Raw genomic sequence first — 144,179 nt, forward strand, 5'->3', positions numbered from 1 at the left:
TGAGCAGTGGGGGAGTGAGGAGAGCCAGAGGCAGGAGGTGCAGCAGAGGGGGAAGAGACATACAACTCCACAGAGATGGTTTGGGTTAGAAGGGACCCTAGATAACAGGTTTCTTTTAAAAGGGCTATGTAGATACACATAACCCCACTGCTCATCCATGACTGTCTCATTCCCACTAGGATCAGGTGTGTGTGTGTGTGTAGAGTGGGGTGTTTGTGTGTGTGTGTGTGCCACAAAACTCTGTAATCTATTGGCCATGGGGCACCCTTTCATGACTGGTTCCAACTTCCTTGGGTCACTCATACAGTAGATTGAGCTATTTAAAAACAGTATCTTACAAGACAGAGTGGAAATCCCAGAGAAGTTTATTATGAATGGGTGTGAACTCACTTCTGATCACACTCTTTGGCAGAGAGACTGTTATTCCAGTGCAAAGTTTGGCTCAATTTTATGCTTTTGACAGCGTATGACAAACCCCCGTCGACACGTACATCATCCCCAGCCCCGTCTCTTGTATCATCATCTCACCTCAGATAAAGCCGGGCGTTTGTCATCGGGGCGAGCCAAGAGAAACAACTTGCCATATCGCAACTGTAGCATATCACTGTCCTCACCCAGCCGTGGTTCCTGTAGACTAAACTAAAACAGCCCAGGACAGGTCACATTCATCTGAAAGAGCCAAAGGGTTTGTCTCCAGTCATGTTTATGCTAAAGCTATCTAGATAGCTAAGTCGCTAACTCTGGCTAGCTAAAGTCGCTTACTCTACAGTATCTAGGAAAGGATCGGATGTCCCTTTTGAGAACAAATGGAAAGGGAAGTGGAGAGCTTGTAACTTGGACCACCCTCTCCCTTTCACTCACACTCTCACACACACACATGGGTGTGTTTGTTTGTCCGTTTTCTCGCCCAGACGGCGGCTCGCTAAGTGACCTCTCCGGAGAGCAAGGTGGAGGGTCAGAGGTCAGAGTGTGTCCTGCTCTCCCGGCGTTAGGGGAGGGGTTGGAAATGGAGTGGGGTTAGGGGTGGGCACTATGGAATGCTCCAGGTCTGTTAAGTGACTCCAGTGTTTGTTTTTACTGATTAAACCCCAGTCAATAGAACTGGAGCTACTCTGGGAGGATAGAATACACAGTCTCTGATCAGGAAATGTTAAAGTTCCTCTATAACTCTGATACTGTTTTGAGAGTATTCTTCATCCGTTTACCCAATGTTTACATTGTAACCATGGCGTCTTAGGATGGTGTCGAAGGTCCCTACACATACAGTATCAGAGAGGGAATTTGTGTGTGTGAGAGGGGATTGGGGGCCGTTGAATAGAGGTTGCGGGGTGCTTGAGTACCAGGACCCTTCTAGTGTCCTAGTAGTGGAGAGTCAGTCACATGGATCGACTGGTCAAGGGAGGAGGGAGAAGAAAAACAAAATAACAAAAGAGAGCGAGATAACTTTTATATGATCAACACATGGCCACACAGTACTAACGCTATCATGGCAGATTGAAGACATTAGAACTACAGAAGGAGGGAGGCAGAGAGGGGGAGGGAGAGAGAGAGGGGTGACTAAGTCAGAGAGACAGAGAAAGGGGAAGTCTCCAGCAAAAAAGGGAGGTAGAGAGAGAAAAAAGACAGACGTTACATGTGGCTATCTGAGGCTGCGAGTGAGTAATGGAGCGAGACAGAATAGCCGGTAAGTTCTGGGCTCTCAAACGTTTTTTTTTTTGCATAGTTTGGAGTCTTTTTCGTTGAAGAAAAGCTGCTTAATTCTCTCTTTTCTAACTCACTTGGTAACTTTAAAGTTTGCTGCCTCGCCTGTGTAGAGGAAGCCACGAGTCATTCAGGGTTCTGTTTGCTTAGTCGGGCAGTACAGTAGGCGCTGGGGCACTCTGTCTGTCTAGTCTGCTTGCCTCACTACTGTTTGAAAGAGTTTAGAACTAACAAATTCATCTTGCTAGTAAATTCCACAAGTTTATCATCTGCTCTAATTATGATTTCAGTCTTTTCACTTTGGACACTTTTTTTGTTTTTAAATTCTCTCCATTTAAGGGTTGAGTTGTAACATTTTACTGTTGCTTCAGCTGGTCATCTTTGTCTCTCTTTCTGGCACTGTCAGCTGTGAGATACTGTATGGTTGCCTTTACTGAGTGTGCTTGTCTGCATGAGTGTGAGTGGGCATCATGTGAAGAAGTGTCAGATATATAACTACTATTTAAATCCTTAAGCCCCATGACTACAAGGTATCCTGGACACTACTATGGAAAGATATGTGTAAAAGCCACAAACCAAATATGCAATTTGTGACTGAGGCATTGCAGTAGGATTGCATTGGATATGATGGGATAATGATTCACTACAGCTGACCCTGATGTGGGAGCCAGGCTATAGACATGATTAACTCTGAATAATGTCATAGCCATGCATACGAGGGAGTTTATGCTTGGATTCAGTCATCTGGATTAACTATGATGATGGGAAAGTCTATTTTTAGTTATGGGATGAGGCATGAGCTCATGTCTCATGTCGTCGCTAATATGCTTTTTTTGCGGTTGTGGCCTCCGCTAGCGTCTTTTCAGGAAAGCATAGTACGTCCCACACAATGTGTCCTGTCAGAATGAGTGTCTTGTCATTCTGTGTCCTCCCCGCTGTTGCTCTGAGCTTCAGGGTTGATATTCCTCCACTTCCCCTGTTAATGTCACTCTCTCTGTTTACACATAGTGCTATGACTGAGGCTATCTCCTATCTCTGATCCATAGACCTGCCTAATCAAATCTTTCATTGGTATTTTGATGGGTGTTGCATGTAGAGGGGCTTCTAAACTGGCCATATGGGCTCAGTCTGGATTAAGATGATAAGGCTAATCCAACAGGCTTGTGGAGATTAGCGTCGGATATCAAACTGAGCGTCACTCTGAAAATTAGCCTTCATTCAGCTGCTAATGAGATGGCTCCACTTCAGCTCAGAATGCATCTGCTGTCACTGTATAGTTCTAGATTAGACCACATGGAGGCAGTGTTGCTATGTGAGTTTTCCTGTCTCTCTCTGCAGGCAGTCAGTGGAGTGCACCACCATTTCACTGAGTTCTGTGAAAAGTTCCATGTGGATGATTCATATTTTGCAGACAGGGATTTCTTTCTTGTGTGAGTTGGAAGAATTTAGCAAAGTCGGACGTTGGTGGGGGTGAGGAGAAGTGTGAGGTTGTTCCACAGCTCGAGCGTTTGGTGGCAGCAGTTGCCTTTCACCCAGGAAGCCCTGGGCTGAGCAACTTCCTGTTTCTGCTCAACTCTTAATTTTTTTACGGGGTTGTTTTTAGATGTGTTGCTATGACAACCAACTCTCCCCCCAAAAAACACTTGACTTGTTTTGAGAGCGATATGAGCTACAGTATTAGGTCCAAAATGTCCCGCTAAGACTTGTGTTTCAAACCTCACTGCTATAACCCATAGCATCAGACCTCAGAGTTACGGCCATGGTGTAGCCTGTCTACGCTCGGCTGTGCAGGATTTAAGATAATATGTTCAATGTGACGTCTCATTGATCATCTCTACATATGGTCAGCACATTGTGCTCTAATGGCAGACTCACTCAATGTCACTGGCTGCTGCTTCAGCGGAAAAATGAAAACCGACATTTAATACTTGAACTGAGAGGAGATCAGAAATACCATGTAAATGTCTGTATTGTGACATTGAGATAGAGATATGATCCGTACAGGATATCCTTTTGGGTGACACTCATCACAGCCATGGCAGGCTATTGGTGGCTGAGGTGTGAGTTGATAGACCTGTTGAGGTCAATGCAGAGGGAGGGAGGTGGAGATAGCCCTTGAGTAAAGGGCTTTGCTCTGAACACTGGTTCTTACATGCTCTGGATCAACACAAGGCCTGTTCAGTGTGTCACACATCAGCTTACTCATCCTTCAGCTGCTGTATGTGAATATTCCTTTGAATTAGTTTGGGTTTTGCACAATTTAAACAGTGCAGTGAATGCTGACGATAGCCAATGCAGTACTCTAAAGACACAGCACAACAAACATTTACATTTACATTTAAGTCATTTAGCAGACGCTCTTATCCAGAGCGACTTACAAACACATGCAAGACTCCACTCACACACACACTACCCAATGGCTAGCCCCTGTAGAGGAAGTTGCAAGGCTCTTTGTGTTCCATAATAGCAGTGTACAGGATTTCCTCCATGAGTCAGCTGTCGACACTTCTACCTTCCCACCTCTCTGCACCCTACCTTTTATTGTCTGCTAATATTATTATTTCTCCACTAGGATAAGACCGGGCCCAAAGAACACGGCCCTGGACATTGAGAACAGGAAAGTAGGAAACTGGGTGGACAGGCTCTATGGAAGCCCCACCTTTGGTGTTGGGAGTTTGGCTGGTACTAGGCTATTATATGGAAATGACGGAACAGGGGTCAAATCTGGGGTTAGGTTAGTCATGATATATTCGTCAATGGATACTGGTAGTCTTGGAGGTGTATCACAGAAAGGGCCAGCTCTTGTTTGACCCTTGTATGATCTATGGGTCTGACTGGGCCTTGCACCAGTGGAACAAACATTCCTTGAAAGTGTGGAAAATGCTAATGTAACATGTAGGGAATGCTACAATAATTTACATTTACGTCATTTAGCAGACGCTCTTATCCAGAGCGACTTACAAATAGGTGCATTCACCTTATAGCCAGTGGGATAACCACTTTACAATGTTTTAAAAGTTTTTTTTTTTTTTTTTTTTTTTGGGGTGGGGGGGCGGGGGGTTGGAGTAAAGGGGGGTAGAAGGATTACTTTATCCTATCCCAGGTATTCCTTAAAGAGGTGGGGTTTCAAATGTCTCCGGAAGGTGGTGAGTGACTCCGCTGTCCTGGCGTCGTGAGGGAGCTTGTTCCACCCATTGGGGTGCCAGAGCAGCGAACAGTTTTGACTGGGCTGAGCGGGAACTATGCTTCCGCAGAGGTAGGGAGCCAGCAGGCCAGAGGTGGATGAACGCAGTGCCCTCGTTTGGGTGTAGGGACTGATCAGAGTCTGAAGGTACGGAGGTGCTTGCCCTCACAGCTCCGTAGGCAAGCACCATGGTCTTGTAGCAGATGCGAGCTTCAACTGGAAGCCAGTGGAGTGTGCGGAGGAGCGGGGTGACGTGAGAGAACTTGGGAAGGTTGAACACCAGGACGGGCTGCGGCATTCTGGATGAGTTGTAGGGGTTTAATGGCACAGGCAGGGAGCCCAGCCAACAGCGAGTTGCAGTAATCCAGACGGGAGATGACAAGTGCCTGGATTAGGACCTGTGCCGCTTCCTGTGTAAGGCAGGGTCGTGACTCTCCGAATGTTGTAGAGCATGAACCTACAGGATCGGGTCACCGCCTTGATGTTAGCGGAGAACGACAGGGTGTTGTCCAGGGTCACGCCAAGGCTCTTCGCACTCTGGGAGGAGGACACAACGGAGTTGTCAACCGTGATGGCGAGATCATGGAATGGGAAGTCCTTCCCCGGGAGGAAGAGCAGCTCCGTCTTGCCGAGGTTCAGCTTGAGGTGGTGATCCGTCATCCATACTGATATGTCTGCCAGACATGCAGAGATGCGATTCGCCACCTGGTTATCAGAAGGGGGAAAGGAGAAGATTAGTTGTGTGTTGTCAGCGTAGCAATGATAGGAAAGGCCATGTGAGGATATGACAGAGCCAAGTGACTTGGTGTATAGCGAGAATAGGAGAGGGCCTAGAACTGAGCCCTGGGGACACCAGTGGTGAGAGCACGTGGTGCGGAGACAGCTTCCTCGCCACGCCACTTGGTAGGAGCGACCGGTCAGGTAGGACGCAATCCAAGAGTGAGCCGCGCCGGAGATGCCCAGCTCGGAGAGGGTGGAGAGGAGGATCTGATGGTTCACAGTATCAAAGGCAGCAGACAGGTCTAGAAGGACAAGAGCAGAGGAGAGAGAGAGTTAGCTTTAGCAGTGCAGAGAGCCTCTGTGACACAGAGAAGAGCAGTCTCAGTTGAATGACCAGTCTTGAAACCTGACTGGTTTGGATCAAGAAGGTCATTCTGAGAGAGATAGCAAGAGAGTTGGCTAAAGACGGCACGCTCAATAGTTTTGGAGAGAAAAGAAAGAAGGGATACTGGTCTGTAGTTGTTGACATTGGAGGGATCGAGTATTGGTTTTTTGAGAAGGGGTGCAACTCTCGCTCTCTTGAAGACGGAAGGGACATAGCCAGCGGTCAAGGATGAGTTAATCAGCGAGGTGAGGTAAGGGAGAAGGTCACCGGAGATGGTCTGGAGAAGAGAGGAGGGGATAGGGTCAAGCGGGCAGGTTATTGGGCGGCCTGCCGTCACAAGTCGCAAGATTTTATCTGGAGAGAGAGGGGAGAAAGAAGTCAAAGCATAGGGTAGGGCAGTGTGAGCAGGACCAGCAGTGTCATTTGACTTAACAAACGAGGATCGGATGTCGTCAACCTTCTTTTTCAAAATGGTTGACGAAGTCATCCACAGAGAGGGAGGGGGGGGATTCAGCAGGGAGGAGAATGTGGCAAAGAGCTTCCCTAGGGTTAGAGGCGGATGCTTGGAATTTAGAGTGGTAGAAAGTGGCCTTAGCAGCAGAAACAGATGAAGAAAATGTAGAGAGGAGGGAGTGAAAATATGCCAGGTCTGCAGGGAGTTTAGTTTTCTTCCATTTCCGCTCAGCTGCCCGGAGCTCTGTTCTGTGAGCTCGCAATGAGTCATCAAGCCACGGAGCTGGAGGGGAGGACCGAGCCGGCCGGGAGGATAGGGGACATAGAGAGTCAAAGGATGCAGAAAGGGAGGAGAGGAGGGGTTGAGGGAGGCAGAATCAGGAGATTGGAGGGAGAAGGATTGAGCAGAGGGAAGAGATGATAGGATGGAAGAGGAGAGAGTAAGGGAGAGAGAGAGCGAAGGTTGCGACGGCGCATTACCATCTGTGTAGGGGCAGAGTGAGTAGTAGGAGGAGAGGGAGAGAGAAAAGGATACAAAGTAGTGGTCGGAGACATGGAGGGGGAGTTGCAGTGAGATTAGTAGAAGAACAGCATCTAGTAAAGATGAGGTCAAGCGTATTGCCTGCCTTGTGAGTAGGGGGGACGGTGAGAGGGTGAGGTCAAAAGAGGAGAGGAGTGGAAAGAAGGAGGCAGAGAGAAATGAGTCAAATGTAGACGTAGGGAGGTTGAAATCCCCCAGAACTGTGAGGGGTGAGCCATCCTCAGGAAAGGAACTTATCAAGGCATCAAGCTCATTGATGAACTCTCCAAGGGAACCTGGAGGGCGATAGATGACAAGGATATTAAGCTTAAATGGGCTAGTGACTGTGACAGCATGGAATTCAAATGAGGAGATAGACAGATGGGTCAGGGGAAAAATTGAGAATGTCCACTTGGGAGAGATGAGGATTCCTGTGCCACCACCCCGCTGACCAGATGCTCTCGGGGTATGCGAGAACACATGGTCAGACAGGAGAGAGCAGCAGGAGTAGCAGTGTTTTCAGTGGTAATCCATGTTTCCGTCAGCGCCAAGAAGTCGAGGGACTGGAGGGTAGCATAGGCTGGGATGAAGTCTGCCTTGTTGGCAGCAGAACGGCAGTTCCAGAGGCTGCCTGAGACCTGGAACTCCACGTGGGTTGTGCGTGCAGGGACCACCAGGTTAGAGAGGCAGCAGCCACGCGGTGTGAGGCGTTTGTGTAGCCTGTGCGGAGAGGCGAGAACAGGGATAGGCAGAGGCATAGTTGACAGGCTGCAGCAGATGGCTACAATAATGCAGAGGAGATCGGAATAAAATGAACTAAACATCTGGGAAAGGAGAGAGCGGGGCCTCCCTCACCACAACTCCCAAATATAACTCTCCCAACTTCCACCTCAGAAACTATAATTGTTGTAAACTACGCAGCGGTTCAATGTTTTCTAGGAATAGACTAACCTAGTTTATTCAGCTAGCTAACTAGGTGCAGTATTATTCCGTGAAAAACGTCCGGGCACCTCGTCATAAGACGCCACAGCCAGCTAGCATGCCGGTCTCCAGCAGCAGGGTTTAGCGCCAATACTCAGCCACAACAACCACCAGTGTATCAACACACAAGCAGATCGTTCGTGTCCGTGTCTAACGTTGTGGGTTAGTCCCGACAGCTTGAGCGAATCCGTCGTCAACTTATTCAGCCAGTTAGTTAGCTAGAATAGTTAGCAAACTAGCTAGCCATTGCTTTCAGACAAAGAAGAACCCCTCCTTTCACGGCACGAACACACAGAGAGAGCCAAACTAACGTTAACTAGTCACCCATGTCCCGAATTCCTTGAGCGACTCGGGCTATCAATATGTAAAAAACAAAACACAAGTGTAGGTTATGACTTACCCCTAGCAGCTACTGTTAGCTAGCCAAGTGCAAAGCTAGCCACTGAATTGACTCAGCCAGTTCGCGTCTGTTCGCTCGGTCGTTCCAGCTATTGTTTACAAGTAGCTATCCAGGTTGCAACAAGCTTGCTAATTTTCAAGCACAGTAGCCACTTGCTACCTAACGTTAACGGTTCAGACAATGAGGTTAGAAAGAGCTGAATGGTAGGCAGTTATTGTATGTAATCATTGCAGGCAGCCAGCTGGCGTAATTACAGGCACTCTCAGGCGTGAAACAACTATACCGTTGCTAATAGCTACTCGCCAGCTAGTCAGCTAGTCCAGGTGGTGAGTTAGCTAGCGAGCTAGCTTCGTGCTACACCCGGCACCGCCGAATACAATACTAACCTACAATAATTACATACAACAACTACCTACAACATCCCACGATACCTACCTACAATACCTAACTACAATCTAAATACATAGTTTAAGCCTTACTCGACAAAGCCCAAGCTATGTATAAAGCCAAACTTACCCGACGCCAAGCTTACCCGACGACCTCCTTACCCGACGACCAAGCTTACCCGACGACCTCCATAATGGTACGTTTAGATGGTAGATGCCAAACTGGATGTCATTGTTTTCAATGAGAGCACGACAGTTAGCCGTAACGGTAGACGGGACTTGCCACCAGAGTTCAAATATTTAAACTTTTGCCGTCTGCCATAGCGTTGTTTTTTTACCGGATGTTGATTTGCATTGTTTGTTTACTGAAATCACCATGGCAATGCATACCATTGTGCTGACTTGCTTTTGCCATCGCCATCTTTCTTGCTTTCTTGTCTCGCTATGTTCTGTTCTTTATTTTTGTCTTATTATTATCTATCCTGATGCCTAGTCACTTTACCCTGCCTTCATGTACATATCAACCTCAAATACCTGTCACGGTTTCGGCCGAGGCTGCCTCTCTCCCTTGTTCGGGCAGGTTTCGGCGTTCGTCGTCTCCGGAATTCTAGCTGCCACCGTTGTATGTTCCATGTTTCCTGTTTGATTAGTTTTGTCTGTTAGCCACACCTGTCTTGTGTTATGTCTCATTAAGCACCCTATTTAGTTTCCTTGTTGTTAGTGTAGTGTTGTGTGTAATTGTTTCGTGTCAGGTGTTTGTGCGTTACCCGTGTTTTGCACGCCAGTAACGACAGCTTCCTCCTCGGTTGAGGAGAGTTTTGCGCCCTGTGTTTGAGGCTCGTGTTTGACGCCTGTGTGCGTCTGTTTGGCCTCAGGCCGTTTTTGGATTATTTTGCTCTCTAGTAAAGTCTTGTTGGACTGTACATCTGCTTCTGCGCCTGATTCCACACCACACCATTTAAACATCGTGACAGAATTACACACCCGACATGGAATCAGCAGGAGCCGAAGCAGCCCCGACGAGACTGGAGGTCCAGGTCCGGGAACAACAGGACCAGATACAGCAGATGGGGACCGCCCTGCAGGAGGTGATCACCACGCTCTGAGGCTGGGGAGCGCCTCCACCACCTCCCTCACTGCCAGCACCATCGGCCAGTCCGCCCATTCCAGCGCCAGAACCCCGAGGAATCCGACTCTTCTCCCGAGGGCCTACGACGGAACCGCGGCTGGGTGTCAGGGATTCCTCCTCCAGGTGGAGCTATACCTGGCCACCGTACACCCGGCACCCTCGGGGCAGGAGAGCGTGTCCGCCCTGATCTCCTGCCTGTCCGGGAAGGCGTTGGAATGGGCCAACGCGGAGTGGAGGAAGATCGACGCTCGAGACGATCACCTACAACGCAGTTCTCCCGCCGCTTCAGGGCGGTGTTTGACCATCTCCCGGAGGGGAAAGCGGCGGGGGAGCGTCTGGTCTTCCTCCGGCAGGGGGAGGAGGAGTGCCCAAGAATTCGCTCTCGATTCCGTACTCTAGCGGCAGATGCAGGGTGGAAATGAGCGGGCCCTCGTCGATCTATACAGATGCAGCCTACGAGAGGACGTCCGTCGGGAGCTGGCTTGTAGGGGACACCAGTCTCTCTTTCGACCAGCTGGTCGACATGTCCATCAGGCTGGATAACCTATTGGCCACCCGCGGACGTCCTGAGAGGGGTCCGTCCATTTCACCCTCCAGCGCCTCCGAGCCGTGTCCTATGGAGCCGGGGCGCTGGCGCCAGAGAGAGGAGGAGTCGGTTGGTTAGGGGGTCCATCCACTGCACCAACTGTGGTCGGGGAGGACACACCGCGGCTAGGTGCTGGGGATGGCCTCCTAGGGAGGATGACGACAGGTCCCGCACTGGGGATTCCCTCCAGGTGAGTAGGCGCCCACTCACCCAGAGCTCACTGTTGCCCATTTTTGGATGCCTGTGCGTTTTCCACAGGTAGCAGCTCATTCCCAGCATAAGGCGCTGGTAGATTCAGGCGCGGCTGGGAATTTTATTGATAAAAAGTTTTGTTTAGCGTTAGGGATTCCCCTTATTCCTGTTGATGTTCCTTTCCCCCGTTCATGCCCTAGATAGTGCGTCCGTTGGGTACGGGCTTAATCAGGGAGGTCACGGCGCCACTTAGGATGTGTGGCGCAGGGAATCATCAGGAGATGATTCAGCTGTTCCTGATTGACTCTCCTGCGTATCCGGTGGTGCTGGGCATGCCCTGGTTGAGTACCCATAACCCAGCTATTTCGTGGCAGGAGAGGGCTCTGATGGAGTGGTCTGCTCAGTGTGTGGGTAGATGTTTGGGCGTTTCCGTAGGGGCTACCTCGGTGGAGAGTCCAAAGCAGGTGCCCGCATTGCACGTTCCCCTGAGTATGGGGATTTGGCTATTGCGTTTAGTAAGGCGAGGGTGACTTGCCACCCCATAGGCAGGGAGATTGTGCGATAGACCTCCAGGCAGGGAGCTGCGCTCCCACGGAGCCATGTGTATCCTCTGTCTCAGGAGGAGAAGAAAGCTATGGAGATTTACATAGACGAATCTCTGAGACAAAGGATACATACGGCCTTCCACTTCCCCTGCGTCCTCGAGTTTCTTTTTGTGAAGAAAAAGGATGGTGGTTTGCTTGCCCGTGCATCGATTACCGTGGTCTCAATCAGATTACGGTGAAGTACAGTTATCCACTCCGCTGATTGCGACCATGACTGAGTCGTTGCATGGGGCGCGTTTCTTCACGAAATTAGATCTCAGGAGCCAACTGGTGCGCATCAGGGAGGGTGATGAATGGAAGACAGCCTTTAGTACCACCTCGGGCCATTACGAGTATCTGGTCATGCCATACGGGTTGATGAACGCTCCGTCAGTTTTCCAATCATTCGTGGATGAGATCTTCAGGGACATGCAGGGGCAGGGGGTGGTTGTGTACATTGATGACATTCTCGTGTACTCGCCTACCCGTGCCGAGCATGTGGCCCTGGTGCGAGAGTGTTGCGGAGGCTGGTGGAGCACGACCTGTATGTGAAGGCAGAGAAGTGTCTGTTTTTCCAGGAGTCGGTCTCCTTTTTGGGTTATCAGTTGTCCTGCGTCAGGGGTGAAGATGGAGGTAGACCGGTGTCGGGCCGTGCGTAATTGGCAAACACCAACCACTGTGAAAGAGGTGCAGCAGTTTTTGGGGTTTGCAAATTACTACAGGAGGTTTATCCGGGGTTTTGGACAGGTGGCAGCTCCCATCACGTCTCTGTTGAAGGGGGTCCGGATGCGTCTGCAGTGGTCGGCCGAGGCGGACAGGGCGTTTGGGAGGCTGAAGGACCTGTTTACCTCGGCCCGGTGCTGGCGCATCCGGATCCCTCTTTGCCGCTCCAGGTAGAGGTGGACGCGTCAGAGGCCGGTTTAGGAGCCGTGCTTCACAACGGTCTGGCGCGCCACCTAAACTCCGCCCCCTGTGCTTTTTATTCTAAGAAGCTCAGTCCCGGAGCGGAACTATGACGTAGGGGACAGGAGCTGTTAGCCGTGGTACAGGCTCTAAAGGTGTGGAGGCACTGGCTTGAGGGGCTCAACACCCTTTCCTCATTTTGACGGACCACCGTAACCTGGAGTACATCCGGGCGGCGAGGGGAGGCTGAACCTCGCCAGGCAAGATGGAGTATGTTCTGACCAGGTTTACTTTTAAAATCACGTACATCCCCGGGTCACAGAATGGCAAGGCAGATGCGCTGTCTCGGCGGTATGACACGGAGGAGAGGTCCGTGGGAGCCCACTCCCATACTGCCTGAGTCGTGTCTGGTGGCACCGGTAGTGTGGGAGGTCGATACTGAACTCGGCGGCTACGCACCCGACCCTAGTCCACCACAGTGCCCGGAGGGTCGGAAGTACGTTCCGCCGAGGTTCGGGATCGATTGATCTATTGGGCTCACACGTCACCCTCCTCTGGACATCCGGGTATCGGCGGACAGTGCACTGTCTTAGTGCCAAGTACTGGTGGCCCACGTTGGCAAGGGATGTGAGGGTTTATGTTTCCTCCTGCTCGGTGTGCGCCCAGTGTAAGGCGCCTAGACATCTGCCTAGGGGTAAGTTGCTACCCCTGCCCGTTCCACAACTGACCATGGTCCCACCTCTCTGTGGACTTTATAACAGACCTTCCCCTCTCCCCAAGGGAATACTACTATCCTGGTCGTTGTGGACCGGTTCTCTAAGGCCTGTCGTTTGCTCCCCATGCCGGGTCTTCCTACTGCCCTACAAACTGCCGAGGCACTGTTCACCCATGTGTTCCGGCACTACGGGGTACCCGAGGACATTGTGGCTGATCGGGGTCCCCAATTCACCTCCAGAGTCTGGAGAGCGTTTATGGAGCGGTTGGGGGTCTCGGTGAGCCTCACCTCGGGTACCACCCGGAGAGTAATGGGCAGGTGGAACGCGTAAACCAGGATGTGGGTAGGTTTCTCAGAACATACTGCCAGGACCGGCCGGAGGAGTGGTCAAGGTACGTTCCCCTGGGCCGAGATGGCCCAGAATTCCCTACGCCATTCCTCCACTAACCTAACTCCATTTCAATGTGTGTTAGGTTACCAGCACGGTTCTGGCACCCTGGCAGCAGAGCCAGATCGAGGCTCCTGCGGTGGATGAGTGGGCGCGGGGCGCTCGGAGGAGACTTGGAACGCTGCACACGTCCACCTGCAGCGGGCCCTCCGACGCCAGAAGGCGAGCGCTGATCTCCACCGCAGTGAGGCACCGGTGTACGCACCTGGTGATCGAGTCTGGCTCTCTACCAGAAACCTGCCCCTCCGCCTGCCTGTCGGAAACTGGGTCGGCGGTTTGTAGGGGCCATTTAAAGTCCTGAGAAGGTTGAACGAGGTATGTTATAGATTACAGCTACCTGTGGAGTATAAGTGTATTAACCCCTCGTTCCATGTGTCCCTTCTCAGGCCGGTGGTAGCGGGCCCGCTCCAAGAAAATGAGATAGGGAGACTCCCCCCGCCCCATTGGACATCGAGGGGGCACCGGCGTACTCCGTGAGGTCCATCTTGGATTCGAGACGTCGGATGGGGGGTCTCAGTATCTAGTGGAGTGGGAGGGTATTCGGTCCGGAGGAGCGGTGCTGGGTGCCGAGGAGAGACATTTTGGACCCGTCGCCCTGGACGGAATTCCATCGGGGTATCCGACGCCTGCTCCACGCCCCTCCGGGTCGCCCCAAGGCCGGAGTCGGCGCACGTCTGGAGCCGCGCGTCAAGGGGGGTACTGTCACGGTTTCGCGAGGCTGCCTCTCTCCCTTGTTCGGGCAGGTTTCGAGCGTTCGTCGTCTCGAATTCTAGCTGCCACCGTTGTATGTTCCATGTTTCCTGTTTGATTAGTTTTGTCTGTTAGCCACACCGTCTTGTGTTATGTCTCATTAAGCACCCTATTTAGTTTCCTTGTTGTTAGTGTAGTGTTGTGTGTAATTGTTTCGTGTCAGGTGTTTGTAAGCGTACCCGTGTTTGTCGCCAGTAACGATTAGCTTCTCTTTTGCGCCCTGTGTTTGGGGCCGTGTTTGACGCCTGTGTGCGTCTGTTTGGCCTCAGGCCGTTTTGGATTATTTTGCTCTCTAGTAAAGTCTTGTTGGACTGTACATCTGCTTCTGCGCCTGATTCCACACCACACCATTTAAACATCGTGACAATACCTTATTATTATCTATCCTGATGCCTAGTCACTTTACCCTGCCTTCATGTACATATCTACCTCAAATACCTTATTATTATCTATCCTGATGCCTAGTCACTTTACCATGCCTTCATGTACATATCTACCTCAAATACCTTATTATTATCTATCCTGATGCCTAGTCACTTTACCCTGCCTTCATGTACATATCTACCTCAAATACCTTATTATTATCTATCCTGATGCCTAGTCACTTTACCCTGCCTTCATGTACATATCTACCTCAAATACCTTATTATTATCTATCCTGATGCCTAGTCACTTTACCCTGCCTTCATGTACATATCTACCTCAAATACCTTATTATTATCTATCCTGATGCCTAGTCACTTTACCCTGCCTTCATGTACATATCAACCTCAAATACCTCATACCTCTGCACATTGATCTGGTACTGGTACTCCCTGTATATAGCTCCATTCTTGTGTGCTTTATTTGATTCCTCTTGTGTTACTATTTTATTTCTAAACTCTACATTGTTGGGAAGGGTTTGTAAGCAAGCATTTCACGGTAAAGTCTACACCAGTTGTATTCGGCGCATGTGAGAAATAAAATGTGATTTGATGTGGTATGACGGGTTTTTGCGTCCCTCGTCTAAACGCAGCATAACATGACGTGTGAAAAGGCACACTTCATCGCACAGAGTGTATTTTATGCCTGATGGGCAAAGTGTGAAATGATCCAGTCAGGCTAGGAGGCCTGGCGTGTTTACGAGTTATAGTTGGACAGCTCTCTCGCTCTCTCTGTCGCTCTCTCTCTCTCCCTCTTTCTCTGAGTTTTATTATACCGTTTAATTACGTAGAGTTTCTCTACTCAAGCTTTTATTGAAGCCATGTGAATTTAGCTCTGTTAATTCCATCAGCAGTCAGCAGTGTAGTGTTGCCACGCTGTCTGGACTGAAAGGTCAGGACAATCACTTTTTAAAAGGTGTCATTTTAGAGAAACTGTCTAATCCCACACACATACACTCATAAATGGAATTGATATGGGGCAACTGGTTTTGTGTCACTTCCTGATGATGAACATCTATGGTTGTGTGTTCCTATTCATCTGAAATTGACCTGACAACCAAGTCTGCAGGTACAACCAGTGAAGTATTAGGAGGCCTACACAGTAAGTGACAAAGCTAACCCAAGTCAATACTGTGGAGGGATGATGTGAAGTAGTCAGTGTGAATAGTTGAATGTGTGAAGGGTCCTAGACCAGGCTATCCTATAAGTACATTGTACTGACAAACCGGCACCCTTTTACACAAGCAACATGAATCTACACCACAGCTCTCCTGTCTCCTCTCTCTCTCTCTCCCATGATCCAGGACCAGGCTGTATTGTTTTGGTGGGGATTTTTCTACAGTTTAGCCCTGAGCCTTCAAACACTGTTTACTGGGCTATTTCAGGGGTACTGAAACATACACACATACACACACACGCTCCAGATGTTGTTTTGAAAATCTGTCTCTCTATGCCTGGGAGGGAGCCATCATCTGCATGTGTGTGTGTGTTTGCGTGCGTGTTTAGATAAATATATGCTGTCTGGGAAGGTGTGTATTTCACACTGTGTGTTTTGGTTTAATTGAGGACTGAGGCTGTGTGGCATATGGTTTAGGGTCCTGCCACTGGGGCTGTGTACCAGGGGGCCACACACTGCTACATTTGAACAAAGATGTGTACATGAATGCACATGCATGGGTTAGTGAGCATGTACACGCGCGCCCACACACACCACACACACCACACACGCCTACACACCGGTTACACACAGAATGTGGCTATGTGCCTACTTATGAGGCTGACTCAACCCATGGTTGCTTTCAGCACTGAGAGGCACCCTACACAATCCATAGGAGACTGCAACCTTTCCAACACAGCACAAGTGGTAAAAAACATGGTAGCAGTCTAGCAGAGGTATTCCAGTCCTATAACTGGTATATATCAAAAACACACACACTCCATAGTCCTTAGACACACACACACACACACACACACTCTACCTGGCAGCCTCTGGCCCTGGTCCCTAGACACTCACCATACAAAGGAACCAGAACACACAATAAAACACAACAGGACCTCTCCTGACCTGGTATTATGGTGAGACGACGCCAGCCACCAGGTGGGACCAGGCTCCTATATTGACATTGACCTTCTCAAAAATACCTTTTCATTCATACAGCAGGCTAGTATACATAGTACACATTCACAAGACGTTGTGGCATCCTGCTAACAAGCTCTTTTTTTCCTTTGTATGGGTTGTTGGCATCAGAGTGGTCCTCTGTATGGTCCATATGCTCCACTAAGGGTGTTATACACTGTGTGATTAAAATGTTGACTTCCTGTAGGCCTCAACATGTCTGGCTCCAAATAGGAAGTGAATTGCTTTGGAAAAGCCATGAGTCACTCATCGCTAATTACGCTATTGCTTTGTTAGCGTAGAATGCTAACGGGAGATCATAAGCAGATAGCTCTGGTAATGCTTCCTAATGCTAATATCCTGCAGGGTGACAGTTAGTAAGAAACACAAGGACAACAATCTGTTATTTTTCATCACTTTCTATTGTTTTTACATCAACAGTTTTCCAAGCTGTCAGAACTTGTTACTCACTCCAAAAAAGTAGTCCCCAATCCACGCGTAAGGACATGTAATCACCACCCAGATCAAACGCTGTCTTGTTATCAAGCTCATTCCCGCGCTGTGTTATTAGGTTACGCACTCTCCGAGATCCCCACAGATCTTAACTTCCTGTGTTTCTCTTGGAACAGTTTTTTTACAGGGAGCGAGTTTGTGTGTGACTCGCTCCTTAGCCGCTCTAGGCCCTACAGCGTAGTCAGTCGTTCTCTGTCAGTCAGGAAACTTCCAGAGAAGTGAGTGTTCTTTAATTAGAGAGGTAGTGAGTCTAAGGATGAGTCTGAAATGGCACCCTATTCCCTATATGGTGCACTACTTTTGACCAGAGCCCTATATGGGGAAAAGGGTGCCATTGCAGATGCAGACCTACTTTATGTGTTAGGAAAGTACCAGAGAAGTGAGTGTTCTTTAATTAGTGGTAGTGAGGCACAATTCCATGTTTATCTATAACTACTGACGTACTTTCTGAGATGGTCAGTTCGTGTTCACTTGAGTGGAGTGGGACTGAGTGGCTTGAGGTTTAAGAATGCCATTTGAGGGCCTGACTTTTTGACTGGTTGACTAAGGGAAGGGTTGGTTGATTACATGAAGCCAGGAACTTGGTTTAAGTTGGTTAAGTGGCTGTGTGACATTTCCCCTGTTGGCTCAGATCTTTTTACATGTTGTACAATGTTATGGGATCAGACTTGACACAGACACAGTCATGCACTCACAAACATTTATTGAGAGGGAGACGGCAGGCAGGGAGATCCACGAAAAAAGAGGGAGGGAGCTTTTCTCTGAGGGGAGGAGAGGAGGGCTTGCCTTTCACTCTCTGAAGACTGAACGCTGCGATGTAGTGCCAGGCATAGGAAGCAGAGAAAAATAAGTGGCTCCTTTAAGAAAGCTGTGGTCTTGGATCAGATCTACTACACAGCAGTCTCGTTTTTTACACTGGCTCCTAATTTGGGATTTGTTTAGAATCAGTAGAGGGACTCTGGAACGTTACCTTGATTGGGAAGGGATTTGGGAATTCTGTTTTACTTTGATATCAAACCAGCAAGATGTCTGACTCCAAGGTTACTGCTCACTTGGACGGAATTATCTCTGACTTTGAAGGTTTGTCTTGTTTTGATTACTCTTTTTTTATTTGTCACAGACGTTCCTATCGACAGCCAGTGATGACTAACAACTGAAGATAACTGCTGTCAAAAATGGACTAATTCTAGATCGAATCTACAATTGAGTCACTAGCCTTTTCTTCACTTAACAGCACTGGTCTCTCCCTCTCTGTTTTTGTTTCTCGTGTGTGCGTGCGTGTGTGCGTGTGCATACGAATGCATGTGTGTGTGCGCAGTGGACATGTGTTCCCCTCAGTCTCTTAATCCCAGTCTGTTATTGATTATATGCTAGTTACGTCAGTAGAGTACCCCAGTATTGACAGTGCTACTTCACCACAGGAAACCTTCCAGCTGAAAGCATTAAAGGGACTCATAGTAAAGCCTCACATCTGGCCACCCCACCAAACCCCCATTCATTCACAACTCCTCAGTGTGTCCTCTGTCTCTCTCCTTTGTTTTCCTAGCTGTCCTGTGAAGCTGCCATTGATTTCCTTTGTTATTGTCCTCTTCCTCCTTTCCTCTTCCTCCTCCGGTCCGAGTGTGTCCTTCCCTCCAGCTGTGAGAGGTCTGACAGATGCCGCACACACAGAAGCCACACACACACACGTTTGTTTTGCTATCCTTGTGGGGAACAAACAATTGATTCCCATTCAAAATCCTATTTTCCCTAACCCAGCGTTTTCCAAACTCAGTCCTCGGACCCCAAAAGGTGCATCTTTTGTTTTTTTGCACTAACTAAACAGCTTATTCAAATGATCAAAGCTTGATGATTAGTTGATTATTTGAATCAGCTGTGTAGTGCTAGGGAAAAAACCAAAACATGCACCCCTTGGGGTCCCAAGGACCGAGTTTGGGAAACCCTGCCCTAACCCCTAATCCTTAATCTTACCTTAACCCTAAACCTAACCCCTAACTCTAATTCTAACCCTAATTGTAACCCTAAACCTAACCCATAAGCCTAAAAAAGGCTTTTTCCTTGTGGGCTTGACAAAATGTACCCATTTGTCTAAATGTTCCTTGTTTTACTATCCTTGTGAGGACTCTGGTCCCCTCAAGGATAGTTAAACCAAACCACACACACATTGAGTGTGTTTACTCCCTCAAATCTGAGAATCTGAATGTGTGACTGAACATAGTTAGTATTATTAATTAATTTCTTTAGGGTTAGATGGACACAGTCCAAAACTTGATTAGCGTTGGGTTCTCGCTCTCTTGGTCAGATCAGTCACTCCCTTAGATGTACTCTTCTGGATGTGTGGTCCTGCTTCAGAAAGTCGTTTAGAGTCGATGAAGTTTAAAACAATATCAGTCATTGCATGAGGGTAAGACCTTGTTCTTTTGAGAGAAAGGATTGTGGTTATGGGTGTTCTCTCCATATCGGACAGACCAGACTCTATCTCCCACATCTGTAGGTTTATTTCCAGGTAGTGTTTTAGTGAGTGATGATGTGTTCTGAGGGAGCGTGCTGCTGTAGTATGGAACTGGGCGTTTGGGCAGGGAGAGGCAATTCCACCTAGAGCCTGTGTGTGTGTTACCCTGCCAACAATAGGTAGAGTAAACCTGTGTTCTACTGCCTGGGCTCTCTTTAAAGTGGCATGTGTTTATGTATATTTGGTGTGCACTTTTATGACCATCTCTGGGGTCTTTTTTGTAAGACTCAGTTTATTACTATGCGGGTTGCGTTGCACACATTTTGTAGGTACAGTGTAATGTTAACTTTACATTATCAGTACTGTATGATCAAATGGATGAACAATACCATATCAGTGCCATGGTAACAGGATGATGTCAACAACTCTGTCACTCAGTCTTAGTCCTCTCAGACAGTTGTGGGATTCTGTGGATGATTCTCCCTGGATCGATCTGGAACTGTGTAGAAATGTCACTACTGTTCACACACTGCTGCTGAAGCCCAGCTGACGTAGGTCTACTCGCTATTTAGGCCAGTCTGGTCTCAGTCTCTGATCTGTCTGTCTCTCAGCTCAAACTAGAAGTGGGGGATTTTCCAGAGCTTAATGTTTGTGTGGACAGGTGTGTGTTTTTAGATTGGTATGGGATTTTTATTTTTCTTTTTTGAGTGCATCTGAGATCAACATCAAGTCATAAGCCTTGGTCTCTATTGCTCTCTGATAAATTGAATAGCTGAATAGTGAATAACTACAGTGAGGGAAAAAAGATTTGATCCCCTGCTGATTTTGTAACGCTTGCCCACTGACAAAGAAATGATCAGTTATAATTTTAATGGTAGGTTTATTTGAACAGTGAGAGACAGAATAACAACAAAAAAAATCCAAAAATGTTATAAATTGATTTGCATTTTAATGAGGGAAATATGTATTTGACCCTCTGCAAAACATGACTTAGTACTTGGTGGCAAAACCCTTGTGGCAATCACAGAGGTCAGACATTTTTGTAGTTGGCCACCAGGTTTGCACACATCTCAGGAGGGATTTCGTCTCACCTCTTCTTTGCAGATCTTCTCCAAGTCATTAAGGTCGAGGCTGACGTGTGGCAACCTCGAACCTTCAGCTCCCCTCCACAGATTTTTCATGAGATTAAGGTCTGGAGACTAGCTAGGCCACGCCAGGACCTTAATGTGTTCTTCTTGAGCCACTCCTTTGTTGCCTTGGCCGTGTGTTTTGGGTCATTGTATGCTGGAATACATCCACGACCCATTTTCAATGCCCTGGCTGAGGGAAGGAGGTTCTCACCCAAGATTTGACGGTACATGGCCGTCCATCGTCCAATTTTTGTTGTTGTTATTTGTCCCTCACTGTTCAAATAAACCTACCATTAAAATTATAGACTGATATTTTTTGTCAGTGGGCAAACGAAAAATCAGCAGGGATAAATACTTTTTTTCCCTCACTGTAAATAGTGAATAGGCCTACTCATCAATAGTGAATAGCCCTCCCAGATCGTTTGCTATGGTGGAGTTTGAAATAGATGCAAGTGTTGTTTGGAATCGGCACCTGATATTCTAACATGTAAACGGTCAGTGGTCAACAAGTGATTTAAATCAGGATGGTTGTAGCCTGCAGTACAGAAGGCTTTATAGTCGTTAACCTGTGGCTGTTGCCTGTTCAAAGGAATGAACTAGGCCTTATCTGCCAAGCACCCAGGGGTTAGACTGAAGGGTATGGAGCCAGGTACTATGAACTACCAACAGCTGCATTCGCGATTCCTCCATATCTTTCTTTCTCTCTCCCTTGCCTCGCCCGCCGCTTCTCTACTAGAATTATTTTGTGCTGAACCTGGTGTCAGCCTGACCACGAGTGAGTACACACGGCATGTGTAGCATAAACTCAACACTGTCAGAGAAGACAGGAGGAAGTGTATGTTTGACACCCAACATTAGGGTGGCTAAGCTTTGGATGACCAAGTGAAATATCATAGGGGAGGATTTGTGTAACTTTATCGGTCAATCACTGGGCTTGCCTTGTCAGACTTGGTTTTGAAAGATTTATGATATTATAATTCCACTGCATAATGTTGTAGCCCGCTTCTGTTGATATGGCAGAACCGCATGGCAAACGGGTATGTAGTACATGGAGTTAAACATTAATTATAGTTTGTGTTAGTGTATCAAGATAAAGTGTTTTCAAATACTTGAATAGACATTTAATTCAAGCCATAATCACTGTTTTTGCAGTGGGTTTGGCATTGTATGTACAGTAGTATATGTCTGACACGCACAGTTTTAAATGCCAGCATTATATCATCATGCCTTATGTTTTCACAGACCATTATCTGGCAGTATTACAGTAACTATAGCGCCTCATATTCTACCGCATGTGATACTGATCAGAAAGTGAGGAGGCTGGAATGTAAGAGATGGGTGAGTGGTTAGTGAGACAACCTGAGTGGCGCAGTGGAGCAGCGGGGTAAGGCACTGCATCGAGAGAACTGTGCCACTAGAGATCCGGTTCGAATCCAGGTTGTCGAGCCGGCCGCGACCGGGAGACCATGGGGGGCACACTGGCCCAGCGCGCCAGGGTAGGGGAGGGAATGGCGGAGGGATGTAGCTCAGTTGATAGAGCATGGTGTTTGCAACGCCAGGGGTTGTGGGTTCGATTACAGATAAAAAAAATAAAAAAGATTACTAAGAAGTCGCTCTGGATAAGAGCGCTGTTAAATGACTAAAATGTAAATGTAATAGCATGGTGTTATATGAGCAGAGAAACGTCAGCAATATTATTTGGCAATATCTTCTTCAGTATCCCATAGATAATATGTAATACTATATATTTTCTAAGTACAGTGGCAGTCTCCCCTAAAGAACCCTCAAAACACAGACTTGCACATCCAGCCCAATAGACATAAATTAGACTAGACACACACACACACACGATGAAACCCTAGCATTTGGGCCTCAGAGTTGGGTCCCCAGGAGAGCTCCCTTCACTCCTCAGTCCTAAGAGGCCGCCTGAAGGCCGCTGGCCCGGTTAGACCCCCCTCTTTGAGGAAGCTGATTAGCCGGTACATAGGACTCAGACGCATGCCATGGAACTCTGGGCCCGTACTCAGAAAGCATCTCAGAGAAGGAGTATGATCAAGGCCTTCGACCTACAGAAGGGCCACCATGACGCGGCCTGTAGTGGGATACTGTACTGATGTTGATGGGAGTAGTGCAACAGTGGACCAGAGAACACAACCCATGTTTGACCTTTTTAGTAGTTTAGTATAAGTCTATAGGCTCTCTCTCTCTCGCCCTCTTTTCCTCAGTGTTCAATCTTTTTCTAGCCTCACTAAACCCCACAACAGGATGCGGTGATGACTTGAATTCTTTGACCTTAGTCAGAACCCACACTGATTGGCTGTGAAAGCAGATCACCGCATTGGCTCAAAACACAACATGAAGTAGTTTTTCCATAATACCATGAGACTGTAAAAGGAAACAATACGTTGCGGTTCTGATGTCTCATTTGGCTGGAGCATAGTTCTCACAAGTAGTTACATTTCTCAGCTCGAACCATACCGCATAAAAATCTAATTTTAGTGTCACATGCTTCGTAAACAACAGGTGTAGACTAACAGTGAAATGCATACTGACAGTGTTAACTCAAACCATTAGATAAAAGCACCTGCATAACTGTGTGATGTTTATCATAAGCCTATCTCTTTATAGCTGCATCAGAGCTGTACAGAATCTGTTGTTCATTATTGTATCTGTATCTGTATCTGTGTGTCCTTGAGGAGATGAGTTAACGCCAGTGATGCACACAGGGACAGGAAGTCAAGGCTAGCACCTGGGCCTAGCAGGGTGGGAGACAGAACAAAAGTATGTTTCTTCTTCTCTATTTAAACCTATTTAGTAGGGCTGGGACGATACCAGTATCGGATACTCATTAGTGTGTGGGCAAGGAAAAAAAACGGTGATTTAACTTCTTTAGGAAAACAGTTATAATGTTGGAAACAAACATCATATGTATCAGAGTCACATTTATTTATTTTCCAAGCTAGTACACAATATTTTACAGCAGGTTTTTAAAGTACCAAAGAATTTGGTTGTTTTTTCATTTTTGCCATAGACATTTCTTTTGCGATATTGGTATCTTCCCGGCCCTACTATTTAGGCCAGGTGGGAGAGAACCTCCATCTTAGTGTGTTGTGCCATGCTAGGACCAGGAGTTTCTGACCACATGATCTGATCAGGAAAAACTCTGCTGGCCCAGTTATAGGCCTGGACAGCAGCCCAGATTTGTTTTGGTCAGGAAGAATGCCTGGCCTTTGGCTGTTGTTATGGTCATCCCCCACAAGAGGCTGTGAGATATGGACACTAAGAGGTAGGTACACAGGGAGAGAGAAGTAGAGAACTGTTGTTAAGGAGATTCCACAGAGACTTTCTGTATTTACAGCTATTGTTGGGAATGCCATTTCACTGGAGGGATGAGACGGTATGCCGCCTGGCCTTCGCACACGCCGGGATATGGGCACCGTGATCCCAGGCCAATTAGCACGTGTGAAACATGACAGGGATATCCCTGGATGCTTCCTCGGAAATAGTGATCTCTTTCTGTTGTCTTCTAGTGGAATGATGTTGGAAAGAGTGACCTCTGAATGTATGGAAAACCAGGAAAACATGGTAGAACGAGTCGAGGAACCCTCTTGCTATAAAATCCCCAAGTCTTTCCAAGTCATTCTAAGGCATATGGGGAGTTGAGTAAGTTGAATTTCTAGGTCATATTAAATTATATGCAGCCATCTTGGATGTTATGATAACACTTAAGTCTATCAGTGTTATGTGTGTCTGACAGTCTCTCTATGCAACCATGGTCTTTGGTCTTACAGCCAGCCGACTGTTTTTAAGCATTGAGCATTAAATCATACATTGTACAGTCTCTCTCTGATAATAACACTCAGAGTTAGGCTTATATGACTGTCTCTATGCAGGCAACCCTGGGGCCTGTTCAAGAGCATGTAACGTTACAGAACATTCAGATAGAAATGTATGTTGTAGAAAAGTAAGGACTGACTGTTATCGAATAGGGAATCGTGTCAGCTCTATTCATTCTATTTCTATCTGCAACGCTCAGAACATTTCAGATCACTACCCCAGATCATTACCTCAACTACCTCAACTAGTCGGTGCCCCCGCACATTGACTCTGCAACGGTACCCCCGGTATATATAGCCCCTACTGTCACTTTATTTTATGTATATATAGCCTCCCTACTGTCACTTTATTTAACTTGCTCTTTTTTTCTCAACACTTTTTTTTGTTGTTTTTTATTCTTACTTTTTTTGTTTAAAATAAATGCACTGTTGGTTAAGGGTGTAAGTAAGATTTCACTGTAATGTCTGAACCTGTGTATTCGGCGCATGTGACCAATAAAATTTGATTTGATTTGATTAAATACGCCAATGGTCTTCCAGCTCACTGTTTGCTAAGCACTAAGCAGCAAACGATTTGGCAGTCAAGTTATTGGACGAGTTGAAAGTAGCCGCCACCTTGATATTCAGCACAATCATAAAACACAAGAGGGAGGAAAGGGGGTTATGGGGGGATGGAGATCCAGTGGCAAAGTGGTTTGGACATGGAAATAACTTATAACGTGTTATGTTTTATAAGATAAGGGATTGGGCCTCCCATTCTAATTAAAGATATGGGAGATGGGATGTGTTTTAGTAACAGCAAAAGCAACACACATCTTAAGTGGAGGATTAAAACGTTTTTATAATGCCTCGTAGACTCCGGAATTTAACTACAATATTCCCCAAGTCATGACATGGAGAAAGCTTGAGAGAATAACAGTTAGTCATTGGAAATAAATGTTTAGTTGAGGGTTTGGGGGTAGTTAGGAGCATTTAACACCTACAGTATGTACACATGAGACCCTTCAAATACAGTTAGGAGATTTAGCAGTTTGCTAATGCTGCTATGCTAACGTTGGTTAGCTAGCTGTTTCAATGCACAGGGAATGCAAGAACAAGGAAAGGAGATCAGCAAAGGAAAATGGAAAGGTGTAGTAACATGGCAGGAGTGTTTTAAATAGAGAGATACAGAGGGAAGGGGATAGAACACCAATCATACAACAGCATATAGACATCATGGACACCTATGAGGCCATAAATATGTTTGAACTGGAAAAATGCAATTGGACGGTCAGAGAAGAGCAAGACATTTGTTCAGCAACCCTAAATTATAGTTTGGCAAGAAGAGGATTTGTTTTAGGGGGGAGAAAGAGTATCGAGTGTCGCTGTCAAAAATGAAGAGGCTTATAGCAGTAAAATTAGATCAGGCCCATAATTGATGTTTTGAGGAAAGGTTTTGGTGTGATTGTCTGCAGCTCTCTGGTCCCTTCACAGCTAGGACTGGGTTTATGGAGAGGGCAATGGGATAGGGGCTGAGTACCCCTCTCTGTGGGTGTACACACACACACCACACACACATGCACGCACACGTGCAGAACACAACACATTTAGGCCATAACAGAACTGATCATCAGCTTTGAATTGTGATGAGTGTTACAGAGAGGACATGGATGTGTGTGACTGTGATGTCATAACCAGCTCGTAATCACAGTGACTAGTTAGCATCTTCCCCATGGGATTCAAGTTGACTTCAAGAGGCAGTGCCTACAAGCCAAACTAGCCTGAAGTTTTTTAAATGTATTTATTAGGATTTTCTAAGAAAGCCACCAGTAACCTGGGGGAAGCATGTTCCTTTGTTAATTTGGTATTAATGCATTGTATATAGGTATGCATCAGTTATACTGCTCATCCATGACTCATCATATCTCATTCAATATTAAAGAATGCATGTAGAGAATAAAGGGCAGATATATTATTTAATTTATATAAGGCCAGGCAAGTATAAGGTATTTGAGCCCAGGCAAGTGGGTGTATAATTTGGATCACAGTTAAACATGAAAACATTTTATAACATACAGTACCACACTGTGTATAGAACTGGCACCATTTAAACTTGTATAAACTTATACATGCCATAGTGCAGTCGGATGTAGTGACAGATTGGCACCACTAGTAAAGAGTTATTGAAATGAGTTGAGTTGGCTTAATTGCTTGTTGCTGCCATTTTCCTTTGTGATGTGCTGAGATTGCTTTTCAGCTTTTGCTACCCACTAACCTCAAGCAGCTATGATGCCAGGGACGTCAATACAGCCCAGTTGCTCCTCTGGAATTAGAATACACTGTTCATATATTTCCTGTGGTATTTGTTGAGTCAGGATAGCCGTAATGTTTGTTTAGGAAACCGGCCCTAAGTGCACTTGATTATAGCAATGTCAGAAATGGTAAGATGGATGATCATTGATTGAGTGTGTTGTCTCATCTCACCCTCCATGCAGCCCTAAAGAGGTGTTGAGGTGGAGGATGTGGAACCTCGGCCAACTCCCTCGCCAGGGCTCCCGCGGGCGCCCAACAACACCAACCACCGCCCACATGTCCCCCCACCAGCATCTACTACCGTGAGCTGGGCGCCAACAACAACAACGCCCACCCCCCAAGACCATCATGGGAGGGGGTGGCTCCAAGCCTCCTGAACCCATATCCCGGGACGATGGAGCTCTCATCGACATTTCCCCAAGCAGGGGGATCCAACCAGCCCTGGTTCCCTCCGATTCGGCGCGAAACGACCCGAGGTTAGGCCACTCCAAGACGCCCGAGATGGGCCACAAACGGAGGTGACTCGCTAAAACGCCCAGGATGCAGTGATCCGCAGAGGGGCCCGACCCCCGAGCCCCTAGCCACGGCCGGGAGGTTTGAGCCCCCCCCCCAGCCGGGGAGGCGGCACAAGACACATCAGGGATCAGCATCACCAAAGCACCCGAGACAATGGGGAATGGAAAGAACAACCACGAGAACCATGGTCATCATGCACCGGTCCACCACCCACACCACCCCAACCCCCCACCACAACACCACGCCACCACCATCCGCTGCTCTTCGCCCAACCGCACCAAGTCCCCCAACCCTGACAGTAAGTGACCCCTAACCTCCAACAGTACTGCTCTCACCCCCCCAACCCAGGTTTCTTCTCCCGAACCCTAACTCCTTAGGTTCCACATGTGATCCTGGAATTAGCCACTCTAACAGAGTGAGGTGCTTGAAGCAGCCTTAGAGATACTTGGGTTTGTAGGAAGGCCCCAATTCCTCCATTGTCTCCAATTGGCTCACTGTGAAGTTGCTTTGGGAGATGACCAGGATGTACATGAGAGTAAAGCAGCTTTGAGGCTTTTGGGCCTGGGTGTGTGTGAGCTGCTAACCACCGCTCATGGGATCTGGGTGTATGGTAGTGTGTGTTTTGATCTGGGATTGAGTTCCCGTGGCATTGCACAGGAGCTAAGCGAGGCTTGACGTGAGAAAGCAGAGAGGCCCAATGAGGCGTGGAGGCAGTAATGGGCTACACCACTGATCTGGGGCGTTTTAGGATAAGAAGGTGGCCTCAACACTGTGCGAGTGCCTCCAGTCTGATACAGGCTGACTTGGCGGAGAGATGCCACCGTAAAAGTGGATGAGTAAGCAAAGAGTGCATCTTGATGGTTAGATCTGTTTGTGTACATAGCAACTCAAATTGGGTTTTTTTGTCATGCCAAACAGATGGGACCAGGAGGCTAGGTATATAGAGAAAGTGTGAAATGGTCTGTATTCATGTCAGCTTACTGTTTAAGACTATTGGCAATATGCACATAACTCACAGTACACAGTAGTGGTAGGTGTCACATTTTGGATACACATTTAGTTTTCAAACCTCAGTGGTGGGAGGTACAGAACATTTTACAGAACACATATCCCTCCAGTCGCCCTCCTCTTCTACCTCACAGAGAGACTGGAAGATCAATCACACACAGAGTGGAGAACTCTGGGTCCCCAGAGGGGGCCTGTAAGAGGAGAGGTTGTTTGATTAAAGACCGGCCTGGGCCGTCGTCAGTACGGCCGTTCCTGTCCCACTCTGCTCTGTCTGGAGCCCAGAGTTCAGTCCGCTATCAGTGAATGTACAAGAAATGTTAAGTGTTGTAACTAACTCAGTCCCAATTGAATGTACAATAAAATTCAGGCAATTTGTTCTTCAATTCATGCACTTTTGGTAGACTGTGCGAGTAACCGCAATATATTGTTTTATTCTCCTACATGTGCAAACAATGGATGTATAAATGGATGGAGAGAACCCTGTCTCAAGGCAAACCAGGGTGTTTTAGCAGTCGGAAGCATCTGACACATTTGGGTTACTACTCACACTCATCATCACTCTCCATTGTTTTACTCTTTCTTTGTTATCCCTCTCTTTCCTCACACAACCACCCCCGTGCAGATTGAGCGTGTCTCGGCCCCCAGAAGGGGCATCCGACACGAGCCAAGTTAGATTCCTGTAAACTGAGGGACAAAACCCGAGCCAAATATGACCTAATGTGTCAGCATTTACAGTCTTTAGACTGCATTTAAGCCATGTTTAGAGAGCATTTAGAGAATTTTTAAATAACGTAAGACAACTTTTAGACCTTAGACTGAGGGAGCAAAGTATGGGACCAGCTGCAGGGAAACTACAGCTGCTAGACGCATTGATTTTTATCAGATGGACAAACACACATGCGGAGCCCAAATGGACCCATTCCCAATAGTGGAGTATGGTATGGTCAAAAGTAGTGAAATATAGTGAATGGGGTGCCATTTTGGACACAGCCACATGCAGAAAAGCATTCTATTAGCCTTGGTCGTCGCTTCCTCAAACTCAAATCCAAAGTTATCAAATAAATCATGGCTTTCAGTATTTAATAAACCAGTATGTTCCAGTTCAGTGCTATTAGCTTACATTGCCAAGTATTCATGACTTACTTGGTTTTAATTAACTATAATTCTGTAGGCTTTTTTCCTGTTGACACAGACCATTTAGCATTATGTGTTTGGATTGGAACAGTATTGGTAAAATGACCATACTTTATCATTCAGTACGAGTTTGTAGGCTATATTCAATATTAAGAGTCAGATTTGATGGGACGATAGTGTGTGTGTGTGTGTGTGTGTGTGTGTGTGTGTGTTTTTCCGCTCTGGACCTGGGAGTTTGTAGCCTGGTTCCTGCTCAGGCCACGGAGGTCTGGGCTAGTTATTTGCCCAGGGGGAGAGGGCCTTATTAGGGCTCTAAATGAAGGGTGACCTGCCTGGAGGGCCGAGGCCGGGGCCCACCCGGACTGACTGAGTGACTCTGGCCCCTGCTTTGTCCTGCTCCGTCTGCCAATGTGGGGAGATGGCATCAGTGGAGCAGAAACATGAACAACACAGCACTGTAGTGGACTGGTTGTGGGTAGTTTCCATCAGATTTTGTGTCAAGTAGGAGAAAGTATCCGACATAATACATAAGTAGGCCGGAATTAATTTCAATAGGTGACTATGAGTGATAGATGTGATGGTTTCACAAGTGACTTAAAAGAGATATTGATCCTCTTTCAATACAAGATATTGCCTAGATAATGGTGGATATGAAACTATTTTCATTGGCGACAGATTGTTGACTCAGTGCCTTTGTGAAGTTTTTCCATGTTACCGTCAGTGTGTTTTTGTGAGTGATAAGCCATTTTCCTGTCCATTCAGTTTTTCAAACGGGTAATGACATCAGAGACACACACGGGGGCTTCCTTCCTTCCGGTGCTGTCTGTCAGGGCAATTGTTTCCCTTGTCCTGACCCGCCGCTCTTCCTCTCTCAGCCTAGGTCATGTGATCTGAGTCGGTGGCACTTCCAGCCAATTGTGTGATCTCACCACAATAGAGTACAATGGAGTACATCTGGATACATTTGTAGTTAGTTGAAGGATCAAAATGTCAGTCTCTGATCTCTGTAGGTGGCTCTAAATATCAACAGGTAACTGATGTTTATAGAACGCAAAATAACCTGTTTCAATATGTTTTACATGTACTGTATAAGGAATTGGAAGACTATTCAATTGAATCAGTGCACTGTTGCTCCCATTCACACGTCTACATTGACCTTTACAGTAGATTGACAGGGTTATGATTTGCCGTGGTTGACTGCCCTTTGACCTCCCTACAACCAGAGGTCCATTATACTGTACATTACTGTTACATTATACTGTAACAATACAGAGAGGAAGGCCCATTGAGATTCAATTTGACCACTGTCCTGGGGGGTGGTTGGTTATACCATAATTTCTGCCAGTTCAAGCCCTCTAACCCAGCATTGAATTTGTTTGTTTAAATTCTCATAGTGTCTCATTGGCCCTGAAATGACATGTTTGGTTGATCAACAGAGTTGCGACGAAGGAGTTGAGTGGACACACCACCTTTCCTCTGTACCCTTCATTCCCTCTGGGGCCTGCCGTGTGTTGTCTGTCCCTGTCCCCGAACCCCTTGTGTCACCATGTGACCTTCTGCAGCGTCACACCAGATGAGGGCCCCACTGTCCCCTCTCTACAGAGAATCCCTCCACATGCACACACACACAGAGAGCCAGAAGGGTAGGGAGATCCCAGGCTGATTAACATGATTAGTAGTGGACCCCCCAGGAGGGAAGTTTAGGGAACAGGGGGGCTGCCATTCCCATCTGGCTAAGTTCACGCTAGTTACAGTCTCTGATGACAACACACACACACTGGGCCTGTACCGTGGAATCGAGGGTAGACATTCCCAAAGTAAGAATCTTTGTACTAATTCCCTAGAATTCCGAAGTACTGTATCCAGTTTCCCCTTCCCCATGTCATTCCATGCTGCGCCACATGTGGAACTAGAATGACCTACAGCGTTATGTGATTAAACCTACTCAAGCTTTAAAAGGGTCTTAGTTGAAGCAGTCTGATTGGTATCTCTAGTAAAGTCGTTGTGATAAAGCAGCTCTTGACAGCAGGGCCTGTGGTGTATTCATTACGGAAACTGTTTACCGTTTAAGAACCAAACAGAAGCAAACAGAGCAAAACTAGAGTTTATATTGGACAAATTCAGGTCCCTCCCTGTTTGCTTCCGTTTAAAAAAATGTTTTGCAACAGAATCGGCGGAATGAATATGCCCCTGGTATCCATCATAGTAAGAGACACCTCGCCGCATACAAGGCGCTCGACTGAAGATGGCGGCCTCGAGACTAGCTCTTAGGAAACTTTGCAGTATTTAGTTTTTTTATGTATTATATTTTACATTATTAGCTCAGAAAGTGTTTTGCATCATTACATACAGCCGGGAAAAACTATTGGATATCAGAGCGCGGTAACTCACCAGCATTACGACCAGGAATACGACTTTCCCGAAGCAGATCCTTTGTTTGCTCTCCCCAGGGCAACTGAACTGATTCCAGCGGCTGACCCAAAACATCGCCGGCGGAGGAGAGGCATTCGGAGAGGCCTGCTGGTTCGACCTAGGAGGCGCGCACACCACCCGTTGCTTCCAAGTATACTACTTGCTAATGTTCAATCTTTGGTTAACAAGCTCGAAGAACTCCGGGCAAGGATTTCTTTCCAGAGAGACATCAAGGCCTGTAACATACTCTGTTTCACGGAAACATGGCTCTCTTGGGATATTCTGTCGAAATCGGTCCATCCAGACGGGTTCTCAGTTCATCGCGCAGACAGGAATAAATATCTCTCCGGGAAGCAGAAGGGCGGAGGTGTGTGTTTCATGATTAACGTCTCATGGTGTAATTGTAGTTTGTAATTATAGTAACATAGAGGAACTCGAGTCCTTCTGTTCACCAACCTAGAATATCTCACAATCAAATGCCGACCATATCTCCCAAGATAATTTTTGGTTATAGTCACGGGTGTATCTCCCCTCAAGCCGATACCACGACGGCCCCCAAAAACTTCACTGGACCTTATGCAAACTGGAAACCACATATCCTGAGGCTGCATTTATTGTAGCCGGGATTTTAACAAAGCAAATTTGAGGACTAGGCTGCTGAAGTTCTATCAACATATTGACTGTTGTACTCATGGAAAATATCGACCATTGCTATTCAAACTTCCGGGATGGCTATAAGGCCCTCTCCCGCCCTCCTTTCGGCAAATCTGACCATGACTCAATTTAGCTTCTTTCTATAGGCAGAAACTCAAACAGGAAGTACCTGAGCTAAGGATATTCAACGCTGGTCTGACCAATCGGAATCCACGCTTCAAGATTGTTTTGATCACACGGACTGGGATATGTTCCAGGTAGTTCCGAAAATAATTTAGACATATACACTGAAACGGTGACTGAGTTTATCAGGAAGTATATAGGTGATGTTGTGCCCACTGTGACTATTAAAACCTACCCTAACCAGAAACCGTGGATAGAACCACCGCATTCAACCATGGCAAGGTGACTGGGAATATGGCAGAATACAAACAGTGTAGCTACTCACTCCACAAGGCAATTAAACTGGCAAAACATCAGTATAGAGACAAAGGGGAGTCGCAATTCAACGGCTCAGACATGATACGTATATGGCAGGGTCTACAGACAATCACGGACTACAAAAAGAAAACCAGCCACGTCGCCGACACCGTCGTCTCGCTTCCAGACAAGCTAAACACCTTCTTCGCCCGCTTTGAGGATAACATAGTGCCACTGACGAGGCCCCACTACCAAGGACTGTGGCCTCTCCTTCTCCATGGCCGACGTGATTAAGACATTTAAGCTGCAGACCCCCGCAAGGCTGCCGGCCCAGACGGCATCCCTAGCAGCGTCCTCAGAGCATGCGCAGACCAGCTGGCTGGTGTGTTCATGGACATATTCAATCTCTCCCTTTCCCAGTCTGCTGTTCCCACATGCTTCAAGATGGCCACCATTGTTCCTGTACCCAAGAAAGCAAAGGTAACTGAACAAAATCACTATCGCCCTGTAGCACTCACCTCTGTCATCATGAAGTGCTTTGAGAGACTAGTCAAGGATCATATCACCTCTACCTTACGTGTCACCCTAGACCCACTTCAATTTGCTTACCGCCCCAATAGATCCACAGATGATGCAATTGCCATCACACTGCACACTGCCCTATCACATCTGGACAAGAGGAATACCTATATAAGAATGCTGTTCATTGACTATAGCTCAGCGTTCAACACCATAGTACCCTCCAAGCTCATCATTAAGCTTGAGGCCCTGGGTCTGAACCCCGCCCTGTGCAACTGGGTCCTGGACTTCCTGACGGGCCGCCCCAGGTGGTGAAGGTAGGAAACAACATCTCCACTTCACTGATCCTCAACACTGGGGCCCCACAAGGGTGCGTGCTCAGCCCCCTCTGTACTCCCTGTTCACCCATGACTGCGGGGGCCAAGCACGCTCCAACTCAGTCATCAAGTTTGCAGACGACACAACAGTAGTAGTCTTGATTACCAACAATGACGAGACCGCCTACAGGGAGGAGGTGAGGACTCTGGGAGTGTGGTGCCAGGAAAATAACCCTCACTCAACATCAACAAAACAAAGGAGATGATTGTGGACTTCAGGAAACAGCAGAGGGTGCACTCCCCATCCACACTCGACGGGACCGCAGTGGAGAAGGTGGAAAGCTTCAAGTTCCTTGGCGTACACATCACCGACAAACTGAAATGGTCCACCCACGCAGACAGTGTGGTGAAGAAGGTGCAACAGAGCCTCTTCAACCTCAGGAGGCTGAAGACATTTGGCTTATCACCTAAAACCCTCACAAACTTTTACAGATGCACAATTGAGAGCATCATGACGGGCTGTATCACCGCCTGGTACGGCAACTGCACCGACCACAACCGGAGGGCTCTCCAGAGGGTGGTGCGGCTCTGCCGAACGCATTACCGGGGGCAAACTACCCGCCTCCAAGACACATACAGCACCCGATGTCACAGGAAGGCCAAAAAGATCCTCAAGGACATTAACCACCTGAGCCACTGCCTGTTCAACCCGCTATCATCCAGAAGGTGAGGTCAGTACAGGTGCATCAAAGCTGGGACCGAGAGAATGAAAAACAGCTTCTATCTCAAGGCCATCAGACTGTTAAATAGCCATCACTAGCATATTAGAGGCTGCTGCTGCCTATTGAAATCACTACCACTTTAAGAAATGAACAAGAAAAAGACAATCACCAAGAAACGATTACGAAAGAAGTCCATGCCGCTCTGTCATTGCTTGTCCATATATGTATATATTCTTAAATCCCATTCCTTACTTTTTTTGTGTGTATTGGGTATATGTTGTGAAATTGTTAGATATTACTGCACTGTCGGAGCTAGAAGCACAAGCATTTCGCTACACCCGCTTATAACATCTGCTAAACACGTGTGACAAATAAAATTTGATTTGATTTGAGGTATTCATGAAGTCATTCACCAAGTCATTATGGTACAAAGAGAGAAAGGAGGCCCCACTCATTTTAACCAGGCAGATACTGAACTGGAGATTATGCTATTGGGTGTTCTTAACAGATGTCACTCTGGAGTTGGCTTCATATTTGTTTTCAGTTTGTGGACAGGACTAGGAAGGGGTCAACATCTTAGGGGAGAGGGGAGCGCAACAGGGTTTGGGCTGGTGTACATTTTGCTTTTACATAGCTAACAAGCATGGACTTGATGACAAGGGAGGACTATGACACGCATGCACACACACACGCACGTACACACACACACCACCTCAGACAGTGGTCAGGCATCTCACAGTTTAATTGCACTCAGGATGACCTGCTGTGTCATTATCAGAGAGAGAGTAGAGTAGAAGAGGCCTCCTGCTAGAGTATATTATCATGGCTCATCTTAAACAGGTTCCAAACCTCGCAGGGTTAGCGTTAGTGGGCAAGGAAAACTACAGAGTGAGGTCATTAGACTGCAGTGTTGGCCACTCACTTTCAGCTCCCCTGAGGGCTAAAAGTGTTAGGTCATAATATAATGTATGTGGGTGCAGAGCTCAGAGAGGCCAGCAGGAGGTGCAGTATGACGAGTGGCGTGTAGGGTTTGGCTTAGTGGAGTTAGCTATGGGACCTGGCTTGCTGAAAATGATTGCATCTTATACAGGACATTGCTGAGGGCATAGACGGTACTTAAAGGTGCATTTTTAAGTACATCTCTTATCCACTCTGTTTTTCTTTCTCTCTCCCCACTTTCTCTTCTCTCACTCTCTCACTCACACATTGTTCTGTATCTCACTGAAACTGAATGAATGTGTCTGCTTGTGTTGTGTGGCATTTATCCCTGATGTGATTTTAAGTATTTTGGAGGCTGTGGACACTGACTGGGTCAGTGGAAAACCTGTGTCTGTCTGTTTGTAGTGAGGTCTCCCACGTGGGGGGAGCGGAGCTGAGAGAAGTGGAAACAGGACAGGGTCCCCCAGATAAGGCTTTCCGGAAGCTTCTGTTTACTCTGTTCCGCCTGGTGGAAGTCAGGGGTTAAAGAAGGTTCCCATGCAGCACACACACACACACTCCACAAAGCTACCCCAGTTCCCCTCTCCCCCTATTTCCAGTCTCCCTGAGCCGCTCTCTCCCAGTCCCCATTCTTGTCTTCCTTAGTGAGTTCTCTGAATGCTGGTCAAGCTGGCCTGACACTAGTCATGACCCGTACACAAAGGTAGAGCCAGGACTTTTTCCTGACCACTTGACCAGCAGTCAACAACTATCATCACTATCAGTGTCTGGACCCTCCCCTGGCTCTACCACAGTCTTTATCTGGTTTATTCAGTTTTTATCTTCTAGAGGTGTCGTCTGGTCCTGTCTGGTCCTGCTTATAGACTGCACCCAGCTGCTACGGGCTGACCAGGATGAGCTCTGTATTTCTCAGTTTTGCGAACTGTACAGCTGGTTGACAAAGAGAAGGTCAACTTTGGGCCAGTTCCTCGGCTCTCAACATCCTCGATAATGATGTTTTCCTCATTCTCTGGCTGTTTGGAATGCTAATGGTGTTTTGCTGTAATTAAACTCTCTCTTTCACCATAACAATACAAGATTCCCAGATATTGACGTCATGTATAGGTGTTTGTCGATGGCAGTGCCTCACAACCAGCAGCTGTTGCTGTGTGGCCAGAGAGATTGTGTGTGTGCGCGCGTGCAGTGTGAGTGGGCACTGGACAGATTGCCATACGTACCACTGTTGTGCCATCTGCTAGGCTGGGCAGTGGGCAGATGGGAGGCAGGCAGGGTGTGTGTGGGGTCAGTATGTGTGTAGGAGACCATTCTGCTGACCACCTCTCTCTGCTGGACCTCTCCTAAGGAGGTACAGTAATAATAGTAATCAGCCACCATAGAAATAGAATTACTAGAACGGGCGTCCCCATTCAAGTCAATGTTCTGTGATTCTATTTCTATCAGCCATGTCACACGTCGAGGAGTGAGTAGACCAAGGGAGGGTGAAACAAACATGACTTTATTTAATTAAAGTATAAACAAAACAACCGGGAAGTACGGTTAACAATACCAGAACAAAAAACCCACAACACCCAAGGGAAAACATACAGTTTAAATATGGCTCCCAATCAGAGACAACCAGCCGACAGCTGACACTCGTTGCCTCGATTGGGAGTCACACAGGCAAACATAGACACAGACAACCTAGAACACCCAAACAAAGAAACAGAACACATCGAATGAACACACCCTGGCTCAACATATAGAGTCCCAGAGCCAGGGGGTGACAGATCTCTAAAGGGCGGATCATGACCGCGCCCAACTAAAGCAAAACAGGGGAGGGCTGGGCGGGCAACCGGGCGGTTCTGCCTCCGGCCTTGACCACCACCCTCCAATGAACCCCCCATAGCGCCCCGGTCAGCTCTAGCCCCGCTGGCTGGAGCTGACCTGGGAAGCAGGAGGGCTAGTTCAGCGTTGGGGAGCAATAAAGCGGATGATCTGGCACCGGCGACCCAGACACGGGTTGTGCCGACTGACGACCCGCACCCCTGGCTTGGCGCGAAAGTGGCAGGAACGAGCCGGGCCGGTTGGGACGCGCGAGAGACTTGGTGCGAGTGGCAGGAACAGGCCGGACCGGTTGGCGACGCGACCGGAGACTTGGTGCGTGGAGCAGGGACAGGCCGGGCCGTGGCGAGCACCCGAGGCTTGGTGGTGGAGCAGGGACAGGGGGTGGGTGACGACGCACACCGAGGTTGGTGCGTGGAGCAGGGACAGGCCGGATAGGGCTGGCGACGCACACCGTAGGTTGGCGCGTGGAGCAGGGACAGGCGGATAGGGTGGCGACACACACGAGGCTTGGTGGTGAGCAGGGACAGGCCGGGCAGGGGCTGGCGACGCACACCGTAGGCTTGGTGCGTGGAGCAGGAACAGGCGGGCAGGGTGGCGACGCACACCGTAGCTTGGTGGTGGAGCAGGAACAGGCGGGTGGCTGGCGACGCACACGAGTTTGGTGCGTGGAGCAGGGACAGGCCGGGTGGCTGTCGACGCACACCGTAGGTTGGTGCGTGAGCAGGAACAGGCCGGGCAGGGGCTGGCGACGCACACCGAGGTTTGGTGCGTGGAGCAGGAACAGGCCGGGAGGGTGGCGACGCACACCGAGGCTTGGTGCGTGGAGCAGGGACAGGCGGGCTGGGCTGTCGACGCACACCGAGGCTTGGTGCGTGGAGCAGGAACAGGCCGGGAGGGTGGCGAGCACACCTAGGTTTGGTGCGTGGAGCAGGAACAGGCCGGGCAGGTGGCGACGCACACCGAGCTTGGTGCGTGGAGCAGGAACAGGGGGTGGGCTGGCGACGCACACCGTAGGTTTGTGGTGGAGCAGGAAGGCCGGGCTGGGCTGTCGACGCACACCGTAGGCTTGGTGCGTGGAGCAGGAACAGGCCGGAGGGTGGCGACGCACACCGTAGGTTTGGTGCGTGGAGCAGGGACAGGCCGGACAGGGCTGGCGACGCACACCGTAGGCTTGGTGCGTGGAGCAGGGACAGGCCGGACAGGGCTGGCGACGCACACCGAGGGGTGCGTGGAGCAGGAACAGGCGGTGGGCTGTCGACGACACCGTAGGTTGGTGGTGGAGCAGGAACAGGCCGGGTGGGCTGTTGACGCACACCGTAGGCTTGCTGCGCGGAGCAGGAACAGGGGAACTGGGAACACACACCACTGGCTTTAAACGGATAGGAACGGGGACCGGACTGGCAATACACCCAGTACCTCTCGCCGTGCCTCTACAACTTCCCCCCTCCCCGCCAATGGCTCCCGTAACCGGTGGCTTTTCCTCGCCCTCCCATTACGCCCTGTGGCAGCCTCCTGCCGCCCAGTCGCCCATGCCGTGAGCCCCCCTAAAAAATATTGGGGGTGCCTCTGTCTTCCGACGATGGCACTGCTGACGCGCTGCCCCCCCGCCTGGGTCCCCCCCTTCATAGCCCCCCGGTACCGGAGCCTCCCCCCTCGGTAATCTGCCCCCAACCGAGGAGGACATCACCAGCGCCACCTCCCGCGTGTGTTCCTGGACACGCTGCTTGGTGTGTATGGTGGGTTTTTGGTACGAGCGAGGATGAGTAGACCAAGGCGCAGGTGAAACAAACATGATTTATTTAATTAAAGTATAAACAAAACACGACTCGAAGTCCACGGTTAACAATACGACACGGAACAAAAACCCACAACACCCAAGGGAAAACATACAGTTTAAATATGGCTCCCAATCAGAGACAACAGGACAGGACACTCGTTGCCTCTGATTGGGAGTCACACAGGCAAACATAGACACAGACAACCTAGAACACCCAAACAAAGAAACAGAACACATCGAATGAACACACCTGGCTCAACATATAGAGTCCAGAGCCAGGGGGTGTGACAAGCCACTAGTCCATTGGGTGGTGGTGTGGATGGTGGAGACACTGTACTGCAGGGGGTTATTGATCATTAGCTTTTCAATAGAAGAGGAAACCAGTTACTTTTATGATCAATTGTTTATTCATCTTCAATTATATATATTTTTTAAAGAACACGAAGAAATTAATCCATGTTAATTAAATGTCTCACTGACAGATCTTATCGATTTGGTCGTATAGCCACTTCAACCCATGTTTACTTGATTTGATTTGATCTGTCATTCAATACATTTCTTCAGGACATAATGCAAGTACTGTAGGGTCTTTGACACAAAATGGTATCAGTTGCACAGGCTGGTGCCCCAGGCTGATAATAGCTGAGGCAACAACTTCCTTGCTGATGCTCACTTTACATTGAGGTGAATAAGACCACTCCATAATGAAGTCATCATTTCACCCATTGACACATGGTACAGTGCCTCGAGGTGTGTTTGACAGGGGTAATATTATGACTAGTCTTAAACCCTAATCCTCTCTGAACAGCCCTAGATCAAACAACACTGGATTAGCCTTACACACACATACACATACACACACACACACACAGTGCTTACTTGCCTGACTGGCTTCTCACCTCCATGGTGAACAGCTAGTCCTCTATTGCCTAAACACAGCTAACACCGCTACATTGGGAGTCATTATCCTGTGGAAGTAGCTAGCTTTGTCAATTTAGCTAAAATAGCTTGGCTCAGAGGAACTCTGGGTGAACTTTCACCTTTACGATGTGTAGAGCGTTGTACTCAGTGATGGGACGTAGGGGAGAGAAGACATGGAGGAGAGTAGGAGATGGGAACAAGGAAGAGCAGCTGAAGATTTAGGGGAAAGGGGCAACATTACTGCCTCTGATAGTATGCAGTGTTGGTTAACTACGTGAAGTCATTGCATTGTAGACAAAATGTAGAGGCCGCTTTGAGTACAGTAGTACACGTCTACAATTAGTCGTATTCTCCCTTTCTAGACTGTACTGACATGTCTTTTAGAAAGAGGATACACCATCATTTAAATCATCAAACTTTACAGTAAATCTATCATTGGAAAAACCATTGACAACTTGTCATGTTATGACTAGATCTTTTAGTCTTCATTTAGTCGAACACTGATAAACTCTCTCTCTGTCTCTCCCAGTACAGCACATGGCAAGGTTTCTATTATGGATAATTATCATCATAACTATGGGAGGTTTTCTGGAACCACCGCACAGAGAGAAAGTAGGTAATCACAGAGTCCCGTCTTCCTCTCTTACTTCTTCTCCATTCCAAGCTGAGTCATCCGACTCCCCCTAGCATTCCAGCTGGAATTAGGGGCAGGGATTCCCCCGGAAGGCCGATGTGATCCGTGGAGCTCTGTTTATTGTTCAGTCTTGAGGCTCCGGGTTAGGAACGTCGAGTTGGGAACGTCGGGAAGAGGGAGAGTTACAGAAACTGTGCATTAGATCCCAAGCGCTCCCAGGCACTCCCAGCTGTCACACTGAAGAGTTTAGGTTTGGGAAGCAGTTGGGAATTTTAATTTTTTTACTTCCACGTCAGAATAGTCTGTACTGTGGTGATTCGACTGGGACTGCGATTGGAAGACATGGCTGCATGTGGTGCAGAGATGCACATTAACCCTGAGATGGAGATCCTCTGTGAGTATGGCTGTTGGCCTGCATCCCAAATGGCACCCTATTCCTTCTATAGTGCACTACTTTTGACCAGGGTCCATAGGGATCTGGTCAAAAGTAGTGCACTATGTAGGGAATAGGGTGTCATTTGGGATGCAGACTTGGTGAAGGGGGGCCTTGAGACATAACTGGGGTGACTGAGACAACTGGTTTCTATTAAGGCCAATCAGGGCTACATGATGTTTAACTCTACTTTAGACGCTGAGGAAGTGGAAAGGCATTCAGGGACTTCCCAATATGCTTTTTAAAGTTCCTCTTCTCCCCCTAAAACCTGCATTGATTTCTCTCTCCCTGAAGTCTTGTTTTATCGTCTGTGTTGTTTTGTGCTACTCTTGTATGTTGCATTAAGGCTCCATGTCCACAGTTAAGTTATGTATCACTAAGAATGTCCTTGATTCGATAGTGGACTGAATAGTTTGTGTATTTACACAGTATGTGTTATGTCTGAGTCTGCATACTTCTAATGTGGGATTGATTAAATCCTTATACATGCTAGCCTTTCAGTAAAGCAGACTCAACAGATCTCTCTCTCGCTTCTATCATCTATCTATCTCTGGGAGTTATTAGGCTAGTTAGGTAACACAGCTGGGAAGTGTTTTAACACTGTAAAACTGAGGGGAAACAATCCACTAGATAAACACCTTTGGCTAAAACAAACCTCCGACCACAAATTCCGATAGTTTATTTACTTTGCGGCCGCTGTTCAAACAACAGGCGCACGGGCCCTTCAAGAGAGAGTATGTGTGTGTGTATATACCCTCAAGAGTACAGAAAAGTGTGGATGAAAGCAAACAAGGCCAGGGTTACGGTAACCTTGAAGAGCAACATACAAGCTGAGGTCTGAGATGTGTCAGGAGCAGAGTTGGAGGGATCGTGTAGCGTTGCTGGAGTGAGCACAGTTCCTGAGGGAGTAGTACAGTGTGTATATGGAGGAGGATTAGAAATTAACTTCATGTCTTCAGGGTGGAGAGAGAAGAACAAGTAGGGCTAGGGAGTTTCCTGACCATGTGACTAGGGTCAGAGTTTATCCTGCTGAGGTCACACAGTCAGGAATAAGTCTGTCCCTAAAATGAACTCTAAACTGGCCTTTTTCTGTCAATACCATGTCTCCTATGTCTGCCATGAGATTATGGGTTCATCTCAATAGTGTTAAGGGGCTACCTCTCTCCGTCTGCTTTCCTTCACCTGCACTGATCTAATCCTAGTGGGAATTTGCTATCACTTATCCGGTTCCCTCAGATGAGTGTGGACGAAGAGAAGGAGACGAGGAGAGGAAGCCACTTTGGACTAGAGAGATGCACCCAGGCCTTAGATGTTTTCATCTGGTTGCATGCGTCCTCACATGCTGTCTCCATCTGCACCACAGGGGAGCAGAGCAGCCTCGGGTACAGCTCAACAGGAAGTCGCTTGTCTTCTCTCCTTCCCTGATCCCAGATGTTCTCTCCCTCCTCCTCCTCTGTCCTTCTTTATCCCTTCTTCATCCCTTCTTCCATCTCTCTGGGTGGGAGGCTGTATGTCTGTGTGAGTCAATCTCTCTGCTGAGTCATTGAGGTGACTTGGCTAATCAACTCCATGTGTTCTAATCACTGTGTGGGCCTCCTCCAATCAGACCTGACCTCTTGTCCAATCAGAGAGCTCCCTCTGGGGGTTGAGCCTGCATGGGTCTCCGGTTGCCTGTTCGGCCCACACAGTTTGATGTGATTATAGAGCTGGCCTCAAAATGGCTCCAGAAGTGGGGTAAATGACAACACAAACAGAATGACAAACAAACAAAGCTCTGGAGAGACGTTCAGCCAACAGAGCAACAGCTGCCAAAGAGCTGGGTCATTTAATAAGGTTCTGGCACAATAATTCCAATGTTTGTTTGCAACTGCAAAACAAGGAAGTGGCTCTAGGGTCTCATCTCGTTATCATGGCGTATAATCAAGATAAGGAAGGAAGTCTGAATGTGATTTCTCACCACAGAGCTTTCTTTGCCAAAAAAGGTTTCGAGATTAGCTAAATGGCAGAAAGGTGGACGGAGAAGTGCTATGGTTATGAGCGTACAGTAGTAAGCGGAGAATGCCTGTTCTAGGACTATTTCTATGGGCCAGCGACTTAGTTATTTTGAGATGAATTGGAGCACTGAAATAGACTCAGTCAATGAGCAAAGCTTGAGTTCCAATTTGGATTTGCTTTCCACAGGACTAAGAATGTATGGAGTCATTGATTGTACATGTGATCTCTGGGTTCTCACAAGACGAAGGAGACCAACAAACAAACGACTTGTGTTGCAGTGTTGAGATTCTTCAAATAGCCCCCCTTTGCCTTGATGACAGCTTTGCACACTCTTGGCATTATCTCAACCAGCTTCACCTGGAATGCTTTTTCCAACAGTCTTGAAGGAGTTCCCACATATGCCGACCACTTGCTAGCTGCTTTTCCTTCACTCTGCCGTCCGACTCATCGCATACCATCTCAATTGGGTTGAGGTTGGGGGGATTGTGGAGGCCAGGTAATCTGATGCAGCACTCCATCACTCTCCTTCTTGGTAAAATAGCCCTTGCACAGCCTGGAGGTGTGTTAGGTCATTGTCCTGTTGAAAAACAAATTATAGTCCCACTAAGCGCAAAACCAGATGGGATGGTGTATCACTGCAGAAGTGTGGTAGCCATGCTGGTTAAGTGTGCCTTGAATTCTAAATAAATCACAGACAGTGTCACCAGCAAAGCACCATAACACCTCCTCCTCCATGCTTTACGGAGGGAACTACACATGCAGAGATCATCCATTCACCCACACCGTGTCTCACAAAGACACGGCGGTTGGAACCAAAAATCTCCAATTTGGGACTCCAGACCAAAGGACAAATTTCCACAGTCCATGCTCGGGTTTGGGCCCAAGAATGGGTAGGGTTTTTGCGGACCAGAAGGGATTCACACACGAACAGTGATGTTGAGATGTGTGTGATTGACCCTGTGAAGCATTTATTTGGGCTGCAATTTCTGAGGCTGGTAACTCTAATGAACTTATCCTCTGCAGCAGAGGTGACTCTCGGTCTTCCATTCCTGTGGCGGTCCTCATGAGAGCCAGTTTCATCATAGCGCTTTGATGGTTTTTGCGACTGCACTTGAAAAAACTTTCAAAGTTCTTGAAATTTTCCGTACTGACTGACCTTCATGTCTTAAAGTAATGATGGACTGTTGTTTCTCTTTGCTTATTTGAGCTGTTCTTGCCATAATATGGACTTGTTCTTTTACCAAATAGGGCTGTCTTCTGTATACCCCCCTACGATGTCACAACACAACTTGATTGGCTCAAACGCATTATGAAGGAAATAAATTCCACAAATTACCTTTTAAGAAGGCACACCTGTTAATTGAAATGCATTCCAGGTGACTACCCCATGAAGCTGGTTGAGAGAATGCCAAGAGTGTGCAAAGCTGTCATCAAGGCAAAGGGTGGCTATTTGAAGAATCAAAAAAAAATCTATTTTGATTTGTTTAACACTTTTTTGGTTACTACATGATTCCATATGTGTTATTTCATAGTTTTGATGTCTTCACTATTATTCTACAATGTAAAAAATAGTAAAAATAAAGAAAAACCCTTGAATGAGTAGGTGTGTCCAAAACCTTTGACTGGTGGTGTATATATTTTTTGTAGAATAAACTGACACACTAATATTGTATTCCTAATAGAGCCTCAATTGAAGAGCATGCAGGTGATGATCTGTATTAGTTCAGTAGGACTGCTCTCTCATATCTATCTCTCACTGAGACCGGATGCCTATAGGGCCAGGTGCACAAACCATGTGGTCCAATACATACACAAACCACCGAAACCATGACAGGAAGGAAGCGTTTGTGCTGAATATGAGAACATATTGGGCCTCTCATCAGCTTGCAAATGTGGAAAAAAGCTTGTTAAGTGCAGTACAGAGATGTTTCTCTTTCCTTCTTTCCACCCGCTTGTGATAAAACAAATGATCTCTTAATTCCAGTAATCGGATAAGAAGGAAGCGTGTTGTTTCAGCATTGAAGGGATTGTGTCTTTCATAGTGTGTGAATGCAGATTTATGATAGACACAATTCCACAGATATTGCATGGATAGGCGTACGCAACAAGTGAATGTAGCTATGAAACCAAAAGAAAATACCACACTGATGTCTTTCACAGTGTATGTAGACATAAGATAAAGACATACAGTGAGGGAAAAAAGTATTTGATCGGATTTTGAAAGTTTGCCCACTGACAAATAAATGATCAGTCTATAATTTTAATGGTATGTTTATTTGAGCAGTGAGAGACAGAATAACAACAAAAAAATCCTGGAAAAACGAATGTAAAAATGTTATAGATTGATTTGCATTGTAATGAGGGAAATAAGTATTTGACCCTCTGCAAAACATGACTAATTGGTGGCAAAACCCCTGTTGGCAATCACAGAGGTCAGACGTTTTGTAGTTGGCCACCAGGTTTGCACACATCTCAGGAGGGATTTGTCCCACTCCTGAGATCCCTCCAAGTCATTAAGGTTTCGAGGAGTTGAACTCGAACCTCAGCCCCCTCCACAGATTTTTATGGGATTAAGGTCTGGAGACTGGCTAGGCCACCAGGACCTTAATGTGCTTCTTCTTGAGCCACTCCTTGTTGCCTTGGCGGTGTTTGAGTATTGTATGCTGGAATACCCATCCACGACTCCATTTTCAATGCCCTGACTGAGGGAAGGAGGTTTCACAAGATTGACGTACATGGCCGGCCCATCGTCTTGATGGGGAAGTGCGTCCCCTTAGCAGAAAAACACCCCCAAAGCATAAGGTTTCCACCTCCATGTTTGACAGTGGGGATGGTGTTTGGAGGTATAGGCAGCATTCCCCCCCCTCCAAACACGGCGAGGTGAGTTGATGCCAAAGAGCCCGATTTTGGTCCATCTGACCACAACACTTTCACCCAGTTCTCTTCTGAATTATTCAGATGTTCATTGGCAAACTTCAGATGGGCATGTATAGTGTTTTGAGCAGGGGGATCTTGCGGGCGCTGCAGGATTTAGCCTTCACGGCGAGTGGTTAGAATGTTTTTGGGATATGGTCCCAGCTGCCTTGAGATCATTGACAAATTCTAGTGGGGATTCTCACCTATGATCATTGCAACTCCACAAGGTGAGATCTTGCATGGAGCCAGGCCGAGGGAGATTGACAGTTATTTTGTGTTTCTTCATTTGCGAATAATCGCACCAACTGTTGTCACCTTCTTACCAAGTGTTGGGATGGTTTGTAGCCCATTCAGCCTGTGTAGGTCTACAATCGTCGAATCCTTGGAGAGCCTGGTTTGGATGGGGAGAGTGGAATTGATTGATTGATTGCGTGGAAGAGTGTGAACGAGCAGAAATCTTTCGATTGAGAGGGGGTCAAATACTTTATTTCCCATTAAAAATGCAAATCAATTTAAACATTTTGAATGTTTTCGGATTTTGTGTATTGTCTCCCACTGTTCAAATAAACCTAACATTAAAATTATAGACTGATCATGTCTTTGTCAGTGGGCAAACGTACAAAATCAGCAGGGGATAAATAATTTTTCCTCACTGTAGCTCACAGATATTGCATGCAACAAGTGAACGTATGAGACCAAAAGAGAATCAGACGTTGTACTCTTATACAATTCATAATGTTTGAATTACAGTCTACAGAGCTGTTTTCCATAGAATGTTTCATGCTGAGTCTGATGACTCTATGGGATGGTATTCATTTGTTATCTGGGACATATTCCTTTAGTCATGGGGCTGTATGAGGCAGGCATTAATGTGATGGAGACTCATTGTAGCCCCGGAGGAGAAAGAGACAGGATGAGAGATGACCCAGTGTCCTCCTCACAGTACACACACAGTACATCATGAACACTGCGCGCACACACACACACACACACACAGACATACAGGGAGAGACACACGGCACTGAGCATTGGGAGGGAAGGGACAGATGGACATAAACACACATACTCACTCTTTCACTGAATACACATTTGTTCAATTTCTTTCTCCATTTTAAGCACATGCATACTGTCACAGAGAAATGTTCTCTCCAATCTTTCCGTTTCCACCTCTTACACTAAACACACACTACATTTTTCTGTCAAACGCATACACCCCTTTCTCTCCATTCCTCATATATATGCACTCTTAAAACACACTCCTTTCCTCCTATTTCCAACTGGCCCCCCCTGCACACACACACACACACTCACTCACTCTCCCTGTGTCCAGCACATTTACAATGCTCTCCATTCAACTCTCCCTGAATGAGGGGTGTGGAATGCCTGCTGCTGGCCTGCTGGGGTGTGGAGTGGTGGGTCATGTGACCGGGCTGTGGGGGCGGGGCCTGGGAGCAGCAGCAGAGATCAGGGTGGTTGAGAGGAAAGAGAGAAAGAGAGGCTTGGGTGAGTGTCTCTTGTTTTCTGTTCATTCATAACATGCTACTTGTTTCTCTGATTGTGTGGGATTTCCTTTTGTAGAGAGGCTGTGGAGGAGTGATAGAAAGGGAAAGAGGGGGATGAGGGAAAGAGAGGGATGACGGGGTTGTTCAATGTTTGTGTGTGTGTCAAAGTTAGTTTGCCAGGTGTCCTGTCTGGACGGGGTTTTGGAGCTGAAGCGTGTAGTGTGTGTGAGCTGTATTTGTCAGGGCTTGGAACAGTGTAATAATAATATGCAGACCAGAACTTGCAGTGGTGTTCTTTTTCTATCTTTCTTTCTCTTGTTCCATTGTGCTTTCGGAAGTCTTGTTACCCCCCCCCCCCCTCCTCTGTCTTCTCCCCCTTGTCTCTTTCCTTTGTGTGCTCGGTTCCATTCAGCTTGAATAATCAATCTGCTAAAATGGATGGGGGGAGTATTTATTGACCAATCATGTTAGTCCTAGTTGCTCCCTGTGTCTCGTGTTTTAAGGTCACTGGTATGTGTCTCTTATTTTTTTCAGTTCCCCTTTTTTTATTAAATTTCTCCCATCAGGGATCGTTCTAGCTTGACTTTGATCCATTGCAGTGGATTAGTAAGTAAGATGTAGAGGCCAACTTTTCAACATGATTTAATTTTGGCAACCCCATGCTTCTGCTCACTGGTGGATTGCTGTAGCAAGTTCAAGGTGAGTTGAAGCGTCAGGCCACATTTTCTGCATGAGACTTTCTTCAATGGAAGATCGGACCATTCCTTACAACCCACCCCCAGCCCCTCCTCTTCCTCCTGCTTCACTTGCCTCCCAAAAAAGAAAGAACCACGTTTGTGCCCCATCTTATGTGACTGACCATGTTCGGTTCCCTGTTTCTGCTGTTGAAATATCAGCCATATTGCTTCTATTTGCAGTAGTTCCAGTTTTTGGTCACATGACCTCAATTTTACCCAGCATTCAACAGGTTGTATTGACACAATCCACCAATAGACAACTATCATTGAAGAAAGTAGAACAAGAAGCAGCAGTGTAACTTTCTGCTCCAGTTGTTGTCGTCAAACCATAGTACACGTCAGAGATATTCTAGATGTCCTTGCCTTGGGGTGTTAGCCACACTGTATCCCTATATGGCCAAGGAGGGAGACTGTTAGCTTAACTGCGTGCAGTTAACGTGTGTGTGTGTGTGCGCGCGCGCATAACAACTATGCAGCAAAGACAAGAAAACTGGTCTCAGCACCAGTGTAACAGATGTGATCGTACTTTGTAACTGCCCAGCCAGCGGTCCCAGTTGATTGGTGTTTATTCTGACGATAGACACAAGGAAGCGTGTTAAATATGCAAGACAACTGTATGTTGATGGCTGTAGATTAGTGATTCGTCGCTTGCATGTCAATATCAGACTGGGTATTTTGTAATCAAACATCATAACAATGACAAAAACAGTACAAAATACAATACATTTAAGGACCTGACGATAGACACAAGGAAGCACATTAGATGTGCAGGACACAGTATGTTGATGGCTGTAGATTCATGATTCGTCTGTTAGCATGGAAATAACTGTGAATTAGCAGGGGCTAATCTCGAGCTAGCTAACTCACTCATACAGCAATAACATAAAAGCACATCCCAGACTTCTGGCCAATATCTAACAGGTACCGTACACATATACACTGAGTATACCACACATTAGGAACACCTTCCTACTATTGAGTTGCACCCCCTTTTGCCATCAGAACAGCCTCAATTCATTGGGGGCATGGACTCTACAAAGTGTCGAAAGCGTTTCACAAGGATTCTGGCCAATGTTGACTCCAATGCTTCCCACAGTTGGCAAGTTGGCTGAATGTCCTTTGGGTGGTGGACCATTCTTGATACACATGGGAAACTGTTGAGTGTGAGAAACCCAGCAGCGTTGCAGTTCTTGACACAAACTGGTGCTACCATAACCCGTTCAAAGGCACTTAAAAATTGTTGTCTTTCCCATTCACCCTCTGAATGGCAGACATACACAATCCATGTCTCAATTGTCTCAAGGCTTAAAAATCTATGATTTTATGTGGATTTAACAAGTGACATCAATAAGGGGTCATAGCTTTCACCTGTATTCACCTGGTCAGTCCATGTCATGGAAAGAGCAGGTGTTCTTAATGTTTTGTATACTCAGTGTATATACACATCAGGACATGAACTCGTACACATTGTAAATATGAAAATAAAGCAGTATTTCAGAACGTGACCTACCGCTTGCGGGTCAATATCAGACTGGGAAGAATTTACGCGATCTCCCTCTGACCTATGTCATAACACCTTATTGATATGTAAATGTCGTAGCCGCCGGCTGCGACTGGGAGACCCATGGGGTGGCGCACAATTGGCCCAGCGGGTAGGGGAGGGAATGGCCAGCAGGGATGTAGCTCAGTTGGTAGAGCATGGCGTTTGCAACGCCAGGGTTGTGCGTTCAATTCCCACGGGGGGCCAGTATGAAAAATATAAAAAATAATGTATGCACTCACTAACTGTAAGTCACTCTGGATAAGAGCGTATACTAAATGACTAAAATGTAAATGTAAAATGTAAATTCAACCAACCATTAGAAATACGTAAACATCGAATAGATATTTCTGCAGTGTCAAGTGGAAACATAACCAACCCTGTTACACGTGTTTAGTCCATCATTCATTATTTAAACACTGCTTTAGAGTAGGAGACACTGACATAATAAAAAAGTAATTAAGTTCTAATGTGTTTACAGGTTCAAGGCTAGCCGCTACGGTTATTAGCGATCAACACAATAAACCAACAGTTAATTAGCTACATTAGCCCACAAGGGAGTAGTTGCATTGTGATTACAATATAACTGTTCGCTAATGCGTCCACCATTGTTTCATGCTTTAGTTACTATTCAGCTCACAGGCAAGGTGGCAGGACTGAACGTGGGTCACACACTGTAACAAAACACTTTGCAACGGGAAAGCAAAAACCTGTGAATTAAAAAAAAGTTTTTCTCTCTACTGAGCCCGACCCTGTTCAGGTGATTCTCCTGGAGGTAGAGAGTCCTTAAGAGGTGGATCTGTGGCCTGTTATACCATAAACACCATAATGAATCGTATTCCTAAACATAGCCTTTCCTTTTCTCATCCAGGAGTCATGACAGACTCCTCTATTCCTCTATCTACCAGACCACACTGGGAGGTTGTTAACAGTACTGTTAGTGTATATGAGAGGTGGATGAAAGGAGGATGAGACAGGGGGGAGGGGAGGGAGGACGTGAGCAGGGAGGAACAGCAGACGTGTCATTTCCTGTTAGAGGTGACTGTTGCTGTCTGTGTGCCAGCGAGACAGCGAGGGGCCTGTGGCAGCATATGTACTGCAGGCTATAGGAACCGCCGTATGTCATCTACACAGAGTTATGATGACGACGACATGATAGGACGTCCATCATGATTGTTTTTAACAGTACTGGGTGATGGAGTACACGTGGTCCTCCTTTGTGTAGTGTTCGTAAACAACACATACTTGCACTCTATTGACTCCAAGTATCAATGAATCAGTTTGGATGATTTTACGAGGAATAGCTTCTGGGTTATGTGTATCCTTTGACTGACATGAAACTAACATCTTTCAGGATTAGCCAGTCATTGCAGCTGTCATTAATTTCTCAGTGCTCTCTATAGATCAGAATTGGAGACTATTAGGTCTACCTCTGGTGTAACAGGATTTCTTTATTTGATTCCTATATGTCCGGTTTGCTGGCCTCCTCTGTTTATGCTGTCTGAAGGATACAGCCAACAGTCTGTTTGAACCCGGTTGTGTGATTACTCTTACGTAGTGGAATATGTTCAGGTCATTAACATGGAAATTAGATAAATGTTTCTGGCCCTGTAGAACACCCTTCTTAGCAGATATGAGCAAACAACTTGATTAATGTCCAGACATCTGTAAACCCTTTTTTCTCAAGTCTATTTAAGCCCCCTATTAATGCTTAAAGGAATATTAATTTGACTATTGTGGTTGTTTTTGGCCTTGGGAGAGATCATAATTGCATTTCTTCCAATACCAAAATGTGTGGAAATATAAAGGGGGCAACTGGCTAATAAAACTAATTGGAAACACATTTTTATGTGTAGCTAATTGCAGCACACGCGGGCACGAAATGAAACAAGTATCTTGGAAAGATATTCCCCACCATATCGTCTCAGTCCTCGTCTCAGGCCACCGTATCGTCACAGGCCTCCGCTCTGAACGTAATTACATTTTCCTCTAATAAGGAAGACTAACAGTTTTCAGTGGGGATACAATATTTTTCAAACCACCCAACTCCTTCCCACTTCATACTTGGTGGTTGTGTGATTTATAGTTCTGCAGTCTACCATGTTCCCACTGCCATACACCAGTTCCCCCAGTTCCCGATAATGCTGCTATGAACCATTCTGTGGCTGGGTTCTTTTGAGTCTCTCTTCCCTCTTCCTTAGAGGCCTGGAGGGTTTTAAAGTGTTGTGGTAGGTATGTGACTTAAAGCAGCTGGTTCCCACACAGTGTCCGCCATGGCACTCAACAACACAATAATGGCTGCACTTATGCCGGGCCTTCCTCTTCTCTCTCATTTACTCCATCTCTAGTTGACATCTCTTTCTCTCTCTCTCTCTCTCTCTCTCTCTCTCTCTCTCTCTCTCTCTCTCTCTCTCTCTCTCTCTCTCTCTCTCTCTGTCTCTCTTTCACCTTCTCATTGTCTTGTAGCACGGACCTCTCTCCTCCTTTATATTTTCCTCAACTTTGTTTCCTTCTCTCCATCTTTCTCTCACTCTGTCACTGTATTTACAGCATGGGCCTGCCTCCCCTCTCAGATGTTCTCTCCATTTTCTCCCTCCATCCCTCACTCTCTCACTCTGTCACGGCCTCTTTGGTGGGTAAAGGGGAAAGGTCATTATCTTTGTGTTCCTGTGTGGAAAGCTGTCTTTTAACACCATCTGCTTTGGGCCGCGCATGGCCAAAGGTCACATTCTCAGGGGGCCGACGAGCAACGGCAGGAGTGAAAGACGAAGTGAGCCGGTAGCATTCTTCACCCACCTTCATCTGAAGCGGTGGTGTGTGTATGTGTGAGGGGGCAGGGGGAGTGCTTCTGTGTGTGTGTGTCCACGGTTCTATTCTTCAAGCCCACTGTATCGCCTGCCACGGTGTTATTGCAGTAAAGAGACACGTTGACTTTCTTAATCAGCTGGTTCCCTTTGGTTCAAAGGACGGATGGGAGATTGAGTGAGTGGGATATCCTCTTGGATGTACACTACAGGACAGTTACGTATATCCTCCTACTGTACCTAGCCTCACCTCTACTGACTGTTCCAGCCTTCCATTGACCCCCAGTTGTTTACCAACCCAAACATTACCTATTTATCTCCAACACACAGTTCACCCTTCCTGTATTATACTTAATGCTAAAATGTTTATTCTATTCTACTGAGCCATTTACTTTATTTGTATTTTTTATTATTTCTTATTTTTGCATTGTTGAAGGAACCTGCAAGTAAGCCTTTCGTTGGACGGTGTATACCATGTTTATCCTGTGCATACGACTAATAAAACTTGGAACATGAAACACAGTACTTTACTTAGTCCTCTTGGGAAACAGGGTGTCCATCATTGCTCTCCACTCTTTTCTGCTCAAGGACTTTTACAGTATACAGCATGGGTTTAACCAACAGGAGTAGTTTCCAGTGGTTGCCAGATATCTCCTACCTTAGAATCTGAAGGTTTCTTGATACCCAAGTTCAATCAAGTACAGGTCTAAGTGAATGAACAACAGAGACCGAATGCAATATGGAATGTTATTAAATAGTTTGGGGTATGCTAATGACAGGTGGCCCTTTGCTGGGCAGCTGGCATCGAACGCGGAAAGGAGTTCCAATGACGGGCCTCACGGTTATTATAACTGGTGGTGGGGAGGTGGATGGTTGTCAAACTGTTGCTGAAAACCAGCAAGTGAAAGAACATGGGTAAGTTGACATATAAATACATCCCAAGATTTACACCCCTTGGTTGAAAGAGGAAAGTGATAATTGCAAGAGTGAGCCCATAGGTTAAACAGCTAGCGTGTGGAATGTGTATCATTGTGCCGTGCTTATAGGCTATAAGGTCAATAGGTGAATGACATTCTGCACATGGCTAATAGGAAGAGGAGAAGAATGAGATGCTGATGATACGTTTCTATTCATTCCCACTAGGCCCGAATAATAGGAAACCGAGTGAATTATGTTATGCTGCTTGAAGTTAAACCAGCATTCAGACCAGCCTTCCTGATTTGAACTTTCGTAAATGACTTTACAATACTGTACTCTATGTAGTCTAGAATTCCTCTTGCACGCGTGTCTTGTACAGTAATCTATACAGAGGATGAGGTGCTCCTATTGCAGTAGTCTCTATTGCTCTATGTCCAATAGTAGGATCCGGTGCCCTCCTGCCGTGCCTGTCCGTCAGCCCTCTCTCCCACACTGCCCCATGTAATCCGACTATCCATATATCTGCTCAAGACAGCAGAATGCTTAACGATCGCTTCCTCCTCAAGAGAGAGACAGCCGCCAAATCTATGGAAATGTCATCTCCTGTAAAAGAGAGGGAGCGAGAGGGGGAAGGGGTGAGCGAGAGAGATGGAGGGAGAGAGAGAGTCTGACCATTTGGTCGGTACAGGGCTGAGACCCTAGCCTCATCACAGATCTGTTTGTGCTGTCTTGCCAAGTCCTGGCGTGACATTGACACAAATGGAATTGGCAAGATGGAACAAACAGATCTGGGACCAGGCTACTGGGACACAAGGTCACCCCCTACGAACTGGGACTTTAAAAGAGCAGACCGTGTTGTTAAGGGGATCAGTAACGGTGTGTGACCAAGAAGCGGATGATGCCTAGGCTTCCTCCCAAAGCCCAAACAGAGAGGCATGACATCCTTGGCATCCATGTGCTAGAGGGTTGAAGAGGAGGCATAGACTGTCTCTAATCTGAGCCATGCAAATAGGATCTGTCACAATGTGTGTTTCACCAATTATGAGGAAGCAGCTGAACTGGTGTGATCTCCTCAGAAGTCCAGAGACCTTCAAACTGGATTGGATGACTGGTGCTGTAGAGTTCAAATTTTTTATGAACCGTTGTCTTGTGAAGAGAGGAGGACATGTGGTCCTGGTCCAGATCTCTCTCTTTCTCTCCCACAGACCAGTCCTGATGGACCAGCTCAATCATTGACCACACAATTTAAACAGCATGGCCCAACATCAGGCCAAATTACACGTTGTGCATGAGATTAATCATTGTCATGGTCTCTCTCCTCCATTTTCCCCTTACTTCTCTGTGGTATCCAGAGTTCTGCTGTCATCAAAGGTTGGATTTGCCTCAAAGAAGGGAGAAAAACAAACACTTTGTCATATCATTCACAACAGAAAGGCAACTAAAGAGGTTGTGGTTTAAATTGGAAAGGTTCTGGAGTTTCCTATTGGTTTTTTACGCGTTTTGAATAAGGTTCCGCCAAATTGTATTACAGTATATTCAATATATTAAAACCAAAACAAACCGAAAGCACAGCTCTCCGCAAACAACCAACCCATTGTTTCATAACTCTACAAACAAGTTTGAATGAAATTCATAATATGAATTACACTCTTTGAATATTGTATTTGGGTCAGGATGTGCCTGATATTATGAATATTTGAATGGCAGAATGAAAGCAGAACAATATTTGGTTATGGGTGTATGTAAATCAGTAAGGGATCCTCCGGTGCAGACTGTGGGCGGATTGTATCCGAATGGGATGTGGGAGAGATTCCGGAGAGAGAGAACATTCCTTTGGGAACGCCGTGTTGGCTGGCCAGGAGCACCGGGTGGGCAAAGGGTGCATTTAGGGTAAGGGGATTGCTTTTCAACGAGCAGAATTTGAATTTCAGTTCACTGACTGGATTACTGACTGAATTGAATTGGTATTGAACCCAACCCTTGAGGGGAGTGGGGAATGTGGTGGCTGTGCTTTTTAAGATGGAGGTTTGTGGTTTGAAACTCTATAGTAGTACTAGTGCAACACTGCTGTCAGTTGCCATTATTAACAGGGAAATTGGGGGATTATGTTTAAGGTCTTGAAATGGTCAGTGTAGTTATCATTTGAAATGAATCAGAAGTGCTATCAGATGTTGAAATGTTGTATCATATATATTTATTTTTTTAACACGTTGACCTTTATAGTCTTCAGGTGGCATATGAGTTGATACATTTCACATTGATGTCTCTTTCGCTGTCTCGTCTAGGCCTCTTCCGTTGTGTCTCTACTGACAAACAGGAAACCATGAATCTACCACCGAGCCTGAAACCTTATGTATGGGGTTGAAAAATGTAGCTCATGCTCAATCTCTACTAGAAAACACAGATTTACATATCTCTGTATGAGCCCATATTCTCATTCACATTCATTATACATGACAGTAAAGAGGTTAGATGTGGCACACAGACACTGGTACCATCCCATACCCTAGCCATAACCACCAGAAATGCGGTCACCTACCATACTATGTAGCATGATTAGCTTTCAACATTCAGATCTCAACCTCTTCATTACACAAGATAATTCAACTTCTAAACATCTTATTTCCACCCTTATCCTTTCATGTCTTTTAAATAGAATCCTCCTCATTTGACCAAGGTGCTGGGTCTCCATATGGTCCACATTGATCTAGGATGAGTGTAATGAACCAGTGTTTAGATGAATCAGAGGTGTTTCTCAATGGAGCGAATCTGGATGTGGAGTCTGGAAACAGCAGCTCTTAGGGTCTCGTCCATTCCTTCATTCATCCATGCAAGGAAAAGGAGGATGGACTGAACCTTTAAACTCAGCTATGTCCATTCAGGAAAGCGCCACGTTCTCTCCGTTAATACTTCAATCTCTTTTCACACTCAAGTCAGAAATGTCAGTTAGCCTTTTTTCGACCCCAGTCATAACAGTTGTCTGTTTTCAGAGTTCTGGTAAACACTGTGTTTGGTAGTCAGTTTGAAGTGTTAATAAGTGGAGAAAATGCTTTGATGTTGTGTTTATGAGGGTTCATTCTGGGGTCAGCTAGGCATAGGTTTTTACAGGTCAAATATCTTATTTCATTTGAATAAGCAACAGCTGCTTTGTTGGGCTTAGGGGGCCCTTCGTCTTCACTTTGGATGCAACGTGTATTGGAGGGAGCTTCACATCAAATTAGGTTCATTAGCGTGAGCTAAGTTTAGAATGTGTAGTAGTCATATTTTCACTGGTCAGTTTTAATCAGGTGATTCAGCCAGAGATGTCTGACTGTCTGTACCCAGCATGCTTCAAAGGCTACCAGTGCTCTGTAGAACAATGTTTACGCCTGGCCGCTATTCTGACTCATAAAAGGAAGGCAACGCTTTCTATAAAAGTTTGATGGTGCCCCATTTATTGGATCTTCAAATGCCAATGTTGTTTTTCTTGTAGATCATACATGATGAGGAAGGGTCCTTGGAAGGTGAAATGTTTCTGGCTAGGCCTAAGGCCAGACTAGGCTAGAGATGAGACAAGAAGTGGACATTATCAGTGGTTGAGGAGAGCGAAACTGATCGTTCTCTTCTGTTGTGCCAGTCAAACAGGAACAGAGAATTCAGACCGCTGTTTAAGCCTGAGTAACGTTACTGCCATCTGCACCCTTTTTCTCCTCTCTGTGTGGTGTGTTTTGTGTGTGTGTGTGTGTGTGTGTGTGTGTGTGTGTGTGTGTTGTCTCTATTCTTAGAGAACACAGACGTTACCCACCAGATGGCACAGGGGGAGCTGGCATTGTGGTACCCAGGGGTGGGATGGCTTATAGACCCTTAATATGTCATTAGTGCCTGTTTGTATCCTGTCTCTTTCTCAGAGAGGCTGCCTCCTACGCAGTAGGGTCCTTACTCTTTTATTTATTTGATTTAACCCTTATTTTACCAGGGAAGTTGACTGAGAACACATTCTCATTTACAGCAACGACCTGGGGAATAGTTACAGGGGGGAGGAGGGGGGATGAATGATCCAATTGGAAGCTAGGGGGGGTAGGCCAGATTGGGAATTTAGCCAGGACACCCCTACTCTTACAATAAGTGCCATGGGATCTTTAGTGACCACAGACAGTCAGTACACCCGTTTAAAGTCCCATCCGAAAGACAGCACCTTACACTGGGCAATGTCTCCAATCACTGCCCTGGGGCACTGGGATATATTTATTTGACCAGAGGAAAGAGTGCTTCTTACTGGCCCTCCAACACCACTTCCAGCAGCATATGGTCTCCCATCCAGGGACGAACCAGGACCAATCCCGGCTTAGCTTCAGAGGCATGCCAGCAATGGGATGCAGGGTGGTATGCTGCTGAGACACGCTCTACCGAGACATGCTACACACACACACACACACACACACCCTGCCAGATGTGCACATGACACCATAACATCAACACAGGCCCTGTACATGCCATTGTGTCATGCTGTATCTCCCTTTTACCATCAAATGAGCACTATGTGTGTTCTTCTACATCTTATTCCCACTACAGGGGATTGTCTGTTCTCACATATACAGTAGGGGCTAATGCGGTTTCAACCGACCAAAGGGTTCACATTTCCCCATTTGATAGAATGTTTAATGTCAGAGTTTTAATGTAAGCTTAATGAAGAATCATAAAGAAGTTGAAGAGTGCTTTGCCGGTTGAGGGAATACAAAAACAAAACCTAATACTCTGACGGTGATGTGTATTGATTGATGACGGTAAAGAAGAATGGATTTTTCTTCTACAAAGTTCATGTTCCCAGGATGTTTCAGCCAAGCCGCTCTGTGGTATCTTAGCCTCCATCAATCATCACAGGGTCTGGGAAACTGAAGGTCGAGACTGCAGCTCCTCACAGATACTGGCTAGTGAAGGTGTGGTCCAACCCAACTGGCACCACCTACTCATTCTCTTCAGTTGTATTGTCTGACTATTCAGTTCAGAGATTCAGTCGTTCAGAGATTCTACTGGGAGTGGGAGTCCTACATTCTGGGATGAGTGTCTGAGTGGGTGGGTTTGGAAGGGTGTGTGGTCGGGAAGTGTGTGTAGGCGATGTATGCGCGTGTGGTAGTTACTGGACAAGGGTCCGGGTTCGGCCCTGAAATTATAGCTCTGTGTTTATTAACAGCACTTTTCCCAGGGCTTTCTTGTGGAAAGTTTACTACTTCCTAGTCAAAAGAAAGCTCATACTGTAATGGTTAAACAAAATGGTTACATATTGTGTAGAAAGCCATTGGAGAAGTTTCTATACATGGCATTGCATTTAGTGTCAGATCTGAGGCGTCATGTTTTATGGGCATACTCACAATTGTCGTTATCAGACTTGGACAGGAAATAAGGTGCAGTGTGACAATGACTTCCAGTGTGCAAGGTGAAACAAAACGCAACACTTTAATCATCAGACCCAGCAAGCTAAGGAGAGATACTGTTGTTCCTCTGCCAGAGATGGAGGTCTGTCTCTGTCAAAGCGAGAGGATGTGGATGCTAGTGTGATGAACAGGAAACCCAGAGACTGCGGTGAAGATTTCACTGTGAAGACAGATATGGCTGTTGATACTCATCCATATTCATCAGGTCAACAGGCACACTGCTACAGGAGCAGGGTGAGGTGGTTACAATGACATGTCACATACAGCTAGAGCTGACATTATCAAACGCAAAAGTGAGTTATACTTTCTCTCCTACTGTGAGTGTACTGTACTGTACAAACTACAATTTAAAGCACTGGAAACAACAGCCACATTTCCCCTTATCTGGAGTATGTTCATAGTGGTCTGTGATTACAGTATGTGCATTAGTCTTAAAGTTTGTCTGTGTATCTTCTGCTTGAGGGTTTGAATTCATTCACAGCAATTTTAGTGGCTGTGATATGTCTCTGTCTGTGATTTGGAGGGTCTGTAGACCTTGAGCAGCAGATAATACCACAGCACACTGTCAGAGGAGAAAACCCCCAACTGTTTCCTCCCATCCCGCCCGTGCTAACATGTGAGTGTGTGCGTGCGCCAGCGTGTATGCGTGTGTGTACATGCAACAGTTGAAAGCAGCTTGTTGTCTGTTCAGTAGGCTCGTCCCGACACTGCTTTGGCAGTTAGCCTTGCTACGATAGGCAGTCATACCTTCTCTTCAACAACTTTGGACTATTTTAGGTCTATTTCACTGTAGACTGTACCTTTCATCTACCTGCCTCCCAGTCACTCGCTCAGGTGAGTTGTAACTTGCAACTGCTACTCCTCTACAACAAGAATCTGTGTAACTTTTGTAGTCTGAAATATTGTGAGTACTACATCCACTTTACAGCTGCAGTTTGCCACCATTGTCCACCATAACACAGTAATTCACAAGTCTGAATCCAAACAAAATTAATGGCTATTGTAAAACACGCATGTATACAGTATCTTCAGATTTATGTGTCGTTGGGGAGAGGATGTGTTTTGTCCGCTGTTCTGTGTGTAATTTATTGGGCTATAGTCTCTATAGGTTGTTGGCTGCCTCACTCAGTTTAATTCCTGAGGGATCCGGATGCATCTATTTTATGTTGTTGTTTGAGTGACTTGTTCTGTGGCTACAGTTGGACTCTTGTTAGAGTCTGACTTATTGTGTGAGGTGGAGTTGACACTCATGTTGATGCTGCTGAAGCATGGCATCCACGACTCACCAAACATGCCACTACTGTTGACTAGAATCAGTTGAAGTTACATTTGTCTGGTGTAGTTTGAGTTCAGTACAGTTTGATATAACCAGCTGAAATTCAGTGAACAGTCGTGATATCTACTCTTCGATCAGCAGCTACAGTGACGAGTGAGATGGAAAAAATGAATCATAATGTTTCTCAGCATGGAACTCTCCTATTTACAATGTTCCATGCTGACACTGATCTCTCTCTCTCTCTCTCTCTCTCCATCAGGGTCAGAGTTCAATCCGAGCCACAGCAACATGTCCGCCCCACCACATCCGCACCCCCCTGCTAAGGGGGCATCAAATGGCGCTGGCGACTTCAGCTACGTGGGTATCGACGCCATCCTGGAGCAGATGAGGAGGAAGGCCATGAAACAGGGCTTTGAGCTCAACATCATGATTGTCGGTGAGTGGTGTTGAACAGTGAACACACACAAGCAAAACACACACACATGCAACACACACCATTTTGAGATCATGGTAGTGGATAAGTGGTGTTGAACCCACCCTTGAACACACACATCCTCAACATCACATCTGTTACATCTACCCATCGCCAGAGAGAGAGAGACACTTTCTTTTCTGTACACTGCATTTAAATGTTTTCAAAGCCAAACTGTCATTGGGAAATGAGCCTGGAGTGAGTGCTTGTTCTTCCAGGACTAACTAGCGTGAAACCCCATTTGGGAACCCTTACCCCGAGATTGGTACACACTACACATAGTGGCATGCATCCTTCAGTAGATAAAAGAAAGCTGTCAGGCAGAGAGATGGTGGAGTAATGATGCCTATTAATGTTGACCAGCTCTAGCACACTCTACTCTGTCCTCAGCTCACCACAGCTCGCGTGCGTGCGGCTCAGTCACCAGATCTCAACCCAATTGAACACTTATGGGAGATCCTGGAGCGGCGCCTGAGACAGCGTTTTCCACCACTATCAACAAAACACCAAATGATGGAATTTCTCGTGGAAGAATGGTGTCGCATCCCTCCAAATAGAGTTCCAGACACTTGTAGAATCTATGCCAAGGTGCATTGAAGCTGTTCTGGCTCGTGGTGGCCCAACGCCCTATTAAATACACTTTATGTTGGTGTTTCCTTTATTTTGGCAGTTACCTGTACTTTACCACGGTGAGAAGTGATTAAAGCTACAAAGAGCATGTTGAAAGACCTCGAGTCTCTCTTCCCAGCTTAGATGTCTCTGTGTATTTGTGTTTGCGTGGCAGTCAGTGGGGATGGTGGTAAAGCGCACACACACACACACACACACACACACGGTGTGTTTGTATATGAGCCCTGCGGGACTGTGTTTTGTATACATACTAGATGTCATAGTGGTTCTGAGGAAATCCTAAACCATTGGAATGTTGTTTAAATTAAGGGTGGCATCTCATGGCACCAAGTCAATGAAGACCTATCTGGGCAAGGTGAAAAAGTATTAATTTCTGTCATTGCTAATAATCTCTGACTAGGCTATATCTTTATCTTGTTGGCACACCGTCACTGATAAGCATCCCAATCCTCATAGTTCTTTTTGGAAAAGGGCAGCATTCAGTCAGCGCTACATCAGAGACGTCAGAAACGTGTGCCCACTTGAATTGGAGTTGTAACGTTGGAGAAAGGCAGACCTGTAGTGAATGTGATAGTTGTGTTCACAAGCCCAGGGTATGTTGTGCAATTGTGCACATACATGTTATAGTGGATATTGGAATCACATGATAAATTCCAGGTTAGAATAGAGAGGGTTATTGCTTGTTGACGCGTCCCTATCTGTTCATATGATCTGTCCATATACATGAGCAGTATGATTATGAATCAAGTCCTGATGATTAAGATAAAGAAGACATTTTATAAGGTTGTCCTTTTACAGGGATATAGTTGATCCAATGACCTACAGTATACAGGGTAGCACTTGATGTGAAGTCATTTTACTACTGTACAAATGCCTAACTCTGATTGGTTTTGAAGTGGCCATTTTGTCTATCCTCTATGACAGTTTTTCCAAAACTCTGTCCTGCCCACCCCCCAGGTGCACAGCTGATTCAAATAACCAACTCATCATCAATCTTTGATTATTTGAATCAGCTGTGATGTGCTAGGGCAAAAACCAAAACGTGCACCCATGGGGAGCCCCAGGACAGAGTTTGGTAAACCCTGCTCTTCTATGACACAGCAGCAGTACTCTCTGTCCCTCTCTAAAGGCATTGTGTGAAAGGTCAGTGGAGATGTAATCAGACTCCAATCTCGTAAGGCCTCTCTATGAGATGTATTACCCTAATCCCAGCCCTAAAGCCTCTTAGACCGCAGCAGTGTCCCCTATGCATAAAGGCTAATTAAGCTGGCACGGCTGGGCTGCCGATGCCCACTATCAGGCCTGCTGCTGATGGATGCCTATGGGGAGGTAGAGGAATAAATCAAATGTATGTATATAAGCAGTTGTCACAAAGTGCTTATACAGAACCCAGCCTAAAACCCCAAGCAGCAAGCAATGCAGATGTAGAAGCACAGTGCCTAGGAAAGACTCCCTAGAAAGGCAGGAACCTAGGAAGAAACCTAGAGAGGAACCAGGCTCTGAGGGGTGGCCAGTCCTCTTCTGGGTCTTGGTGAGGAGTGTGTTGCCGGTCCACCTGTCCTCTGTAGCCCCACAGCAGGCTGGAATGACCCTACAGCAGGCTGGAATGACCCTACAGCAGGCTGGAATGACCCTACAGCAGGCTAGAATGACCCTACAGCAGGCTAGAATGAACTTACAGCAGGCTGGAATGACCCTATTGTCATAGTCAGTGAGTGCATGAGGACACACTCTTTGCCTATCTCGATCTTTCACATTACTTGTGTGTAGGGTCTCTGTTCAGAGTCAGGAAAGCTATTGTACATTCACAACAGGTTAGAAGAGCCTCTTGGTTGAAGAAAAGCCCCTCTGTTTTTTGTGTGTGTGTCCAATACATGTGTGTGTCCAGACCTATAGTTCACCCCCCTGTGTTTGTCCCTAACAGGTCAGAGTGGGCTGGGGAAGTCGACCCTGATGAACACCCTGTTCAAGTCTAAGGTCAGCAGGAAGTCTGTGGTATCCACCCCCGAGGAGAGGATCCCCAAGACCATCGAGATCAAGTCCATCAGTCACGGTAACACACACACACACAGAGATCTGTGGTATGCAGTATACATTAACAATGTAATACATGTCATGGATTTCTCCTGTCTCTCTGTCTAGACATCGAAGAGAAGGGCGTGAGGATGAAACTAACGGTAATCGACACTCCCGGCTTTGGGGACCACATCAACAACGAGAACTGGTGAGTTGTAGTTCTTTTATCCCTACCACAGAGTGAATGTCTATGTGTCGTTGCCTGTCTGTGAACTCCATTTCCCATATGCCCCCCAACAGCTGGCAGCCAATCATGAAGTTCATCAACGACCAGTATGAGCAGTACCTGCAGGAAGAGATCAACATCAACAGGAAGAAGAGGATCCCAGACTCACGGGTTCACTGCTGCATGTACTTCATACCACCTACTGGACACTGGTGAGTTATGGACACACACACTCACACACACACACAAGCACGTCTGGGACTTCACCACTTCCTCTAGTCTGACCACCACCCTTTTTCTTTCGACCACATGTAGAAGTCATCATGTCCACAGAGACACGGAGGTATCGCTTTGGGAATCAGGTTTCACAAAGACTCCTTTGACTTTAGGAACTAGAGTACCCACTGTCTGGGAAAACTAGTGTACCCAATCCTATAGACTGTGAAAGCAAGCAGGGTGTGCCAGGGAGACTAAGATGATGTACAACAAAGCATTTAGGAGACATTTGTGTATGTGACCAGGAACCGCGACTTGGCAAATTAGAGAATTACTTCATATTAACCAACCGAAAATATAGACATCAAAATCCTAGACATTCATGCAAAGTTAAAAGCGTTTATTCTAATAGATGGGGAAATCGTTAAGTGACTTCAGTATGTCTCAGAGCATACAAGATTGTGTCAACGTCCTGCAGTCTTCTACACGTGTATACATTACTAGCAGAATTGTATTAAACACCCAGATGGTGGCCATTTGTTTAATTTTCATGACATTTGCAAAGACACACTCTCATAATACCAATGACATTGCTCCCTGCCGCTCTGCTAGTGATTTAGCAAATGTTCCCTTTACTCACGTCTGCAGTTTGTTAGATTCATTTAACAGGGATGAAAGTGTCCTTGTGTGCCCCCTGAGTGGACTTGCATGCACACACACACACACACACACACACACACACACACACACACAACACACACACACCCCGTCTGAGCAAATATCATGACTCCATCTACTGGCTCAAAATTGTCTCTTCCATCCTCCCACATCAATTCCTTGACCTGTAGCTGAACAGTTGTCCACTAGTGATTCTCTGGAGTGTATTGAGTGTGTGTATCCCACTGTTTGACACACTCCGTCACCTCCTCCTTATGACACCACAGCTGCATATTGGGGGGGTTGTTGTATCCGCCTATGTGGCAGCTGTACAGTCAGTGCATTGTCCAGACCCTCTTTCGCATGAGCCAAGGCTTTTTCCCTCGTTCTCTCTCGTCACAAAAGCTAAAATGCCTCTTTTCCCCTGCCATCCCCTCCCTCTCTGCCAGTCCCCCTAAAACCCCCCTAAACAGGCTCTCTTGGAAGCTTCCAAGCACCTGTCCCCTCTAGGGCCCTCTTAATCAGGCCTGGAAACGGGGGGAGCAGGAAGTAGGATCTTCTTTACTGCCAACAGGAGACTTCAGAGCAGGAGTACAAAGAGGAAGTCCTACTCCTCCACTCACCACCACTCACTTTGGGGCTGAAGCTACAACGTGGCACTGGGCTAGAGAACACAAGCAACACACATAGGGATGTATAAAACACACACACATACACACAGTCAGCAAAAGCAGATGGGACGAAACGGGATGGGGGAGAGACACTAATGTGTTCAGTAGCCAATGCTCATCTACAGGACAATGTAAGGATGAAACCCTGGTGTCATGGTGTTCTTACAGCACTATAGATCTGACTGTGGGATGAACCTGGCTCATGGTCTAGACTCGAAAGTTCTGGAACAATTCTCCCAAACTGTCCCAAAACCAAAAGACTCCAACTCCCATTCTTCTTTCCTCTTCATTGCTCTTACAAATGACTTCTCCTCTATGGTTGAGGTCTGCAACAAGGGCCTGTAACCAATTACTAACACACAATGCCAAAGCCATGGTTGTGTCCCAAATTACACCCTATTACCAATTTAGTCCACAAGTTTTGAGCAGGGCCCCTATGGCTCTGGTCAAAAGTAGTGAACTACATAGGGAATAGGGTACCATTTGGGAAGCAACCCATGTGTCTAGGACAGCTCCATGCTTTGGTGCCATTATGTCCATAATGGAGAAATCCCAAGCAGAAAAAAAGTATTCGATGGTAGACACCGCTGAATATTCAGTTATATTACCAAATAATAGCAGAGATATCAAGTTTTATAGCCCAATGGTTGTGGCTCTGTGTTTTTATTGTCAAACTTCTTGACTGCAATTTGAACGTATTAGGCCTTGGGTTAGTAGGAGTACTTTAAGTGTCAGCAATTTGCTGTCTCTTTTGTAGCATGCGTCCCAAATGGCACCCTATTCTCTGTGGGCTATGGCCAAAAGTAGTGCACTATATAGGGAATAGGATGCCATTTTGGTCGCACCTGTAGCCAACGGAAGCTGATGCAGTCTTGACTCCTTCCCTCAAGGCTGTCCTCTTGTTACCTCATGAAGGATGCTTTCCTTGAGAACTACCAGGGTATCCCACGGTTACGCCAGGCAATGTTGCACTCGGACTCTCTTGACCCGTGAGGTGGTTTCAAAGGCATCAGAGAAAGAGGAAGGAAGAAGAGAGCTGTCTACAGTGTGGTCACCCCCTTCCTCTGTATGGTAGCTTCCATTTTGACCACAGAACAGCTTTCAGAGAATTAGCAGTGACAGCTCAGCCCTCCCTCTGCAGACACAGCTACCAAGTTGACTACTTCCCTTTTGAAGTGGAAATTTGAGCATATGGCGTGTGTCTGCGTACATATGTTTAGTGTGTAGGAGTGCATTTCATGTGTGTGTTGACCTTTGTGTTGATAATTTCCCATTTAACTGGAGAACTGGAGTATGGCTATATTGTGTGTGGACATGTGCATGTCTATCTGTGCAGTGCGTCAATTTGTAACCTCTCATCTATTTGTTCAGAAGCGTGTGAACATCTTCATAGTCAAACATCTACAGTATGTATTTACAGATGTGTGGACATAACACTGATGCACATGTAACACGTGTGTGTCTGACTTACAGTCCACAAAGCTGAGGTCACGACTCCTGAAAGGAACAGTAGATCACATTATAGGAGGAGCCCAGGAGAGCTGCATCATTGGTCTATTGGGGATCTCTCTCACACCATCCCTCTCTTTCATTTTCTGTCCCTTAACATGAAGTGGTGTTCTCTTCCTCTCTCTCTCTCTTACCAGTCTCTCTCGGACTTGACACGTGTACGGTTCTCTGTTTCCGCCCCGTTCAGTGTTCCGTGTGCATGTCTCTCCTCTCTCCTGAGGTGGCCCCTCGACACTCCAGCTGCTCCAGGTCTTTGAACCAGGGTGACCCGGCATGGCTGGGATAATTGGAGGGGAGAGGAGAGCAGGAGGAGGAGCTGGAGAGGGGAACAACCAGAGGCACTACTGCCAGCCAAGCGGAGAGTGGTGATACCATAAGAAAGAGAGAGACTGAGAAGAGATTGGGGGGGAAAGAGAGGGAGCATATAGAAAGGAGAAAGTAGAGGAGGAGGAGGGAGGAGGAAGAGGAGGGAAAACCAGAGGCATTGCCAGGCTAGCTATGGTGATGCTCATACAATTAGCAGAAATTCAAAATGATCAAAGAGCCCACTCTGTAAATGTCATGTACTTGTAGTGCATTGTTCCAAACTATGTCTTAAAATGAACAAAATCAAAAAGGGTGAATTTGAGATATTCATATTCATATTTTCAATGTTGAATAAATGTGTTTCAGAGTCTAGGCATACTCGATATGGAACAACCAGAACCACAGCCAGGCTAGCTATAGCCTGAACATTCTCATGAATTCTCCTCTGAGAGAGCAGAGAGGAGAGAGTATATAGGAAAGAGATGAGATGGGGAAGACAGAAGTTGTATAGGAGAGAGTAGATAGTGAAGCTCTAAGACTTGAGATCCAGAGTAGGATGCACAAGCTTTGTATGAGTGGTCATATGAGGTCAAGGTTCCTCATCACATTCTGCTCAATATAGATATGTATTTAATTGCATTATCCCACACATTCTAGCTCCCAGAACTGCCATCCATGAGGAACATCTTGAGAGGACCATTATCTGTTTGCAGGCTTATATCAGTTTCAGTTCTTAACCATTTTGTGTTTAACCTTGGAAAGAGGTTGTGATTTGCTTTTTAAATTTGAGAACTAGGATTATACTGGCACACTGCTGCACAATCACATTGTCATTGATCAGAAAAGAATAGACAGTGGACCATCATTTCCCCCTAGTGGTATATCTGTCTCATATCATCTATGACTGAAGAGTCTTCAGTGGATGTGACATATATTGCCTCACAATACACTGCTTTATCATACGTCTCAAAATAAATGTATTTTGTGATTGAATACACGTTTTGGATGTGTTTTCAATTATACCACAGTGCTGCATTACAATGTAACCTACCAAGAAAATATCTCCTTTACTCTTGAAGTTATCTTATTAACATATTTCTCTCTCTCTCCTTATCCCCCCTCTCTCTCTCCCTCCATGTTGTCTCTCTCCAGTCTGAGGCCCCTGGATGTGGAGTTTATGAGTCGTCTGAGTAAAGTGGTCAACATAGTCCCTGTCATCGCTAAGGCAGACACACTCACCCTGGAAGAGAGGGACTTCTTCAAACAAACGGTAAGGTGTGTGCACGTGCGTAATGTGTATACATGCACGTGTGTGTACACAAATAGCCTATGACATTGATCTGTAGATTTGCTTTTAAACTAGTCCCTTTTGCACTACAACAACCTGACCTGGGCTGGCATTAGGCCTTTACAGCAGGGTAACACGAGGGTAAGAACACACACAGGCCGGTATGAAGCCATGCCAGTCATTACAAACAGCAGCCATCTGGATGAACTACTGTACTCTGCCCAGTCTAGGGAGTAGCGGTATGAAACCCTGGAACACTTAACAACTGATGTTTTTAGCCAGAAAGGAGCATTCTAAGAAGTTATTTATTTACAGCACAGTATTCCAGCTTACTTTAAACCTCAGAGGCAGCTGTACTGTAGCAGGCTAGTCTCTTATTAGCAAGAAGCTACTGGGTACAGTAGATGGAGAAACAACCACAGGACCTCAGATGAGGAGTTCCCCTCCAGAGTTTAGGGTAGAGGCTGTCTAGTAACTACTTGGTAGAGGCTGTCTAGTAACTACTTGGTAGAGGCTGTCTAGAAACTACTTGGTAGAGGCTGTCTAGAAACTACTTGGTAGAGTCTGTCTAGAAACTACTTGGTAGAGGCTGTCTAGAAACTACTTGGTAGAGGCTGTCTAGTAACTACTTGGTAGAGGCTGTCTAGTAACTACTTGGTAGAGGCTGTCTAGTAACTACTTGGTAGAGGCTGTCTAGTAACTACTTGGTAGAGGCTGTCTAGTAACTACTTGGTAGAGGCTGTCTAGTAACTACTTGGTAGAGGCTGTCTAGAAACGACTTGGTAGAGGCTGTCCAGTGGTGGTCCGTCTAGTAGCTACTCCTCCATGAAAGAAAGCACAGCCATTTCTGTTGATGACTCATGTCTATGGTATAGAGGCCAACTTCGATGGAATTCTCAGTTGCTGCTTTCTCTTCCTGCTGTGTCTTGAAATCTGCACTATACCAAGATACACAGGCCTAAAGGACCTGCTTGGCTTAGTTTAAAAAGGCCTCTGCACCCCCCTCTGTCCAGTGTGTGTTTGTTGGCCAGTGGTCAGTGTGGGAGAAGAAAGGAACACGCACACACACACACATTCGAGGGACGCTAGTCTCCCTCTCTCTGGCCTCCTGCGACACAGCTTTATTAATTCTGGTGGAGGAAACACACTGGGCGACTTGGCTACCGTTTCCCCCGACAATGGCCAATGAGAACAAGGCAGAGCGAGGTGAAGCTCTGGGGCTTGTAACCCTGCTTGTTTTGGTTGGCTGCATGGGCTGGGCAATGTACGACCCTGGGATTGTGATCTTACTGTTTTTTTGACGTTTCTTTCTTGTTCTCTGTTCCCTGCAGCAGTTGACATGCAAGCAAAGGGAACAAGCTTTTTATTGTTTTACCCTCTGTGTCCAACAGTTAGTGCGGGCTTGCATGTGTGTGCTCTGTTCAGGTTCCCCCGACTGTTGTAGGCTTATAATGTAGGCCTAAGGCTGAGAAAGTTAAAGTTTAAACTTTCCAAAAAGTATAAACAGAGAAATTTAGAAAACCTGTTCATCATCGACCGAGTAGAAACTGTCAAAGTAGTAATTGTGAGCGGAACGGTCATTAATTTAAAGGCCATCACCGCTGGCAGAAGTCATTCTCATTCTCTCTTGTCTGTGTTCCAGTCATTATAAAGTCATAGAAGAAGAAAGGCGGCCATTTTGTAAACCTCACTGTCTGGCTGTATATTTGTATAATAGTGGTTAACCTCCACATTAACCCTCCATGTTAGGGAACACTCTAGATCATTTAACATCAAAACCAGCCTTAGCAGTGTTTATGATGGACTCAGAGTGACCTACACTAGAATTGTAGTCAGTCATTTCCTATTCTGTTATATTTTCAGTCATGGTGACCTCATACTGGTCTAACAATCTGGCTATCTGCATGAATAATTTATGTTTTTATTGTTGGCAGTTAGCCAGTGAATGTTGAGTTGGAAGAATGAGTAAGCTTACTTACTGTTGATGGATTCTGATGTGACACAAGTCTCAGCCAAGTCTTTCGCCTGGTGGTGAGTGAAAGGCTTTGTTGTGTGTTGTACTGGGCAGGACACACTCCTCCATCTCCAGGACTAGATGACTTGGTGCTGTTCTACAGTACATTGATGTAACACTGCAACCTGGTGTTAGATTGTGACGTGTTTCTGTTTTATGTTTGTGCAGATCAGGGAAGAGCTGCGAGCCAACGGGATCGACGTCTACCCTCAGAAGGAGTTTGACGAGGACGCTGACGACAGGATGACCAATGATAAGATCAGGGTGGGTTTACAGTGTTGTAAATACGCACACACTCACACACACCACTGACCGACCGACGCATGGATTCATTATAAAGCATTGTTGGTCTTAAACCATGAGTTGTGTGTGTCATAGGAGATGATCCCATTTGCTGTGGTGGGGAGCGACCAGGAGTACCAGGTCAATGGAAAGAAGCTTCTGGGCAGAAAAACAAAGTGGGGCACCATAGAAGGTAATTCAACACACACACATCCATTACTATCCCTGTCAAATGAATCATGTAAAATGGGTTGAAGCAGATTTGCCATTGCCTGATTGGACTGCACAGTACAGTGGATCAACCATGCATGTTACTGCTACCAGTACATGTTTAAATCCCAGCCAAATGATGTAGTCTTTTGTGTGACTATGAGCAAGTGTTTCTCATATCCACGTTTCTCTGGTCTGTGACTAAAGACATTTTTAAGTCACAGACACAAGGAGGATCTACTGACCTGTCTGCATCCATAACACAGTGGGAGAAATGTGCACAGACAAAGATACTGTACCACACACACACACACACACACACACCAATTCACAGTAACAACTTCCATACAGTGTTTATGTTTTTTGGACTGCACTGAGCACTCTTACTACCAAGAAGGGGGTCGTACCAAGTGAGTGTTCTTGACCCTGAAGGGGGGGGTGGCATCTAAGGAAGGTGATGATGTGGAGGACAAAGAGAAGGAGGAGGTCTAGAGAGAGAGGGGGAAAGAGAGGAATGTCACAGCTCCTGTTCACTGGAGGGCTGACTGTCTCCTTCCCAGATTGCACCTGGCCCCTCCAGGGCCCCTCTTGGCCCTTGGTGAATGCTCCTCTCATCACTCCACACTTGTAGACAGACGGCTGATGCACAGCAATATTATTCTGGACCTCTGTTGCTGTTAGGTGTGTTCAAAGGACCAAACAACCAGTGAGCATAGCATACACAGCCTTCTAGTGTTCTAGTACTTAGGACCTGCTCTTGAACTGTCAAGGTGTCTTTAAAACACCCATGGACTGTAATTGAACTCTAAGACAAAGGTGTGTTTGTGATAGCATGGATGTGATAAAAGTGGGAAATGTGGTTGTCCCCTGGCTGAGGGAACAATGACTCTAGCCCAGCCAGCTCAGGCAGTGGGAGAGAGGGATGGAGGGAGGGAGGGAGGGAGGGAGGGATGGATGGAGGGATGGATGGAGGGAGGGAGCAAGGGAGAGGAAGCTGCTGGGCACGTCTCTACCGATGCCCCAATGTCATTCCCTCTTTCACATTCGCTACCGTTCTTCCTCCTCATTCCATTCCATAACAGTCATACATATCTAGAGGGCTGGTACCTATACAGCAACATATATAAAACGTGTCCGTCTCTGTGTGTTTGACATGGGTTCTTGTGTTAATCCCCTGTTTGTAAAGAGAGACCAGCCTGGTTTTAAATTAAGGGAGACCTACCACCACATTAATCTCTCACAGACTATGGTGGTTACACAGCAGCACCCTCTTCTCCCCCCCTCCTCTCCCCCGCCCTTCCCTAGGAGGGATGAAATGTAATTTCCTGCGCTGCGATTTCACATAAATAGCTCTCCTTTTTCATTTTGTGGACTTGACATAATCTATCATTCAAACATGTGTTGGACCCTTTGTAGACTCCAGCAAATTGTCATGGAGAGTTTGTTAAACTGTCTGACTTGCTAAGGGGGCCTAGATGTAACCCTCCCGTTGTCCTAGGGTCAAAATGACCCGCCACTGTGTTGAACCAACTTTATTTAATTTTTATATTTTGGGGATCATTTGTGAGAAGGAGTCAGTGAGACTTTAAAGAAAGTATCACTGCCTCCTTCTCACAAATGATCCAAAAAATATAAAAATTAAATAAAGTTGGTTCAACACAGTGGCTGGTCATTTTGACCCTAGGACAACGGGAGGGTTAAATTACTTGTAGTGGAGGGTGTAATCTTGATTTAAGAACATTGCTGCAGATGTCAAGTTAAATGGGCATCCTTGACCTGTCTTTGGCGCAACACTCCCATCTTGTGGCAGAGTGTAGAATAGCACACGGCATTGAACTTGTTATAAATCAAATAAAAATGTATTTGCCACATGCCCCGAATACAACAGGTGTAGACATTACCGTGAAATGCTTACTTACAGCCCTTAACCAACAATGCATTTATTTTTTAATAAAAAAGTAAAATAAAACAACAACAACAAAAAAGTGTTGAGAAAAAAAGAGCAGAAGTAAAATAAAATAACAGTAGGGAGGCTATATACAGGGGGTACGGTGCAGAGTCAATGTGCGGGGGCACCGGCTAGTTGAGGTAATATGTACATGTGGGTAGAGTTAAAGTGACTATGCATAAATATACACACCTTGATACACAAAATATTTGGTACGTGGGCTATTGGATTGAATATTATTTAAGTAACTGTAAACAAAAAACACTTGCTGTTTATCCTATAGAATGTAAAAAAAAAAATCTTTTTTTCTCTTTTTGCAGTTGAGAACATTGCACACTGCGAGTTTGCCTATCTGCGAGACCTTCTCATCAGGTGAATATTAACAGGGTTTTAAGTGATGGGGATAATGAGTAATTCACTTGTGATTTAGGACTGTGTTTGAGCAGTGTTTTGATGACGCTTGATGTTTCTCTGGGTAACATTTCTCACTAAATCCCCATCTTCGTTTCCTCTCTGTCAGGACCCACATGCAGAACATCAAGGACATCACCAGTAGCATCCACTATGAGGTGTACCGCGTCCGCAGGCTGAATGAGACCAACGCCCAGCCCAATGGCCAGCCACTCAACACACTGGTCAACCCACAGCCACAGCAGGCCAATGGGGTGGCAGCACAGCACCAAGTCCTGACCCATGAGATGTAGACGTCTGACCACCTGCAGAAACACACACACAGACACACACACACACGTGTGTATATATATATATATATATATATATATATATATATATATATAAAATGGTTGGCATACTGTGACACACCACACACAAACATGCAAACACACCACGTGACACACATGTGACACACACACACATCCACACACACCAACACCCATCAAAACTGGCTAACATAAACTGTATACACTCCAAAGAGGGTACCAATAACAATTCTTACATGACCAACTGCCAAAACAGAGTTTCTGTTACCTGACATTTCTAGTGTAGGTAGTTGTAGGTCAGAGCTGTTGGGTAAACAGTACAAGATGTCCCCTAGGGAGATGGGATGCCACAATAGTATAGCATACAGATGTGTACAGAACAGCTATCTAAGTATAGCACATCATCATTTAGCTAAACTAGAAATAACTGGTCGAAATGACCTGTTCTGTTGTGCTGTATAGTGTTGTCTAGATATGGGAGATATTGGGAGGTAGGGGTGGGAAGGGTTTAGGTACTTTGTATGTTTTGACACATCTGCACTGCCCAGAAAAGCAGCAATGCGGTGTGGAGCAGCTTTGAAATCCCTTTCTTTTTCAATTGTGTTTTCATATCTTTAAGACCTCTTGCCAAACCATCCTGTCAATATGCCAATGTCATATGTTAAACGTATCATGTTCATGCATACAGTGCATTTTACATTTACTGTTGTGTTATAATATTGTATTGTTTATTATCTGGATGGTGGGGATGTAGGGAACAGACATCCCTATGCTATCGGACCTTTCTCTAAACCAAATAAATGCAATTTCTGTTTTAAAGAGAAGCAAATATATAGAATTGATTTATAAATAGATATTTATGCTTGTTATGTACTCACTTTTTAATTGAGTTTGATATTCATATAGCCTACCAGTCGGCCTACACACGCCCGTTGTTCTCAGAGAGTAGTTGTACCAGAGAGGATGGAAAATCTATAGAGACCCTCTTTGGTTGTATTTGTTTGCCCTCACGCTTTGTCTCCCCTGTATTTATAGAGAATTGTATGAATCTAGATTTATGTTCTGTCTTTTTGGACATGTTACAGAATAGGACTACAGGTAGGTTGAATATGTAGCCTACATACACAGCTTGAAATAATATTTAGTTCTCCGACAGTTTTGCATTCCCGGTGTAGTCAATGTATAACTTCCTTATCTTCCCTACTAAACGTTTATTCCAAAAAGTCATAAATGTGCCATTCAGCCAAACACAATTCTTCACTCAGCCAAAAACTCATGGACAGAGGTCAAAACCAAGAGTACTATTCATTCAGCAATGTATCTTACATAACATCAAAAATTACAAAAGGTAATACGTTTACTGTTGTATAGTTATTGTGTAATTTGTTATAGTATGATGAGAGTATGGTTTATCTTTGATATGCTATGTCATAGAAATAAAGATTGATATTTTTATTGTTTACAATTATGTCTTGATTGCCAATCCGTTTCACCTGTGCAGGTGACTCCTCTTAACCAATCACAAAAGCCCCTATGCTCACGCGCAATTAGGTGATTCAGCCAGAGATGTCTGACTGTCTGGACCCAGCAGGCTTCAAAGGCTACCAGTGCTCTGTAGAACAATGTTTACGCCTGGCCGCTATCCTGACTCATAAAAGGAAGGCAATGCTTTCTATAAAAGTTTGATGCCCCATTTATTGGATCTTCAAATGCCAACGTTTTTCATGTCTACAAGCTCATGGCCAAGGGCCCATAGACCTGGGGACCCCAAGGGGTGAACTTTTGGGGTTTTGCCCTAGCACTACACAGCTGTATTATTGGAGAACACAGACGTCACATAACCCAGCAGATGGCACAGGGGGAGCTGGCTGGCACTGTCGTGGTACCCAGGGGCGGGATGGCTAAAGCTTGAACTTTAATATCATCATTAGTGCCTATTTGTACCCTGTCTCTCAGTTTTCAGAGAGGCTGCCTGCACAGTAGGGCAGTGGTTCTCAAACCTCTCCTCGGGGACCCCCAGCCGTTCCATGTATTTGAACTATTCCACAGCTAGCACACCTGATTCAACTTGTCAACTAATCATCAAGCCCTTGACTAGTAGGTGAATCAGGTGAGTTAGTTCAGGGCTACAACAAAATTGTGAAACATCTTGGGGTACCCAAGGAGAGGTTTGAGAACCACTGCAGTAGGGGACCTTACTCCACCTCCTAGTGACAAACACACAGTCACACGTGTGTACACGCATACGCCCAACACACATTGCAGCCAGCTACAGATACACACACTCCATTTTACAGCTTCCCATCATTGTTCACCAAATGCTCTTCTGGGGAACGCAAAAGTCTGAATCCAAACATAATAAATGGCTATTGTAAGGCATGACGAGTTGAATATATACAGTGGGGGAAAAAAGTATTTAGTCAGCCACCAATTGTGCAAGTTCTCCCACTTAAAAAGATGAGAGAGGCCTGTAATTTTCATCATAGGTACACGTCAACTATGACAGACAAAATGAGGGAAAAAAATCCAGAAAATCACATTATAGGATTTTTTATGAATTTATTTGCAAATTATGGTGGAAAATAAGTATTTGGTCAATAACAAAAGTTTCTCAATACTTTGTTATATACCCTTTGTTGGCAATGACACAGGTCAAACGTTTTCTGTAAGTCTTCACAAGGTTTTCACACACTGTTGCTGGTATTTTTGCCCATTCCTCCATGCAGATCTCCTCTAGAGCAGTGATGTTTTGGGGCTGTCGCTGGGCAACACAGACTTTCAACTCCCTCCAAAGATTTTCTATGGGGTTGAGATCTGGAGACTGGCTAGGCCACTCCAGGACCTTGGAAATGCTTCTTACGAAGCCACTCCTTCGTTGCCCGGCGGTGTGTTTGGGATCATTGTCATGCTGAAAGACCCAGCCACGTTTCATCTTCAATGCCCTTGCTGATGGAAGGAGGTTTTCACTCAAAATCTCACGATACATGGCCCCATTCATTCTTTCCTTTACACGGATCAGTCGTCCTGGTCCCTTTGCAGAAAAACAGCCCCAAAGCATGATGTTTCCACCCCCATGCTTCACAGTAGGTATGGTGTTCTTTGGATGCAACTCAGCATTCTTTGTCCTCCAAACACGAGAGGTTGAGTTTTACCAAAAAGTTCTATTTTGGTTTCATCTGACCATATGACATTCTCCCAATCCTCTTCTGGATCATCCAAATGCACTCTAGCAAACTTCAGACAGGCCTGGACATGTACTGGCTTAAGCAAGGGGACACGTCTGGCACTGCAGGATTTGAGTCCCTGGCGGCGTAGTGTGTTACTGATGGTAGGCTTTGTTACTTTGGTCCCAGCTCTCTGCAGGTCATTCACTAGGTCCCCCCGTGTGGTTCTGGGATTTTTGCTCACCGTTCTTGTGATCATTTTGACCCCACGGGGTGAGATCTTGCGTGGAGCCCCAGATCGAGGGAGATTATCAGTGGTCTTGTATGTCTTCCATTTCCTAATAATTGCTCCCACAGTTGATTTCTTCAAACCAAGCTGCTTACCTATTGCAGATTCAGTCTTCCCAGCCTGGTGCAGGTCTACAATTTTGTTTCTTGTGTCCTTTGACAGCTCTTTTGGTCTTGGCCATAGTGGAGTTTGGAGTGTGACTGTTTGAGGTTGTGGACAGGTGTCTTTTATACTGATAACAAGTTCAAACAGGTGCCATTAATACAGGTAACGAGTGGAGGACAGAGGAGCCTCTTAAAGAAGAAGTTACAGGTCTGTGAGAGCCAGAAATCTTGCTTGTTTGTAGGTGACCAAATACTTATTTTCCACCATAATTTGCAAATAAATTCATAAAAAATCCTACAATGTGATTTTCTGGATTTTTTTCTTCTCAATTTGTCTGTCATAGTTGACGTGTACCTATGATGAAAATTACAGGCCTCTCTCATCTTTTTAAGTGGGAGAACTTGCACAATTGGTGGCTGACTAAATACTTTTTTCCCCCACTGTATCTTCAGAGTTATGCGACGCTAGGGAGCGGATGTGTTTTGTAAGCTGCTCTGTGTGATTTACTGTTCTCTGCAGGTTGTTGGCTCAGTTTGATCCCTCTGGAATCTTCCATTTTAGCAGGTTGTTGGCTCGGTTTGATCCCTCTGGGATCTGGATGTCTGAGTCATTTCATTCAAAAGAGTGAGATGGAAAATATTTATCATAATGTGTGTCAGCATGGAGCTCTCCTATTTAAAATGTTCCTTTACAATGTTCCATGCTGACAAAGCATCAGTTAAAACGGGTTCCTCCAAAATCATGTCACAGAACCCTGACTAACTGGTCTCTCTCTCTCCTATTGCCTCATCAGGGTCAGAGGTCAATCCGAGCCACAGTAACATGTCCATCCCACCACATCCGCACCCTGCCATTACATGGCGCTGGCGACTTCAACTACTTGGGCATCAATACCGCCCTGGAGCAGATGAGGAAGAAAGCCATGAAACAGGGCTTTGAGCTCAACATCATGATTGTTGCTGAGGCATTTAATATGCATGTAGACATACACACACTCCAGCTTGTTCTTCAATACTAGCATGAAACCCCATTGGGGAACCCTTACCCCGAGTGCCCCTGAGATTGGTACACACTACACATAGTGGCATTCATCCTTCAGTAGATAAAAGAAAGCTGTCAGGCAGAGAGATGGAGTAGTAATGATGCCCATACTGTAACAAGCTGAAGCACACTCTCGTTAAGAGAACATCAACAGCTCAAAAGGGCCAATTAAATGCCACCACCAAATCTGTGCCCTTTCTTCACACACACACACAGAGACACACACAGACACACACACACACACACACAGAGACACACACACATACATACATACACACACACACACAGAATAGGGGCTCATACACACACACACACACACCCATACACACACACACACAGACACACACACACACACACACATACACACACACACACACACAGAGACACACACACACAGACACAGACACACACACACACACACCCATACACACACACTCATACACACACACACACAGAGACACACACACATACATACATACACACACACACAGAATAGGGGCTCATAAACGCAGCCTCTTACAACATTGCCTTTTAGAAATGTTGCATGCGCTTCTTGTGTGTGTGCATGTGCATGCGAGTGAGCGTGGGTGTGTGTGCGCCCGCGTATGTGTATGACCGGGATCATCAACTATAATTATAATTTTCTTGAGTGGATGGTCAGGGGGCCGGAACATTATTACAAATAATTTGTAGACTGCAAATTAACTGCAAGAAGCCCAAACGGATATAACATTTGACTAAAGCATAATAATTTCAAACCTTGCTTACATTTGTATACGATCGCATATATATCTTAGTGGTGGGAGGGCCAAGAGACCAGAGGTGTCAGAACAGAGTGCTCCGGTTGGGGTGTAGGGTTTGAGCATAGCCTGAAGGTAGGGAGGGGCAGTTCCTCTTGCTGCTCCGTAGGCAAGTACCATGGTCTTTAAGTCGATGCGAACTTCGACTGGAAGCCAGTGGAGTGTGTGGAGGAGCGGGGTGACAAGGGAGAACTTAGGAAGGTTGAACACCAGGTGGGCTGCGGCGTTCTGGCGTTAAGTTGCAGGGGTTTTATGGCACAAGCAGGGAACCCAGCCAACAGAGTTTCAGTAATCCAAACGGGAGATGACAGGTGCCTGGATTAGGACCTGCGTCGCTTTCTGTGTGAGGAAAGGTTGTACTTTACGGATGTTATAGAGCATGAATCTGCAGGAGCGAGTCACTGCTTTGATGTTTGCAGGGAATGACAGATTGTTGTCCATGGTCACGCCAAAGTTCTTTGAACTCTGGGAGGGGGACCCCATAGAGTCAACTGTGATGGAGAGGTCTTGGAGTGGGCAGGCCTTCCCCTGGAGGAAGAGCAGCTCTGTCTTGTCGAGGTTGAGGTGGTGGGCAGACTTCCAAGCTGAGATGTCTGCCAGGCACTCAGAGATGCATGTCACCACCTGGGTGTCAGAAGGTTTGGGAAGGAGAAAAGTGGTTGCGTGTCATCTGCACAGCAATGATAGGTGAGACTGTGAGGCTGTGATGGAGCCGAGTGACTTGGTGTTTAGAGGAGAGGGCCTAGAACCTAGCCCTGGGGGACACCGGTAGTGAGCGCATGTGGTGCAGACACAGATCCTCTCCACGTCACCTGGTAGGAGCGACCTGCCAGGTAGGATGCAATCCAAGAGTGTGCAGAGCCTGAACCAGCAGATGGATCTAGGGGGATGAGAACACACTGAGAAGTGATTGAAGCAACAAAGAGCATGTTGAAAGACCTTAAGTCTTTCTTCCCTGCTTAGATATCACTCAGTGTTTTAAGTTTCAAGTTTTAAGTTTTAATGAGTCAGTATAAATGTGTGTGCATGTTGTGTCAATTCAGATAGTCCTCATAGCCATTCTGTTAGCTATTTAGCAGTCTTATGGCCTGGGGATAGAAGCTGTTTAGGAGCCTGTTGGTGTCAGACTTGATACAACGGTATTTATGTGTGCGTGGTGATGGTGGTAGAGTAGAGCGCATACACAGACACACACACACACACACACACACACACACACACACACACACACACACACACACACACACACACGGTGTGTTTGTATATGAGTCCTGCGGGAGTGTGTTTTGTATACATACTAGATGTCATAGTGGTTCTGAGGAAATCCTAAACCATTGTAATGTTGTTTAAAATAAGGGTGGCATCTCATGGCACCAAGTCAATGAAGACCTATCTGGGCAAGGTGAAAAAGTATTAATTTCTCTCATTGCTATCATGTATGAACTCGGAAAATCGTGTGTGTGTGTGTGTGTGTGTGTGTGTGTGTGTGTGTGTGTGTGTGTGTGTGTGTGTGTGTGTGTGTGTGTGTGTGTGTGTGTGTGTGTGTATGTGTGCGTGTCCGTCCAGACCTATAGCAAACTAAGCCCCTGGGTGTGGTTGTCCCTAACAGGTCAGAGTGGTCTGGGGAAGTCGACCCTGATGAACACCCTGTTCAAGGTCAGCAGGAAGTCTGTGGTGTCCACCCCCGAGGAGAGGATCCCCAAGACCATCGAGATCAAGTCCATCAGTTACGGTAACACACACATACAGTGGTGCCCAAAAATATTGACACCCTTGATAAAGATTAGCAAAAAATGACTGGATAAAATAAATAATTCTAATACTGAGCTATATTGTATGCTAAAAAAATTGGGAAATTATATTGTTTTATACTAATACAATGGCTCAGAGAAAGAGATTTTGTTTAACAAGTAATACTTTTTTTTCAAAAACGTAGGGGTCAAAGTGATTGACACCCCTGTTTTCAATACCTTTCAATACCTTACCTTTTTACGTTTTATGCGTTGGAGAACACATTGGGAGTGATGTTAGACCATTCCTCCTTACAGAATCCTTCCAGATCCTTGATATAATTTGTCTGCGCTTATGGACTGCCCTCTTCAATTCAAACCACAGGTTTTCAATAGGTTTCAAGTCCAGAGACTGAGATGACCATTTCAAAATGTTGATTTTGTGGCCAATTAACCATTTCTTTGTGGATTTTGATGTGTGCTTGGGGTTATTGTCATGCAGTACAACTTACATTTACATTTTAGTCATTTAGCAGACGCTCTTATCACAAGCCAGTTGTGGCCAAGTTTCAGTCTCCTGGCAGAGGCAACCAGGTTTTTGGCTAAAATGTCCTGGTACTGGGTAGTTCACTATGCTGTTGACCTTAACAAGGGCCGCAGGACCAGTGGAAGCATAATGGCCCAAACATGTAGGTTGATGCATTGCTATGTTTTCATTTATAAAGCCTCTTTACAAAAAGTCCCACTGTACCTAACATCATTACTAAACTTTAGACATACGAGTTACTACACCCGGTCTCAGGGATGGCTAACTCAGGAAATTCCTTTGGTCTCTACTGAGTTAGGTAAATCAGCTTTTAGTTTTCTTGCACCTTATTTGTGGAACAATCTTCAAAATGTTCTTACATTTTATGTTTTGGTGCCTCTAGGGCAATTCAGAAAACGGTTTTTCTTTCTTCTTGCATTTTGTATTTATATTGATGTGTTTATTTTCAGTAATTTATGAAATTCAAGGCTCATCTGTAAAAGAAACCTTGGTCTCAGTATGACTCCCTGATAAAATAAAGGTTAAATATAATTCACCACCATATTTGAAAGTAGGTATGGGATTCATTTCTGCTCATGCATTCTCATTTCGATGCCAAACCCACTACTGGTGTGCATGGCCAAAGAGCTCTGTTTTCATGTCATCAACTAACACACTGATTCTACTCCAAGTGCCAATGCTGTTTAGAAAATTCTAGTTTAATTCTGTTAAATTGCGTCAATTCAAATCTGGTATTGGAACAAAAAGAGGTCAATACACGTCTTCTAAAATAGACTAGTATTTTAATTAATGCAAAACACTTCAATGGTAAATATGATGTTTGTATATACGGGTCCACTGAAAAACCACTCAGGGCACTCAGAGAACTGGTCCATTGTTATAAGTTCTTCTTTAAATACTCTGACAGAGATGGTTCCCGCTCCCTGCTGGCCTATCAGAGTAGAGGCTGAGCGTGGTTTAGACTTACTCAGCCTATCGTTGGCGCACAGGCTGGTCCCAGCCCCTTGGTGCTTCACTGTTGCCAGGTGTTTAGTTGTTTTGCAACTTGTCTCGAGTCAGCAACCTCAGACATCTTTGTAGCAGAACACATGTCATTGAGCGTTCTAACAAAGAGGCAGTGTGTATGTGAGACACAAGCCTTATCTCAGCCTACCCCCTAATAGTTCCCCACATTAATCACAGCCTGTTATGTTAAACAATCTATGTCAGTACAGCACAAACCTATTATGTTTAATCATCAATGTATTCTTTCTAAGCTAACAGCACATCAAAAATATTTTTACATTTTCTAAATTTTAAATTTTAGTAATTTAGCAGACGCTCTTATCCAGAGCGACTTACAGTAAGCGAGTGCATACATTTATTTATATACTGGCCCCCCATGGGAAACGAACCCACAACCCTGGCGTTGCAAACGCCATGCTCTACCAACTGAGCTACATCCCTGCCGGCCATTACCTCCCCCACCCTGGACGACGCTGGGCCAATTGTGCGGCGCCCCATTGGTCCCCCGGTCACGGCCGATTACGACAGAGCCTGGATTCGAACCAGGATCTCTAGTGGCACAGCTAGCACTGCGATGCAGTGCCTTAGACCACTGCGCCACTCGGGAGTGCAAAATGTATTTACATTTGTTGTATGAGAGGAAAATATACTGTAGCTATTTGGCCTATGAACAACAATGGTGAGGGAGTTCTCTTCTTATCCTCTTCTACATGATAAAAGGGCAGGTACTTAAATGTCAGACGCACACTGGTTCTCTTTCAATTATTTGTTTCGACATCTCATTGGGATTCACTAGAATCCTGTAAGTAGCTCGAAGGACTAATCAGACCAGTCGAGTGGCGTATGAGGGAGCCCTTCCTCTCATACCAAAGAGCCACTCACCTGCCCTCTTATCATTCTCACATCTCTTCCTCACAGAAGAGTTCTACTTGGCTCTCCTCAGCACGACTTGATAATTTTTCCTGTTTAACTGTTCACATGTGTGCCGTTAACCCTGCGCTCGGTGGCGTAACCTTATCAGCTCTCGTCTTTTGTGTTGGGTGATATTTTCGGGTAAGAATTTGCTTCAGCGCCTTTCTTCCTTTGTCTCCTTTAGTAGCTAGCATCACACGGCTAGCTGCGGAGACTTGGCTAGCTTAGCTGCAAGGCTTACCTAACCTGGCTAACTCGCTGCAAGGCTAGCTATCTGGAAGGGTAGAATTACTAGTTTGCTCTCTCGTTTAGTTCAACCCTTCATCAGCGTTGACTAGACCTACCATCCTAGCGTCACTGCTTATCGGTCGAGAGCCACGCTTTTGTTCGTCGCATGACCAACATAGTGCTAGCTTCCTTTGGCTAATTTTGTGCTAACTAGCTAGGGTACTAGCCCTCGTGGCGAACGTTAGCTACATTCACATTGTTAAAGGATTAGCTTCTCTGGCCAGCACTCTTAACTAGCTAGGCTACTAGCCCAAGTTGTGAACGCTAGTTACGTTTCACTTTGTTAGCTGTTTTTTGGAGCCATGGAACCTGCTAGCTTAGTGGGGCATCGATGGCGGATGAGATATTCGCTCATTGATGTCAGCAAATGTGCAGCATATTAAGTGGCTCATACCCATGGGGGGTGGCATCACAGAGAGGGAGTGGTACGACATTAGTAAACTCCCCTCTAGCACCGTCCCAGGCAAACAACTCCTCCCAGCTTGCGTGGCTGAAGCAAAATGCAATTGGGATAAACCTTTGACTGGCAATGTCCAAACCAGACTTTTTGCCAAAATGAATGTCAAGGACAAGCCATCGGTGGTTGAGTGGTCACTGGCCAACCACCTCAACCCCAGTACCTCGTCAAAGACGGGCACTTCTCTCCCTGTTAAGACAAACCGCTTCTCCACATCTATCTACCAAAATGTCTAAGTCTCTGCTGCACATTCTTTACGGGTGTTGAACGTTATGTCCCTACTACTACCTTACCAGGCCGATTTGATGCTGGAGATGCATAATCTCCTATCAATTGGCAAGCCTAACCCAAACCTTTGGGAAGAGATTTGTGTCGTCACAGATCTCAACCTCCAAGCCTCCAGGGGTGCCATTCAAGCCTGTGGTCATGCCATGAGCCTTGCAGTGGTAGGGGAGAGAGCCCTGTGGCTAACGGACAAGAAGAAAGCAGATTTCCTTGACGCTCCTGTCGAGCTGAAATGACTGTTTGGACCACTTGTCACCATCATTCGGCAGAAGTGCAAACTTCGAAAGGAGGAGGGCGAAGCCTTCAACTTCTGTCTGCCCCGTAGATCTGGGAATCGTGGTTACCCGGCCAACCCGTCAAGAAGCCAAGGCTTCGTGGCAGAGAGAGGGCAATTTGCTGGCAGAGCTTTCTGCGAGAAGCCCCCAGCGACACAGCGGTCATCGACCCCACAGTTCGGATCCCCTAACGGGCCGACATTGGGGAAAAAGTTCCTTCCCTGAAGCAGCATCGAGGTTCCGCCCATTTGATTCCCCTGCGGGGAAGGGGTGCCAGACCTAGGGGTACGCGGCAGAGAGGGGCAGCCAACAGTTCACCCCACTATGGGGAAGGGGCACATCTGTGCAGCGACCCATTTTGATGCATTCACTCTGCTGTATCCAGGCATCCACAGACACAGATTGAAAATACAATGAAAGGAGATTCGATCCATCACCGCACCACTGGTGACCATGAGTCTATCGACCTGTGGGTGACTCACCAGCAAAGCAGGGAACTGGCATGCAGTCCAGCCCTGGATCTGGTCCACAGTGACGAAGGGGTACAGACTGCAGTTTGCTCTGAGACCACCCGCTTTCAACTGAATTTTGGAATCAGTAGCGACTCGCGACTCGGTACGCATACTAGAGCAGGAAATCTCCTCTCTACTAAGCAAAGGGGCTATCAGGGCGATACCAGTGGCAGAGAGCCACCTCGGTTTCTACTGCCGGTACTTCCTGGTTCCCAAGAAAGGGGGAGTGGTTCACCCTGTTCTGGACCTATGGGTCCTCAATACATAAGCATCCTGCCAGCAAACAGGAGGTTTCTGAAGTTTGCTTTTAAAGCACAGCCTATGAAAACCTTGCTGTCCCATTTGGGCTAGCGCTAGCTCCCCAAACATTCAGCATTTGTGTAGAGGCAGCTCTCACATTCCTGAGGGACTGAGAGTCTCCGCCTACATAGACGATTACCTGCTTTGTTCCCAATCCCGGGAGCAAGCGGTACGAGACACGGCTTCCCTTGTAAAGGCGTCTGCATACTAGGTTCGGTTTAATCCTATCAGAACTCTGCTAGGCGACGCAAATGTATGTGCCTCGCATATTCCCTTAAATAGAAAATATTTGTATAAAACGAATAGTCTGTTGTTGAATGACAAACACTTATTTGAAGAATCCCTACCAATCACCGACGAAGGGGCGTAAACTTCGGCTACCGAACTTCGGCTTGCCTCAAGAGAAATTGTTGTGTGCTGGAACCCCTGCCGAACGCTGCCGAACACCAAAATGAACAAAAATGTCAAATTGTCATATGTGCGAACTGTTTAAACTGGGAAGTATATGGTAAGCTTAACCCAACTCTCCAAGCTAGGGTTCAAGATCTATCAGAAACAGAGCTGTTTGGTGCCAACACAGAAAATATAATACCTAGGCGTAATGCTGGATTCTCTCTCTTATCGGGCAACACTTTCAGAAGACTGCATTGCGTCGTTCCGACAGTGCCTCTCCCTATTCCACAGGGGGCACTCGGTCATGTTCAAGACGTGCCTCTGAGTGCTGAGTTTAATGGCGTCCAACATCTCAGTAGTACCACTCGGCCTACTGAGGATAAGAGACTTCCAGCGCTGGGTTTTGCCTGTCGTCTGTCAGTCGCCGGATAGAGGTGACATCTGCATGTCTCTTGGCTCCCAGTCACTGGAAGAGCCCCTCGATCATCGTTTCTGGCACTCCCCTAGGGGTAGTGGCAAAAAGAAAAGTGGTGACGACAGATGCGTCACTCACAGACTGGGGCGCAGTTCACAAGGGAAATGCAATAAACAGAGTATGGACTCCACAACTCTGCATTGCTCACGTAAATTACCTCGAATTGCTGACAGTGCTTCTTTCACTGAAACACTTTTTACCCTACCTTCTTCAGAATTGGCACATCTTGATCAGAACGGACAATACGACTGTAGTGGCATACATCAAGCGCCAGGGTGGCACTCGCTCCCTGCATTTAGACTATCCATCAGGATTATTCTGTGGAGCAGAGCACATCTACTGTCCCTACGCCCGACTCATGTCCCGGGCATACTGAACGTAGGAGCAGACGTATTGTCCAGAGGGAATCCCCATCAAAGGGAATGGAGACTCCCTGGCTCCAGAGAGCATGTGTGATATGGGAGTTGGCCATATCCCCCTGTGAGATGTCAAAACAAATCATTTAAAGAGATCTTAGGGTTACTTGCGTAACCCCAGTTCTCTGATATTATGGGAGACATCTCGCCACATTCCCCTACTCGCAAGAGTGTAAGGAAGTAACCTTATGTTTCTTGTGAGAGAGTTGTTTGGCGTGTTCAACTGCTCAACTCTCACTGGGTGAAGGACCCGGATTGAAAAGGAGGCACCCTCACTGGCTGCCCATATAAATTCCTGGCCATAGAGTAATATAGAGGGCACACCTACCATGAGTGCCCTCCGTACTCACGTGACCATAGAGTTGGGTAGAGGGCACCCTTGCCACGAATGCCTTCTCCCCACCTCCAAGTCACAGATCAGGGAATTCTGAACAGGCAATATTCTCAAATGTTTATATACATAGACTACAAATAAATATGCCGTAAATCTTATACTAGCAATGCGCATTCCCTGCCCATCAGCCAGCTGTTTCCTGTGTTTGAAGGCTGCAAAATCCACTTGTCACTTAAATCTCGATGGATTGATTGCTTTCATTTTACTCCTGCGACTCTTTCATTCTCTTGCTTGTGCATGTAGTTTTTTTCACGTTAATGTTATGACCGCGGAAATGTTTGTAATGACCTGTCAAACACAGTAAAATAAAATATTTAAAAAATGAATATATTGTCTTTCCGTTGCATTAATAAGAACGCTAAAGCTTTATCTGGGATTTAATGCATCGTCTCAACACTTGCATCACAAGAAAGAGAAGAAAGAACTTCATTTTCTGTGGAATTTAAAAAAGTTATAATTTAATACCGTAGAAATGTTTACAAATTAGATGCGCTGAAATGAAAACAACTTCAGAAAATGAACACTCGCATTATAGTGATATTATGTCTGATCTCGCAAACAATGTAAAGGATGTATAGATGGGTGTGACCTTTTTTGTCACCTTGTCCTAGAGAGATTTACACGGTTAACAAAACCTCACGCCAGGGTAAGCCTACACGAAACACAGCCCATATTTTAAGTGTTTCAAAAATCCCCTATTGTCATGAGAATTTCTATCTCTAATTCAACCCAAGCTTGAATCATTACCAGGGGTTGTAAGGCTCTGGTTATAATCATAAATGATTCAAGGTCCACAACCAGCAAGAATGATCTGTATTTTTAATCATGGAGAGCTCTGCCGCCAAAAAACATACATACAGCTTTATACCGCTTGACAAACAAAGGCACTTTGCTCCGCCCACCTTTAGGAGGCTTTTTTTAAACCAGTTTTCTCAGTCCCCTTCACCCTGGAACGTTTAGTCCCTCCCCCCTCTGTTAGTGGGTTGCCACTACATTATAACTCTAACACCGTTCACACATTTATACTGTATTTGGGGTGAAATCCTTTAGTCATTATTCTTAAAATACAAATTAATCTATCACCTATGGGAAAAATGAATGGTGGAAAAAACGATTGGAACCATTTCCCTGTTTGACTGCTAAGTTTTATGGGTATTATGACTGTGTTACTCTATACTTTATACCACCTACTGGACACTGGTGAGTTATGGACACACGCATACACCTCTTTCACACTACTGAGCCAAGCTGAGCTGCACTGTGCTGACCTGGTCACACATCCACCATAGTTGCTGGAAACGTTATGAAAAGGATAGTGTATGGTTCGGATCAGCCTCTATAGTGTGAATCAGGAAACAGACATACACACTCACTGGTCTGGATTCTGCCCCACCTGCTGAGAGGTCTACTACTGTGGGTATCTCACTGTCTGTCTGGGGTGAAAGAAGAATGGAGAAAGAAGAATGGGGAGAATTTGGTTTTTGGGGAGAATTTTAAAAATAGTTCCAGAAGCTTCTCAAGTCTAGAACATGAGCCAGGTTCCACCCACAGTAAGATCTATAGTCCTTATAGAACATCTCCCGAGTGGCACAGTGGTCTAAGGCACTGCATCGCAGTGCTAGCTGTGCCACTAGAGATCCTGGTTTGAATCCAGGCTCTGTTGTAGCCAGCCGCGACCGGGAGACCCATGGGGCGGCGCGCAACTGGCCCAGCGTCGTCCAGGGTAGGGGAGGGAATGGCCGGCAGGGATGTAGCTCAGTTGATAGAGCATGGCGTTTGCAACGCCAGGGTTGTGGGTTCGATTCTTACAGGGGGTTTGAAAAAATAAAAAAATTATGTATGCACTAACTAACTGTAAGTTGCTCTGGATAAGAGCGTCTGCTAAAATGTAAAAATGTAGAACACCAGGGTTGAGAGTTATATCCTCATATTTCCTTAAAGAGCAGCATTGGCTACTCAACACATTGTTTTAGTGCGTCTCCCCTCATCCCCTGTCGTGCCATCTGTTTTTGCTGAGGGACTAAATGTGTGTCATGTTGTTTCTATTAATGTGTGTGTGCCTCAACATCAAGGTTTCCTTTTACTAGCTGGAGCGGTTTGAGATAAATGACTATGGTTGCAACCCAAATGGCACCCTATTCTCTGTGGGCCCTGGTCAAAAGTAGTGCACCATATAGGGAATAGGGTGCCATTTGGGATGCAGGCATAGTCAATGGAAGTGGATGCAGGGTGATTCTACGCTAGCGGGAGCGGAAAATATTTTGGGGTATCTCAGATTGTTCTGGCAATTCTCACATAGAAACTTAATTGGGAGAAAGAATGTTTGAAATGCTTTTTACATTTGAATCACACATTTTTTTTTTTTATCATGATGAAAGTGGCCATTTTAGGCCCTTTTTGACCTATACATGCCTCCTGTAAGACCAATGATCTGTGAACCATACATGATACAGACATCTTGGTGTCATTATACTCCTTATAGTGTGCTCTAACATATGGAGTATGTCTAGATTCTGAAATACACATTTTCACATTAATTTATTTAACATTAAAACTATTAATATGAATATCTCCAAACTACCCTTTTTGATTTAGCTTTTTTCCTTTACTTTTATACATATTGTTTGGAACAATATACTCTTCATACACATCACATTTCCAGAGTGGGCTCTCTGGTACCTTTAATGATATTACCCATTTTATACACAGAAATTAACGTTATAGGTCATTAACCAATCACAGCCCACCTTTAGGATTGCACATTCAGCAAATCACCAGCAGAGAGAGTTCCCTTTTGAATCCATTTACCGTTCACTTTGTTGGTGGTGCTCATACAATTTATCAGAAATTCAGAAATTAACAGAGAGCCCACTCTGTAATTGTGATGTACTTGTAGAGAGTATTGTTCCAAACGATATGTCTTAAAATGAACAAAATCAAAAAGGGTAGTTTTGAGATATTCATATTAATATTTTAATGTTGAATAAATTAATGTGAAAATGTGTTTCAGAATCATATGGAACAACCAGAGGCACTGCCAGGCTAGCTATAGCCTGAACATTCTCATGCATTCTACTCTGAGAGAACAGAGAATAGAGAGTATATAGGAAAGAGATGAGATGGGGAAGAGAGAAGGTATATAAGAGAGAGTAGATAGTGAAGCTCTAAGACTTGAGATCTTTGGAGTAGGATGCACAAGCACCCCCCCCCACCATGGGATCTTTAGTGACCACAGAGAGTCAGAAGTGTTTATTTACATTTTAGTAATTTAGCAGACGCTCTTATCCAGAGCGACTTACAGTTAGTGAGTGCATACATTTTCATACTGGCCCCCCGTGGGAAATGAACCCACAACCCTGGCGTTGCAAGCGCCATGCTCTACCAACTGAGCTACAATGGGGCTACACTGCAGTATTCCAGCTTTCTTTAAACCTCAGAGGCAGCTGACTTCTGCACAGATGCCAGTGTACTATAGCAGGCTAGTCTCTTATTAGCAAGAAGCTACTGGGTACAGGAGATGGAGAAACCACCACAGGACCTCAGATGAGGAGTTCCCCTCCAAAGTTTAGGGTAAGGGTTTTGCACTTAATAGAGACTGTCTAGTAGCTACTTGGTAGAGGCTGTCTAGAAACTACTTGGTAGATTCTGTCTAGTAACTACTTGGTAGAGGCTGTCTATGAGCTACTTGGTAGAGGCTGTCTAGTAGCTACTTGGTAGAGGCTGTCTAGTAGCTGCTTGGTAGAGGCTGTCTAGAAACTACTTGGTAGTGCCTGTATAGAAACTACTTGGTAGAGGCTGTCTAGTAACTACTTGGTAGAGGCTGTCTAGTAGCTACTTGGTAGAGACTGTCTAGTAACTACTTGGTAGAGGCTGTCTAGTAACTACTTGGTAGAGACTGTCTATTAACTACTTGGTAGAGGCTGTCTATTAACTACTTGGTAGAGGCTGTCTAGTAACTACTTGGTAGAGGCTGTCTAGAAACTCCTTGGTAGACGATGTCTAGAAACTACTTGGTAGAGACTGTCTAGAAACTACTTGGTAGAGGCTGTCTAGTAACTACTTGGTAGAGGCTGTCTAGTAGCTACTTGGTAGAGGCTGTCTAGAAACTACTTGGTAGAGGCTGTCTAGAAGCTACTTGGTAGAGGCTGTCTAGTAACTACTTGGTAGAGGCTGTCTAGTAGCTACTTGGTAGAGGCTGTCTAGAAACTCACTTGGTAGAGGATGTCTAGTAACTACTTGGTAGAGGCTGTCTATTAACTACTTGGTAGAGGCTGTCTAGTAGCTACTCCTCCATGATAGAAAGCATAACCCTTTCTGTTGATGACTGACTCATGCTTATGGTACAGAGTCTAGAGGCCCTCTGCTGATTTACATGGAAGTTTAAATGATTTAGAATTCAATGGAATTCTCAAATGCTGCTTTCTCTTCCTGTTATCACTTTAACTCTACACCATACCAGGATACACAGGCCTAAACTACCTGCTTGGCTCAGTCTAAAGAGGCCTCTGCACCCCCCTCTGTTCCTCTGTTTCTGTTGGCCAGTGGTCAGCCTGGGAGAAGAAAAGGAACATGTACACACACACACACAAGAAAAGGAACATGCACATGTACACGCACACACACTCTCTCGAGGGACGCTAGTCTCCCTCTCTCTGGCATCCTGCGACACAGCTTTATTAATTCTGGAGGAGGAAACACGCTGGGCGACTTGGCTACCGTTTCCCCCAACAATGGCCAATGAGAACAAGGCAGAGCGAAGGTGGAAGCTCTGGGGCTTGTAACCCTGCTTGTTTTGGTTGGCTGCATGGGCTGGGCAATGTACGACCCTGGGATTGTGATCTTAATGTTTTTTTGATGTTTTTTTTCTTGTTCTCTGTTCCCTGCAGCAGTTGACATGCATGCAAAGGGAACAAGAGAGCTTTTTATTAAAGTTTTACCATCTGTGTCCAACAGTGTGTGCGTGCATGCTCTGTTGTAGCTTACATTTTTTTTGTCAGTTTACAGTTCATCCTATAATGTAGGCCTAAGGCTGAGAAAGTTTTAAAAGTTACACATTTAAACTTTCCAAGAAGTATAAACAGAGAAATGTAGAAAATCTGTTTGATCATCGACCAAGTGGAAACTGTCAAAGTAGTAATTGTGAGCGGAACGGTCATTCATTTAAAGGCCATCACCGCTGGCAGAAGAAGCCTGTCTGTGTTCCAGTCATTATAAAGAAGGCGGCCATTTTTGTGTCTGGTTGTATATTTGATTAATGGTTGTTAACCTCCACATTAAGTCTCCATGTTAGAGAACATTATAGATTGTTTAAGGTTAACACCAGCCTTAACAGCATGATGGAGTATTTATGGTGGAATCCGAGTGAGCTACAGTATGGTCGAAATGTAGTCAATCAGTTCATTTTCTCTGAGAAAAAATACTTGTATATTTTTTCAATCATGGTGACCTTATACAATCAGGGTATCTGGAAATCTACATCAATCATTTTTATGATGTGACACAGCCTCCCTTCCCCGGTCTTTCCCCCGGTGGTGAGTGAAAGGCTTTGGTGTGTGATGTACTGGGCAGGACACACTCCTCCACCTCCAGGACTAGATGACTTGGTGGATGATATGAGGTGGAAACAGCCATTGTTTCAGACCTGGGCTTTGCCCTGACTGCTGTTCTACAGTACATTGATGTAACACTGCAACCTGCTGTTAGATTCTGATGTGTTTCTGTGTGTGTGTAGATCAGGGAAGAGTTGCAAGCCAACGGGATCGACGTCTACCTTCAGAAGGAGGTTGATGAGGATGCTGATGACAGGATGGATCAATGAGAAGATCACGGGGAGTTTACAGTGTTGTAAATACGCACACACTCACACACACCACTGACCGACCGACGCATGGATTCATTATAAAGCATTGTTGGTCTTAAACCATGTGTTGTGTGTGTCATAGGATATGATCCCATTTGCTGTGGTGGGGAGCGATCAGGAGTACCAGGTCAATGGAAAGAGGCTTCTGGGCAGAAAAACAAAGTGGGGCACCATAGAAGGTAATTCAACACACACACATCCATTACTATCCCTGTCAAATGAATCATGTAAAATGGGTTGAAGCAGATTTGCCTGACTGGACTGCACAGTACAGCAGCTCAACCATACATATTTATGTTACTGCTGCCAATACATGTTTAAATCCCAGCCAACTGATTTAAACATCTGTCGTCTAACTCATATCCACGTTTCTCTGGTCTGTCTGTGACTAAACAGATTTAGGAGTAATAGACGCGAGGAGGACGATTTACCGAACCGTCTGATTCCGGGTCACAATCTGGGAAATTGTGCAAAGACACCAGGCCCCCAGTGTCCGGTCTGGAATGTGAAGTCACGAGCTCTGCTGGTCGGCTACTGCATAGCAGCCTAGCGGTGCCAAAAGCCCTGGTCCACCCTAGAAAGCCTATGTAAAATACAATTGCTAGAACGCTCCCCCCAAAAAACAAATATACGTAATTTTGGCCTTTAAAGTGTGTTTATTATTCGATCCCCACGGTGAATTATTTTAAAGTTCGCTACAAATCGAGATATTTTTTTAAGTAGTGAACCATTCTGACTACTACATTTGTCCACACAAGGAGGCTTGCGCCCTCATGCCGTAGACATTACAGTTGACTCTCTCAGGCAGGATGAAAACGACTACATCGACCATGATCCTTTGCTAGTTACGGTCACTTTCACCATGATCCTTAGCGATTTTTGTTGTTGCTGCCATTCAGTCCCATTCAGCAATATTGCACACTTCAAATTAAAATACTTCCGGCTTCATGCGCCATCGGGAGTTTTCCATAGGAATATGTGGATGACGTCAGTGCTATCACTATCTACTGATTTTTTATGTTTATGACAGACACAGGTGTACTATACTGTAGTTGAGAGCATGCGTGCACTCACACACACAAACTATCATAGTGTTTACGTTTTTTGGACTACGCTGCGCATTCTTACTGCCAAGTTGGGGGTCGTCCCTGGGGGGGAATAGGGGGGCGAAGGGGGAGGTGATGATGTGAAGAACAAACAGGAGGAGTGGAGGTCTGAAATGAGGGGGTGGGGGAGGGGGTGGGGGGGAGGGAGAGAGGAATGTCAAAGCTCCTATTTACTGGAGGACCGACTGTCTCCTTCCCAGATTGCACCTGGCCCCTCCAGGGCCCCTCTTGGCCCTTGGTGAATGCTCCTATCATCACTCCACACTTGTAGACAGACGGCTGAAGAGCAGCTATATTATTCTGGACCTCTGTTGCTGTTAGGTCTGTTCAAAGGACCAACCAACCAGTGAGCTTAGCATAAATCGTTTTCTAGTGTTCTGGTCCTGCTCTTGAACTATCAACGTCTCCTACCCCATAGTCGATTGACCCGCCCGCTCTTCAATCTAATTAGCATAAGAAAAATAATCTGTCTATTTAACCTCTTAAGGATCGGACCCTTTTTTTCAATTTTCGCCTAAAATGACATACCCAAATCTAACTGCCTGTAATTCAGGACCTGAAGCAAGGATATGCATATTCTTGATACCATTTGAAAGGAAACACTTTGAAGTTTGTGAAAATGTGAAATTAATGTAGGATAATATAACACATTAGATCTGGTAAAAGATAATACAAACAAAAAGAGAAAGGCCACAATATAATATTGCAGTTTAGGCGCAATTTAGATTTTGGCCACTAGATGGCAGCATTGTGTGTGCAAAGTTTCAGATTGATCCAGTGAAGCATTGCAATACTGGACTATTTTGTATCAAGTCTGCCCAAATGTGCCGAATTGGTCAATCTGAAACTTTGCACACACACTGCAAAATCTAAATTGATACATTTTCAAGTACATAACTATAGAGAACATAAAGAAATGATATGGTAATCAGTGGCGGCTCCTGAAAAAATTCTCAGGGGGGGCAATTTTTCTGATGATTTAGGTGACCTACACACATTTTAAAAAAGATATGTCCAGCAACAACATGAAGACAGGGGCAGCATATAAGTCAATACCAGAAGCATTTATTGACTGATCTCAAAAGTGTTGGCTTACCAGGGTTGGTGGAGCCCTCAGTTTCATCTTTGCCTCGCAAAGCTAACTCAAACACTCCGCAAAACTTCACACACTGGATTAGCCGGCTGAGGATGTGGCGGTTCTTGCTAATGTCGTAGTAAATATATTTGTTATAGTGAATATGGAATATGATATGTTGAGTAAAATGTTGTGCTAAGATCTATTTAGGTCAGGAGCTGGTTATAAGTTCTGTTCCTATCCAATAACAATGGACAAAAGGGTCCTATCTTGTCAGCCTTGTCAGCAGGTGGCCAAGGACAACACCCACGCCATAGGCCTCTCAGTTCTTCCAACTCACGAGTTCTTGCTCTGAGGCACACACACACACACACACACACACACATCATCACTGTTAAACACACACACACACACACACACACACACACACACACACACACATCATCACTGTTAAAAACACACACACACACACACACAAAAATCCCCTCTCTTAGGCTGAACATTTGAAGACAGAGAACCCGACTCAGAGCCAATGCAACAGTGACACTAGCCTGGAGGGGACCTCGCCCAACTCATCAGGACCAATCAGAAGATCAGAACTACTAGATTCAACCTACTTCATTTATACACAATGTTTCGGGCTCTCTTCAGATAGCTCCCTAAGAGTTTGACGAACGGGTCCGTGCACGCGATTCCAGATATCTTTACCTCTGAATAAACTGCCTTTATTATACCATATCCACCCTGTCCAAAGTCTCTACTTGGTCTCAGTTCTCCAGTAAACTTGTGATTATCAACACTAACCTCATCGTTGTGGCGGCGGACAGCTAGCCTGTATCCCTCATCCAGTTGAGTGGCAATGTTCACTCTCCCCAAAGCAGACAATCTCAAACAGCTATCCATGTGGGTCTTTGACAGCTCATGTTTCTTAATCTTTCCTGAAAGATGGTGCATGTCCGTTACACACCAGTCGCTGTCCAAGCGGTGCTGTCTGCCGTGCCGCCTTCAGGGTGAAAGAGTAAGCAGGGGGTAGCAGAAGACTGCATTAGCTACATCGCAGCCTGCTAGCCAGGTTTTTCGTTCGTACCAATTTTTGGAAAATCCTCGGTGTAGGACTTTCCGCCTTTAGTAGAAACCTGTTGAATTATTAAATTTGGTCTGGGAGGTCCTAATTGTTTCGTTGCCAATTTATCTTGATTTGTTCGCCGACAAAAAGTAACTTATTTCAAAGAGACAATCGAGTTGCACTGAACGCTATAGCCATCTTGATAGTAGTACGTGAATTGATTGACGCTGCTACCCGCTCTTTTCTTAGTTACGTTCATGGTTATGTTACGTATGACGAAAAGCGCGTAAGTGCAAGCCCTCAGAAACCCATAGAGATTGTATTGAAAGCTCTGATATTTGAAAAAAATAGATTTTACATGGGAGTCTATGAGAGACTTCTGGGCGATTTTCAACCTGACTGAAATCGCCCCAAAAGGGGGGGGGGGGCCATTTGAAGCACGACTTTAGCCTGATTGGACATTTAGTGGCAGATCAGACGTCTAGATTAGAACACTGATAACTACTGTTGCCGTGATATAATTGATTAGAAAAAAAATCCCTTCCTTTTCCCGTTTGGCAGTGCGTCGCCCATATCGCCCTAATGAACACACCGCCCCTGATGGTAATACAAAATAAGTTTACACACTCCCAGGAATGTCATACATGATGTATCATTAGCTTATACACTAACTTTCACACATCTAGATGGCCGGGCGGGGTGGGTGTGGAACCAGAGACAGCAGGGGTTCAAACTGTAGAACCCAGTTCCTACATTTGAATGTAAAAATTGATTTTATCAAACAAAACTATGCTAGATTTTATCTCTGGGACCCATAGGATGACGAATCAGAGCAAGATTATTGAATGTAAGTACATTATTTACCTTCAGAGGTGAATGTATCAAACCAGTTGCCATGATAAGTTTTTTGTTGTGCATTCTCCTCAAACAATAGCATGGTATGTCTTCACTGTAATAGCTACTGTAAATTGGACAGTGCAGTTAGATTAACAAGAATGTAAGCTTTCTGCCCATATAAGACATGTCTATATCCTGGAAAGTTTGCTGTTACTTACAACAGTCATGCTAATCACATTAGCGCACGTTAGCTCAACCGTCCCATATATGGGACACCGATCTCGTAAAGGTTAATCTAGAGGTCTGCGTCTCAATCGGCCTTCCACATCTGTGCTGGAAGGTGGCAGAGCTACAGCGGTGTTTGTCAGACCAGGAGACATCCCGAAAATCTATTTTCTCACTGAAACATCTGCAGAGTCCGAGCAGTTTGGGCTTTTGTTTGCTCTACGACCCCCACAAGCTTCACGGGACTAGTCTGAAGTTGGTACCGACAGTGTGCCAACTTCGGTCTGAGCCACAAACTCATATGACCCCACTATCAAAAGCTGAGACTCTAACGAACATGTTGTTTTGCTCTACGACGCCCACAAGCTTCACGAGTCGTCTGTGTATGGAAGTCATTTTGTACCCAAAAAAAGGGTTAAATATGGCAAAAAATATAGGACAGACGCTTCAAAACATACTTCCTTCTGATTTAATTTGTTATTATCTGTTTTGCCCCAAGGTTTAGACTCCATGGGGTTAAAACACCCATGGACTTTAATTGAACTTTAGACAAAGGTGTGTTTGTGGGAGCATGGATGTGAGAAATGTGGTTGCCCCCTGGCCAGGCGGTGTGCTCAGGCAGTGGGAGAGGGATGGATGGCGGGAGCGAGCGAGCGAGCGAGTGAGAGGAAGAGAGCTGCTGGGCACGTCTGCACCTCCATCATAAGAAAAAGTCAAGGGGGGTGAATACTTTCTGAAGGCACATAAAATACTATCTAAAGGTAAAAGTGTATTATTAAAGAGGCAATCTGCAGTTGCTTAATCAATTTTTTGACTTATAAATTAATTGTATAAATCAATTGATTCTTGAAGAATATAACTTATAAATGCCTCATGAGCTTAGTTCAACTGTTGTACTCCATTAAAACCCTAAATACAATATTGTTTTACTCCAATGTTTGTAAACAATGTAAATTTAAGCAAGCACTGTATAGCCTCAAAACATGGTTAAAACTATCATTTCGATATCATGGATGGTCCGTCCTTTCAGCCATAGCTCGGTCTATGAATTTAATGTTTACATTTCTGGAGGCCCATCCCTCAGCTTTTAATCAAAACAAAGGCAGGGTTGTGGCTTTGTTGTGGTTTCAACTGCGGATTCTAGTTTTAATATCATGAATATGGCATCCTATTCATAGGGCTAAGGATAACTGATAACTTCCAAAGTCCCAATCAACCATGGATGAATGATAGTATACCTTTGGGCAAATCAGATGTCAATAGTCTACATAAACCCAACCTCACTCCAAATGTACTTTCACATACAGCTTGTGTAAGAAAAGTTAGCGTTAGGCTACTTTCAACTATTCAATGTTATTTAGGTAGTCTACGCAAATGAGTATGGAAGCTGATCAATGTCTAAATGTTATGACATGATAGCTCAGCTAAAACAAACACAGCTTGTTTCCAAAGCTAAGCAAGGTACATAGAGGTAGGCCTCTGGATGGTAGACTCGTTCTCACTTAAGTGCAGTACCTATCATATACCAGTAGGAGTCACTGTTCAGGCAGGAATCATTGGACTGTGGCTTCACCTTTTATTTAAATATACTGTACCTCTATTTAGGTTGATGGCATGACCTTGAAACTATGATGTTGATTCAAACATACCGTTTTACTATCAACATTGAAACAAGGTCAAATAAAATGTCTAATCAAATATGAAATTCAACATAATTTCAACCACCCAAAATATATTGAATGTAGGATGAAAAGGATTTGTACTTTTCTACGTGGAATTTAACGCAATTTCAATGTATACATAGTTCTGATGACTATGTTGAAATATTGATGCAACAACCTGTTAGTAGGTTAAGTAATTGTATTTCAATTGAAGTTTTCAATCTAATTTCAATGTTTACAATGCTGGTTGAAATTAGATGAAAACAGTACTGGTCGACTTTTTGCAAATCCAGAGGTATTTTCCACGTAGATTCCATGTCACAATAGGTTGACAAATGACGTTGAAACAATGTTAATTCAACCAGTGTGCCCAGTGGGTTGATGTTTCTCTGGGAAACATTTATGACTAAATCCCATCTTCGTTTCCGCTCTGTCAGGACCCACATGCAGAACATCACCGACATCACCAGTAGCATCCACTACGAGGTGTACTGTGTACACAGGCTAAATGAGACCAACGCCCAGCCCAACAGCCAGCCACTCAACACATTGGTCAACCCACAGCCACAGCAGGCCAACGCAGTGACAGCACAGTTCTGACCCATGAGATGTAGACATCTAACCACCCCAGAAACACACACACGCACATATGGGTTGTTCCACGAAATGAGACCCTTTTGGGTAGTGTAACTTGGTGAAGAGTTTTATTTCACCTAATTTTAACATTCTGTCATAAAGAGCAGATGTTCAACTTAATTTAAAAACATGTTTACCCCATCTCAAAAGGTTAAATAAAAAAATGACTATAGTAAGTGCCTATTAAATGCCAAATCAAGTAGCAGGGTTGACCATCACAGGGTTGACTATTTAATCTGAAATCAGCCGTAAATCCCCTTGTAACAGGAGAATGGAAGATTGTGTGCAACAGGGAGGGGCAATTGAATTCAAGCTTCACAAAACATGGCTCTGTCGTTCACTACCGAGAAGAAACTAATGTCTGTGGGCGTAGACTTTGACCGAATCAAGGGGTCCGAATCAAGGGGTCTTTGGTTGTATTTAGCAGTATCTCCTTGCCCTCATACTTTGTCTCCCCTGTATTTATAGGGAATTGTATGAATCTAGATTTATGTTCTGTCTTTTTGGACATGATACAGAATAGGACTACAGGTAGGTTGAATATGTAGCCAACATACACAGCTTGAAATAATATTTAGTTCCCCGACAGTTTTGCATTCCCGGTGTAGTCAATGTATAACTCCCTTATCTTCCCTACTAAACGTTTATTCCAAAACGTCATAAATGTGCCATTCAGCCAAACACAATTCTTCACTCAGCCAAAAACTAATGGACAGAGGTCAAAACCAAGAGTACTATTCATTCATCAATGTAGCTTACGTTACATAAAAAATGACAAAAGGTAATACAATGTTTATTGTTGTGTAATTTATGGTATGATAGATTAAGATTCATCTTTGATATGCTATCTCAAAGAAATAAATACTATTTTATTGTTTACACTTATTCTGTCTTGATTGCCAATTATTGACCTCACTCATTCAATCACAAAAGCCCCTTTCCTCATGCGCAATTTGGCATGTCTTAAACCCTGCAAAACAAGTTCACATGTTCATTTCCAAAACTACCAGAAAGGCTTTTTTACCAAAGCTTTACCATTTATGTCGCGTTTGCCTTTGAAGTTTGTGTTTTATTGTCCTAACGGAGTATTTTTGCAAAGTCATAACGAGGAGAACCAAGTTACAAGGTATTTAGAAAACAATCAAACAATATGGTACTGGAAGTGGGCTGATGGGGGTAAAATATGCCTACCAAATTGCAATGAAAAAGTAAACAACTTCTGAATATTTTTAGTTTGGTGATGATGTAGTTGTACCGTTGCAAGTAAACATCAGTCACATCATTGGGGAATTTAATTAATGGAAACATTCTAGTATTGGAAGGTGGTCAATGTATTTAACTGCCTTTTATAGGCCTAATAAACAATGTTGGATGATAAACTACACTAGAGAAGCTACAACGTTATTCCAAAATGTTCCAAGGCAAACAAGTGTAGGTCTAGGCTACAACAGAAGACATTAGGCTACTTTTTGTTTTCTAGGACGGATTTAGTCATTTCACAGTAGCCTAGTAGAATTGCAGGTCTGACAACTCTTCAATTGTCAACGCCAGACAGGGAGAGTGGGAATATAGCAACTAACTCAAGACAGGCCATGTCCAGCTTCAAACAGGAGCTTCATGCATGACACCTTGGTCACGCAACACTGGGTACACTCATTCATACCTCTCCTGTCACCGTTTCTCAGCTGCCAAGTACCATCAGTTCCTAAATCCTTGTTGGCATGTTAAACTAGCTGGTCAGTTGAAGAGGTCAGTCTCTCACACTTTCCCTCTCTGCCTTTCCCTGCCACCCCCCAGGCTTCTGGAAGACCTGCCTGAAAACGGAAGAAGCCTACTCATCTGCTTTACTGACGTTGATGCAGATGCTGACTACTACTAAGGATAAGAGGTGATTGATGGGTTATACACAACTGTGTTCAAGTTAGTAAGGCATGCTGGTTGTGTAACACTAGGCTAATGTTGAACAGAGAAATGTTGTATATACGAATGACACCTGCCATATCCTAGATATATTGGTACTTATACCAGAATGGTACCTAATGCTGCGTTTATAACATCTCGTAAATTCGCAAATATGAGCATACGACCTGGAAAAATCCACTTGAACGCCCCTCCAACTCGTAATTATTATTACTAAACTTGTCTCATCTCTGAGCTCCAACTTCTCCCACATGCTGAGACATGACGTCACCTACTAAGGAAATGACCTGGATAACAGCATTTTCAGCAGTTAAATGGAGCAACAAAACATTATTTATGAAATAAATGACAATCTATTTATATGGTATTTGAACACTATAAATCGTTTACGAGCACGATAGCTGTACTTTTCGTTTATAGTTGATGAAGCTTGTTTGCCATTAGCCAAATGGCATTCTCAACGAGTTCAAAGCACGAGAACACACACAACTCGTTGCTCCCAGTTTACAATTAGTTCCCCACTTGTTATGAACGCAGCACAACTTAGTAGTTATCTCAACCACTCCACCACCCTCATTAAAGGACGCCTTGAAAACATTCTGTCCTCAACCCAAGTCGTCTGTTGGCTAATTAACGGAATCCTCTTGGCAGTGAACAGCGAAGCTTATTGTGTTGGTATGCAAATGCTTTTGTTTAGAAGTGTGTGTGGGTCAGGGACTTTTCATGCCCCTTCTCTTCTCTTGTAAAATGGCGAGACGTCGAGGTCGCTGCACTCAAAATGGTGCCCGCCTTGGCTCTTTCTCCTCTCACCTTTTTCTCTGAACCAGCCAGCCAGGCGGGCGCTCTCTATCCCTCTCTCACGGCCTTTCCTCTGGCTAGTACATTTAGGATTTCACACTGTCTGCTACTGCCAGGTAAAGAGCAGCTCATTATCTCTCACACGCTTTCCAACACAGTGCCGCCGGCGTATCCCTTAGAGACAGAGGGAGAGAGAAATGTGCTGCTCTCAGATCCATAGCAGCAGAGCGTTCACTCAGTTCCCAAACACACTCCCTCCTCCCCTCCCTTTTATTTGCCAAAGCACCGTTGTGTAATTAAATTAATTTGCCATTCAGTGAAACTTTTCAGGCGCAGAGACCCGATGGATTGTTTGTGTGTGTGTGTTTCGCGAGAGGCTGGGCAGTTTAGCGCCATACTTGTTAGTTAGTAATCAAACAGCTGTAGATTGTTTTTCCACCATGTATCTGCGACCCTTGTCAGACGGAGCAAGAAACCCCATTGAGCTTATAACGCTCTAGGGAGCCCTAGTCTTGTGTCCCAGACAGTTCTCTCTGGCGCTGTGTGTGTGTGTGTGTGTGTGTGCGTGCTGTGTGTGTCTCCTTTTTGTATGGGTGTGTCTCCTCCGCTGTGTGTGTCAGGGCGATGCCCCCATGTTGCTGCAGTGCCAGTGTTGTTTGTTACACGGCACCAGGGGAGTCAACATGGTGTGACACTGAGAAACACTGGGTGGTCTGCATTAATGAGACAATCCCACAGTCTAATGTACATAAGCTGGAGGCTGCGGGCAGCTGACGTCGACATGCATATTTGGCAGGGGTTCAAAAAGGTTTCCGATTTTTCTTGACAGGGTGTGTGGTCTGTGGTTGACTATCTGTGCCTTTGTAGCGGAAGGGATTTAGTCAGATAGTTCAACATTGTTGATTTGGCAATGCAATGACTTCTTTGTCACAAATAAAGCATTGAAATTGATAGTTGTGTAAATAAATCAATGCAATGGATAATCTTGGGTAACCCAGAACTAAATCTTGATTTTGTTAACAGTCAGTCTGTCACGAGAAACAGTGCAATGGGAGAGTGAGTGATGGCGTCTTGAGCACTAATGTTGAGCTGAGGGTGGCGTTCAGGAAGGGGAACTGTCCGAACCACACCTTTTCCCTCCAGTGCTGAGTCAACATTGGTACTCATGCCAAGTGTAACAGCGAGTTGGGTCTATAGGGACTCGTATACCGCATCAATGCGTGCAACACCGTATTCACAACATATTGCTTTAACGTGGCATGGTGCCATGGTCGTTTGGCACAGAGACGGTTCGCTTCTGAATCCTGTCATCGTATGTACACAGACGGTGTCATCATATAGAGAAAGCGTTGTTTGGGTAGCAGAGAGGGAAGACGGCGTACATACAGTCACAGTGTTAACTGTCTGGTGCCTCTACAATCCCTCTGCATGTAGTCGTGCTGATTGCTCGCTATGTCGTTGCTAGGCAGATTTGATAGGCTGATACACTGTCTGTGTTGGTAATATAGCACCAGAGGAAATGTCCTTCTCTTTTCCTCCCATCTTTAACTAACCCGCATCCTCCTCAGTGATTCTCGTTCTCAGTCTCTCTTCCAGAGGTTCAGACACGCAGTACAGGAGAAGTCAGTCTAGTCAGTCTGTCGTCACCACACCCCATCCTCGTCGTCTGCGAAAAACAGCCCATTCAAGCCAAAACAAACGATCGCCACCCCCGCCCGCTCCTCTCCCCTGCCCGACGCAAATAATCAACACAAGGTAATTTGTCGCTAATTAATTGCGGGATTGTTAATGGCATTGCATTTAAAGCAGGCGTGAATGTTTTGTTTTTCTGTCCCTCGCCGTTTGTTAATAAGCTGCTTGAAAATTAGTGTTTTGGGTGGTTTTCGACACCCCCGGTTCATCTGGTGGCGGCGGGACCCCCCCACCCCCCAGACACCCTGTCGCCTACTTATTCTGCCCACTTTACCCTTGAGAGCCCTGCTCCCCAAACGGCTGAGCGTTCCGTACCCCTGTTTTTTGTTGATCTATGTTAATGCCCCATCGTCCATCTGTTCGTTTACTTAATTCAGGTTTTGCTTGTTTCCAGCCATGTTATCACCCCACTCATCACCCTTCGACAAACACACACATATGCACACACACACACACACATACATGCACACACACACGCACACAAGCACACATATACAAATGCACACAGACACACACACACATACAAACCCCTCATTCCCGGCATTCATAACCACGTCAGGACACTCCCTCGGCTTCCATCTCCTGGCTCGTAGCCAGCCCTCAGACGGCCCTCGGAGATGAGGGGCCGTCGCCCCCGCCCTGCCCGTATACAAATTAGCCTAGTTTTGATTAAAAGACAGCTGCATATTTGATTAAACTCGGCACCACACACACAAAGGAAGCAAGGATCAGGCATGCTGCATCTCCAGGGAGGTGGAGGGTTGTTTAGCTTAGTGAATGTTGTGAGTGTTTGCTGTTTTCAGATGGAAACAGGCAGCTAAAAGAGTGGAACATAAGAGCTGCCTAGGGCCTGCTTTGGGGGGTAATGGACTGGACTGGCTCGTTGGTTGGAGGGTAAAGCTAACACAGTAGTACACAAATGTGTTGTGTGACGATAGCAAGACAAATTGAGAGTGAAATCATTCACAGACTGACGCTAGAATGCAATGGTTCTGTGATGTCACAGACGCTTTGCAAAGCCTCAAGTCTCAGGTTTGGTTACACTGGGAGGTGAAATGTGCAACTGTCGCTTCACAGTCCTTGAACCAAATAAAGGAGTGCTTGCTTTCTCCCCATGCATCGTCAACACTTGAAACAAAGTGTATTGTCTTCCTCAGTTTGTCCCCTTTGCAGTCCCTGAGGGCTAAGGTGGTGGTATATGGGTCCCCTAAGGGGACGTGGATGAGGTATAGGTGGGTGTGCACACTGTGAGGCCAGAGGGGTGGGTGAGGGTAGGAGGGTGGGACTGTTGGCATGCAGCCAGCTCCAGTGGAACGTATTAAGGATGGGGGGTGCATAATAAATCACAAACAATGAAAGTAGAGAGATAAGGGGCCAACCCTACCAAGGATGTTTGTATTGAGATGGGAGTAGGGGGTTGGTAAGGGGTGGGCAGATGCAAGCCAAGGGTGGCCTCATAGACCAAGGACAAAAACCAGAAAAAAACGGTGCTGTGAAAGTCATGTCAATGAAATAGGCAGTTATACGGATAGACCAGGTTGGCATCCACACAGATTGTATTTTTGTTTCTTGCCGTCTAAGATGGGCAGCGGTGCTTCAGGCTGTGTCTTCATTTTCTCAGAAGGTTGATGTTTGTTCCTACAGCTACATCACATGCTGTAGTGCAAGCAGGCAAGGTACAACTCTGTTCTTTTTGTGAAACTAAAGCAAATTGCTGCGTCAATGTTCTTTTTGAAGCAAAATCTGTGAATGTAGATTATTTGGGGAACAATGTACAGGGTTTTATTCATTTTAAGAATTCACAGCCTATGTTTTGGTAGGGATCAATTTGACCGTGCTCATGTATTTCAGTACAAATGTGCATAGGCAATTGCTCTGCTGATGGTGTTGCAACACTGCCCCCTGCTGTATGTTGGTAGTAATTCACCCTCCTGCCTGTTTACCAGCACCATGGACTGAAGCTAATTTAGCCCGCTCTGAGCCCTCTCCACCCATCCACCCCTCTCTCCCTGCCTCTCACTCATCTTATCACTGTTTTTTCAAGGAAAATATAAGTTAAGCTCACCTTATTTACATTTATATGATCAGATTTTCACTTCCTTATGGACTGTATGCAAATGTGCCCTTTTCCGAGACTTGGTCACTGAGCACACAGATTTGTTGCGGTGTAGAGAAAAATAATAACATTGCCCTGTAGGAAGATACAGACCCACGTTTGGGATTTCTGGACCTCATGAATTTGGTAATGATACATTTTGTTTACCCTACCCGCCTTAAAGCTCTTACCAGTCTATTTTAAGCCATGGGTACATAACCTAAGATTTGATTTAGGCCTAGAAACGTCTATCTTTCTTGTAATGTGTGTATATTTATTTATTTACTTATTTGGGGGGTTGTTGCTGCCAGGGGCGGTCTTCAAAATATATATATTTTTTCATTTTCCCTCGTCTCTAATGGCCCTCTAAACTCCGTCATGAGGGTAGTGTGTTTGTGGAATTTTGGCAAGCATCTTGGTGGGCGGGGGGGCCCTCCAAGGCACATGTCTTTAACCCTCGCTGTTTGGAGGAGAGGAGCGGGGGGATGAAAGAATGAAAAGTGGACTGAGGGCAGGCTTGATGAATCCAGTCAGCTCGAGTTTATTGGAAAGAAAGCCCACGGCTCGTGTGGGTCTGTGTGTATGTCCGTGTGTGTGTGCGCCTAAATGCTCGAGCGGAACACCCCGAACCCATTGTGAAAGAACGGGCATTGATTTGGATGTGTGTGTGCGCCTGCCGAGTATAGACTAGAGGGAATAGCGCTCGAGAAAATTACTTTCTGCCAGCATATTGCCAACGCCAGTCTTTATATTCATGGGGACGGCTCAGGTGATTACAGCCCTCCCCTCCCAGCCCTAACCCATGCAGCCCTGGTCTGCCTGCCCTACTACTGATGAAACGCTGATGTGGAATATTTAACAGACACTCCAAGCCAAACCTAATAATATAATCAGGTAATAAGAAATTAATTTTCTCCCTGGCTGCACTTTGACTAGGGTGTTGATACAAGGGGAAGCAGTCAAGGGATTTCTCTGGTTGTCTCGAGCGAACCGCAACTAGCCCTCCTCGCTGACACTCCGCTGGCTCACTGACCCCATTATGCCCCCCACCCCCACCCCTCTGTGTCCCTGTCACACACACGTACCCTTCCGCCACCACAACCCACCCTATGTATATGTGTATGACATGACTAACAACAGTAGATTAATGTCATCAACCCCAGATTAGACTCAAAGGTCACTCGTCACTGCAGATGACCTGGGCACCACACACACACAAAACAGCCAGTGCTACTGCAGGCTATCCCTCAGACGAGGAACATCATGTACTCAATCCCGAGAGAGTTGAACTGACACTAGTGTGAGGTGTAACATGAGATGTGGTGACGTGTTAGTGTTGGGATGACGTGAAGAGGTATAGGCGCCCTTGTTTTAATCGTATCACAAACCCACTCCTCTCTCTCACTCACTCTCACTCTCACACTCACTCACTCTCTCACACACACACACACACACACACACACACACACACACACACTTTCTGCCTCTTGTCTTATATAGAGTTAATTAGGAAGCATCAGTCCAGTGGTGTCAGAGCTCTGGTGTTGTATTATTCCTCCCTCTCGGCCCCGGAATCAGATGGAGGGCCATCAATAACCCTCCCCCCCACACACACACACACCAAGACACATGCAGCTTATGCCAGAAATGAGAGCTGCAGTGGCGCCCCTGCTCCTGCCTGGCATGCCCATCTGTCTCTATTTCTCTCTTTGCCCCCTTCTCTCATCCATCCCTTCTCCCCCCCAGCCCTGCCATCACATCGCCGCCCCACCTGAGCGCATTTGTCATCCCACCGATTCGCTTTATGAGTCCCGGCCTCAGCCTCCCGCTCCGACGCTAATGGAAAACTTGCAGCAATATGCAAAAAGGTAAATGCGGGTTGCCCCAGCAACGGCAGGCGGAGGTTATTTCCAAGCATTGATGGAAATCAATGTCATGTGCCAGGCTCCTTCGTCCTCGGGAAAATTACAAAGGGGGGGTAGGAGGAGGAGAGGGGAAGGAGGGAGGAGGGGGTAGAGAGGGCTGAAAGGACAAAGAGAAATGTGTCGGAGGAGGATGAGAAATCAGGTTTCTCCTTCTGAACCTTAAGGGCTCCTGACTTTTCTTCAAAAGAGTCGAGGTCATTTCATCAGGAAGACGTTCCTTTTTTCTTTCTTTTTGACTTTTCTTTTTCAGTCACCAGCCATTAATTTTCCCTTTCTGTCTTTTTTGTTTATGAACAAAGGGACAAACAAACTCCCCTGCTGTAAGGTTGGCAGATCAAAAAGACAAATAACCCAGGCCTTTGGGGGGAGAGAAGTGCAAATTGGCTCACCAAGTAATATTGCACTGTGATACCAGGCTTCACACAACACAACGCAACATATCGACACAATGCAGAACAGCCACAACGACGTCATTGGGCCAAGGTTTTTGATTATGCAAACACAGAACAAAACACAAACCCCTGCCAAGATTGCCTGTGATTTAGGAGGGATGTAGATGTCATCGTAAAATATATCCGCCTTGAATCGCCCCTCCTATTCAGCCATTTTAGCCTACAATCGGAGCTGCATCAGGGCTGTATTGTATTTCCAGAAGAGAATCCTCAAAGTCATAAGATTTGAATATCCTGGGTTTGTCTGTGTTTTTATACGTTTTGGATGAGGAGTGTATGACTGAAGGCCACGATACACTGTGGGAACTGTTTGGTTTTGGATAGCGTGGAGATATGGCGAGCGTCTGTACAATACTCAGTAGTGAATAGTGTATTTCTTTGTGAAATCAGGAGAGCTTGGACAGCTGCAGCAGTAACCAGACAGTCAGACTTTAAGTTATTCGTAAAGCTCAATTTCTATGGAACAAGGTCATTGTTGGTTGAATGTATTTCCATTAGAATCTTTGACTGGATACCAGGGTTAGGTTGGGGTCAATTCCATTTCAATTTCACTATACAGGAGGTGAATTGAAATTCCAATTCATACATGGAAAATAACCTCATTGAAGATACATTTTCAGATTTTCAATTAATCTCTTAACTGAACTAAAATGAAATGGAATTGACCTCCAACCTTTCCTGGCACGACCACAGACCATGAAGGTCAAAGCTCTCTCTCCCGTATAGTATGTTAACCCTCACTGTGACACACACACACACACACACACACACACACAGTGTTCGTCACACTAGTAGGCTAGATGGCCCATGCCGGGGCCCTGGCTGGCGTCTCATTTGCGTACTTAACACAGCGTTCACACTCTTGTTGACACATTTGCAACCCACCACTTATCCCATTACCAGGTGTCCCTCGCCGCTCCATTGTCTGCTGTGTCTGCACTCTTTCTTACACTCAGCTTTCCCACAATGTGAATGCATCATGCGTGTTCTGTGAATGTACACGTGACACATACACACAGGGAAAATGCATGCACACACACACACACATACGCAAAGTCGCACCTACACGTGACACACGTGTCATAAAAAGAGCACCACTGTATTTTATCGTCACTGAATGGACACAAACATCTTCAATGGTTTACCTTTTTATCGTGTTTTAGGAATTTGTTCATATGCATGAATTAATATTGGATAATTATACAGTAGTCCATTTTGAAGCTCAAGCAGTTACACAAAATGACCTGTCATTTACAAATCTGATTGTCCTGACGTTTTTGCCCCAAGGAATGTTGAAGTCCGATCAAGGGGGATACATTATTTAAACACGTCTTACCAAATTAAAAACGTATCTTATCAAACTATCTCGCCGCTCTCCCCTGCCACCCTACACACACACACACACATGCATACACACACCATCACCCATCCAGCCACTGTGTATTTGGAGGAGTGTTAATATAGCCATTAAGAGTTTAATTTGGGTTGGTGTCTCTGCTCTAGCTGTGTAATTCTAATCTTAAATAAACTCCCTCCCTGGCGCTCCCTGCAGCCATTCCTGCCCTATCCCTCTTCCTCTCCTCCCTCTATCTCTCTCTCTTCTGGGAGGGAAGCAGTTCCATGCAAATAGGACTGATACCTACAGGCGATGAGGAGAAACACTTTTTGTATTGTGTTTGTTCAGGGCTTTCCTGTTCACTTTGTCTTTCGTCCTGGCCAGAGGCTACAGTTTTGTTTTTGGTAAGAAACAGTGATGTCACTTTTTACTGACTCGGAATTGATGTTGCTGATAGGCCTACAGTATACCAACTCGATCATTCTTAGTACTGTTAGGCATGAAAAGATCCACCATAACTTTCACATAAGGGCATGTGCCACTGGACCATTTTTAGGCCTTATTATAGCCCAGGGATAAGCAATATTTCACACTTGCATTTTAATCCTAAGAGCCCAGGATTTAGCTGGCCCTGTTTAGTCCAGAGCAGGATTACTGTAGCACAGCTCAGCTTGTGATAGTAATTTGTTCTGCTTAACCTGCTAGGTAGAGAAGGGTTAAGCTAGCCCTGGGGCCAGTTTTAACCCAGAGTTAATAAAGTGCGCTGTGAAAACCCCTAGGCCTATAGGGGTTATCTGACCTTTTGGTGGTGGATGAGCATCGCTCAATAGCTTAATCTACTGTACACTCAATAGCTTGATCTACACTCAATAGCTTGATCTACTGTACACTCAATAGCTTGATCTACTGTACACTCAATAGCTTAATCTACACTCAATAGCTTGATCTACTGCACACTCAATAGCTTTAGGCAATTTGTCCATAGAGACACGTATCTACACACCATATTTCTGATCAGATTGACAAACTTTACATATTTTTGGGAAATTGCACAAGCTTTAGATCTTTCTGTCATTCACGTCATTGATGGACTGAACAAAAATGCCACAAGTTCATGTTAGGGAGTTGATTGCCTATTATAAAGACAGAGACATCTGATCGCTCTGACAAATTAGACGAACTGAGATGGAAACAAAATAATTATAATTATAAGTTGCTACCTTGCTATTTCCATATAGAGAGATTATTGTAACCAGGAGACGCTACATGAAGATCTTTCCTTCTCTCTCTCTCTTTCTCCGAGTGCGCTCGCTCCCTCTCTCTCGCTCTCTCAGCACTCTCTCTCAAGGGAAAATGGTAGCTAATTGTCTTCAAATATGCATTGTGGTGAAGAATATTAACAGACAACAGTAACAGACAACAGTCATTTTACAGTTAACTTTCCCCAACTACAAAACACATCTGCCAAGGAGTTGGCTGCCAAGCAAGACAGACATTTTCGCTCACCTTTCAATTTGTTTTTGTTTTTGATCACAATGCTCATTCTGTTTTCATTGTTTTGATTCCAAGTTCTCCCTGAGGTTTTTTACATTTCAGTCATTTAGCAGCTGCTCTTATCCAGAGCAACTTAGAATTAGTGCATTCATCTTAAGATGGCTAGGTGAGACAACAACACATCACAATTGTATCATGTACATTTTCCCTCAACAAGGTAGTTTTAGTAAAGTCAGTACTAGTGGGAAAATAAGTGGTTATTTAAGATACTCTTCAAAGAGGTAGGGTTTCAGACGTTTTCGGAAGATGGGCTGGGACTCCGCTTTCCTGACTTTAGGGGGAAGCTTGTTGCCTTCCGTAGGGGTAGGAGGGCCAAGAGACCAGAGGTGGCAGGACGGAGGGCTCCGGTTGGGGTGTAGGGTTTGAGCATAGCCTGAAGGTAGGGAGGGGCAGTTCCCCTTGCTGCTCCATAGGCAAGCACTAGGGTCTTGAAGATGATGCGTGCTTCGAATGGAAGCCAATTGAGTGTGCAGAGGAGCAGTGTGACATGGAAATTAAAAGGGCTTATGTGAAGAAGAGTCTCACCAAAGGAAAGGAAAGGGGCTACCTAGTCAGTTTCACAACTGAATGCATTCAACCGAAATGTGTCTTCCGCATTTAACCCAACCCATCTGAATCAGAGAGGTGTGGGGGGCTGCCTTAATCGATGTCCACGTCATCAGCACCCAGGCAGCAGTTGAGGTTTGGGGTTAACTGCCTTGCTCAAGGGCAGAATGGCAGATTGTTCCACCTTGCCGGCTCGGGGATTCGAACCAGCGATCTTTCGGTTACTGTCCCAAAACTCTTAACCGCTAGGCTACCTGCCTCCCCCTTATTTGCCAATGTTTCTCAGTTCAATGTTTCTCAGAGAGCTGTCCTGTAGCCATGAGACATGTCCAGGATCTGATACCGCACGTGGTTATTCCTAGAATGAATATCATTATCCAGCTAAAATGAGATAAAAGCTATCTGATCGGAGCATAGTTAAGTGAATTATCTGTTATGTATGCACAGGCTGAGGGTCACCTTTTGAAGAAGTAGAGAGAGATGGAGAGAGGACGAGGGGGGAGTAGGACTTGCACTGACATAAGGCCTTGTGTCTGTTTCAAGGGCCTCAGATGTAGTCCACGCATGACCAGACCCTGCATCTGTCTCCTCACCACCTGTTGAGCCAACCCCTCTGTTACATTTACGCTTACATGCACGTATTAGTGTCTACATACGCCTGCTTACACACCGACAAACTCATTATCATGAGGGCAGATGTACAGTATGTGCCAATAAGGCCTGTTAATACTGTGAGTTAAGTAGCACAGAGACACAAGACAACACCGGGAGGAAATAGACAAAGTGTGTGTGTGTGTGTGTGTGTGTGTGAGAGAGAGAGATTGAACAAATCCATTCAGGGTTGTAGCGTGCAGCTTCTCTCCGCTCTGACAGACTGCATCGCCGTGCTCAGCCAGTTCATTGCTGTCATTCCTTACATCTTTTGACATTTTCAATTATGTCTTTCACACATGGCTGGCCGCTTGTTTGTTGTTCTCTCCTCCATCACACTCCTCTTTTTTTCCTCTTCCGTCTTCACCTCCATTCCATTTCCTTTTGAACTGTGTGTGTGTGGTGTGTGTGTGTGTGTGTGTGTGTGTGTGGTGTGTGTGTGTGTGTGTGTGGTGTGTGTGTGTGGGTGTGTGTGTGTGCCAGCCCTTTTAGATATGTGGGGGTCAGTTCACCCAGGGATCCTATTACTCCACTGCCCTGTGGCGGAGTGAGGGATGTGGAGGAGTGAGGGAGGAGTGAGGGAGTGAGGGAGGGAGGGAGGGGAGGCTGTGGAGGAGGAGAGAAGAGGGTGTTGTCAGATATGTCAAGGGATCTGTTCAATTTATATGCTGATCCTAAGGGGATCTCACAGGGCTATGTAAGAGTGGGTGTGCCAGTCTGTCTGATGCCTAGTTTTCTTCCCATTCTATACATGATGTCCACTAACAAGACAATGGTTAAAGGGCTTTGTTCATTGTAAAGTATGGGGATAGCGCTCTTTTAAAAGAAGTGTTTTATTGACAGTGATTGGTTGAATGAGGGTGAGACAGAGGGGTATCACTGTAGAAGGAATTTGATCCCACAAAGGCAGGGGATTGTAGGCTACATGCGATGTAGATGGCTTTAACTGCAAGACCAACCCACAGGCACAAGGATATCGCTTTTTCAGGATTTTATCATGGTAATGAATGATTTCACATCATACACTGATTCAGGGGAACCCCCTCTCTTGCAGAGTGACGTAATAATATGCAGTATTCGTAATGACCTCAGCAGCATAATCAGCATATTTAGCGTCATTATGAAACACGCTGCCTTCCCTCCACATCCTTCATCACCACAACCACCTTGCCTACTTATGCCTTACAGCTATGCTGCCTACAGCCATCCTTCATCTCATTTACACAACGGCTTCCCTCCCAAGGTCATAGCCTGGTTAAACCAGACTGAACGCTGTGTTGATGTGGAACAATGCTGAGCACTGTGTTCAGTCTGGTTTATCCAGGCTAACTATTTCATCCAACAGATGATGAATGCAGCCAAGGCCATCATCAGCGAGAATGCTCCTGAATTGGAGATTAGAGCCAGTGTGTGCTTAATGGTTGTGTTGAATTCAAATCAGTTTAGTTTTTTTACCCACAGACTCTGGCAACCCTGGATTGGTTATTCTCTATGCAAAGGGGATGTAGTCTTAGGAGTTAAAGAGAGGGGGTTTTCAATATACAGAATCTGGCAACCCTGGATACTCTCTGTAACAGGGGGTAGTTGAGGAGGTTGAAGGCCAGATTGTTGTTTTTTGGTTAATGACATGAGCGGGTTGCCAGGTTCCACACCCTTTATCCCCCTCTCCTGCTGAATCTTGACCCTGAACCTTTCCAGGACCGTTAGGGGGACGTGGCCTTCTAGACCTGGCAACCCACTGGGGCGATGTAGATGAACAAGAAAAACGGCAGTCGTCAAGGCGGGCTGATTAACGAGCCTTTAATTTAATCAGTAATTCCCATCTCGCCGGTCCACTCCACGTGGCTCCTCCTTAGCAGCGTATTATTTTTAACAAGCCTGTGATCTCCCCAGCGTTTTTTCTCTCTATCCTTTTCTTTTCTTCGGGCCCTTATCAGTGTCAGAGGCCCCAGACTGTGAATGAATGGAAGGAACGCCAATGATTAATGGAGATTTAAGACCTGTGGAGGACGTCTAATCACTCTCGCTCTACCGCTCTTTTTCTCTCTACCACTCTTTTTCTCTTTCCTTCTCGTTCTTACAGTTTCTCAGCCACTTTCTTTCTCTCTCTAGCTCTTTCTCCCTTTCTCTCTCTCTCTCTCTCTCTCTCTCTCTCTCTCTACGTTCATTATGGGCCGCTTGCCACCGTCAGGAAATTACACCATAGCCAGTTACAGTGATGAGATTTTAGACCAGCAAAGATACTTATCTTACACTGTGTGCGCCTACGCCTGTGTTTGAGCGCTTATGAGCAAGTTGCTCGGGTTGAATTTTGGACGGCTGAGCAATGGCATGGCTCTACATTGAGTTTGTGTCATGCTGTCTGTAGGTACTAAGATAGTGACTGTATCTCAAGTTGTTTCAGGCATCAACCTGTGAGAGCCGAAGCTCTTTGCCCACTGACCTACCCACGAGTATGTACGGGCAATTACTCAATCTACACACTCCTAGATGGCTATGGGGAATGTAAAATCATGAAATAGAGGCAAATGTGATAAATTTTCTGATAATTACACATTATAGCGGAGAGAGAAAAGCTTTGTGGTGAGACAGAACACAATATAGAAAGCCTTTAATTGACAGTGTGATTACTAACACCCCACATCCATTATCTTAGCTAACACTGAAAAGCCAAGGTGTGTGTGTTTGTGTGTGTGTGTGTGTGTGCATGCGCAACAGACTGTAAAGGTAAAATGACTCCCTCTCTGTGCTTATCACTCTCGTAAACTTAAACTCCTTCCTAGATTGACACATTGCCACTTTAACACACTCTAGAGTGCTTTTGGCTGGCGGCTGCGAGGATCATTCATCTGGTAGACTTCTTTTGTTTTATTTCACACAAGATGGGGAGGAGGAGGTGTGGAGGGCCTCCTTTTCTCTGAGAGGTGTGTGTGTGCCTACTTCTCTGTGTGTGTGTGTGTGTGTGCGCCTTCCTCCTTTTCTCTGAGAGGTATTGCCTCCCTTATTGCTGTTGAAAACCCCCATCAGTGCCAAGCTAGGCTGATTTATTTGTCCTCCAACTCCAGTTCTTCCATTAGCTTTACAATATTCCCATTGTTCAGACGCCACGTTATCGCCTGAACCCAGACCTGTCGGCCAGCCGCCTCGGCCTGGTGAGAGACAATCAAACAGGGAGGGTATGATGGGAGATGTCCATCTAAACCTTGACTTTATTGCCTCAGAAAGAGGGTGTGTAATGTCTCGTAAGGTGCTGCGGTTGACTGTATGGAGATAGGAGGGAGGGTGGTGGTGTGAGGGGAGGAGGAGATGGGATATGTCCATCTTATCCTCCCTGGACTTTATTGCCTTCAAAAAGGTGGGGAGGAGGTGTGTATATGGGTCTCTCAAGGTGCAGGGGTTGATTCTGTAGAGAGAGGTGGTAGTAGAGGTAACTGAGCATGCCCCCTGACCTAATGGTTTATGGGTCTTTATTGAGGAAGATCGAGATGGAGGAGCCTGTCTGGAATGAGAATTAGCCAGGGTGATTTGAAGTGATTGAGATCAATACATGATGTCATGATGTGGAGGTAATAAGAATGCAAATACCATTGGGTTGATGCCCATTGGGTTATCGGTTGATGCCCATTGGGTTATCGGTGTCACGATCATTGAGAGACGGGTCAGACCAAGGTGCAGCGTGGTATGCGTACATGTTTATTAAGACGAAAAAACACTTGACAAAATAACAAAACAACGACACATGAAGCTCAAACAGTGGCTACACACAACAAGCCAAACACGAGTCAAGATCCCACAACTAAGGTGGGCAACCAGGCTACCTAAGTTTGATCCCCAATCAGAGACAACGATCGACAGCTGCCTCTGATTGGGAACCACACCCGGCCAACATAGATCTAAACATACTAGATCTCCACATAGAATTACACATTACATAGAATACTCACACCCTGACCAAACCAACTAGCGAACTCTATGTCAGGGCGTGACAGTACCCCCCCCCACCAAAGGTGCGTACTCCGGCCGCACCAACCTGACTCATTAGGGGAGCATTCAGCCTCGGAGGTGGCTCCGGCTCCGGGTGTGACGACCTCTCCCTCTCTGCCTCCCCGTTGCACCCCTGGTCTGGTCTGGACCTCGGCGCGATGCTTCCCCTCTCCTTCCTCCCACGATGCACCAAGCCCTGTCTGGACCCTGGTGTGGGAGGCCCCGAACCTGGAGAGGGGCTGACGTCTGGGCCTGGATCGGCAATCCTCCCGCGATGCACCAAGCCCTGTCTGGACCCTGGCGTGAGAGGCCCCGACCCTGGAGAGGGGCTGACGTCTGGGCCTGGAGTGGAGCCGCTGACCGGAGCTGAAATGGACCCCGGTGGAGCGGACAGCTCTGGCTCTGGAGTGGAGCCGCTGACCGGAGCTGGACTTGGCACCAGTGGAGCGGACTGCTCTGGCACTGGAGTGGAGCCGCTGACCGGAGCTGAACTGGACCCCGGTGGAGCGGACTGCTCTGGCTCTGGACTGGAGCAGCTGACCAGAGCTGGACTGGGCCCCGGTGGAGTGGACTGCTCTGGCTCCGGAGTGGAACTGCTGACCGGAGCTGGACTAGGCACCGGTGGAGCGGACTACTCTGGCTCCGGAGTGGAGCCGCTGACCGGAGCTGGACTTGGCACCAGTGGAGCGGACTGCTCTGGCACTGGAGTGGAGCCGCTGACCGGAGCTGAACTGGACCCCGGTGAAGCGGACTACTCTGGCTCTGGACTGGAGCAGCTGACCAGAGCTGGACTGGGCCCCGGTGGAGTGGACTGCTCTGGCACTGGAGTGGAGCAGCTGACCGGAGCTGGACTGGGAGGTCTGGTGCGAGGAGCAGGCACGGGTCGTGCCGGACTGGAGACACGCACCACTGGTTTGGTGCGAGGAGCAGGCACGGGCTGTGCCGGACTGGGAACACGCACCACTGGTTTGGTGTGGGGAGCAGGTACGGGGCGTACCGGGCTGGCGACACGCACCACTGGTTTGGTGCGGGGTGCAGGTACAGGCCGTACTGGACTGGATACGCGCACCACTGGTTTGGTGCGGCGAGCAGGTACGGGGCGTACCGGGCTGGCGACACGCACCACTGGTTTGGTGTGGGGAGCAGGTACGGGCCGTACTGGACTGGATACGCGCCCCACTGGTTTGGTGCGGGGAGCAGGTACGGGGCGTACCGGGCTGGCGACACGCACCACTGGTTTGGTGTGGGGAGCAGGTACGGGCCGTACTGGACTGGATACGCGCCCCACTGGTTTGGTGCGGGGAGCAGGCATGGGCCGTGCCGGACTGGATACACGCACCACAGGCTGGGGAGGCGCACTGGGGACACAGTGCGTCGAACCTGAGCAGGATATACTGGACCGTGGAGACGTACTGGAGGTCTGGAGTGTACAGCTGGCACAACTCGTCCTGGCTTGATGCCCACTTTCGCACGACACATGCGGGGCGCTGGCACAGGATGCACTGGGCTGTGAACGTGCACTGGCGACACAGTGCGTAGGACTGGTGCAGGATATACTGGACCGTGGAGGTGCACTGGACACCAGGAGCGTTGAGCCGGCACAACCCGTCCTGGCTGGATGCCCACTTTCGCACGACACGTGCGGGGCGCTGGCACAGGACGCACTGGGCTGTGAATGCGCACTGGCGACACAGTGCGTATCTCCGCATACCTTGGTTCCTCAATGAACACACGCTCCTTTTGTTGCCTGACCAGCTCCTCTCTCCGCGCATCCACTACTTCCTTCTCCCTACGGGCCTCCTGCAGCGCCTCCTCTTGAAGGGAGCTCTCTTGCTCTAACCTTGCCATCAGCCCCCGTAACGTGGTGGCCTCCTCTCTTAAACTGCTGATCCGCAGGTCATGGAGGACCTCTAAAATAGCGGCCTCCTCCTCTACAGTAAGCCCTTTCACGGCCTCCTGCTGCTTTGTCGACCACCCCGTGTGCCCCCTCCCAAAATGTTCTTGGGGTTGCCTCTCGGGTCTCCTTCGTCGATTCGCCTTTTGGAGTCGGCGTCTTTTCTCCCTCGCTGCCTCTGTTTGCTCCCAAGGAAGGCGATCCATACCTTCCTGGATCTCCTCCCATGTCCATGATCCCTTACCATTTAATATCTCCTCCCAAGTCCATGATTTCTGCTCCTCCTGGGCACGCTGCTTGGTCCTTGTTTGGTGAGATCTTCTGTCACCATCGTTGAGAGACGGGTCAGACTAAGGTGCAGCGTGGTATGCGTACATGTTTATTAAGACGAATAAACACTTGACAAAATAACAAAACAATGAAACGTGAAGCTCAAACAGTGGCTACACACAACAAGCCAAACACCAGTCAAGATCCCACAACTAAGGTAGGCAACCAGGCTACCTAAGTTTGATCCCCAATCAGAGACAACGATCGACAGCTGCCTCTGATTGGGAACCACACCCGGCCAACATAGATCTAAACATACTAGATCTCCACATAGAATTACACATTACATAGAATACTCACACCCTGACCAAACCAACTAGCGAACTCTATGTCAGGGCGTGACAATCGGTTGGTGGTGGAATATTAATTTTTGCATTTACAGACAACGGTTTCTTTTTAGTCTGTTTTCTGACGATGCGTATTTCAAATCAAATCAAATTTTATTGGTGACATATTTTGCAGATGTTATCGCGGGTGTAGAGAAATGCTTATGTTCCTAGCGCCAAGAGTGCAGTAATACCTGACAAAACAAAATAATACCGGTACACGTAAATCCGCCCCCCCCCCCCAAAAACAAACAATTATTAAAATAATAATCAATGGCTTAAGAAATATAGAAATATTAGAACAAGCAATGTCAGAGTCCGGTGTGTGTGTGTGTGTGTGTGTGTGTGTGTGTGTGTGTGTGTGTGTGTGTGTGTGTGTGTGGACACACCTACTCATTCAAGGGTTGTTCTTTATTTTTTACTATTTTCTACATTGTAGAATAATAGTGAAGACATCAATGTTACGGTCCGGCACTGTTGGTCCTGTTCCTGCTGGTTTTCCTTTCCCTTTTTCCCTGTGTGTGTTGTTTGTGTCTGTCTCCCCCTGCTGTGCAGTCCAGTCAGAGGATCTAGGTCAGGGGGCGTGGCCATTCTCTCACAAGATCAGTTACACCCAGCTGCAGCTAATTGTCAACAATCAACCAGCAGTTATCTACCCGGGCTGGACACCTCTCCAGCGCCAGTTCGTTCCTACACTACCTGTGGTAACTTGGCCCCGTACAGAAATCTCAGTTTAGTTGTACTCTCTCAGTATTATAGTTGTTTCTGCCACGTTTGTAACCTGTCTCTCCTTCGATTAGATCTCGTCTGTTCCTGCTGCCTGCCTGCCTGCCATTCCCACGCCGCAACCTGCTCTGTTGTCTGATATCCTCGTCATCCAGCCCTCAGGACTACTGGCTCTCCACCCTACTCAGCTCCTACCCCGGCCTGAAGCTACTCCACCCTGTACTGCTTCTCTCTACCATAACACGCTGAATAAACTACATCATAATTCACCCTCTTTGTCCGGCGTGTCCGTCTCTGCACCTGAGTCCCCCACCCAAGCCTAATAGAACGAACTGGCCAAACATGGACTCAGCAGAGATGCCACATGAAACAACGGGTGATGGCATACAACGCGCCCTCCATTCACAGGGAATGCTATTGGGACAACACGACCAACTCATCCGGACTCTATTGGATAACAACCAGCAGTTGTTGGATCAAGTATCTCATCTCTCCTCTCAGGTAGCTAACCTGGTAACACTCACTACCCTTCCTCCCTCTGTTTCTCCTCCGCCTGTTCCTCCTACAGTGGCTCCAGGTTCGGCTTCCGCTCCTGCCCTTCGGGAACCCCCTACAACCTCACCCGAACCTTTCACCGGGGACCTGAACAAATGCCGTGGTTTCCTGCTTCAGTGCCGCTTGGTGTTCCAACAGAAGCCCCTGTCCCCTGCCGAAAAGGAACGGCGCATGCGGGCTGGTGAGTGCATGTACTGTGGGAACCGCACTCATTTCCTGGTTAACTGTCCGGTTCGCCCAAAAGACCAAGCTCGCAGGTAAAAGTGGGCGTACTTTGCGAGTGCTACACCTGACTCAATGCCCACAGCACCCCGTCTAGTTATCCCAGCTACAGTCCAGTTCAGGAATCTATCTCTCCCACTAGCTGCTCTAATCGACTCTGGTGCTGAGGATAGTTTCCTTGACGTCAACCTGGTCACTCAGGCTGAGATCCCTGTTAAGCCCCTGCCTAAGCCTATAACAGTAACCGCTATTGACGGCCATCAGTTTGCCAACATCACCCACCAAACTGTCCCGTTTCTCTCATGCTGTCCGGCAATCACAAAGAAACCATCCAGTTTAAAGTAGTCTCCTCCCTCGGCCTCCCCCCTTATCCTCGGTTTCCCTTGGCTTAGCCTTCACAACCCCCCATATTGACTGGCAAAACCACAAGATACACAGTTGGAGCACTCACTGCCATTCTGTTTGCCTTGGGTCGGCTATTCCGCCCTCGGTCGGCTCCCCTGCTTCCCCTGTCAAAACCCCAGACCTCTCTTCAGTCCCTGAGGAGTACCTGGACCTGGCCGAGGTATTCAGTAAGTCCAAGGCACTTTCATTACCACCTCATAGGCCATACGATTGCGCTATTGAGTTACTGCCTGGAGCCCCTTTGCCGTCCAGTCGGCTTTTCAACCTGTCCCGTCCTGAGAGAGAAGCTATGGAAACCTACATAGGCGACTCCCTAACCTCTGGCATCATTCGTCCCTCATCTTCCGCTGTTGGAGCTGGGTTCTTTTTGTAGAGAAGAAGGACAAAACATTACGCCCCTGCATTGACTACAGAGGACTAAATAACATCACAGTCAGAAATACATACCCCCTGCCTCTCATCAACTCAGCATTTGAACCCCTTCATTGGTGCCACTGTGTTTACCAAACTCGACCTACGTAAGCTTACCACCTCGTTAGGATCAGGCGGGGAGATGAATGGAAAACTGGGTTCAATACCCCTCTCGGACACTTTGAATACCTAGTCATGCCATTCGGTCTCACTAACGCCCAGCAGTGTTTCAGGCCATGGTTAACGATGTGTTGAGGGATTTTCTACACCGTTTTGTGTTTGTCTATTTGGATGACATTCTAATATTTTCTAAGTCACAGGATGAACACGTCTCCCACGTCCGTCTGGTTCTCCAACGCCTCATGGAAAACAAACTGTATGTGAAAGCAGAAAAATGTGAGTTCCACCGGCAGTCCGTCCCCTTTTTGGGCTTTATTATCGAGCGGGGACAAGTGTCACCAGACCCTGACAAGATCAGAGCGGTTGTGGAGTGGCCCACACCCACGTCTCGGAAGCAGCTGCAACGCTTCCTGGGCTTCGCCAACTTCTACCGCCGCTTCATCAGGGGTTTCAGCCGAGTGGTTGCCCCCTGACCAAGCTCACCTCCCCCTAAGGTGCCATTCCTGTGGACGCCTGAGGCCGAGTCAGCCGTGAGTACATTGAAGGAACTGTTCACCACCTCACCTGTTCTTATTCATCCAGACACTAGTTTGCAGTTTATTGTGGAAGTGGACGCCTCTGATTCGGGGTGGGGGGCTGTCCTGTCACAACGTTCCCCCACGGACCAGAAGCTCCATCCTGTGGCCTTCTTCTCCAGGAGATTGACCCCTGCTGAGAAGAACTACGACGTGGGTAACCGGGAGTTGCTTGCTGTCAAGTTGGCGTTGGAGGAGTGGAGGCACTGGCTAGACGGAGCTGAGCAACCCTTCATAGTCTGGACAGACCACAAGAACCTGGCTTACATCCAGTCGTCCAAGAGGCTGAACTCCCGTCAGGCCAGATGGGCTCTGTTCTTCAGCAGGTTCAAGTTTATTTTAACATATCGTCCTGGCACACGTAATGTCAAGCCTGATGCTCTCTCTCGCCAGTTTACAGACAATGAAGACTCCAGCAATCCTGAATCTGTTCTGCCCGCTTCCTGTTTGGTGGCGGCGGTTCACTGGGAAATCGAGTCCCTCGTCCGATCGGCACAAGAGTTGGAACCTGGACCGGCCGATGGCCCCCCGACCTTCTCTATGTTCCCGCAGCCGTGCGGCCGCAAGTGCTCAACTGGATCCACACCTCACGCTTCTCCTGCCACCCTGGTATGAACCGTACACTGTCGCTACTGAAGAGGCACTTTTGGTGGCCATCCGCCGAGGCTGACGTCCGGGGAGTACGTGGCGGCCTGTTCCATCTGTGCCCAAAATAAGGCTTCCCACAGGGCTCCTTCGGGCCTGCGCGGCCTCTCCCAGTCCCGAGTCGCCTTGGTCTCACGTGGGCTTGGACTTCGTCACTGGACTTCCTATGTCTGAGGGTAATGACACCATACTCACCATCGTGGACAGATTCTCTAAATCTGCCCATTTTGTTGCATTACCAAAATTACCATCTGCCAGTGAGACAGCCGACCTCTTTGTCCTACATGTATTCCGTCCCCATGGAATACCTGTGGACATAGTGTCCGATAGAGGCCCACAGTTCATTTCTCGGGTATGGAAGGAGTTTTGTTCGGCTCTGGGTGCCACTGTCAGTCTCTCATCAGGTTTCCATCCCCAGTCCAATGGCCAGACTGAGAGGACCAATCAGGACCTGGAGGCTGCTCTACGCTGTGTGACATCCCAGAACCCCGTCCACCTGGGCCAAACATCTCCCGTGGGTCGAATATGCCCACAATTCCCTCACCTCATCTGCCACCGGCCTCTCTCACCATTTGAGGCGGCTGTGGGTACCAACCGCCATTGTTCCCGTCTCAGGAAAGGGAGTTAGCCGTCCCCGTCAGTTCAGGATAACCTTCTGTCGCTGCCGCAAGGTGTGGGTGGACACCCGTGGGAGGCTCTTCTACGGACAGCAGAGCGTAACAAGAGGGTGGCGGACAGGCACAGGGTAGTCGCTCCCCAGTTCCAGCCTGGTCAGCGAGTCTGGCTCTCCTCCAGCAACATCCCCCTGCGCACTGACTCCCGTGAAGCTGTCGCCCGGTATTTGGGTCCTTTCGAGATCGACTCCATCATCAACCCTTCGGCTGTTCGGTTGAAGCTTCCCCAGGCCATGAGAGTCCATCCTACATTTCACGTGTCCCAGCTGAAGCTGGTCTCCTCCAGCCCTTTGTGTCCACCTGTGGATCCCCCTCCGCCACCGCGTGATTGATTGCGACCATCCAGCCTACACGGTGCGGAGACTGCTGGACGTCCGGAGGCGTGGTAGAGGGTTTCAGTACCTGGTGGACTGGGAGGGATACGGTCCCGAGGAGAGGTCCTGGATTCCCCGACGATTTATACTGGATCCGCAGCTGGTGGCTGACTTCCATAGGGACCACCCTGACAAGCCGGGTGGAGCGCCGGGTGGCGCCCGTTGAGGGGGGTACTGTTACGGTCCGGCACTGTTGGTCCTGTTCCTGCTGGTTTTCCTTTCCCTTTTTTCCCTGTGTGTGTTGTTTGTGTCTGTCTCCCCTGCTGTGCAGTCCAGTCAGAGGATCTAGGTCAGGGGGCGTGGCCATTCTCTCACAAGATCAGTTACACCCAGCTGCAGCTAATTGTCAACAATCAACCAGCAGTTATCTACCCGGGCTGGACACCTCTCCAGCGCCAGTTCGTTCCTACACTACCTGTGGTAACTTGGCCCCGTACAGAAATCTCAGTTTAGTTGTACTCTCTCAGTATTATAGTTGTTTCTGCCACGTTTGTAACCTGTCTCTCCTTCGATTAGATCTCGTCTGTTCCTGCTGCCTGCCTGCCTGCCATTCCCACGCCGCAACCTGCTCTGTTGTCTGATATCCTCGTCATCCAGCCCTCAGGACTACTGGCTCTCCACCCTACTCAGCTCCTACCCCGGCCTGAAGCTACTCCACCCTGTACTGCTTCTCTCTACCATAACACGCTGAATAAACTACATCATAATTCACCCTCTTTGTCCGCGTGTCCGTCTCTGCACCTGAGTCCCCCACCCAAGCCTAATAATCAAAGCTATGAAATAACACATATGGAATCATGTAGTAACCAAAAAAGTGTTACACAAATCAAAATATATTTTATATTTGAGATTCTTCAAATAGTCACCCTTTGCCTTGATGACAGCTTTGCACACTATTGGCATTCTCTCAACCAGCTTCACCTGGAATGCTTTTACAACAGTCTTGAAGGAGTTCCCACATATGCTAGGCAGTTGTTGGCTGCTTTTCCTTCACTCTGCGGTCTGACTCATCCCAAACCATCCCAATTGGGTTGAGGTCGGGGGATTGTGGAGGCCAGGTCATCTGATGCAGCACTCCATCACTCTCCTTCTTGGTAAAATAGCCCTTACACAGCCTGGAGGTGTGTTGGGTCATTGTCCTGTTGAAGAACAAATGATAGTCCCACTAAGCCCAAACCAAATGGGATGGCGTATCGCTGCAGAATGCTGTGGTAGCCATGCTGGTTAAGTGTGCCTTGAATTCTAAATAAATCACGGACAGTGTCACCAGCAAAGCACCCCCACACCATAACACCACCTCCTCCATGCTTTACGGTGGGAACTACACATGCAGAGATCATCCGTTCACCCACACGCGTCTCACAAAGACACGGCGATTGGAACCAAAAATCTCAAATTTGGACTCCAGACCAAAGGACACATTTCCACCGGTCTAATGTCCATTGCTCGTGTTTCTTGGCCCAAGCAGGTCTCTTCTTCTTATTGGTGTCCTTTAGTAGTGGTTTCTTTGCAGCAATTCGACCATGAAGGCCTGATTCACACAGTCTCCTCTGAACAGTTGAGATGTGTCTGTTACTTGAACTCTGTGAAACATTTATTTGGGCTGCCATTTCTGAGGCTGGTTACTTTAATGAACTTATCCTCTGCAGCAGAGGTAACTCTGGGTCTTCCATTCCTGTGGCGGTCCTCATGAGAGCCAGTTTCATCATAGCGCTTGATGGTTTTTGCGACTGCACTTGAAGAAACGTTCAAATTTCTTGACATTTTCCGTATTGACTGACCTTCGTGTCTTAAAGTAATGATGGACTGTCGTTTCTCTTTGCTTATTTGAGCTGTTCTTGCCATAATATGGACTTGGTCTTTTAGCAAATAGGGCTATCTTCTGTATACCCCCCCCCCTACCTTGTCACAACACAACTGATTGGCTCAAACACATTAAGAAGGAAAGAAATTACACAAATTAACTTTTAAGAAGGCACATCTGTTAATTGAAGCTGGTTGAGAGAATGCCAAGAGTGAGCAAAGCTGTCATCAAGGCAAAGGGTGGCTACTTTGAAGAATTACATTTACATTTACGTCATTTAGCAGACGCTCTTATCCAGAGCGACTTACAAATTGGTGCATTCACCCTATAGCCAGTGTGATAACCACTTTACAATATTATTATTATTTATTTATTTTTTTGGGGGGGGGGGTAGAAGGATTACTTTATCCTATCCCAGGTATTCCTTAAAGAGGTGGTGTTTCAAATGTCTCCGGAAGGTGGTGAGTGACTCCGCTGTCCTGGCGTCGTGAGGGAGCTTGTTCCACCATTGGGGTGCCAGAGCAGCGAACAGTTTTGACTGGGCTGAGCGGGAACTATGCTTCCGCAGAGGAAGGGGAGCCAGCAGGCCAGAGGTGGATGAACGCAATGCCCTCGTTTGGGTGTAGGGACTGATCAGAGCCTGAAGGTACGGAGGTGCCGTTCCCCTCACAGCCCCATAGGCAAGCACCATGGTCTTGTAACAGATGTGAGCTTCAACTGGAAGCCAGTGGAGTGTGCGGAGGAGCGGGGTGACGTGAGAGAACTTGGGAAGGTTGAACACCAGACGGGCTGCGGCATTCTGGATGAGTTGAAGGGGTTTAATGGCACAGGCAGGGAGCCCAGCCAACAGCGAGTTGCAGTAATCCAGACGGGAGATGACAAGTGCCTGGATTAGGACCTGTGCCGCTTCCTGTGTAAGGCAGGGTCGTACTCTCCGAATGTTGTAGAGCATGAACCTACAGGATCGGGTCACCGCCTTGATGTTAGCGGAGAACGACAGGGTGTTGTCCAGGGTCACGCCAAGGCTCTTCGCACTCTGGGAGGAGGACACAACGGAGTTGTCAACCGTGATGGCGAGATCATGGAACGGGCAGTCCTTCCCCGGGAGGAAGAGCAGCTCCGTCTTGCCAAGGTTCAGCTTGAGGTGGTGATCCGTCATCCATACTGATATGTCTGCCAGACATGCAGAGATGCGATTCGCCAAGAATCTCAAATATAAAATATATTTTGATTTGTTTAACACTTTTTTGGTTACTACCTGATTCCACATGTGCTATTTCATAGTTTTGATGTCTTCACTATTATTCTACAATGTAGAAAATAGTAAAATTAAAGAAAAACCCTTGAATGACTAGGTGTCCAAACCTTTGACTGGTGCTGTATGTATGTATGTATGTATGTATGTATGTATGTATGTATGTATGTATGTATGTATGTATGTATGTATGTATGTATGTATGTATGTATGTATATATGTATGTATGTATGTATGTATGTATGTATAGATAGTATTTTTAAGGGATCAGCTGCTGCTCTGGCATATGGTTGTCCAGATGTCCTCCTTCACATTAAAGTCTCTATTCGCTCTAAAGTATGCTTCATTCTTGGAATAATACCTTTCCTCTATAGTTTCAGTTTTATTCCTGTTAAATATATTTTTGAAGAGGGAGATGAGATAAACATGAGGAGGGGAAAGGAGAGGAGGAGGGGGGACACCAGTATTGCAGGAATAGCATCGCCGGTCTTCCTTCAACTCTGCTGAAGATGGAGGTTGTGTCCCAACAGGTCCCCTATTCCCTTTATAGTGTACTACTTTGGACAAGAGCCCTTTGGGTCGTGGTCAAAAGTAGTGCACTAAATAGGGAAAATGGTGCCATTTGGGAAACAGCCAGAGTAAGGGGAGAAGTTTTAATATCTCTAAATCAGCCGCTCGATATTGAAAGTGTCACCTAATCGAAAATGATTTAGGACACTCAGCGCCTCGGCAATCATATATACATTTGCTCCAACACCCCTTCCAAAGTCTCTCTATTCCTACTTTATGACTCATTTGCATGGAGGGCCTTGGAGAGTATAAACCATGCTAATGATATGGGGCTGCTGCGCAAGGTGATTTCTCCATCCCTCACTTTCTCCATCCATCCCTCTCTCTCTCTGTCGTTCTCTCCCCCCCTAGCCTCAGGAGAAATGCATTCCATTCTGCTTTGCCGCCTTTGTCCAGAAAGTCGTTTCTCTTGTTGCTGCCCTGCTCACTGTATTTTATTGCTTTCCAATTGGCATGGGTTACAGGGGGAAGGCAGAGAGCACAAGATGCCACGGCATGAATACCAACTGAATACCAGTCAGTCATGTAAGATTTCTGAGCCCAGTATCAAACTGTTTGTCATTGGATTAATAGAGATGGCCATTAGCTAGATTTCCATCCAATTGGCAACAGATTTTCATGCAAATATTCTAAAATCTGCATAAAGAAAATAGTTGCATTTTCCCACCACGGGTGTTTCCACTTGTTGCGGATAAGAATCAGTGCGTGATGACATAGTGCACACAATGTACTTAAAGATTCACTATGCAGAAATCACTCCGCCATTTCCTGGTTGCTAAAATTCTAATAGTTAGCCTAATTTCAGTTTGTGACAAAACAAGCAAGTATATCATTGTACCTTCTAAACCGCTGTGAAATATATTTTCCCATAACCAAAAATATTGTATTGTCAGCTGTTTGAAGCTAGTGTACAAAACCGAAGTAAAAGACGCAAAAACTAAACTTAGAAATGGGAAGCATAGAAATAGTGCACATAGAACAGATCTACCTTAGACTTGCTTTCAATGAGAATGACAGATCTATAACTCACATTTCTATGTGAATTTTGTCAGGTCGCCAAAAAGTTACATATTGCAGCTTTAAGTTTCCATGTACCGAAATTTTTTGGAAAGTTCAATGTTTTTCCATCACATTTTCAACTCTACCGATAGTTTGAAATGATGGTTATTACCGGTATATCAATATTTCTGCGTAAAGGCGTTTCCATCACCATTTCTCGCATATTAACTTTTACTGACTCAAAAAGATCCCACCATGTCAAACAAACAAATGATCTGTCGGCATTATTATAAAATTGTACAGAAACTTCCTGTTTCCATCACATCTGACCAAAGAGTACAATATGAAGATGGGCAGAAACTGCTTCTGCAATAGAAATCCCCGATCACACTTATAGACGATGTCATGGTGACGTTGGCTAGCTAAGCTCATGCGCAGAAACACGTCATCGGTCTAACGGTCGTCTCACGCTGAACTGCGCATGTTCAGGCCGTCAAATCAAAGGTACTCCTTCCATATATATTTTACTGAAATTTAAACGTGTCAGTTTGTCACTTTTACGAGGTTGGAGTAATAACATGTTCAACTACTTAAGACATTGGCTCGCATATGGGTTGTGCCTTTAGATTTCGAGAAAATTAACAACTAAGGAAGAATTGTTTACTTCTCTCATTGACTTCTCAAACCCCAAAACTTGGCCTGGTCTGTTTCGCAAGCATTCCAGGAAGTCTCGCAATGTTGCACTTCTGGGTTTAGAAACTCTGTGGTATAACCTTACTCGCATAAAAACTGTGGATGGAAACGTGGTTAATGTAATACAATGTATTCTATTCGTCTGCTTTCTAAGACACTATTTATCATATTCTTGTGCTTTGAATAAGACACTTCTTAATCAACCAGGGACGTCCTTCCTTCACTACAAAGGGACTTAGTTGACTGAGGGCCAAAGCCTGCGTGGGCTTACTGGGCTAGTGACATCCTCCACTGTGCCTTCCTTTCCCTTTCAATACTGTCATCACTACAGTTCTACCTTCAGATGGCTAAATGCACTCCTGGAAGGAGATGAAGTGCATCTTCGTCTCCCTCTAGAGATTTTAGTTGGCCTTGGAAGAGGATGAAAATAACTGAAAGCATCCTAGAATAAATGAAGAGAGAGCTATTAGACTAACCTTCCTCTTCCCGTCTCAGTGGAGTATAAAAACTGGGGATGAGCTCCAAAGGGCCAACAGTACACAGTCACTCTTTATGGATGAAATTAAACTTTTATGACTTGAAAGTAATCTATTTTGGTCTCTAGAGAGGGAGAGAGTTGGGGGGGATGAGAGAATGAGAGAAATATAGATAGTTGGAGAGAAACAATCAATAACAATCTCAGTTGTATTCCTTTTCAAATTGGACCAATGTTACAAAGTGAAATATTGTTATGACCACAGGTGCTGCTGTTATCATTGAAGTGTGTATGGAAAGTGGCAGGAGAGAATATCGATTCACTCGTCAAATGCTGTTGGGTCTGTCCTTGTTGAAATGGGGCCCATCCCACTGGGTACAATTTGTGGGAAAACAACTAGGCCCTCTCTATTTTTCTGGATCTTTGGTTATGGTTCATTCACCCGAGAGTTTGTGTGTTTGTGTGTGTGTGTGTTTGTGTTTGTGCGCTTTCAAGTGTAATTATGTGCGTGTAGAGACTGAGTGCTGCTGCGGTCTCAAGTGTTGCCCAGGGAGTGTTCAGTGATAGCAGCCTTGTTTGTCTTCCAGTGCAGCTCAAACAATGCCTCCCCACGGGCCTCCTCTCAGGGCTAATTGAGAGACTACACAGAGAGGGCTGATAGAGCCACACTCACACAGGCTCAATTACACAGAGCGGGAGACACTGACACACACATACAAGCACACTGACACACACTTACAGAACCTCACACCATAATCACACCTTTGGAGATGACTGCACTTGATACAACATCAGTGAGTACTCTGTGTAGGGGTAACCAGTCAATAGTCAATACATTGTTTGTGGTGTCGCTGTACCTTCCCCAGTCTGATAAAGGCACTATATATCCACTATATCTCTGTGCCTTGGGGAAGTGAGCAGATCTGACGTCTGTGTGTGTGTGCACGCTTTGTGTGTGTGTGTGTGTGTGCGCCGGTTGGCATGCTTTTGTGTGTATGTGCGCGCTCTCTCTCTATACAGTATATCTCTATCCTCAGCACTCCATAGCCATTAGTCTTGAGGAGGGCTAGTCTACTATCAGGAGAATAACTGGTTGAAACAAGTGGATTAGGACTCATAACAAGGACATGCAATAACCTCTGATGGATGACAGCCTTCATATCGAAGCCGTTAGGGTACATTTATTTTATTTTATTTTTTTCACCGCCGTTGACTGTGTGTGTGTGTGTGTGTGTGTGTGTGTGTGTGTGTGTGTGTGAAGGAGGGAATTTCACATTACAGTAATAACATTCCTTCTGTTTTGATACTACTCTGCTATATGGGATCCAGACTCCTCATTCTGAAGTAGAAAAGTCTGGAAATGTCAATAGTGGAAATATGTTCTACCTCCGGTGCTTTCTGCATTATTGAAAGACACACACACACACACACACACGCACAAACACACATACTGCTAGAACAGACTTATCGTCTAGGTTTCATTGCTTCCATCGACATATTCACTTTACAGAACAATGGCGCCCCAAAGAAAGAAAGACTGTTTAGTCAATGGGGCCCTTTTACAAGCCATTTAAGGAGATAAAAAGCCTGTCCTTTTCACGGGCGACAGCAGTGTCAGTGCTTACTGTGTTTCAGAGGTGCTTCAGGGCCATTTATGATCTGGTGGCACCGCTGCGTAGCTCTTTGATTAAAACCGCTTCAGTTGAAAAAGGAGCGGGAGCTGTGACACTTCACTGTTAAGTGAATATGGAAATGACCTCCCTGGATTTCTCATTTGCACCCGCCGCCATAGCACACTGCACGCCAAACACGGAGTGTGAGCGCATGCAGTGTGTGTGTGTGTGTGTACAGAGACGGGAGGGAGGGAGGGAGGAGAAAAAAGAGGAGGAGAGATGAGATGATGAGCCCTGTGAAGTGGCTTCGCTCCAACTCAAGTGTCCTGTTTTGATTAATTAATCGGCTTCCACAGGCTGGGGCTGGCCCCCCTAACACAGGCTGAGAGCACCGCCTCGCCTTATCTCTCAGCTCATCGGGAGAACAGTTAATACCTACAGCTACTGCATGGATAACACACTGGTGCCTGGGCTCATATACCAACGCGCACACACACACACACACACACACACACACACACACACACACTGTATGTTAAGACACACATATACAGATACACACTTATACACACGTACTGCACAGACACATACAAATTCTGTACACACACACACACACACACACACCACAGATGCACATTCTTTACACACAAGCACACACACACACACACACACCACAAACCACCCCGTCAATAACACACAATACATCTCTGCATGTCTGTGTAGGTAGGTGAGCTAGCTCATTAGCATGCTTTGTAACGTGTCATTGGCACTCGGATGAATAACGTCCTCATAAAGAGAGCTGCTAATTAACCCCAACAAAATTATTGTCATGCAGTAATTGACCTAATTGTTAAGCTTGTCATCTTGTTCCTTTCTTGTGTATTAAAAATATATTAATATGGCTTGGTGTCATTTAATCAAATAATTGTATAGCTTAAATTGGAGGGAGTCTTATTTGGAGAGATACTGTAAAATATTTATTGTATTGGATAGTTAATTTGCTGTCGTTGACAGGCATCATCATTTGAATGGATACTTCATTGGTTGTCACTCTGTTGGTTTATAGAAATGTAGTTTCAATACACAACTTAACACTATAGAGTTCTTTGGAATTGTGTAACGTTGGAGAAAAAAGTAATGCTTTTTATTTATTTGTTATAGATCACAACAGAATCATATCAAATGATAAATACATTTGCCCCCCACATCCCCAACCTGAAAAGTAAATAATTTACCTAAACAGGCCAACAATCAGCATTTGATAAGACATTATACATATAATATATATATATATATATATATATACACACACACAGGCACTGTATATATATTGCAAACGCAAGGTCTTTGTTTTCAGTTTGCCATGTACATGTATCTGAAATGTTATTTACATTTACGTCATTTAGCAGACGCTCTTATCCAGAGCAACTTACAAATTGGTGCATCCAACTTTTGTTTTTAAATGGGGGTGTGGGGGAGGGGGGGGTAGAAGGATTACTTTTATACTATTCCAGGTATTCCTTAAAGAGGTAGGGTTTCAAGTGTCTCCGGAAGGTGGTCAGTGACTCCGCTGTCCTGGCGTCGTGGGGGAGCTTGTCCCACCATTGGGGTGCCAGAGCAGCGAATAGTTTTGACTGGGCTGAGCGGGAACTGTGCTTCCGTAGAGGTAGGGTGGCCAGCAGGCCAGAGGTGGATGAACGTAGTGCCCTCGTTTGGATGTAGGGTCTGATCAGAGCCTGAAAGTAAGGAGGTGCCGTTCCCCTCACAGCTCCGTAGGCAAGCACCATGGTTTTGTAGTAGATGCGAGCTTCAACTGGAAGCCAGTGGAGTGTGCGGAGGAGCGGGGTGACGTGAGAGAACTTGGGAAGGTTGAACACCAGACGGGCTGCAGCGTTCTGAATAAGTTGTAGGGGTTTAATGGCACAGGCAGGGAGCCCAGTCAACAGCGAGTTGCAGTAATCCAAACGGGAGATGACAAGTGCCTGGATTAGGACCTGTGCCGCTTTCTTTGTAAGGTAGGGTCGTACTCTGTGAATGTTGTAGAGCATGAACCTGCAGGATCGGGTCACCGCTTTGATGTTAGCGGAGAACGACAGGGTGTTGTCCAGGGTCACGCCAAGGTTCTTTGCACTCTGGAAAGAGGACACAATGGAGTTGTCAACCATGATGGCGAGATCATGGAGCGGGCAGTCCCTCTCCGGGAGGAAGAGCAGCTCCGTCTTGTCGAGGTTCAGCTTGAGGTGGTGATCCGACATCCACACTGATATGTCTACCAGACATGCAGAGATGCGATTCGCCACCTGGTTATCAGAAGGGGGAAAGGAGAAAATTAATTGTGTGTCGTCTGCGTAGCAATGATAGGAGAGACCATGTGAGGATATGACAGAGCCAAGTGACTTGGTGTATAGAGAGAATAGGAGAGGGCCTAGAACTGAGCCCTGGGAGACACCAGTGGTGAGAGCACGTGGTGCGGAGACAGATTCTCGCCACGCCACCTGGTAGGAGCGACCTGTCAGGTAGGACGCAATCCAAGAGTGAGCAGCGCCGGAGATGCCCAACTCGGAGAGGGTGGAGAGGAGGATCTGATGGTTCACAGTATCAAAGGCAGCAGATAGGTCTAGAAGGATAAGAGTAGAGGGGAGAGAGTTAGCTTTAGCAGTGCGGAGAGCCTCCGTGACACAGAGAAGAGCAGTCTCAGTTGAATGACCAGTCTTGAAACCTGACTGGTTTGGATCAAGAAGGTCATTCTGAGAGAGATAGCAGGAGAGTTGGCTAGAGACGGCACGCTCAAGAGTTTTGGAGAGAAAAGAAAGAAGGGATACTGGTCTGTAGTTGTTGACATCGGAGGGATCGAGTGTAGGTTTTTGAGGAGGGTGCAACTCTCGCTCTCTTGAAGACGGAACGGACATGGCCAGCGGTCAAGGATGAGTTGATGAGCGAGGTGAGGTAAGGGAGAAGGTCTCCGGAAATGGTCTGGAGAAGAGAGGAGGGGATAGGGTCAAGCGGGCAGGTTGTTGGGCGGCCGGCCGTCACAAGTCGTCAAGATTTCATCTGGAGAGAGAGGGGGGAAAGAAGTCAAAGCATAGGGTAGGGCAGTGTGAGCAGGACCAGCGGTGTCATTTGACTTAATAAATGAGGATCGGATGTCGTCAATCTTCTTTTCAAAATGGTTGACGAAGTCATCCACAGAGAGGGAGGAGGGAGGGGGAGGAGGAGGAGGATTCAGCAGGGAGGAGAAGGTGGCAAAGAGCCTCCTAGGGTTAGAGGCAAAGGCTTGAAATTTAGAGTGGTAGAAAGTGGCTTTAGCAGCAGAAACAGAGGAAGAGAATTTAGAGAGGAGGGAGTGAAAAGATGACAGGTCCGCAGGGAGTCTAGTTTTCCTCCATTATTGTTTTCATTTATGTACTTGTTTTTTATGGTTAAATCTCATATGTGTTATGATTTAACTGGATAGAACCCAAATGCAGACAAGTACACCAAGCCAGAGAAGTTTTAACAGGTTTATTATAATGTTCAATAGTCCAGGTTTCCAATAAATGGGGAAGAGCAAGTCCAGGTTACAGGGAGGGTACAGATCCAGGTCAGGGCAGGTGTGGTACCGTAATGTCCTAGTGTCCGTGGTGAGTCCAAAGGAGAGGCCCGATAGTGGAGAGCAGGATGGTGGTGGCAGGAGTGAAGCGGAGGCAGGAGTCAGGTTCCAAATATCTGTGGCACAGGAGAAAAAAGTAAATAAACAGTCCAAAAACACAAGAGCGAAAACAGACAGGTTGAGTCGGGCAGCGAGACTAACATGGTTGTCTTGACTATGATCTGACGATGAGTGGAAAGTTTGACCGGGTCTTAAAGGCTGAGGTGATTATGGTGAATGAGCTGCAGCTGGAACCCTGACTCCCGCACACCAGACTTCACTCCTGCAATCAAGGACAGACAGAGGGGAGGGGGAGAGCAGAGAGAGAGCTACCTAGCAGCAGTAGGCCTAACAGTACCCCCCCTCTACGGACGCCACCTGGCGGCCGACAGGGTTTATCAGGATGTAACCTATGAAACTCACGAACCAGAGCAGGATCCACAATGAAGCTCCTGGACACCCAGGAACGTTCCTCAGGACCATAACCCTCCCAATCCACCAGGTACTGGAAACCACGACCCCGCGCGAACATCCAGAAGTCGCCGGACAGTGTAGACGGACCCCACCCACGATCTTGGGCGGAGGAGGGGGACCCGAGAGGGCGGGCACAAAGGGCTAACCGACACAGGCTTAATCTGGGAAACATGAAAGGTGGAATGAACCCGTAAGGGAGGCAGGAAGCTGTAGCTTAACCGCGCAGGGGTTAACAATAGACAGTATCTTGAACGGTCCTATAAAACGAGGCGCCTATCTTCTTCGACTCCACCTTCAATGGAAGGTCCCGTGACTTCAGCCATACCTCTTGACCAGGAGAGTAACCTGGGGAGCCTGGGACCGGTGACGGTTGGCTTGCCCTCTGCATGTACCTGAAGCTTCGGGACAGAGCTACACTGGCCTTCTCCAGACCTTGCAGCAGCGGCGCATGTGGGACTGCACCGAGGGTACCGCAAGTCCCCTCTCTTGGGAAGGGAACAGGGGAGGTTGATAACCAGAGCACACAGAAAAGGAGACAAACCAGAGGGAAGCGTTAGTCAAGGTGTTATGAGCATATTCCACCCAGGGGAGCATGGAGCTCCATGACCCAGGGTTGGACCCAGTGACACAGCGAAGTGCGGTCTCCCATCTCCTGGTTCGCTCTCTCGGCTTGCCCGTTGGTCTGGGGGTGATATCCAGAGGACAGGCTGGATGTAATGCCCAAAGCTTTACAGAAAGCTTTCCACACCTGGGAGACAAACTGGGGGACCCTGTCAGAGACAATATCCGTGGGTAGACCATGAGAGAGACACATGTTCAACCAAAATATCAGCCGTCTCTGGCAGTGGGCAGTTTAGGTAGGGCCAAAAATGAGCGAACTTAGAAAAATCGATCAATCACCGTAAGAATGACAGTCTTACCAGATGAGGGGGAAGTCCAGTGACAAAATCCATAGCGATATGCGACCAGGGCCGGCTGGGTATAGGTAGAGGTCGTAGATGACCAGCGCTGGCCTGGGTGGAGTTTTTACTTCGTGCACATACCGTACAAGCAGCAATGAAGGCTCGAGTGTCCGCCTCCATCGTGGCCCACCAGAACTTCCGCTCGCACAAAGTCAAGGGTCCATGAAAACTCCAGGGGTGACAGGTAAGGGGAGACAAAGTGAGCCCACTGAAGTACCTGGGAGCGAGCAGACTCAGGGACAAACATCCGGTTAGGAGGACCCCTCCCAGGGTCAGCTTGATGATGTTGAGCCTGTCTAACAATCCCCTCGATGTCACATGTGATGACTGCAATACTGCAGGTAGGAGGCAAAATGGGTTCAGGGTTACTACCAGTATCAACAGCCGAATGAACACGAGACAGGGCGTCAGGCTTGACGTTCGTGACCCAGGACGGTAAGACAGAGAAAAATTGAATCTCCCAAAAATAGTGCCCACCTGGCTTGACGGGGGTTGAGCTGCTTCGCTGACTGGAGGTAAGCCAGATTCTTATGATCCGTCCAAACGATGAAGGGTTGTTCCGCCCCCTCCAACCAATGTCGCCACTCCTCGAGAGCCAGCTTAACGGCGAGCAGTTCACGATTTCCAACATCATAATTCCTCTCTGCCTGAGAAAGTTTCCTTGAGAGAAAAGCACAGGGATGCAGTTTGTTATCTTCAGGAGAACGTTGTGACAACACTGCACCTACCCCAGTGTCGGATGCATCCACCTCCACGACAAACTGGCGGTCGGGGTCCGCTGCATCAGAATGGGAGCGAGGCTAAGCGATGTTTCAGTTCTTCGAACGCTGATTCGGCCCCTTCATTCCAAGCGAACGGTCGTGAGATGGAGGTGAGAGCGGTGAGTGGCGCCGCAATGCGGCTGTAGTCCTTGATGAACCTCCTATAGAAGTTCGCAAACCCCAGGAATCGTTGAAGTTGTTTGCGGGCAGAGGGAGCTGGCCAGTCCGTGACAGCAGAGATCTTAGCTGGGTCCATCCGCAGCTCCCCCTGAGCTATGATGTAACCCAAAAAGAGGTCTCAGACACATGAAATTCACATTTCTCCATCTTCACAAACAGTTTTGTTCTCCAACAACCTTTTGCAACACCTGGCGCACATGCAGTTCATGTTCCTGGGAGGACTCTGAGAAAATCAAGATATCATCCAGATAGACAAAAACAAACCGATTCAACATGTCCCGAAGGACATCATTGACTAGTGCCTGAAAAACAGCAGGGGCATTAGACAACCCAAAAGGCATAACCCGATACTCAAAATGTCCCAAGGGTGTGTTGAAGGCAGTCTTCCATTCATCACCCTTACGAATGCGCACCAGGTGATACGCATTTCGTAGATCCAGTTTCGTAGAGATGGTAGCACCAGAAGGAGGGGAAAAGCAGAATTAATCAAAGGCAGAGAATACTTGTTCTTAATGGTGATGTTGTTAAGTCCACGGTAATCAATACAGGGTCTGAGGGTCTTATCCTTCTTAGCAACAAAAAAGAATCCCGCTCCTACAGGTGACCGAGGAAGGACGATAATACCTGCCGCCAAGGAGTCCCGAATGTGTTCTCCATAGCCTCCGTCTCCGGCCGGGAGAGAGTTGTAGGCGACTGCTGGGGAGCGGGGCTCCTGGCTGGAGGTCACATGGCGCAGTCGTAAGGCGGTGAGGAGGAAGAGAAGTAGCTCTGTGTTTGCAGAAACGGATGCCAGGTCATGATACACGTCAGAACAGCAGAAAGATCCATGGACTCCAGTGGAGGTTGAGGCACAGTACTGGCAGGAGTCTGAGCAGAACACAAACAATTCACATGACAAAATGTGCTCCATGAAACAATGCTACCTGTCACCCAATCAATGTGTGGATTGTGTTTTATGAGCCAGGGGATACCAAGGACCAGGGGAGTCTGTGGGCAGTCGATAATATGGAATTGAATGTTCTCCTGATGATTTCCCGACACTCTAAGACAAACAGGAACAGTCTGATGGGTAATGCGGGTCAACAATTGTCCATTTAGACCCCTTAGCCTGCAGCGGACAGTCCATAGGAACAGTCTCCAAATCCATTTGTTGAGCCCACTCTCTATCCAAAAGCTTTGGTCGGCACCAGAGTCAATCAGCGCACTAACAGAGAAATTCTGGGACTGCCACTGGAGGGATGCCTGGAGCAGAATGCGGGGAGAAGAGGAAGAATCCGCTGCTCGGCTCACCAAAACTTCTCCCATAAATGATGAGCCGGCCCTTTTCCCCGGACGAACTGGGCAGGAAGGAACGAAAATGACCAGCTTCTCCACAATACAGGCAGACCCGAGCCTGAATACGACGTGCACGCTCCTCTGAGGACAACCGTGCACGACCCACCTCCATGGCTTCGGGTTCAGTGCTCCTCGTATCGACTCGGGAAGACACGGCTCTCTCCGTAGGGGACGATGCAGGGAGGAGTTTGTTGATGACAGACAGGTTGCTTGGAACTAACACTCCTCTCGGCGGCGCTCCCGAATCCGATTATCCAACCTGATAGTGAGTGAAATAAGATTATCCAGCGTAGGCGATTCATCATATGACACCAATTCATCTTTTAAAGTCTCAGACAAAGCATTGATGAACACTCCTTGTAATGCCTCGTCATTCCAACCACTCACTGCTGCTAAAGTCCGAAACTCCACTGCCATCTCCGCACTACGAGCCCCCTGCCAAGAGAAAACAACCGTTTCGCAGCCTCCTTGCCTCGATGCGGGGTGGTCAAAAACTCTCCTCATCTCTCCGTGGTGAAGGCCACGTAAGCGTTGCAAATGTCCGACTGACTCTCCCAGACCGCGGATCCCCAGGCACGAGCGGAACCGCTAGTAGAGTTGATAAGGTAGGCAATACGGGCTCTTTCTGAGGCGTAGGTGAGGGGCTGTTGTTCAAACACTAACGAGCATTGAGTCAAAAATCGCCACAGGTTCCCATGTTCCCGTCGTAGCGCTCTGGAGCAGGAACAAAAGGCTCTCTGATCTGGGCTGAAGGGGTAGTAAGGGCAGACACTTGATTGGTGAGTAATTGAACCTGATTAAGCAGCACCTGACTGTCCTCAGCAATCGTCTTAAACAGGGTATCATGTTGGCCAAGTAGAATGCCCTGATTGGCTATGGCAGTCCAAATTTGAGTGCACTCTGGGGTGGTATCCGAGCTACTGTCTGCTGGGTTCATGTTGGTCAGATCATACTGTTATGATTTAACTGGATAGAACCCAAATGCAGACAAGTACACCAAGCCAGAGAAGTTTTAACAGGTTTATTATAATGTTCAATAGTCCAGGTTTCCAATAAATGGGGAAGAGCAAGTCCAGGTTACAGGAGGGTACAGATCCAGGTCAGGGCAGGTGTGGTACCGTAATGTCCCTAGTGTCCGTGGTGAGTCCAAAGGAGAGGCCCGATAGTGGAGAGCAGGATGGTGGTGGCAGGAGTGAAGCGGAGGCAGGAGTCAGGTTCCAAATATCTGTGGCACAGGAGAAAAAAGTAAATAAACAGTCCAAAAAAACACAAGAGCGAAAACAGACAGGTTGAGTCGGCAGCGAGACTAACATGGTTGTCTTGACTATGATCTGACGATGAGTGGAAAGTTTGACCGGGTCTTAAAGGCTGAGGTGATTATGGTGAATGAGCTGCAGCTGGAACCCTGACTCCCGCACACCAGACTTCACTCCTGCAATCAAGGACAGACAGAGGGGAGGGGGAGAGCAGAGAGAGAGCTACCTAGCAGCAGTAGGCCTAACAATATGCGTGGTGTTGGCATCACTATCTGCATTGCGTTTTCACCGTCTTTGCGTGCATAACACACACACACACACACACACTCATGCATACACACTTGCACTTCTACCGTATCTCAAATAGTCATTTGGTTTCTTATTCTGTGAGTTATTTCCATACTATAGATTTCATGAATTGTTTCTTTCCAATTGCTTCTTTGTGGTGCCAGCGGTTTAAGCCAGTTTCTAGTAATCTGTTTAAGTGCTGTTATTCTCAGAATTCTGAAGAGGTACTTATCAGATTGGAGGACCAGTCCATGAGGGGTTTGAGGACTGGGCAGGAATATAGTATGTGGGTGTGGTTAGTCCTGCTCTCCCCACTGTTACACCAGCAACTTGGTGTGATGTCACAGATGTATTTTGGCTGTATTATAGGATTTATGAGAGATATTCCCTCCAGAGTAGAGAGTTGATTGTCTTGGACTTGTTTCTAGATATGTCCTCCCAGTCCTCTTGGGTTATTACTATTTGCAGCTCGTCTTCCCAATTGGTTACCGCTATAATATTCTCATCTTTTGTTTCTTCTTCAATAATTCTGTATTTGTGCCCCAGCACATTCTTGGCATTTACCTTGTTATATACCTTTGCTATATCTAATTTAAAGGATGTATATCATTAAGTGTTTTATTGGGTCCTCTGCTTTGGGGGGATCGTTTGTCCAGATCTGCAATAGGCTAACTAGCAATCATACCACACATAAAAGCATTCAAAGCTTCATACATTTTCAATATGAATCTACAGGAACAAATAGGAATAGCTGATAGGCAGCGGAGAGGCCAGGTGCATTATTGTGCATGAAAGAACAGTGAAGACATGAGACACGCAGCTCAAAAAGCTCCCCTAATGATCTTAGTTTAGGGACAATAGACTACCGGTCAAAAGTTTTAGAACACCTACTCATTCAAGTGTTTTTCCTTATTTTTACTATATTCTACATTGTAGAATAATAGTGAAGACATCAAAGCTTTGAAATAACACATATGGAATCATGTAGTAACCAAAACATTTTTACACTAATCAAAATATATTTTATATTTGAGATTCTTCAAATAGTCACCCTTTCCCTCGATGACAGCTTTACACACTATTGGCATTCTCTCAACCAGCTTCACCTGGAATGCTTTTCATACAGTCTTGAAGGAGTTCCCACATATGCTGAGTACTTGTTGGCTGCTTTTCCTTCACTCTGCGGTCCGACTCATCCCAAACCATCCCAATTGGGTTGAGGTCTGGGGATTGTGGAGGCCAGGTCATCTGATGCAGCACCCCATCACTCACCTTCTTGGTAAAATAGCCCTTACACAGCCTGGAGGTGTGTTGGGTCATTGTCCTATTGAAGAACAAATGATAGTCCCACTAAGCCCAAACCAGATGGGATGGCGTATCGCTGCAGAATGCTGTGGTAGCCATACTGGTTAAGTGTGCCTTGAATTCTAAATAAATCACAGACAGTGTCACCAGAAAAGCACCCCCACACCATACCACCTCACCTTCCATGCTTTACGGTGGGAAATACACATGCAGAGATCATCCGTTCACCCACACCGCGTCTCACAAAGACGGCGGTTGGAACCAAAAATCTCAAATTTGGACTCCAGACCAAAAGACACATTTCCACCGGTCTAATTTCCATTGCTCGTGTTTCTTGGCCCAAGCAAGTCTCTTCTTCTTATTGGTGTCCTTTAGTAGTGGTTTCTTTGGAGCAATTCGACCATGAAGGCCTGATTCACACAGTCTCCTCTGAACAGTTGACATTGAGATGTGTCTGTTACTTGAACTCTGTGAAACATTTATTTGGGCTGCCATTTCTGAGGCTGGTTACTCTAATGAACTTATCCTCTGCAGCAAAGGTAACTCTGGGTCTTCCATTCCTGTGGCGGTCCTCATGAGAGCCAGTTTCATCATAGCGCTTGATGGTTTTTGCGACTGCACTTGAAGAAACATTCAAATTTCTTTACATTTTCCGTATTGACTGACCTTCGTGTCTTAAAGTAAGACTGTCGTTTCTCTTTGCTTATTTGAGCTGTTCTTGCCATAATATGGACTTGGTCTTTTACCAAATAGGGCTATCTTCTGTATACCCCCCCTACCTTATCACAACACATGATTCCATATGTGTTATTTCATATTTTTGATGTCTTCACTATTATTCTACAATGTAGAAAATAGTAAAAATAAAGAAAAACCCTTGAATGAGTAGGTGTTCTAAAACTTTTGACCGGTAGTGTAAGTTATGATGAACTTCAAAGGGTGGTGAAAGTGCACGGTGATGAGCTTGATGCTCCTTTCAATTAACATCGAGGGTCTTATTCTGGTGACATGATGATCGATGCTTGGCTGCCGTTTGACAAATAAAAATAACCTTGCACTTTTGTCCAGCCTTTAGAGCACACGTGCCAAAACCAGAGTGGGTACATTTGCTCTACCTGGGCAACATTTGTAGTGACAAAATCATCAGTAGGCCTAGAGTGAAAGATGTGATGGAAAGCCATTTTACTTGTATTTTTTTATTCGCTACATGGGAATTTAACCGCAATAGTTATTTTTATGTGCACTACATATTTACACACACTTATCTGCAACAAGGCAATTTGATGAAACAACTCTGATGGGAAAATGCGCATATTGTTTTTATGCAGATTTTAGAATATTTGCATAAATCTGTCACCAATTGGATGGAAACCTAGCTATAGACACCCCAATACTCTGGTAAGTGCTCTAGTCCAGTTTCACTTTGATTATGCCGGCACATCATAGTTCACCAGCAGCCCCAAACATCTAAAGAATAAGTTACAGACCAGCCAAACAAGCTTGTAAGATTTATACTTTAACAGCTCCCTCGTACTCATCTGGAAGTTGAGCATTTTGACTAAATTTGAGCAAATGTATAAAAACAACAAAACTGAAATATCACATTTACATAAGTATTCAGACCCTTTACTCAATACTTTGTCAGCGATTACAGCCTCAAGTCTTCTTGGGTATGACGCTAGAAGCTTGGCACACCTGTATTTGGGGAGTTTCTCCCATTCATCTCTACAGATCCTCTCAAGCTCTGTCAGGTTGGATGGGGAGTGTCGCTGCACAGCTATTTTCAGCTCTCTCCAGAGATGTTAGATCGGGTTCAAGTCCAGGCTCTGGCTGGGCCACTCAAGGACATTCAGAGAATTGTCCCGAAGCCACTCCTGTGTTGTCTTGGCTGTGTGCTTAGGGTCGTTGTCCTGTTGAAAGTTGAACCTTCGTCCCAGTTGGAGGTTCTGAGCACTCTGGAGCAGGTGTTCATCAAATAACTCTCTGTACTTTGCTCCTTTCATCTTTCCCTCGATCCTGACTAGTCTCCCAGTCGCTGCCGCTGAAAAACATCCCCAGAGCATGATGCTACCACCACCATGCTTCACCATTTCTGTTATTGTTTAATGTACTAATTTCCATCTTTGTAGGTCCTGTTTAAGCTTGTTTTCCAGTGTTCTGAAGTAATACTGATGTAGTTTCGTCAGATCTTGAGGGATAGTAATCCCTAAGTATTTCAGTTTATTTTGATTTCAGTTTAAACTTAGTTTTGATGTCTTGGGGTGTTGGTTGACCTACCGTCATGATTTCCCTGTATTTAGTCTGTACCCAGATACGACACTGTATTGTTTCATTTCATCCATAGTGGCGGGAACTGACTGAGGTATGTTTGTTAGGTAGAGAATGTCAGTGTTGCTGTAGGTGGGTGTGGTGGTGGAATCAGGCGCAGGACGCAGAAAATAAGTCCAAAAGACTTTAGTGAATGCACAAAATCAAACACGATGAAATGCCCTGAGGCGAGAACTCCGCACGCAGGCGAAAACAAACGGGCGCACTAAACATGTGCGACCAAACACTCCTATACTCAACCGAGCAAACAGTATACGAAATAGCACAACGCACGACAGTGAAAACAATCACACACAACACCTGACAAACACAACGAGAACTTATAGGACACTAATGACACTAAACGACAACAGGTGTACAATACCAGACCAGACCAAACGAACATAGAAACATACAACGGTGGCAGCTAGTATTCCGGAGACGACGAACGCCGAAGACTGCCCGAGCAAGGAAGAGAGGCAGCCTCGGCCGAAACCGTGACAGAGAATCACGTCGTCTGCGTACATTGCTAATTTGTGTTCTTCCTGATCGATCTATAGACCTTGTATTTTCCGATTGTTTCTTATATTTTTGATTAAAGATGACAGATGATCTCCCTGTCTTGTCCCCCTTAAGGCGTCCGCATGCTTCCCATATGAAACAGTTCAGAACAGTTCGTACATATATTATGAGGTTTTTGTTCGTTTTAGGCAAAGGGTTTTTTCGGCTGTTCGTGCCAGAGCATATGAGCGGAGTGGAGCGGGAGCGAGCGTGGAGCGTGAGCGGACGGATTTTGACAGAGCGCAGAGCTGCATTTTTAAAAGGACTGAGCGTCGCCCTATGTCCCGCTCCAATTTCGCTCGCTCACACCACGAGTCTGAAGCATGCTCAAGCCTGACCCAGAATCCATCTGTTTAAT

At 46.2% G+C, this 144,179-nt stretch overlaps 1 protein-coding gene across 4 annotated transcripts; it reads left to right on the forward strand.

Moving 5' to 3' along the window:
* The first annotated feature begins 27,538 nt into the window (after positions 1-27,538).
* LOC123481242 (septin-9-like) lies at positions 27,539-73,349 on the forward strand. Of its 4 annotated transcripts, none has more exons than XM_045217251.1 (10): positions 27,539-27,612; positions 60,387-60,563; positions 63,154-63,282; positions 63,372-63,453; positions 63,546-63,683; positions 67,983-68,100; positions 70,301-70,396; positions 70,511-70,607; positions 72,893-72,944; positions 73,093-73,349. In XM_045217251.1, the coding sequence occupies exons 2-10, from the start codon at positions 60,416-60,418 to the stop codon at positions 73,274-73,276; spliced, it is 1,044 nt and encodes a 347-aa protein (XP_045073186.1). In that variant the 5' UTR covers positions 27,539-27,612; positions 60,387-60,415; the 3' UTR covers positions 73,277-73,349. The 4 variants fall into 4 exon arrangements, with proteins under 4 accessions (XP_045073186.1, XP_045073183.1, XP_045073184.1 ...); XM_045217248.1 differs by lacking the exon at positions 27,539-27,612 and adding an exon at positions 40,889-40,989; XM_045217249.1 differs by lacking the exon at positions 27,539-27,612 and adding an exon at positions 47,362-47,442.
* Positions 73,350-144,179: the final 70,830 nt, after the last annotated feature.

This window comes from Coregonus clupeaformis, unplaced genomic scaffold (genome assembly GCF_020615455.1).
Source record: "Coregonus clupeaformis isolate EN_2021a unplaced genomic scaffold, ASM2061545v1 scaf0980, whole genome shotgun sequence".
Classification (NCBI taxonomy): Eukaryota; Metazoa; Chordata; class Actinopteri; order Salmoniformes; family Salmonidae; genus Coregonus; species Coregonus clupeaformis.

Coding starts and splice junctions, on each gene's coding strand:
- LOC123481242 (XM_045217248.1), top strand. CDS start 40,938: ATGGCTGCATGTGGTGCAGAGATGCACATTAACCCTGAGATGGAGATC. Junction 60,564..63,153: donor GCTCAACATCATGATTGTCG/GTGAGTGGTGTT, acceptor TGTCCCTAACAG/GTCAGAGTGGGCTGGGGAAG. Junction 70,608..72,892: donor AAAGTGGGGCACCATAGAAG/GTAATTCAACAC, acceptor CTCTTTTTGCAG/TTGAGAACATTGCACACTGC.